The sequence below is a fragment of the Boleophthalmus pectinirostris genome, unplaced genomic scaffold (genome assembly GCF_026225935.1).
Source record: "Boleophthalmus pectinirostris isolate CB_2022bp ecotype Guang Dong unplaced genomic scaffold, ASM2622593v1 HiC_scaffold_22, whole genome shotgun sequence".
NCBI lineage: Eukaryota > Metazoa > Chordata > Actinopteri > Gobiiformes > Gobiidae > Boleophthalmus > Boleophthalmus pectinirostris.
In genome coordinates this window covers 23,614,445-23,758,623 of record NW_026571190.1, presented here as the reverse complement: position 1 = coordinate 23,758,623, position 144,179 = coordinate 23,614,445, and the positions used below count along the sequence as shown (strand labels likewise).

Here is a 144,179-nt window from a genome sequence, read left to right as displayed (position 1 = left end):
TGACCACGATGAGACAGAGGAGAATGGAATATTAGATACTTATTTATTAGATATTTATTCAGTATTTTAATCACTTTTGTTTCATATTTCCTTTTCTTTGTTTGTCAGAGTATTTGTCCTCTCTTCACCCTGGTTGGTCTGTATAACAGAAAATGTAATTCATTCTGAAGGAAACATGAAAGGAACAAAGTCATGTTAAAATATTGCACTTTAGTTAAAGTTATTGACGAAAAAGACCTAATGGTAAATTAAAACAAGCAAAGATCAAACAAACAAAAATATACAAATCTCAGTAGAATAATAAAACAAACCTAAGAAAACTCCAGTGAGCAGAAATGGAATGTTTTCTGAACTTTCCAACTCAATTACTGGTTGAAAAAACATTCTTTTTTAGCAATACATTTTGGTTCCTCTTTGGTCCTTCAGTTCATTCATCTAAAAAGATTATTTAGTTATGTTTTCTTGTACTACTTCTCCGCAGCATTTTAGTTTTTCCAAGGTGAATGGAAAATCTCAGATCAGGCTCAACATTAAAGTCTGCTCAGCTGTCATCTAAAATTGTCCTTCCAAATTCCATCACTGATTAGCCCCTCCCTCTCAGACTTTTTACCCAGAAGCCCTCGCTGTATTCTGGTTACACGGTACCCGATCCTCCTCAGCTGTCTGACCTCAAATCTTAGCTGAAACCAGTCTTTCAAGTGGTGAGATGGAATAACTCTCATCTTTAGTCATGCCAGTGTTATGGCTGTAGGCGGGTAATGGCAGCCATTTTGTTTGTCCATCACTTGAATCCAAGTTCAGAAACTCTCAGCCCTGAAATAAGGTTTGTTTCTGGTGTAAGCGTCAAAGAGGACTCTGAAATGTAAAGTCAGTCTCATATATGTAAAACGACTGTAGCAACAGGATAAGTAGGCAAACAGGAGCAGCTTAGCTACTGGCCGCCAGTAGGATGCTGGAAGAACCCTCAAGTGTGTGTGTCTTTACAGTTTTTGTAGTGTGTTTCAGTGCATGTGTATGAAGGAGGATCTTTTGATCAGCAGGGCATTATCTTCCTGAGTTCCAATGCAACAGCAGGGATCAGGAACTCAATCCTGTCCTTGAGTAACAGTGTATTTCACTGTAGTGTGTGTGTGTGTGTGTGCCTCTTACTGGTTTTCATGCATCATTAACAGTAGCATTAGTACATCGAGATAGAAGTTTAACAGTAAAGCTCTTGTGGATACTTCATATTTTGGAATGTATATTTGCATTGATTTGTTCATTAAATAAATAAATCCACAGTTTCTTTTTTCATCATATAAGGTGTTCTAACACACTGATTGTACTCATAGACTGTATAAAGACTAAGGGAGTGTGGCGTTGCCCATAGTGTTCAGTTTCAACCACATCAAACCAATAGATGCAGCAGTTATAGCAGATAATTTGTAACCAAGACCCATATTTGGAAATCCAGGATTGTTGAAGTTACTGTTGTTTTGCAGGGAGGAGGTGGCTAACAACGAGCCATGACAGCTGTCATTCAGCAGCCTTAATTGTCCTATTATATGAACATGTAAGATATGTTCTTATCTTGAGTAACAGACCAAGCAAAATAAAAACATCAGGATGTGGGTGAAGATGAACATTTTACGGTCAGAATGAGAAGCCTGACAGCAGCGGGTACAGAGAGAGGAGCAGATTTTTCAGTAGAAATCTATTTGAACCAGAGCGCCCATGTTCTCTTCCTACTTGAAAGATAGCTATTTCTATTTATATATACCTTCTAGGATTCTACTATGCATGTCTGCAGCACTTACATGCATTCCTGCTGCACAGTGACTCAGTCGAGACTGAGGATGGCCAATTAGCTTACATCAGTGATTTTCACATTTTCACTATATATAACTTTTCAAAAAATTGCAATATAGTTACAGCGCCTTGGGCAGAGATGGGTGAAAAGTGTAAACAATTTCTGAGAACTCAAGCCTTCAGTGCAGGACAATACAGGATTACTCCTGCATTCACAAATCACACAAAGTACAACTCTAATTAAGCTAGTGATGAATGAAAAACATTACAAGATGACTAAAAGTTTAGTTTGCACATGACTTCTTTAAAAACAGCAGTGCTTCATAGGTCACCACATACAGACATGAAGCTGCAGAGGGCTAAGGCTTTTGAGCTCTGGAGAGAACTAATGAACAGAATGAACTAATGAAACAAACACAACAAAACTCCAGTCTTTGTAACAGTTTAAAGCTCAAACACATCATGAGAAGTTATTATATAGAGTCTTATAGAATAGAATAAAACATAATACGAGAACAGTGCATTTGAAATCATTCCAGTTGGAGCATTCTCTTTAAACATTCACTTTCATGGTGCAGCAATCCAGTCTTTGAGAAAGCCTCTTGTACTGAGCCCACTGGATCAGAAAGGCTTTGTTTATGAATGATTGCGTTTGGATGTACGTAGCCACCTCGAGCAGCACGTCACTCACAAATACTGATTTATGTCATTATCACGCTCACTGTACGAAGGGTATTTAAAGGTCCCATATTACACATAATTGACTCTTGTGAACTTTTAGCCATGTTATAATGCTCTTACCTCCTCAAAAACATACTCGGACTTGTATTTTGTTTCATTCACCCATGTTTGTGTAACCTTTATTATTACTCTGACAACATCCTCAAAGCTCAAAATGCTCTGTTCCACTTTGTGATGTCATGTAGTGGTTTCTTTCAAGTTAACAACTACCTTTTACCTTTAGTTCATTAGAGATGAGCAAATCCAGGTTAGTCTGAAATCAACCAAATAATTCTAGTGAAAGTGTAAGGAGTTCAAAAACATAGTGAGGCACTTCTTGTATTACCATATGACATCACAAGGTGGAACAGAGTGTTTTCAGTGTAGAGTGTTTTCAGGGCTGTAAGACTGACAAGACTTTTTTTGTTTTTAAGCAGAGGGTGAAACTTTACTCACCTAATTACACGAAATAACTTTAAGTTAGTAAGTAATGGGAGGTTTTAGCCATGTTGTTACAGTTGTAGTCCTTTAGTCAGTATTTGTCAGTATGTGTTAACAAATCTTTGATAAGCCCAAGCAATTATATATTGAAGGTGTGAACATGGTCAGATAATGCCTATAATTAAGCCTATAATTTTGGTTGTGTTCCAGTTCATTAAAAGGATACACACAATTGTCTGTAAAAAGTTCTTTGACTCTGAGTTTTAGGAAATGCAGTTTTAGAAACCCTGTGCAGTTTTAAGTCCATAAATCATCACCAGACTCATTCAAAGCAACTGCATTCATTACAGCTGCATCCTTGCATTAACTTTTTGGGCAATGTTCCTTATTAACCAAGATATAACAGCACAAATAAGGCTTAATATGTGTTGTTTGTTTAGGGCTTTTAGTAAATGTTACAATAATTACTAGAAATGTAACAATATCCAAGTCTCACGATACGATATCGTCACGGTACGAACCTCATGGTACGATATTTATTGCATTATCATGGGAAAGCTCACGATATGGTGGGGAGGCTCACGATTAGGGATGTAACAATATCCAAATCTCACTACAATATTTTCATGATATACATCTCACGGTACGATATTTATTGCGATATTTTGTGGAGGCAAACACAACTCTTAATATGCTACTTTTTTGCTCTTAAAATGCCTTGACAAGACCTAATCCAAAGATCTAAGACTTAAAAGTGCTTTAAACTGTTATTTCTTCTTGTAGTCTGCATTGAAATGGAGCAAAGGATCATGGTCTATGTAGTTCCCTTTGTCTTTTTAGCTATTGCTGCACCATAACTCTTAATTTAAGCAAAGAGACTTGTAATTTGCTATATTGTGATGGTCCACGATATTATTGTGAGAACTTTTACGATGCGATATCACGATATTTCAGTTACTGTTACATCCCTAAAAATTAATGTTGAGGTTAAAGGGCATGTTCAAGGTCTATACTGCCTTAAAAAATGTGAAAAACAGATAAAGTTCTAATTTATAACTGAGGAATTCCTTTGGATCACTGCAAATCATTTAAACTTAACTACTTCTGTTTTTCACAAGACCGTAAAAGTCAGGTGCAGCATTTTCAAACTGACAACTTATTTATTCACTCAACTGAAGACCGCAAACAGTGTACCTCATTGCAGTGAAGAGAGAGCCATCTGTAGCCAAGCCCCCTCATCACTTGATTGAAGAAGCATTATCCGGGTTGACGTTGCGTAGTCCAGCAGCTCCCACGCAGTACACTCCTGAACGCACCGCAGACCCCCTCACGCCCCCCGCCTATGAGCTGTCTGATGAGGATTAGCCGTTTGTGGGCCGAGGCGTGAGAACGGTTGCTGCTCCACGGGCTGGTGTATTGAAATGAGGTCTCTTTAGGGAAATGACATCAGAGGAGTTCAAAGGAAGAGCCATGCCGAGACAATACGAGGAGGCAACAAAGGGATTGAAGGCCGGTCACGTTTTAAGCCGCCGCCAGTTTGACGTCGACATGATGGGAAGTTCTCCGAGGTGATATGAAAGTCGTGGTAAACGTGTGGGTGGTTCGGACAGCGGGAGGGTGATTGGTAAGGTAATCTCACTAACCGTTCTATTTTCTTGAAACTCAGGGGTGACAAACTCAAATTCACAGAGGACCAAAATTAAAAACTGTGACTAACTCGTGGACCAAACTAAATATTTCAGCAACATCTGCATGTTTTCTCTTCTTTCCACATATGTAATGTTAAACATTTTCTTATTAAAATAAATGTTTAATAATAGTTTTGCTTAAACACTGAATCCAGAACAAGCAAAATATAAAATAATAACAAAATTTGAAATAAATAATGTCTCTATAGCCCATTTGACACGTCTGCTCTAGAGGAACTGTTGTGTAATAAATAGCAATAACAGGCCAGCTTTAAAGAGTCTATATTACACTATTTTCTGATCTACTATATGTTATAATGTTGTTTCCTCAGCACAAACATACTTGGAGTTGTGTTTTGTTTCATTCACACATGTTTAACACAGAAATCCTGCATATTTAGGCTTACTGAAACATGTGTGACAGAACCAAAAAACAACTTCACGTATATTTTTGATGAGGTAACATTCTAATATGGCTTAAACCTCACAACAGTAAATTTTGTCTAATATAGGACCTTTAAGAACAAACATCTACTCTTAATGGATTGTAATAATAATTCATTTTATTACATATTTTTTTCCAGATGATCAAAGTTGCTTTACAATTTCATGCATTTTTCACTGACTCTGCACTCAGTGGTGAGAATCTACTAACCACAGTTGCCCTTTGACCACCACCAACACTCACACATATACCACCTTCATACTTTGACAAGTTAAGGTTAAGTGTTTTGCCGAAGGACTGTGGTCTTCCATCTAAGTGCTAACCAGGCACAGGCATGTTTAGTTGCTGGGGATTCTGTGTGCTCATCCACATGAAGTTATGGTTATAGGTCAGGTTATGGGGCTTCATCTTCTGATAGGTGGAAGACTGACAGGAGGAGAGACCAGTCAAATATATATTCAGTAAATTATAGTCAGTATTGGTCTTATACTAGTCTGCCCCTCGTCGTACAGAGAAAATGATACATTACAGCGTCGTTCTTTTGTAGAAACTACAAAATCTATTTCCTAATTCCAACATTGGCCGGATGAATGTAAAATCTCCCGTCAGGTGAGCCTTTCCATTATAAAGTGTATCGGTCTTCCACCTTTGTAAGAGAAGCCTCCATCAGACCCCAAGCAGAATTTTGCTGATTTATTCTGTTCTCCGAGGTTGCCTACATCTCCCATCTAATCGTCTACAATATTCTGTCTACAGTGAATTTCATTAAGATTAGGCCTAAGTTTTAGACCTTGATAGACACATTCTGAAATGCATAATTCCAGTTTTAGTTTAAAGGTACAGCATGTAACTTTCTGGATGTAGCATATCACCTCATGATTTACATGGAGATAAAACCATACCTTGGAACATTCTCCATGTTGGCATTATTGATATAAATCAATAATGCCATACTATGGAATATTATAGTCAGGAACAACATGGAGGAGAAGGGGGCCCCTTCTCCAGGCCAAGTAAGAGTCAGGTCTGTGTAGATGCTAGCCTGCACAGAGTAAGGATGCATGTATTTCAGAGCAATAAATACAACCAAATTGAAAAATAAAAAAAACATTTATTTTAGTCATTATTTTTGGCAAAAAAAAAATAAAAGTACTCACTGTGGCTTTTATTATATATTCAACCAGTGTGCTCTAAAAGGCATTACTCCTGTGCATGCACTGGTTTTGAAAATGATTTTGCTATATATGTGACAAAAATCACATTTAGATACTAAATTTTAGATTAAGCCCTAAAACAAAGTCCAAATAGGCAGTAATTCTCTCTTCTCTGTATTAAATTATGTATCATGTCCATCATAAATAAATGCACAGGCTTTTTTCAAAAGGTGGTTTCCCTCATAATCCACCTCCCTCTTTTATTCCACACACATATCTTCTGTCTCCAAATACCCACTTGACCTTTGAACTCTGTGTGACCATGTTTCATTCCATGTGGATCAGGTGTGGTCTGAACATCTTGGTAAAAAGCTCACATCAGTCACAGTTCATGCTAGAAGCTCTGGAAAGACAAAGCAAAGCAAAACCTAGCAAATGACAAAATACATGGCGCTAAAAATGTGAAGAACAGAACTAGTTCATTTTTAGTTTCAACAGTTTGAAGTGGTCTATAGTTATTCCTCACTTATTTTATAAATTCAGAGCATCCTAATTATACAATGGGGTTACTTTATCGTCGCTTTTTGCAACTTTCAGGAAACCAGGGTGGAGTTTTGCATGAATATTTTAATATTTATCCCAATAGATAGCAATAATGAAGACATTGAGATTTTGACAGTCTAACAGAATGTGCTTTAAATGTGTCTAAAAATAAATTATTTTAGATTTAAATATGATGGAAAGTGACTCAGCAAACTGTAGTTGAAAACAAAGTTACCCTAATTGATAACTGATTTATTCACAAGCCTAAACTGCTTAAGCCACATACACTCATAACTTATTTTGATGGCAGCAACAGTTTTAGCTGTATTTAAAGTGAGATTAAATACCTAAACTCCGCCCACAACCACTTTTCAAATAGGCCGCATCTCAATTCTCTTTCCTCGCTTCCTTTTTCTTGATTCCTTGCCATATTAAGTGGTGTCCCAAAGCTCAGAGGAGGCCAGGGAATGAAACCACTGATGAAACTATATTTGTCTTAGTGAGTTTATATTGTTGCAACAACTTAAGTACAAGGAGTAAAGTATGTGAGTAAAAGTGATCACTCGAGGCAAGGCAGCACAAATTTATTTACCAAGTTTGCACTAAAGTTGCAAAAAATGATTAGGTAGTAGATAATGTTATTAAATGCTTATTAATGCTTAGATTAAATGCTTTTAAAACACCATATGTTTTCCAGTCGAAAAAAAAAAAATCCTTTTTAAACAGCTCCTCCAACAAAGCTTGCAATGTCTATTTGAGTCTGTCTCTTTGCTCTATATACTTGGTTGGAATTCATTTTACTCATATATTTCCCACCAAGACTAAGCCGTCCAAATGCTTAGGGAAACAGACTTGTAGACCTACTTAAACTTTCTCTGTTACTTTCTATCCTTAAACACACCCGTCTCAGCAAAGAACACATGGCAGTATACCTTATCTCCTTTGTGACACACAGAAGCAATTGCTATGGATTTTTGTCAGTTTGGACAAATTTGCTGCATGACCACTGATGCTTCAGCCCAGTGGGAGTTTAGATGTGTGCATTAGTGGCCTGTAAGATAGAGACCAAAGAGAGAAGCCATCTGGAGTTCATTTTATTCACCAGGTTTTGACTTAAAGCCTGAATGTTTATGTTTCCTATACAGTACCACCTGCTCTGCTCTTTTATCTCTCTCAGGGGATTCTATGACCCACTTGGAGGCAGTTAGCTCCTCAACAAATTTCTATGCAACCCGGTCTCCACATTGCATCAGCACATCAAACTGAGTGGATATAGATTTTGAATTTATTACATGGTTCCCAAACTTTTTCTTAAAGCATGTGACCCTCCCAAGACAAATTTCTCCCATGGGTGTGACAAAAAAGGATTATCTTATCTTTATTATGCCAAACCTTTGATGACCTGCTCTGGTACACTTACTTATAATCTAGCATGTAAACATGCACTTTTTGATTATCAGACAATAAAACACTTTATAATTAGAGGCAGACAGCACACAGTAAACTTCTTTTGAGCTGCTTAAACAATATATCTGAACTGGGACAAGACAAATTTTAGCCAAATACATGGGACAAAATCGTGTACAGGGACTTTGAAGGTAATGTCTGTGTATGCTGCACACAACATGCAATATCTAATAGATATATGTATAACATTTTAAACTTCTAGACAATAATGTTACATTTTCTAAATTGTTACCTCAGGCTCAAGGTAAAAAAGATAATAAAATTATAGTGCAATATATGTTTGCTCTATTTATTTGAAACTAATCTGATGAAGAGTAGTTTGTTAGTTTGTTACACAAAAATAAATTGGTATATTGTCAGGAAGATCAATACATACCCACCTGTGTCGTCTCGAGTTCCTCATCCATCGATTTTTGCTTTCCCGTCTTTCAATTACTCTCTTGTTTACTGTTGAAAAATGACTCCCTCCAAAGAAAAAAAAAACAAGCTTTGCGACACTTGTGATCTCAATCTGGAGATGTCATCTTGAAATGAATAGCATGGGAGGGTAAGAAGGACAAAGATTGAGACAGGGGTAAACTGCTTTGTACAAAATGCCAGAATACTTAGCAATAACCCGCATTCAAACGTGCGCCGGTCCCAGAACATCGTTCAGTAGCATGTAGCACTCTGTGTGCACTCAGACCTTTGCAGAGGTAGATTACCACTATGGAATGTGGCAAAAAATTAATGCACCAACGCTCTAATTTAAATTGTGAAAAGGATGTATAGCCTCATTGTGGTAAATTAGGATGCTCAGAATGCATTAGATAATTGAGGAATAAACTATTTCTCTTTTTCATGTTTTTAATATGGGTAAAATCAGGTACTGCACCTTTAAATAAGCAAATTATTTACAAATGTGATTCCATTTTATTCCATTTATGGTAAGCACAATTTTCTTGTCTGGATTGCCATTACAAGTCAACTTTAGTGCTGGGGAAAGTCTTGTAATATATTCCAAATGAGTAGGTTTGGTGTGGCCTGATGCTCCCAGACGCCTTTAGGGAGCGCAGTTCCCCAGAGGGCCTGTACATGTGCTGCCAGCCTCATTAGACTTAATGACATGTACTGTACAGACGCACCTCTGCTCATGCCACGTGACATGCATTATTCCTATTGCTCCATAATGAATGATAGCTATAGCTACCTGCCTTTTAATGCATGCGGCCTGTATAGATTTCTTTTGTGCAGTACCATACAAAGCCATTAGTTGGTTTGAAATAAGTCCTGTATTAATGAAGTGGAGAGATGACAGCTGAGTTCACTTCATACTACTTATTTAATTCCATGTTAATGTTTTCTAAATGAGGGTAAGTAGAATGTAGAGTGAAGTGGATAACTGAGTGTGACATCACCCATAAGGGTCGGCTCCAGCTAAATAAAGCCAATTGAGGCTAGTTGAAGTAGAGGCTAATTTCCATATTTGGAAATCTGAGCATGTGTGTCAAAGAGTTTCCTGATAGGCTGCTGGTTTAGCAGGGGCCAGCACATAGCATTGCTGTCAATCAAACCTAACCTCATGGGAAGAAGGCAGCTCATTGGTCTATTATAAATGTTCATATCTTGATTTATGTATGATATAGTGAAATAAAAAACACCAGGATCATGTGGGTTAATATGAGTCGATGGAGCCAACTCATGCCCGTGCTCACTGTCTATTTAGAACACAGTCTTTAGGGGAATGAACAATGTCTAGAAGGAGTTGGAAAGTAATAATAAAAATCACTTCACTTGTACAAGGTCAGGTTAGAAGTTAAACGTGCTACAATAACATGTAAGAAGCTCAAAGTACGAGGTTAGGAAACTATGAGGATACAACTCAAGATACTATCCCAGACATCTGTTTCTGGATCATAATTCAGTATCACAGTGGCAGAAATGCACAAAGTGGATGGGGCTAAAAGTTCAAACTAACACATGTTCCTGACTCATGGTTTGAAATCAGGTACAGGTTCAGGTAACATTGTTCTTTTGATCACTGCTGGTCATTTCTGCAGTGCCGTATTTGCTTAATCAGAACTAACTCACCACAAGGAAATGACATTCTTGCATTACACACTTGAGTGTCCATTGATTTAATGATGCTGCGATTAAAAGCCCATTACAGTCTATTACCATGTTTCAAAATTATAGCCCTCTTGCTTACTGTATTTTATTAGGTTTGCATTTTATTTCTCCCTGGACATGTTGCTTGAGAATCACAGTGAAGGCAGTCTGAAAGCTGAAAGTGTACATTTTAGCTCTTTTCCTTCCTTTTCCTTCAAAAATAAAAAAAAATAAAAGGTGTTTTATTTATTTATTTTTTTAATGTAAACAATGGAGGCTGGTGAACCACATGGCCCATGAAGTTTGGGCACCAAAGATTTGCAGGTCAATCTCTAAGCAAAGCACTATGCACTTGTCTAGTCCAGAGCCATATTGGCCACCACAGATGGAGCAGAGAAAGTGTCTGAAGCATCTAGATGGCTCTAGTTAAACCCTCACGCTCTCCTCAGGGTCACATAGACCCAAAGATTTTTTTATTTTTTTTTCCAATCAGACCCGCCCAGGAAGGGAAAAAAAAGTTTTCTAGTTCCTTGAAATCATGCTTTTCATCTTCAGAAAGTTTAATTAATTATATATATATATATATATATATATATATATATATATATTTTTTTTTTTTTTTTACTGTCTTAAAAATGTGAAAAACAGAACTAGTCCATTATAAACACAAAGAGATGATAAGCTCAGTTCACAGCTTTCAGAGGCCAGTGCAGAGTTTTGCTGTGAGTAAGGCCAACAAGTAGCATGCTCATGTGCACTTCCTGATGAACAGACAATAAAATGCTTTCTAATTAGATATAACAGACTTGCGTGAGTGTCAAGAGCTCCTTGTACAATATATCTCTGGGGCAAAACATTTTGCTTAAATACATGGGTCAGTATTGAGTACAAGTCCTTTAAACCTGACTGTCCCTGTGTCATCTCAGCACTAACCTTTAAGAACATTTCACATTTAGTGAAAAGTTTAGTGAAAGTTAAATCTTTACCTCAACTGCCCCCAGCATTGTGTATTCTTCACTGCAGCAACATCCAAAGCTCCAAAACATTATTTGTCTATTCCAGGAACTTGAAAGAAAAGTGTTGGGCATTCTAATTAAAGAATGTCACTTATCCAAAGCACCTTTTACATCTCTAGTCATAATTCTTCTCTTTCATGTTGTGAAAAATAGCTCCACCAACACAATGTCTTACTCCACAAAATATTAAATTCAGTCCGTGCTGATTAGTCAAATTACTCGCTGGTGGAAGTTAAAAGGAAGAGCTGCTTTGAGAGTTAAACAAAACTGTCCTTTTTGTCTGTCTGTAGAAACTCTCAAAGGATTATTTCAACTTATCAAGAAACTTACAAAACACATACACACATGCTGTAAAACTGTGGTGCAGAAGCCTGTGTACGTGACAAAGAGTTGGCTGGGTACAGTCAGGATTCACCACATATCTTTTTTTTTTTTTTTTCTCACATTCCAAAATTAATACATTTTGCTATATGAACCAATTCAAGAAGATTTCATCCATTGTGAAAGAAGTGCTACATTTTGTTACTTATGTAAAACTATGACAAAACAAAGTCTAAAAGTACTGAATTACCCCTTTAAAAATGTATTTTTAGAGTAAAAATTTAAAGTATTTCACAAAGATTTTCAAAAGGTCAACAGAATCTATATATTTTTATCTGTAAATGTGTTTACTCAAAACCTTTAGGCAGTATGTCTTCATGAATGAGACTAACCCATTTCATCAGCTTTTAAGCGATAAGAAAAATTATTTTACTTTATTCCATGTTATAACAATGTTCCCTCATCAAAAACATGCCTGGAGCGGATTTAGATGTCATCCATGCATGTTTCAGTAATTTAACGATCTCTCCCGGCCCCTATTAGAACCCTCCTGACAGTTAGCAGTAAGATCCTGTCCAATGCTCCGCCCACAAGTGTACGTCCCCCATGCACCCACACAGCAGCTCTCCAGAAATATACAAAAGCAACTTCACAAACCTGAATGTGTAGTAGCTTCATTAGCAGGATGGATGCTGATTGTTTTGACCTATGTTATGTGTTAGCAGTTAGCACATAAATAAGTGTAGTAGTATTAAAGGGGGTCATTTATAGATTGGAACTGAGAGTTCTAAGTTGAAGAAGGCCTTTGTGAGTGTTGGCTTTTACTAGAAGTAAAGTTTTGGAGCGCCACTCAACGAATGTTGAGAAATATCACCACTCCATTATAATCAAATCAGTTATCTGTTTTCTTTGTCCTCTCAAACTTCTTTGTTGAACTGGTTCCTTGTACTGAGTGGGGTCTCCTCAGTGATAGTGTGGTAAGATAGTGTGGTCATTGAGGTCTATGACACATGTGCTCCTACCTGGCGCCTCACGCCTCAGCCTGGTGCACTTTGGTAAACTATCACGTTTTTATATAGTGCTTTTCCACCTTCAAGGCATTCAAAGAGCTTTACAACAAGGAACCACTCACCCATTCACACACACATTCATACACCAGTGTACGCAGAGCCTGCGAATGAGGTGGTTTAAGTGTCTTGCTCAAGGACACAACAACAGCATTCATCTGTGGGAGCTAGAATTGCTCTCTGTCCCAAGCTCTTTACACACAGTGGTGCAACTTCAGTAAGAAAAGGTAAAGTCACCCTAAACATAATTGCAACTTCAAGCATGTATTCTCAAACTGTGAATCTGGTTGAATAGTTGACCTTGTTTTCTGCGCCCGTCATCCCAAACTACAGACAGTGAGCTGCATAAAGCGGATTTACAGCCGTCAACTCTGGGATCATGCACTCACCTTATTCCATCAGCAGTATGTATTTCTTAGTTGGGCTTAGTTCCAGTGCTCAATAAGCATTTAGAAACTCCCCATTCATGTTTTTAGGTGTCAGCAGTGGTCAGCAGTGGCACAGGGCACACCTGCTGCTTTGCTTCACTTCTGCTGCTTTGTCTATACTGCTTTGCTTCGCTGATTTCTTTTGCTTTGTTTATATTTTGTCTCTATTGCTTTGTTTCATCTTTTGAGAGAGCTGAACAAGTGAGTGATTGGGATCCAGAACTTTTAATATTGCAGTTATTGTTTATTAAATTAAAAATGTGCTTTTCCTGAAATGTAAAATAAAGACCCTGTAATTTATGGAACCTGGCTCTCTCATTTGAAATGCTTACTTGTGCGCCTTTTTACTTAGGTTAATTTCCTCAAACTAGATTTGGGGTGGCGATGATGCAACACTTAACTGCTATTAATATTCCAAATAATTAACCCCTCAGATGCAACAATAACTCAATAAGTCTATATCCTGTTTTAACCACCGACTTAAGTTTTAGTGGGGGAAGGCTAAACCAATGAGGTGATGCTGTGACACTATTCACAGCATGAACAGTTCACACCATTCCTCTTTTTTCTTTGGAGAAAGTTCTTTAGCTGAGATTGTTTGATTGAGCAGCAGTGTCGTTTATTTGTGTCTTGGTTATGACAAGTTTATCTGAATTTACTTTAGTCAACTGGTTTCTTTGTAAGACAAATGTTATAGACCTTGTAGCTCTTTTTAAGTACCATACTTTTGCTTTTGTACTTGGCTTCTTTGCACTACTGCCAGCTGCAAGGTGTCTTCAGCACTTTTTGACTGATTCATGCGTTGAGATCTGTGGATGTGCAGTGTCATGTGTATCCTACAATGGAAATGCTTTGGTTTTATGTGACTATTTGAATAGAATCAATACTGGGTTTTACTCTTAATCAACTCTGTGACTGAATAGGCGTATTTTTACTGCTAACACACTGCTGATGATTGTATATTGGGATTTCCACATTTTGCTAAGCCCAGTATTAAATCTTTGTAATAAACATGAAATGAACATGGGGCAAGTTATAATCACCTGACCTTGAGATGCTTGGCAAGCTGACTTATCACGTATGGATTTGTGCGACGCCCCGCAGACTTATTGGATTCTGAGATCCCAGGGCCTAAAGGAAAATAAAAAACGTAAAAATATCATGGACTTCATCATAACTTTAGGCTTGAGTAGCTATGCAGTAAATCAGATATGGACTGGTGCGTCCAGGCTTAAAGTGATCAATAGAGATATGACAACAGGATGTGGCGAACCTGTGTCTGGGTAAAACAATTTGATTCAATATCACAGTATTAATAAAGACAAGCTTAACTGAGCCTGAACTTTCATCTTTTGAACGTGTGTTTTCTGGAGTGCACTTTTGTCTATAATCAAAAGAATTTAAAAATACCTATTGTGCTTTTTTCTGTGATATAGTTATAGTCTATGGCATCTGTGGATCTTTATGTTATAATTGGGCCATTTTAAATCTCAATATTGATTTAAAACAACTTAATAAAAGAAACTAACTAATGTGTTGAAAATTTGCTGTACCCATTGCGGTAACAATTAGCTGCATACAAGAGAGCAAGTCTGAATCCTATGTGTATTACTGATTAAGAAAATAAAATCTGAGAATGAAGTGAGGACAAAGCGGTGGCTGTGTACCAGTGGTGGTGGAAAATGAAAAAGATTGTCCTTTTACAGCACAGAGTTGAGCAGTGACAGGCATGATTTCCTGTGTCTCTCAGTGAAGCAGCATGGCAGTCTATGGCTGAACAAGCTCTTGAAGCTGACCAGCACATTGTGGAGTGGATGGGAGAGTCCATAATAGTCCTGTCCAATATTACAGCCAAAGAGGCCAGATCTTCCCCCATATTCTTTTGTTTGGAGGTATTCAGAAATCAGTTATTTCCTTAAAAAAGGAATAGATATTTCATGCGATTTATTTAGTAGTGTATTGTGAAGTAACATTCATTAAAAAACGTTTTACAACATAAAAAGTTTTAAATAATTGAGCCACAAATCAGCCGTTTGTATAATGCTTAAATGAAAATGAAAGACCCATCAACAAGTGTCAAGAGACTTGCAGACGACGAAGAGGACATGATGAAGGTTTTATTAGACTGTAAATTATTTGGCTTTACGAGGTGCAGTAAACAGAGGTGTACAGTATATCTGCTTCAGCTGAGACAGACAGTTCTGTAGTCCTGAGAGGAAAGGCCGCCAGTGGGACACAATTTAGGAGCGAAAACAGTGGATTTAGTGTTTAGTTCCACTTTAAATGTATCAGGGTAGTGGATATGACAGCCAAGAAAGTCTACATGTCAAGATCTGGAGGACCCCAAGGGGCCCTGCATAAGAAATTGGGTGTTACAGTTCTGTCTAGATAAATTAGGCTCATCTCTTTGTAACATTTTTCCTCACGGTTCTTTTTTTGCTGTATCTTATGCTGCCCATAATTACAAAGCTTTTAAGGTGTACTGTGTCATTTTTCTGGTGGAGAGTCCCTGGTCAGCTAGTCTCTATGGAGATGTTATTGCTTTGCCTGCAATGTTCCACAGTTTGGCAAATCTTGAATATCTTACATCTATTCAGTTAGTGTTTTTGTTAAAAATCTACTTTGGAAAAACAGACTCCCTTATTGTGCCACCAATCTTCTGTTCTAACCACTAACTTGTCCTGAATTGTCAAATGATGAGAAAAACAAGAATCCAGTGTATTTAAGAACATGTTTGTACAGTCCTTAACTGCAGTGTTCATATCTTATGTACAATAAAAATTATATTTTGTTGTTTGTGTGTGGAAAATAATTTGTAGATTTTACATACTGCTGAATTTTCCACTTCGATTTTTTTTTTACTCTGAAAAAAGGTGTTTGAATTCTTTTTATTCTGAATTTGCTGAAATTCAACAGTTAAAATTCAGAGTTTAAAATTCACAGTGAAAATTTTCACAACAGAGATCCAAGATGCCAAGACAGAAGCAATGGATCATGTGTGAGTGAGGAGGGCAGAGGCTGTGTCCTATTGGCCATTCTCATCTGTGGGCGGGGCTTAAAGGGATGAGGTTTTAATGAGGCTAATTCTGTCCAATCAGATTGGTTCACTACACTATTTTCTGACTTGGCGTCTTGGATCTTTCTTGTGATTCTTTTTTCACTGCAAATTTTACTGATTGTTGAATTTGAGGACTTCAAAACTTGTGCTGAATATTTAAAAAGGTGTTTTTTTGTTTTTTTTTTTTATTTTAAACATTTTCAAAATGTGTATTTATAATCATATCATTAACTGACTTTAACTGACAAACATTGTTTTTTCAGAGTTAAAAAATTCAAAGTGAGAAATTCAGAGGAATTTAAAATTTAAAATTGGATGAAACAAATTATCTTCCATTTTGTGAAAGAAATTAAAGTACTTGCAGACTCTACAATTTGCTCAGTGATGTAAATTGAAATTGTGATTTTGATTACAGTTCAGTTGCACTTAATCTTGCAGCCCATGACAGTACAGTAATTATAATAGTATATATGACTGCAAACTGTGGCAAAGGTCTGTGCTCTCACAGCCAAACATGAATGTGATGAATAAATCACTGAAATGTCACCTGGAAAATGGAGGCTTGAGTGACCTTTAATGAAATAATGTGACACAGGAAATAAATATTTGCATTACTATGGATGATTGTACCAATATTATGTTAATGTTATTGTGGCTTATAACACCTATTACCATTAAACCTATGGCACATGGCATATTTAAAATGAAATAGTCTTGACCTTATTCCACTCCACTTCTAAATACTCCAAACTGCACTTTCTGTGTGGTGCCACTTTAAGCAGGAATCCCATTCATTTCAATAGAGAATTTGAGAAAAGTTTCACTGCTACTATATGATATAAAGTACTGATACCTCCCAGTGTAACGTGGCTGCAAAGCATGAATAGTGCACCTCTTTCCTTGAGGAAAGGAAAGGAAATTTGTGTGATTCAACAAGGTTTTAACATATTTAATAACTATTGTTTATTAAATGAGAAACCTATTCAAATATTAATCACAGAGCTCAGGATTGAATGTCAAAGATGTTAAATGTTACTCACAACATGTGCAAAATGTCATGAGCAAAAGGTATGATGCATTTATCACACTGTAGTGTTGTGTCTGAGGGAATGAACATGGCTGAAGTTTGGTATTTAGAATTTTAAAATCTCCACAGGACACTGGTCTAATATTGTGACACAATCCTGATCTCTAGAGTAATAACAACCAGTGAGCCTCAGAACAGAGTGAACATAATAAACACATAATAACATAAAAAATATTGCAGATAGCTTCCTGCGTGTTGGAGATTCATTACCTCACTCTAATATTGGGACGTTTTCAAATGAACCCCTTGGACTCCATAAGGACTCGGGGACAGATGCTTGGGTTGGCTAAGTACTTTATGAGTATTCAGAGCATGGAGATCCATTTTTGTTTTACTGCCATCTGGGTCAATTAGGCAACATTTAGCTAGTCCTGATTAGTTTTCTGGTTAGGACAGACTGATCCTTTTTTATTATTCTTATCAGACCTATACTTTATCTTTACAGGTTCAGCTGCGCTCGCCTGCCCTTTTTATGATATATTGTATGAGCAGTTCTTGAGGTCAAAAAAAAAAAAAGTTTTACAGCCGTGTACCATCTGCATCTTATTAGAAAAAAAATATAATATTGTCTGATAATCAGGAAGTGCATGTTAGCATTCTAGTTGTTGTTAGCTTTACTGCTATGGCAAAATGTCATACTGGTTTCTGAGAGTTGTGAGTGAGAGTGCTTATAAACAATAAATAATGCTCAGAATGCATGAGGTTAGTGAGGAATCACTCTGGACCACTGCAAATGGCTTAAAATGAACTAATTCACTTTTTTCGACATTTTTAAAACAGCTAAAATCAAGTTGAGCCTTTAACCACATCAGATGACCTAGTCTGGTCATGAGCAGGACAAAGTGATCAGAAAATCTTTACCTTGACTATGGGACCACTGCACATTTATGTACTGTTTATGAAATATACAATAAGCTCCAAACAATGGCAATGGATTTCTCAACTCCTTTTTTGTGCTACATCATGCAGAAAAATGTCACATATCAGAAACCTGCATTTATCTCTCAAAATTTAATATTCAGATGGGGAAGAATTACTGCAATTGCAATATAGCTGTATGTGTGTGTTTGCACTTCTGATGCCGTGATCCTTGTCGGTATCCTTGTTATCATTTCTCAGCACAAAGAACTTATCGCTTCAGTGTTGGCATCATCTCATTATGGTGCGTATTAATATTCACAGTTATAATCCTAAGTGAATGGCAAAGTTATTACCGTCTTTGCTGCTAAGTTTCCATCAAAATGCTGAAGCCGTGTAAATGACTACCTATTATAGTCCCATGATTAGAGAAACTGCCAGTTGAAAGGAACCATTGCATGGGTTGAATATTGAAAAGCCATATGAGTAATACATGAGAGCGGTGACGGCCATTTTCAATTTGACGTGTTAAGTGGCGATGAGCGGGGGATTTACATACATATACAAAGTAAACATTAGCTTTCCCATCATGCCGAGTTAATATCTGGACAAACATGGCTGCCAGGGTAAACATTGTGGAGAGTTATAGTTGTGTTTGGTCAGGCTGTTTAAATCTGTCATTCTCGATCCTGCACTCCTGAGCTGTGCTGTGAGCTGTTATTTTTGCAAACACCATGACTAAATAAATGAGCGTCATAAAAGACATAAGGTCAGTGATTGAGGCATTCAATTAATGCAAACATTTTTAAGGCAACATCATTTTAAAGAATGTGTTTCGAGGAAATTATTTTTCAAAACTAATAATACTGTACATAATATAACTCTTGTATAGAGCTTTTCAAGGGCCCCTAACATGCTTCACACGACAAGGCAAACAAGGACAAACAGAAGAAACAAAAACGTTAATAAAAGGTGATTTTAAAGAGAATTGAAAAATGAGGGGAAAGTCATCAATGAAGGAAGAAGCTACTAAATAGGCCATAAGATCAACCCTTGAGGAACTACAGCATAAAGAAAAATACATAAATAAATAATACATTTGTGACTATCATTCTCACCTCACAGCAAGGAAGGTTCCAGGTTCACTCCCAGGCCTTTCTACAGGGAGTTTACTTGTTTCTGAAGATGGATTCCCTGCAACTCACTGTGGCAGCCACTGATCCTGACAAGCTGCCCCAGCAGGTCAAATGCAGGACAAATTTCCCTACCCTGACTTAGATGAAATGGAGTATTCATTTCAGTAATGCTTCAAATTTTCAATATTATTCTGTTTCTTTGTGGAAATACTTGAGATTTTCTAAACATAAGCAACAGACCAAATAATCAGAGTTGGAAGACTGGCATGGGAGCTGTAACAACACACAAACCCACTGATTAAAGACAAACATATAACTTGACAGATGAGTAATTCGAACAAGCCTGAAGCAGAGTTTGAATATCTATGTTTGGAGAAGGAGCAGCGGAGATTCTTATTTGGTGCTGATTAAGAAGGCTGACCGTGAGTAGATATTTCAGATTTTATGAACTTACATTCTGTTACCTTGAAAGGCCACTCTAAAGTCCTCTTTCAGATGTTCCAAAACGAAGTATGTGTAAATAACCAGTGAGAATATTCCAGACAGTTGTTTCTCTGTCTTAGTTCAACATCAAAGTGAGGCAGAGGATAAATGGACGGAGTCTACTGTTCAAGTTGTTCCTCACTTATAGTTCAAAATCTGGGGTAGTGTCTTTAATTGATCAAAAACATACATTTCACTCAGGTTTGGGTTTGTAAAGGGCTCATATTATTCTATTTTCTGATCTATGTTATAATGTTGTTTCCACATGTCACACAAACCCTGCATATTTGGGCTGCATTCTTCTCTCAAACAGAAAACACTCTGTTCCACCTTGTGATGTTATGTAGTAATACAGATATTCACCTGAATCATTTCGAAGATTTTGGTGCTGGAATTGGCGATTTCTACTGAACTAAAGGTACAAAGTAGCTGTTATCTTGAAAACTACTGCTTCATGACATCACAAAGTGAAACAGAACATTCTGAGCTTTGGGGATAGACTCATAAACCAGGATTACTCATGTGTGAATGAAATAAAACACAACTCCAGGTATGTTTTGGAGAAGGTAACAACATTCTAACATGGCTTAAAGCTCACAAGAATCAATTTTGAGTAATATAGGACTTTTAACTGAGGTTGTCTGAAGAAAACAGCTCTGTTGCAATTGATAAATGTAAATGTAAGTACTACTTTGAACATACATGTATGTGTATGTGTCATGGAATTCTATTTCTACTTACTATTTGTGGAATTTCAATCTCTAAAGGTGTACTACGGAGGCATCAAATGTGAAATCTTGTTAAAATTTCTTCCCACTCTTTTTTGAACATAACATGATTACATAATATTATCAAGTTTATGTATTTTTTGTGTGTGTCTGCAGTGTTCAAAATAAATGATCAAATGAAATGAATGTAGTAGGGTGATCAAAAGTATGAAAAATCAGATACTAATCTACATATTCATTTGAGCAAGTATGAAAACACTGAAAACAAATGAAAACCTTCTGGAAGTGCTCCACAGTGTTTTTAATCTACACAAACCTCCATTTCCATGATTTCAGCTCTGGAAATGCCCATTTTTTGGAAATGCCCACTTTACTGAACTAACGGTAAATGGTAGCTGTTAATTTGAAAACTACCACTTCATGACATTACAAGTTGTAACATAGCATTTTGAGCTTTGGAGATGTAGAAAAACAAGGATTACTCAACAAAACACAACTCCAGGTATGATTTTGACGAGGTAACAGTTATAACAAGGCTTAAAGGTCACAAGAATCAGTTTTGTGTAATATAGGACTTTTAACCATGATGCAGAGACTGTAGAAATAAAAAGATACACATTTACATTTCAAGTGCTACTAAAAAGAAAGTGAATCCTCCATTTGACTTTGTGTTCCTTGCATGCCAGTGTAACCTCATCATTATGCCACTTGGCCTCTCTTTAGCCGCAGCTCCTGCCCTTAAAATGGTAATGGGCATAATTTGAAATGCAGTGATTCTTTCCTCTCTTTTTCTTATGCATGTGGTGAGTTCTTTTGAGCAGGTCCACTAGGAGCTGGTGCAGGGGCCGGTCATGGAGCAGAAGATAAGAACCTCTCAGCTGGCACATATATCAGCTTCCCCCCCCGCTCTCTCGTTCAGCAGAAACAGTTTGAGCTCATGCTAATCTGAATGGAGTTCTTGTGTAAGATAGGGTTTTCAAAAGTATCAAAAATCAGATACAAATCAATATTAAAACTAGTATCAAAGCTAGAAGAACCACTATGGAACATACCTGGAGACTGACAGAGTGCACAGATATAAGATCACATGGTCCAAATACTGTTTTTAAAATGATTATTATTATTATCATGGTGTTGGAATTGGTGTTGGAATTGGTCTTGAGCATCGAATTTATTCCTTATGTAATAGTGTTTATTGGTCACAAATCCGTCTATAAAATGGGTGTTCTGTGTTACACTCGTCCATCCCTCCTGAACTCCTACCTCTGACGTCAAGATGCAAGGCCCCGAGTGGACTACATTTAGGCCATGGATCTATAATAAGAACTGGATAAGACACGCCCCCTCTGTCCTGGTTCCAGATCGATTAAGAATTCTTTCATAGAGCGCAATGCATTTTTTGATGAAATCAGACTGCCTGTGTCCAGCTGACAGGGCATCGACAATTTTCATAAGGGTCGAATTTTGTAGGGATTCTACTGTATTCTTTCAATATGAACATTTAAATGGTCAAAGTGCCTAAAAGTCAGGTTTGTAAGAGTTAGCCGAGCCCTGCTCTGAGGCCGCGCTAGCTCCTCTCTAGCAGCTAGTGCTCTGATTGGTCAGAACTGCACGTTTCTGACACCACACGTTTTGCAGCGTATGGCCAGTATTCAGGAACTAACATGGAAGTAAATTATTTTTTGGACCCATGCGCCAATGAGCACAGGCCATTGAAAACAATCTGACATCTTGGATTCATCTTCCAGATTTTATTATAAATCTTTGGTTTGGCCGGACTAAGATTACTGTTGCAAGAGGTCAAGCCCAGCAGTTGTGGAGAGTGTGTGGGCATCGTGGGGGAAAGTGGGAAATCATCTTTTTGGCTCAGTGATGCCTGGTGTTAGGTTAACATGGGTTGTGTTTTTAGCATCTATGGCTTGGCGCTGGGTTATCCTTGGTGTGTTAGGATGATGTACCACGATGAAATTACTTCAGTTTGTACCTATAGTTTATTTTGTGTCCCTTTTGTCAAATGTATGCTGTATGTTAAATGTAACTTGTTGAATCTAGGCTCCTGCTGGAGGGAAGCCTCCTCTTTTTCTATGTACCTGGTCTGTTCCCTGGTCGTGGCCCTGGGTGAAAGGAGTCGCTCTCTGGAATCTCCGTCTTGTGGGAAGCACTACTGCAAGACTGTTACAATGGTCCTAAAGTAATCCCAAGAAATTACACAACATTCTGAGGCCAGAGCAGAGTTCACTGTAATGCTATCAATTACCTGCTAAAAGCGTACTTCCTGGTTCACAGATGATAAAATGCTTGAAAAGTATGAGACTTCTATGGGGTGTTAATTGGTAACACTTGACATATTTAGATCAGCATGTTTGAAAACACTATGTTAACCTAAAATGACATATATTTAATAATTTTCACTTTTGTTTTTGATGCTGAGCCCCGCTCCCTTTGTTAAATTGTTGTGTATTGTTTTGTTTCCTGATTTTGTATACTCATTTTACTTTGCGAAACAAACAAAGCAGCAGCTCCTTTTCTGCTATTTGTGGACACTTGACTCCCTGAATTCACTGTTTGCATTTGTGATTGAATGTGTGTGTGTTCAAGGCCCTGTACTACATTTTTCCACATATATTTCAGCAAAATCTGTCTTGCCCCAGTACAGACATATTGTATAAGCAGCTCTTGAGGTCAAAGTAAGTCCCCTGCGTGCTGTCTGGATCTAATTAATAAAGCATTTTGTTGTCCAGTAATCAAGAAGTGTGTGGAAAGCATGCTAATTCTTATTAGCTTTAACTTGTTCTGTTATTAATGCTTTTTAAGACCTGTGCTTCCAGGTACGGGGGTGAATGAGTCCTTGTTAATCTGGTTGTATAACTCCACAATCATCAGTAGCCTTTAGTGCAATAAAATGTTTAGTAAAAAGCTTGGGAAGAGTACATCACAGCAGTACAGAAGTCTCACTGAATAGTTCTCGCAGCAATGGAAGTAATTGAAAGCAGTGAAGCTCTCAGCTGTGGGCCCGTAATAAATTTGACCTATCTGTCAGCAATGTTAGTAAGACAGACTTGATTCGGTGTTCCAAGGAGAGTTCCATTCACTGACAAATATCTCTTTTAAAAAACAACAGTCTCTCCGTGGACCGCTCGTAAGCAGCGCTGACAAATTACTCCAACCCCAATCTGACACCTTTGTTTACCTGCGGCTGCTTGTAATTGAAAGTTAACATGAAAGCGTGGCCAGAAACTCTCCGACTAATGAGAAATGAATATAGATTTTTTTTTTTTCTTTTTTTGCCATGCTGATAACTGGCTATGTAGTCAAATTGGAAGTGTGACCCACATTTTGAACAATTTGGAGGCGTGATGAAAAATTGGTGAACTTCAAAGCATGGGTGGATTGCCTTGAGACATGCGGCAGGTTAGCCTCCAAAGTTCAGCATGTGTTTCTACGGTAACGCGGTGATGATGGATACACAGGCGCTTGTGATTCGGATATGTCCATTGTATAGGAAACTGGAGACAGATTATCTAAGAATTTTTGTAATTGTTGCTTTTTCTATTTTTTTTCTTCATAGTTATGTGTCACTTTTCTAGTTTTAAAAATAAAATGTTAAAGAAATGTTTCTTTCATCTCATGGGAATAGATGCCTGGTTTAGAAGCGAGAGGAAGAGTTCTATACATACATTAGAGATTATTATCATAATCTTTTCCATCTCTTTGGAGACGAGAAGGCGACACTGCAAAGGCAAGTCAATATTCCAGACAAAGCCATAACATTACATGGACACAAGCAGATGGAGGACCCTAACCAGAAAAGTGACATACTGCATCTTTAAAACTTGCCTTGCATCTGGACTCAAAGGAAACCTATGCCAGGATCCTGTTTGTGGACTTAAAGGGACAGTCTGGAATTTTGGACATAGGACCTCCTTTCCTAGTGAGCCAGAGTGTTGGAGACGTGTGGAGACACTTTTTTAAATACTACACCCAGTCCTTGTACTTGCAGAGGTCACTGGTGCTAGGCTAGTGCATGTCAATGGCCATAGTTAGCCTGCCACTAAAAACAGTCTTACCCACTCCGCAAAACACCTGAAGCAAATCTGTTATTACACCAGACTGTCGATGTAAATGTCTGTGCTGAATTTTAGAAGTAAAACCAACCTTGCATTTGAAGGATTTATGTCTGAGCAGCAGTGAGTTGTACTTCCTGATAAAATCTTGGCAGTGGCGGATTGATATCACCTAGCACCTGTCTTACCAGCAAAGTAAAATTTTGCTGCTGCTGAGAAAATAGTCCCTCAACATGAGACGATTCATGGGATGCAAGGTTAGTTTTATTTCAAACATTTCAAACAGACTTCCTGAAGGACCAGAATTGGGGCATGCAGCTGAGGAAGAATGTCTTGGACAATCAGACCATGAGGGTCTTCACAGGGCTGTGTACTTTCCCCCTTGTTCTCCCTGTGGACCAACTGCTACATCTCCAGTTAGTCTGTTAAACCTCATTGGCCTTGTCTCACAAATGCATTATTTGCACCACTCTCCCCAGGCATGAGGCTACAGTCTGGTAAATTTTCTGTACATTTTTCCTTAAGACTTTTGGACAAATTAAAGAGTTTGAAGGTACAACAGAGGCTAATCAGGTAACTGTGGTAACTAATATCCATAGCGTGATTGTTTTAAGTTCAAAAAGCACAATTGAAAAACAAGACTGTGCAAAAAGTTTTGATAACTTAGTGCTTTATAAAGTTTCAGACAGTTTTTTACTGTTTACATTAAAATATAGGTCTTGTGGTCATTAGTTACCAGACAGCTGATTAGCCTTGAGCAAGCTTTCAGGCTTTTTTTTTAGAAAGTCTATGGGAAAAAAAAAAAAATTTCTTCTGGGGGAATTATTATTATTTTTTGTTTGCCCTGCCATTCTTGATTAATAATTGTTCATTGTTTTATGTCACATATACATATCGCTAAAGCAAATTCCTGGTTTGTGAATTTTGGTCAGCAATCGTAACTTCTGATTCTGAGAAATCTAAATATGGGACCTTTAAGATTAGTCTGTGCTTCACTGATGACTGTACATTAACTGTACAGTCCACAGACTGGAGCTCTTAGCGCCCCCAGCCTCTGCTCTATCGATCGGCAAGGGTCATTAAAAGGTTGATTTTAAGATGCTGCATCAATAATCTGAAGGTTAGAGTCGCGTTTTCCACTTCAAACTACATGTTAATGGTCACACCGCACACCAACTACAAGTCGCTCTCCATGCAGAGTCCTCAGTCCATGGGTTTCAGAATGATGAAAAATTAAGACTGTTGCCATAGTGATTGACAATAAAAAAAAAATAAAAAAAATTATATAGTTTGAATAGGAAAAAATACTTAAAATGATGAGTACTTTTGAAACCAGTGAATACAATTCAAGATAATTGAATTGCTATGGGTATGGTTAGCGGTACTCAGGTCTTGTTTGAAATGAAACTGTATGAAATGAATATGAATTAACCATTGATAATTACACATTTTCAGGACACAATATAGTCATAAGAACTTAAAATAATAAAATTAAAAAGGCAAAGATTAATCAATTCAATCTGTGACAAAAAACTAACCCTATTTATAGTCGCTGTATTTAATTTTTACTTAACGCCGAGTTTCACAAATATACAACAAACCTTTTGAATCAAGATATAAGCTGAGAGAGTGGCTGCATTCCCCCCAGTGCCGGTTAGTGCATATGCAGGACTTTCCTAGGAACCTCTGGCAAGCACTTGTTTAGTTGTCACAAATTTGCAACATACCAAAATTTCTATTTTTTTTTTTAATGATTTTAAAGTCATGTCAAATTAATAATCTCAGTTTAATTCACCATCTGCTGAAAGGCAAAAACACAAAAACATATATATATATATATATATATATATATATATATATATATATATATATATATATATATATATATATTTATTTATTTATTTATTTTATTTTTTAATTATTATTATTTTTTATATATATAAAATCTGACGTTAAGGTGTTAAAGCTACCATCTGTAAGTTTATTTGATTTTTTCCACAAGTACATGGCAGATGTAAAACCTGTTCCTGCCCCCTTCTCTGTAACTGCTGCTGTCAGACCAGTCATTTTGGCCTGAAAATGTTTGTATTAACCCATTCTACATGATCCTGGGCTTTTTATTTAGCTATTTTGTCAGTAAATGATATAATAATATAAAAGATATGAACATACACATTTGATTGACAGCGCTGCTAAGCGTCCTCTCCCTGGGGCATTACCTTCAACAGCCTCACTCTGCTTTGGCTCTTTGGTAGAAATAATATGGAATTCTAAATATGAAACCTGAATACAAATTTGTCCCTATAACTACAAGCCTCGATGAGCTTCATTTGACTGGAGCCGAATGCTATGGGTGACATTACACTCACTTAGTCCACTTATTATAGTCTTTATATGATCCTAGTCTAGGCTGTGGAAATGTTACATGACAACCAGCTCAGTGCTAAAGTAATTAGTGTGGTACTGGTGAAATAAGAAGCCATAATACAAAAAATAATACATAATCATGTGCCGCAACATTAACTTGTTACAGTACCATAATCATATTGAAACTGAAAATAACCCAACAACTGTGCGACTCTCAGACAGAATTATATGATCCTGTCAGAGGAGTCGACTCTAAATCTATGCAGACCTCCAGTTGAACCATCGCGCTGTTGTTTATGTCTTTAAATAGACCCGGATTACTTCTCTGTAGAAAAAACAGAAAAGAAAAGAACGCATTATTAGTCCTGTGAAAGTGAGGGCTCCCCCGGTGGTGAACTCTGCATGTGACGCATTTATGAGACGACAACACCCTATGCAAATCAATCCCAGTCGGAGAGAGGTCCTTCATCTTTCTCCACCACTGCATTCATACACGCACACGCACATACTTATTTTATACTGTCTTAAAAACATGAAAAACAGAACTAGTTCATTTTAACTGGTCCAAGTTTCTTCCTCACCTTATGAATTCACAGTATGCTAATTATTCCTCATCATCATCATTTAGTCATGATGGTGAAGGTAACAACAGCTAGCATGCTAACAGTGTTGTTCTTGATAAAACACTTTATAATTTGTACACAGCTGACTTATTTTGACCTCAAGGACCACTTATACAATATACCTGTAGGCACATTTTGCTCAAATACTTGGCGAATGATTGGTTATGGGACCTTTAATATAGTACTATGCAAATTAGTCAAAGTTTTTTGTAGTGTTCCAGTAACAAATGGAAATGGAATTTCTTTAACATCGATGCCAATGTGATTTGTAGTAAAATGCATCGCAATTCTTTTAATAAAGTTAAATAAAATTAATATATATTTTATTCTTTCACATTTTAAGCACTAGTCTCAATATTTTGTATGCTGTCTAACATTTCTAGTGGAGAGTCCGCCACTTGCTTGGACAATTTTTTGTTTTGTTTGTTTTTCCAGGAATATTCCACAATATGGCATTAATCTTGCATTTGATCAGTTATTATAATTTCTAAAGCTATGGTAATCTAATCTTCTCAATGCAGATAGATAATTTTTTATTGAGGAAATTCAAGGAAAAGCAATAATATTAAGCACTGCTGTCCTTGCTTGCTCTGACAAGGGGACAAGAAGTTACACAATGTAATTTTAAAATGATAAAACACATTACTTGTTTTTTTGTTTGTGTACACAACAGCAGTTCAAACACTGTGGATCAAATAAAGTTGTTTTTTTTTATATCATTCTTATTAGTTTGTGTTCTAACTGCTGTGGGGACAGATATGGTATCTCAAGTTCAAATCTAGGTCTGTGGTCATAACTAACTACAGTAATCTATTATAAGACATTGTAAAAACAAATACAATATTTTGTTTGTTATTACAGTGATCTGCTAGATTTACAATAGTGGACTTAATATTACTCTTACAAGGTTGCGTGGGATCCACAATACACACTTTCTTCAATACTTTACGAAGATATAATTTGTCCCGAGTGATTTTCTCTGTTTTCAGGTGATCGACATGTGGATGAGCCAATCAGAAACACAAATGGCCTGTCTGTATCAAAATAAATATGAATGCTATAAGGAAAAAAGAAACAAAAAATAAAGCTGGGCAAAGTTGACAGCTACCATTCTTTCTTTACTTACTTTCCTATTTTACTCTTGTTTTGGACAGTGCTTGGGTTTCATGTACAGACACATATGTCTTCTTTAGTTTTCTCTTGACGCCTTTGTGCATTGGGCAGAGTGTCAATATGTTTTGACACTCATCTAGTTAATCTTTGTAGTCACCCTCCAAGCAGCCATTTTCAGAAATTACTGTACAAAATACAATCTTCTTCATCACAATCGATGGTACGACAGGGAATAGACTGACAGAAAAGTAGCACTTCAAGGCATTTGTTTTGCCTGAGTGATACATGTATGAGAAGTCAATTCAATTTTCACTGTAAAACAAATCAGCCTATAGGTACTACCATACAACCTTGAACCTTTGCACCTCTCCAACCATCACCAAACACATTACTGCAATTGAACTCATTATTTTATCAGACAAACAGAGTCACATGTCTTGCCCAAGGACACAACAACCATGTGTAATGTTGATAGAAGAGAAATTAACTACCCTCTCTCTATGAAACTTTTCATCCAGGCCAAATAATAGTCAAGTTTGTATGTATGTCTATGTGGCAGTTTGGCTTTTATTTGAGTTTTTTATTATTATTATTATTATTATTATTATTAAACATTACTATGATAAACGTTATCTAATTAAAGAAAGTGGAAAGAAAATGCATGTTAAAAAAGCGACCACTACCCTGATACAACATCTTTAAATTCCAAATACCTCACTGTGTGGCCTCTGCTTGACTCACCATACTGTGTCTCCCCCTTGTGGTCTTATCTGTCCCTGCAGCTTGCTTCAGATAAGTGCAATGTTGAAAAGTGATGACCACCCCCCACCCTTCCAGTGGCCCACTCCCACTTAAACTTTTATATGGCCCGGGTGTAATACCCCAATAAAAATTCCTATTTTGGAAGTGTAATGGAAAAATCTATCATCCCATTGCGGCTCAAAGTGCTTTCATTTAATTTCATCAGGGCACCCGAGGGCATGTGTGTAGGACATGGAGATGCACCGTTATCATGTTTTGATTGTGCCTTGGGAGCATCATATAGTGTGGAAAATACTGTTTCAGAGGAGGCAGAGTTCTATATGGACTTATAGTAGGCTTGTTATCATCTTTGTATTCCAAGACTATAACTTTTTTTTTTTTGAAGTTTTATGCATGATAATTCAGTTATATATTCCTGAAGCTGTGGTTGGCATCACATCATCATTCAGGTTTTACATCACAACATTGTATAGGCCAATAATATTTAAAACAAATGGGAGGCAGTTCAAATTAATACTGTTACAATTTAGATTTGTGTTGTAATATAGCAAATTCTTTGCATGGGGCTGCCAATCGTGACAGCAAAGAAGTTCTATACGGCCTAAAAAACGGTTTAAAGCCTCCCAGAGAATCAGTGCTTTGTTGACTTGTTGGTGCAATTGAGCATTGAACCTTTTACATAAATTAACCTACTTTACAGCATATTTTAGCTCAAATTCTCCATTAAAATGAATGGGATTCCTGCTTAAGCAGAAGTTCCACCCCAATGAAAATGTGGTTTTGTAGCATTCAGAGGCAAAAGTGAGTGAGACAGAGTAAGGTCAATATGGTCAAACTTGTCAAGACGATTATAGCTTTATTGACTGACAGATTTTTGAAATGCCAAATGCAAAACACATATACATCAACTGACTCCTAATTTTGGTCAACCCATATGAGTGTTATTGACTAACAGTGCACTGGGTACCTAACCATAAATCACCATAGACACAATCAGGACACAATAATTTGCTCTATGAATCTAAGACAGCATACCGCCAGATGGAAAATTTATGCTGCTGACCCAATTCCAAATTACACCAATAAACCAGTAGAAACAGCAGCATTATACAAATAATAATACTTATTAGTATTTTTAATGCTGTATTTTTTGATGGATGCTTGCTTATCTACCTCAAAAGTTCTTTGTATTGAAGAACCACTTAGACACTGAGGTTTAAGTGTCTTGCCCAAGAACAAATGCAAGTATTCACCTGTGGCAGCTGGTATTGAACCACGAATCTGTGGGTTAGTGGATCTGTATTTCTTACAACTTAATAAATGTCGGGAAAGAGTTATGAACTGCCAAATTGTTTGCAAGTTGTTTAAAAAGACAATGGACACCTTTCTTGTCTGGTCTCCTGCTTCACTCTTTATTTAGACAGCATTAAATCATATTACTTTACTTTACTCTACGTTTCTTATATTTGTGCAATCCCTCAGTCGTCCAGGTAGTGGTCTGCGGGCGTATGTTAATCTATGTGGTCTTATACTTCTGATACAGCTCAAGATCATCCTAAAACTATTCAGGAAAGGTTCATTTCTGTCCTGTGAATGTGACTATTTTAGTACTGATACCTGCCTGAATGAGTATCTAGTATCATGAGATTTTTGATACTTTTGACAGCCCTAATCCAAGCCCTTCATTAGAACTCTGCAGGTAACAGTAGGTGTCCTCAGGCATCTCAGAGCTCTCCCACCATTGATTAAACCAGCTCAATAATTCAAATAATAGCTTCTGAAAAAAGACCACCATTCATCATGCATTGGAGTGTCATTTGGAAGCTGGGCACTGACCCTGTGAGGAGCGCCGCTAACTCATTCCAAGACCTTATATGGATGGGCTCATTTGTAACACTGCCGCGGCAAAATGGCTACTTCGTTACAATAGATCCCTCTGACCTCAATGGGAATCGGGACAGGAAAGCATCATTTAAACGAATTAAGAAGTTTTGGCGATGATGGCGAAAGTCCAACCGGAGATGACGCAAGAGACGGAGCAGAAGATGTGGGTTTATCGACAGGAAATTATGGTCTGGAATGTGTGATTATGAAGAATGAGGAGGTTGGGATGAGATGCGGAGATGTTAAAGATTAAAACAGGTGACTGAAAATGTGGTTCGAACTAAGTTGGAAAGTGTGTTAAGACCTGAGTACCTGAGAAAGCATAGTACGTCTTCTTTCACCTTTCTAAAAAGACTGAAAAAAATAGCCTAAAATATCTACAAGGCCTAACTGATGGTGGTAAACTTCCAAAAGAGAGACGTTCTGAGTCAAAAAGCAGACAATCAACAATAATAAGGCAATGGTGCTTTAAAGGGCCACTGTGTAACCTTCTGCGTTGGAGGCTCCACCACCTGCTTGACTCCATGGAGATGATTTTGATTCGCTTGGAATTAGGGTTGTCAAAACTATCAAAAATCCAATACTAAAGCTGGATAAAACTAGTTACCAGTACAAATTGGCTCGCCTGTCGTATTTTCAGCCGTGAATCAGTTCTTCCTGGTCAGATTAAAGGTCTAACTTGAGTAACAGAGCTTCAGACAGAGCAGTCCCTTCAATTAGCATCACACCCCACTGGAATGGTGAGAGTGTGTGTTCTGGCATTCAAACCAGGACAAGACCACGCCCCCTCTCCCCTGTCTGCCCCCACCTGTCCTCCAGCCTGGTCCCTTTGTCTCCCACAGCTCCACATTGTCTGCATTCTTGTGCCCAGGATCATTTTTGGGGCAGCGGTCCGAGCTGGGTCACTGTTAATAACGGTCCTTTTTAAGTACATCAGACGGTTCTGGGACATTCTGGGGAAAACATGGTGGGTGGGTGCTGTTTGAGGGTGGGTGGGGGTTGAAGGTGGGTGCGGGGGTGTACTTGCCGTTGTTGGATATGAATGAGTGGGCAGATTTCAGATCCATGGGGCACACAGGGTCCAGACACTTAATGAAGTGGAGATGTGGTCAAGTAAAACTAAACACCACTCCTCCTCGCTCTCCTCCTTTTGGCGCCATGTGCTTGATGGATTTGTCACAGGGGAATGTTATGGAGGGTTGGATAAAATATGTTATGGCTGAATGAGGTTGAAGGGCTATTGGGTTAAAACTGTAAATGAGAGCTGGTGTAGGTGTGAGCAATAAAAGCCAGGAGGAACACCAATTTTGCGTCCCCTTGGCCGCAACACCACACACACAAAAAGACCAACACATCCCTGCCATGAACACCACCCTCAGGCCATAACCCTACTACATGTGAGCGTCACTACAACATGTATTTACTACTTACACAGAGGGCAGAGCTTCCCACTCTGCCGCTGCTGGTGTACCGTGTTGTGATGCTCGTCCAGGTCTTGTTGCTGATGTTCCTCTCTCTGTTGTGGTCAGTTTTCCCTGGCTCCATCCGTCCGACTACTCATCTGACGGGTCTCCATATTCCTTGTCTTGACCCACACCATCACATTCCCTATTGTCCGTCACATCAAGTTCTGTTCCTGCAATAGAACTATCATAAAATCTGGAAGATGGCTTTGTATTGTTTTCAATGGGCTGTGCTCATTGGTGCATCGATAAAAAAAATATATATAAAAAATCTGACCTTGAAAGCTGTGGAAGGCTTGTCAATCAAACACGGGCAGTTTGATTTCAGAAAAATGCATTGCGCTCTATGGGAGATTTCTTCCTGGGCCGGAGTTCCCGGTAGCTCCAATCACTTCAGCTGTTAAAATCCTTTTCTCGTGCCACTGTGTAGGTGCAGTGATTACGTGACATTGGGATTGGAGGGAAAACGTCATATGACCTTGGGTTACGGGCTGGGGAGGTACACAAGTTAAAAGTAATAAAACAATTTAAAGCAATATAAAAACACAAAAACAACACATTCAGCCCAGCCCTTGCCCTGTCACAGATTCAGGGCCAAGTCTAAGACATTTTTTTTTAGAACTGGTAGAGCAGGGCCAAATATTGTTTTATATATTTTGATTTTTGGAAGAGTGTATTGTCACAAATAAAAAATGACTGATACAATGTACGACTGTCCACCATAGTCATTATACTAATTAAAGATTTGGAAAATATATTCTGATGTGAAAGACGAATGTAACAGATGCACAATGGCCCCCACAAGCATGACACACATGATTTGGTCATATCCTCAAATAAAACATTTCTGGTCAGCCATTTGTAAACATCTTGCAGATAGTCTGGAAATTAGTTTGGAGGCCTTCTGTTGAACGAGCTGTATTTGAAATTCTACCAATCAATACATGAGTCATGAAAGGGATTCTATCTCCTTTTCAACACCGATCGCCTGAAGGTGAATGTTATTAGAAAAGAAGTCAACAACTGCAATTGCAATGTCCAAGTGATCTTAAGTCATTTCTTGACCTTGAAAAAATAAAGTACGGCTTCAGAGGTCAGACATCTAAATTGAAGTCTATGGTAACATGTTCGGTTTTCTTGACAGAAGGCTTAAACCTAAGACTGCTCTAAAGTCTATAAATGGGTATAGAGTGGTGTTTTTGTGGCACGTGAGTCACACACTGCGCAGATTTTGACATTTTTGTTTTTTTAACATTGTGTCATGGGATTTTTGACTAGCTAAGAAAAGCAGCTCATGTAAGGACACAAGTAAGAGACTGCTGGTTTGTGTGAAATGAACTAATTGTTTTTCCCATATCCATGGAGACTGTGCAAGAAGCTAGCAGAGAATCTAGCTATGGACACTCAAGATTGTAAAGAGTTTTTTAAACACTGTATGTGGAAGCAAATGTGGCAGAAGACCTTCCAGAGGAAATACACCAAAGCAGACAAAGAGTGTGATCTTTCCTGTTGTGTTCACCTGGTGCCCCCCGGACACTGCTGTGATGCTGCAGGACACAGAGGAGGGAACTTCTGTCTCTTCCACAGATCTGCTGAGCCTCCCTGACCGGTCCTCCCATTAAGCTGAGACACAAAGGTCACTGAGAGGCACAATTTAAATGCTGCAAAACTTGAATTTCCCTTGCAATCAATAATGTATCTCTTTCTCTCTCTCATAACTGGAATGTCAATTGGATGGTTCAATTCCAGCAGCAGCAGCTTATGAAAGTGTCATTTGTCCAACATTAAGAGTAGCTCATTTTCCAAAAATGTGTCTCTCTGTCACAAACATTTTTAACTTAACAGCTCAGACAGTCCCATCAGGAGGCAGCCCAGTTTAGAATCTTACAAAAACATTCTGGAGATTTACACTCAAGTTCCACCCAGGACCTAATCTCCAAGAGCCAAATCATAGTGTTCACACCTCAAGAAAAAATGAATGTTAGAAATACAGCCAAGAATATTCCTGAAATAGGCTAACATGCCCACTGAACCAGGAAATGTGCTCATGTGTGTATTGTTGTCATTTTATTAACAAAAAAAATAAATAAATGTAAGAGACAGAGGTGGGTAGTACTAGATTTACTTATTTAATAATTTTTTTTTCAGACTTTACTCCTACTTGAGTATGTAATATATTTTAAAATGTAACAGTATTTTTACTTGAGTAAACATTTAGATTATTCCTCCCCATTTTGGCAGGTCCAGAATGATATATCTCAGTACTTTTTATACAGAGGGATATCAGTCCCTTCACCATGCTGTTTTTTAATCTGGATGGATCATGTATGTTCCTGATAATGTACCTGTCAATCACAGCCACCTGAACTTAGTGAGATTTATTGTAACCATCTTCATAAAGTATTGGAGAAGAGTGTATTCTGCATCCCAGGGTCTACAAGTGACAAAATACTCAACCATTTGAATATTTTTTTGTTGTTTCTTACCTTGTTCCTTCAGATATGGGAATGATATATATTATTTCCTTAAAAAAAAATCTATCCTAAGAGTTACATTTTCACTAAGAAAAGTGCAGTCAGACAAAGTTCTGTTTAAATTAGATTATTACCACTTGTAATTGTGTATTGATCCAGAGGAGCATTGGAGCAGCATTCCAACTTCCTGCTGGGGAAAATGTCCCTTCATGTTTTTCATGGAAGTCCTCAGGCATCTCAGAGCATGGAAGAATGGATAAACGTTTTTCCAGGTATTTTTTTTAACTCTTGTAATTTAAATGGAACATTCCAGGCAAAGTAATGTCAATGAGACATACAGTTACATAGTGCACCTTTAAAACAAAGTGAAATAACACAAGTGATTAATGTGGCATATGTGCCCATAAACCAGAATATAAACAATGAATTTCTAAACCTTATTGAAATTAAAATTATTTTTAAACAGCAATTTTTTGTGTGAAAGTTTTATATTTTTTCATGAGAACTGAATCTCTGTCAGTATGATATTTTTGACATCACTCGTTCACGCACTGAACACATTTAAGATCATTCAAAGCTTACAATATATCTATAAAGGGTCAACTTTTTACATGTTTGTGCAACCAATAAAACGTTACTTATGTATGAACACATCCAAATTTTGTCTATACTTTTGTAGTTGAGAAGAACTTGTCTCAACGCTTGTGTTTAAGAATTGGTGTCTGCTGCCACCTGGTGGACACGGTAGGGTTCTACACATATTTCCAGACAGCAGTGTTGAAGCCAATAAAGAAAGCCTCTGAAGCAGAACATGAGGCTATAAGAGCAGAGCTTAGTCCACATATAACGTAATGAATAATGCATTTATGGACCTGAAAAAACCTCATTGAAATCATGGAAAAGTACCTGATGCCATTCTGAGACCTAATGGGATCCACCAAGCATGAGATTAAACAGCACAAATTTCAGACTGCTTTAACTCCCTCTGTCTATGTATGGGGAAAAAGCTACTTTAAAATACATATGAAAGAATTCAAATATAATAGTGCTGCTATATTAGAAAACTTCAAAAGCAACTACATTTTATCATAAATTTAAAGTAATAAAAAAAAGGTTAATTTTATACCACAAAAATAGATCTGGCCTTTGGAAACATTGCTTTTCATACAGTAAATTACAAGTGATTTTTGGGAGGTCAATAGATTCTTGAACTGTGTGACTGGTGACAGTGCCAGGAGAAGAGAAGATGCTGAAATTTAACTTTTTTTCTGTGACAGCTGATCTTATGGGAGCAACAGTGACTAAGGACATAATAAGGACATTAAACTATTTTGTATTGTTATCTATGAATAAAATAGCTGTAAGAGTGGGTATGTCATCAACACAAAAAAATTTAATCCAAAATACTGAGACAATTTACGCACAAGGCATGTTTCTGACAGACTATTTAACAAAGTAGAGGTGTTGTCATGTACTTTTATTCAGGATGTAACGATATCAAGTCTCACGATACAATATCGTCACAGTATGCTCCTCACGGTACGATATTTATTGCGATATCATGGGAAAGCTCATGATATGGTGGGGAGGCTCATGATCAGGGATGTAACAATATCCAAATCTCTCAGTACGATATTTTCACGATATACATCTCATGGTATATTTATTGAGATATTTTGTGGAGACAAACAAAACTGTTAATATGCTACTTTTTCCTCTTAAAATGCCTTAAATAAGACTTAAAGGTACTTAGAAATGTTACTTCTTCATGTAGTCTACACTGAAATGGAGCAAAGGATCATGGTCTATGTAGTTCCCTCACCAAAACCCTTAATTTAAGCAAAGAAACTTGTAATTCGATATATTGTGATGGTCCACAATATTATTGAGAGAACTTTGATGATACAATATTTCGGTTATTGTTACATCCCTAACTTTTACATATCTAATCATAACTATTGTGTGATTTAGACAAGTTTTGTTGCTTGTTACCATTATGGTTGCTAGGTAAAAGTTACTGAATTACTTCAACGTATGCCATATCTGCCGCCCAAGTCCAACCAGGAAGTCAAATTATAAACTTTACCAAAAAAAAATTTAAAAAAAATTGACAAATCTACACAAGATATATACAAAATCGTATAATGTTGATAACTGATTATTATAAAAACTGTTATGCTATTATGCAAATACAGAAGGACAAGAAGGCAGCGCTTTATTTTTTAATAATTTATTGCCAGTAGGAAAGCGTGAGCTTGTGGCAGTATTCCATAAAAACCTTAACAAGACCATAGCATTGCTCACACACACATAGACACCTGAAAAAGTCACGTGTCCATGGACAACTCGGCACTATAAATATATTGGGTCCCGTTTTTCTTGGTGGAAAAATAAAGAGGTTTCAAAGTCAAAATGTACAAACAAATAAAAAAATAACAAGACAAGAATATGCAGTCGTTCACTTTTCAAGACCCTTTTTGAAATGAACGGGGGACACAGACTTACAAGTACACCGCGTCAGAAAAGCATCGCTCTTCTTTATTTTTTATTACAATGATTCGTGAACACAGTAAGGCTGATCACGCCATTTAACTCTTCTTTTCAAAAAATAAAAGCATAGAATATCTACAAAACCTAGTCGACTTTGAAATCAAAACTGTACATTAACATTTACATCGAAATTGAGGACTCTATATCAAAACATTTGCATGGTTCAGTCATAGAAATTAAAAGATACTGCTAAGAATGATTTTTGTATTGTCTGGTGTGGTAGAACATGTGTTGATCCTTCAGACAGCTACGTGAAGCAATGGGAGGAGTCTTCTACTAGTCTTTACAACAGGGTCCTTCTTTAGGCGGATTTTGTCCATGTTTTCTTGCAAGACCAGGTTCGTCCTCGGATAGATTTTGGCACAACAATAATAAAGTCTTTTCCACAGTCCACATATTTACGATCATACCTGGCGCACAGTGGTAGCAACCAGAAACAGCTGACATATTGCCAAACTAAATCTGAAATGTTCTCTATAGAGTCGTTTCTTCTCCGAAAGGTCAAAGCTCGCTCGCCTCTAGACTAGTCCATCCAGCATAGTGAGTTCGTAGAGTGTAGCGCGCGGTGGCTGTGGTTCAGGCACTTGGTTGTTGGGATCCAGTGTCAGACTTGGGTGTGCTGCTGCTGCTGGGAGTCGGGGATGACCAGGCGTTCCAGGGGGCCCTCGTCCTCCTCCTCCCCGCTGTCGTAATCGCTGAGCATGACCTCGGACTCCTCGCAGCAGGCCGACATGTCCGAGCAGGAGGCGGTGGACGCGTACAGGGACAGAGACACGTTGTCCAGGGCGACGGAGGAGTCCAGGGAGAAGCCCCCCCGCAGAGGAGCCATGGTGGGGGGAGGGGTGCTGCCCGCGGAGGTGGAGGTGCCCTGGCCCTCCGCCTCACCCCCGTCGCTCGGGTAGGAGTGCTGGGGTAGATACTGATTGAGGCTGTAGAGGTGCGGCAGGGCTGGTCTCTGCCGTACCCCCGGAGAGGCTGCTTCTCTAGGAACAGGGTGCTCCAGGTTACGGGGCCTCAGTGTGTCGTACTCGGGGAGAGGAGGAGGGGGGGGCAGGTCCTCGCTCAGGGGGAAATCCTCGGGCGGCGGGGGGAAGTCGCTCTCGATGTCGAAGCCGCCCGGGTAGTAGTCCGTGTCTATGGCGCTGGGGTCGGTGTACAGCGGGGCCGGGGACTCCACAACCTCGTACTGCGGGAATTCCTGGATTCCAGGAAGTTGAACACTTGGCATCCAATCAGACGTGTCCCAGTGGTATCCTAGGCGACAGACACACATTCATTATTTGCACCAAACTACAGGTATTTTAGACATTAGGGTTAAGGTTCAAACTCACACCATGCAAAAATAAAAGGTCACAACAACAGCAAATACAACAACACAACAGACTGACAGTTAGTCCCATCAACTGCTTTTAGTAAGATAGAAAATGTTTAAAAAGTAATCTTCTGGACATGTTTTTAGTAACATTTAAGCTACATTTAGACACTATTACATGAATAAAATCTTGGGTTTAACATGGGGGTTTTATCATTTTATAGGAGACTACATCACACAATTACAAAAGTTAACTTAAAAATATCAGCGAGTCAAAACAAGTTTATTAAATTGATATAGAACATTGTGACTGAGCTATGGCCATGCAACAGTGATTAAATAAATTAGAAACATAAAAAAACAAGATGTCTCAAAGCTTAATGCCAGGAATGCCAGGAAATCTGATAATTCTACATATGCTCACTTCTATATAACTATTAATTGTTAGTATTTTTAATTGATCAAGCCCTTAATGGCTATGAATCAATTAAACCATGAGTCCTGAACATCTTAAAGCCTACACTCCTACAGTATTTTACAGCAGCACTGCCAGGTCATAGAAGCTTCTCCACACAAAAACGCAAATTAGATTAGTTGAGGGGAGACAGGATTAACACAACAATATGACAAATTCACCTGTTGGATTCTTGAGATTATGAGCCAAAATAGACTCTTTAGGAGGCCAGAGGAAAAGAAGAGAGAGAAACAACATGTCATATTTATAGAATCTACAAGAGAAAACTGCCAATAAATGAAATGGAAATGACAGAAGCACTGACTCCATGATGAAAAATAAAATATTGTTCATGCTGCCATTTTCTTAAACACTGAAAAAAGTTATTTCTATGCATTAAAAAATGTGTTAGAAATCCAAATATTTATCTTGGTCAAATTTGTATTTAATTTGTATTTTTTTAAGTGATTTTTTGTTTTTACATAACTTTTTTCTTGAACTATTTCCTATAAAAAAAAAAAAAAAAGAGGGAAAAAACTGAAATAATAACTAAAAAAAATTATACATTCAAATTTGTAATAAAAAAAAAAAAAATAAAATAATAATAATAATAATAATAATAATAATAATAATAATAATAATAATAATAAAACCCAAATAAATTATAACATAAATTATTTGAAAATCAAGTGTTTTTCAGTACTATATTAAAAGGTGCACTGCACAACTTTTCTGGTGGAGGGTTCACAAACTACTTGTCTCCATGGAGATGTGCATTGCTTTGCTTGGAACATTCTTTTTTCCTTTCATTCTAAAAAATACAATAATTCTCTCTGTGAACAGGGGCGACTCTCCACAGATCTGAATTGTAATAACCTGCGTTTTTTTCCCCTCGTGCTAGACAGGTTTAATCTATACTGCAGAACATTCCAGACAAAGCAATAACATTTCCATGGAGATAAGCAGGTGGCGGACCTTCCACTAGAAAAGTTACACAGTTACTCTTTAGTCTAAGATAATGGCAGTTGCTGTACATTTAGCACGTCACGTTCGCACGACCACGACTGTTCCAAGCACATGAAAGCCACGTCTCTATGATGTAATACCTTCTCTGTCCACCGTGTCAACTGTGGAGCTGACAAGGTGGATCACAGTCACTATGGAGGCTTGTGAGAGAAGGGGAAGAAGATGGGAAGTATCCAGCATTAGTGACAATGCTTTCAGTGTAAACAAAAGTACTACAACAGGGTGTATGGTGGTAACAAGCAACACGTCCCACATACTGGATGCTGACGGACTGATAATGTTTTTCACTGCAAAAATAAAAGGCTACATGAATTAAAACGGCCAGAATAGAGAATATGTACCATGTAGTTCTCAGGATATTTAACATAGATCTAAATGACGTGACTTGTGGAAATATATATTACAAGATTACGTGATTCCAGTCAAGATGGTTTAAATTCATCTTATTTTTTCATTCCAAGTAAAACAAAATAGTCATATATTTTGACTAAATTCAAAATTTCTCTCATTGGTTGAAATATATTTTATATTTTATTCCAAGTCCAAACAGAATTTAAGTATTTTTATTTTTATTTTTTTTTTTTAAATCCACTTAAAATATCTTCACAAGTCTTACTGAAATTGAAAAAAGAAAACTTGTAACTAAGTACAGACAAATATCTTATTATATTATTGTGTATTTTTTATGTAATTATTCATTTTTCACTAACAGATAATTTCCAACCAGCTAGAATTTAGTGATTTTTTTTTCTCCATTTATTTTACTCAAAACTGCCCAGTTAAAATTAATACTCTCCAGCTATTTAAACTCCAGTAGCCATTCATGTTTGCAGTGTTGTTCTACAGTGAATGTTTTCTTTGTAGACTGTGCACGAGGCGATGTTTGGAGGGGGGGAGAGCGAGGGGCTCACAGCAGGAGGCGGATGGGTTTGTTTTGTGGAGGATCACACTTCACATGAACATACTGCGATGCTACAGGGTGCTGTCCACACTACAGATGGTACAATCACTCCAGTTTTCCCCCAGAGACTTAAAAAAGGCATTATTCACTGAGGGAAGGCAGCAACAGGAGGAAATGGGCACTGTATACAAATGACCCAACGTGTGGTTCAATATGTTTTGGATGACTTATGAGCAGCATGGGACTTGCTAAGATCTTACATAAGAAGATGGTGGAGTTTGAAGACAAAGGAGGAATACTGGACCAGGGAAATGGACTTGCTCAACTTGAAACAGGCTGTTCAAGTGATTGTCTTAAAATAATATCTGCTGACTTTATGATCCTTGTAAACAGATTTGTTCTGTGTATCTGACATATGGTTTAAGTTTGTGTCACCGGGGAACCTGTCAGAAGCAGTGGGTGACCGTTCTTGATCTCAGAATTAGGGATGTGCCAAAAATCTTAACTTCAGTCGATCTTGATCATTAGGCAAACTCATTTTAATCAACAGTTTTACAGCCAATGAGACTGCATGGTACTGAAGGAGTCACCACTTTCGGTTGTTTTGTGAAAGTTAATATTTTTAAAGCTAGTCATTACTTGTACATTATTTATTTCTGTGTCATCCACCAATCCCACGGTCCATTATTGACCCCCTGTCTTAAGTAGCAATAAATAACTCAGACAGCAATGAAATTATAAATGAAAAAACAAAAACAAAACAAAAAACAACAACAAACAAAAAAACAAACACATATACCGAAATGTATTCCATGTTTGCTTTTAAAATCCCTCTGATAGATCTGACACTATAATTCAAACAAAAAACAAAGACAGAAAAGAATAAAAATCATGCTTAAAAAGAAATAATTAAAACAACAGCTCTGACCCCATGCATAAACAAAAAAATGCTGCCTGAGTAAGCCATCAAACTAGTGCATCCATTTTCTTTTCCTGGGAGAACCACTTAGCACATGTGGTGATTGCTTCCGTCTGTCGCGGTAGTGACTGAAAACTTACAGGCCAGACCCTATTTAAAACCTGGTCCTGGATCTGTGGACTGATTTAATCCATATGGGAGCTGGTTTAGCCCCGCAGCAAAAACAAAAACAAAAAAAAAAAGGAGAGAAAGAGAAAGAGATGTGACCCACAGCTACCATTTTGTCCATTCTGAGCATGCAAAGAAATACTGTTAGCGTTCAAAAGAGCAGACTGAAAATGCATCTTGGTGTGTTATAGTAGTCAAAAATGTTCAATATTTGTTAGTTTATTTTGAATTCTGAGAAGGAGGAGAGTTTTTACCGTTGTCATCGCAGGATTCGGACTGGAAGGAGCTGAGGGAGTGGACTTCGGACATGCTCCCGCGGGTGTTGTATGGGTGGCACGCACTCTCCTCCACTGGTTTCTTGGTTAGACACGGGTCGAGGTCCACCACTTTTGCTGGAATACAAAATGCAGTGTTAGTTAAAATGCTATCACAAGTCTGATGTCTGAGCTTTCCAGTGTGTCAATCCCTGTCACCTTCTCTTACTCTGATGCTGACCCATGACAGAGAAACAACTGACTGGGATGGTCACAGGAAATTGTTTAAACATGGTTCACATCCAACAACATTCCTGATTGTGAACTGTCTCTCAATTGTCTGTCCTTGGTAGTTTGTTTTGATGCAATACCAAGTAATGCTATGGTAAATATCAAAATCCAACACAGATATCAATGAGTTTTGAATTAAAATGTCTCTAATATAAATCTTTTTAACTAGACACTGAGAGGCTCATGATCATTATCTCAACTTAAGTGTGTATAATATGTGGAGATAAACTAGAATATAAACAATTAAGTGTGTAAAGTGTAACGGTACATGTATTTGTGCTGAACCGTTCCGATATGGGACTTTCGGTTCAGTGCAGGGCAAGTGAGTTCGTGCAATTTGTGTGTGTTTACATTCTGCCACTACACGTACAGCTATATGGAAGGCTCGGCTCTTTAATATTCACGAAGCAACTCATCTGTGATTGGGATGGCATTGTTTCCCACAGTGCTTCATAGTTACGGTGGCTGCTTTGACAACAATTACCCCCTGCGTTGACTATGTCCCTCCAAACCATGTGAATCCTTGCAATACTACAGTCGTCGTGCCCCAATGTGGACAAGTTGTTTTTTTCTGACCAAAATATGAAGACGGAGTAAAACTTCATGCTGGAACTGTTAGTGCTGCGCTTTACTTTTTCAAAAGTTTTAGTTTACTGTTTACAAGTAAGTAATTTTTTAAATAATATTTATTAATTTTTTACTATTTGTTGCTATTAGAATATTTTATTGAACTTATTAGTATTACCAAGCAGCACTTTGCATTTATTTTATTTTCCCCTTTTTATAATATCAAAACAAATTGTTGGTTTAATAAACACAAATAAACAACAAGCAAACGGTTTTGCATTTTGTTCCCATACTGTATCAAAAATGAACTGAACCGTGACCTCAGAACTGAGTTGTGATTTTTGTGTACCATTACAACCCTACAGTATTTCAAAATGGATGCAAAACCAAATTTTTGATACTGATACAGCACAATATCACTGTGCACTTACCATCATAGTCATAATCCCAGTTGGGCTTCTGTATGGAATCACTGTCTGACACTGAGTTGGATGGAGGGGGTGGGGGCAGGTTGGGCGCCACACTGCACACGGCTACTGTCTTCCGGTGGCCGTGCACTGAGTCAGGGTTAAAGGTCGTGAACTCTGGGTGCTCTGGTATTGCTGAACCCTCGAACGAATTCCTGTCCAGGTTGTTCCTCGAGTCGCTGGGAATGCTGGGCGTGTAGGAGATGGGCCTGACCGGAACTTGTGGAGGGATATCTGAGTAGATGTTCTTGTTCAGCTTGGAATCAAAATACGGCCGGTGGAGGAACGAATGAGGAATGCTGGAGCCCCCTGGTGGTTTGTCGTCCTCAGCTTTGGCCTTGCTCCGACAGGCCCTCTTCCGGATGAGGATGAAGAGGAGCACCAGGATGAAGATGCTGGTCACGAAGACTACAATGCCGATGACCTCCTCCAGGCCAATGTTCCAGGAGGTGGAGACGAAGTCGTTGCGGACCTCGGCGCGGAGCTCGCACATGGGGCCGGTGAAGCCAGAGGAGCAGTTGCACTTGTATGAGCCATAGGTGTTGTGGCACTGACCGCCATTGGAGCAGGGGTTCTTCACGCACTCGTCTACGTCAGTCAGGCACCTGAATTAAATATAAAAAATAAAAACTCACTGATTAAACTTTTTTTGTCTGTTGTCACTGTTCATGGGATCAAAGAGTTTTGAAAAATATATTTATTGACCTTTATTTAGCTGGATTGTCACAATTTTTCATGTCTCTAATAACCAGTTATAGACAAAAGAAATGTCCAAATAAGTTAAATCACCTGAATTCAAAATATTAATCTTACTATGAGAAGATTAGGTTAGATATTTGGTTTAATGAATGTTTGTTATTTAAGCTAAACATTTCACCCCGTATTCTTGTCCCTGTATAAAAATGTGATATAAAATTGCTCCAGATCCCACTATGTTGTTTTATTGTCACTGAAATAATTAACTGGCTATTTCACATAAAACACACACATTTGAAAGGACTTAATGCTGGGATGATGGCTATGGTTGCAATAATGCACAAATAGACATACCTCTCTCCTTGGAAGCCAGCTTCACATTCACAAACTGGACCATCTAAACTGTCAATGCACTTCCCACTGTTCTTACAGGGGTTGTCTCTGCAGTATGGACCCATCTGGCACCTAGGTAAAGAACAGTATTAGTGATATATTACAAGTATGTTCTTAGTTAACATTTCTTAAGAAGTCAACAAAACAACTAAAGCTAGTATCTAAAATAGTAGCTACTAACTTTGAGATCAGAACAAGACAGCCAATGAAGAGCACCTCAGCTGCCATGAAACGGCCCAGGGTTAAACTCCCAAAAAGTCATGTCAATCTTTATAAAGGGAAGTGTCTACTAGCATGCTGTTTTAGCATTCTAGTTGTTATTTGCATTGATGTGTGATAGAAAAACTCAATTTTACCATCTGAAATTTGAAAAGTGCTACCGTAAATGTTCGGAATACAGTTAAATAAAGGAATCAGTTAAAGTGAGGAATAACGTTGGACCACTGCAAAACGTTTAAAATGAACTACCTCTGTTTTCCACATTTGAAAAATCAAGTATAGTGATTTTAAATATGAAAAGGTTTTTTTTATGTACCTTTGTCCAGAATACTGCCCTCTACACTGGCAGTAGAAGTCGCTGGCACGGGGCACACAGGTGCCCCCGTACAGGCAGGGGTTGGAGGCACAGGGGCTGATCCCGATCTCACAGTGGGCACCCATGAAGGAGGCCGGACACTTACAAAAGTAACCTGTTCAAAAGGAGAGAAGATCAGCTTGAAAACCAAATAATTTTGCCAGAATTAGTCAAGTAGCTTTTATTATGGGTTTCAATTGTTAATTGCTAAGGCAACGGTCTCACTTTTCCTCACTCTAAAATCCATGGAAAGAAATTGGAACTATTAATCTTACTTTGGGTATTTTTTTGTTTTATTTATGTAATGTTTATTATATAACTTGCATCTTTTTTCTTGCTTGATGATGTGTCACTGTCAAGGTTAAGAATTTGTTCTTACCCCATAAGCAGATATATTTTCTTGTTTTAGGCTAAATTATAAATATAAATAAATATAAATATAAATCATAAAACAGGTTAATCTAGGTAATTTATACACTATTAAATTAATAATTTGATGAATATTCAGAATCTGGGCAAGTTACCAATTTATTTGCCTGTAATAGTCTACACAGTTTCTTTACAAGTGTTTGGTGCTAATAGTCTTGAGCACTTCCTGCAGATGTTACACAGCGAGCTCGGGGGGACCAGGGGAGCATGCACCTTGAACCACAAGCAGGTTTATAATGAGGAACAGGAGTGGAAAAGTGGATTTTACTGCAGTGACTTATTAGTGAAAGGGACTTCAAACAAACCTGCATCTTATGGCATTTCACCATAAAAACAGGTGAAGTCAAAGGAGTGGAGTTGTATTGGAATTATGCATGTAAAAATACCATACACAAGAAAGGCAGTGTTTGCAAATATCTTTAAATAACTGTTTATTTTTTGTTGTCATATTTACAAGCTAGTAATTCAAATAGGGTCTTTAGCAACTTTAAATATAACTCTAGTAACTGTGGCGCTTATGGTTAAAATGCTCTGTTCCACCTTATGATGTCATGAAGCAGTCGTTTTCAGGTTACCAGCTACCTTTTATGCAGTAAAGATGATCCAAACGATTCTAGTGAGGGTGTATGGAAGTTTAAAAACAACACAACTTACTTTGATGAGGATATTATAAAGTAGATCAGAAAATTGTGCAATATCGACTATTTAAAACTGTTCAGGGATGACATTTAATCTCAATGTGTCATACCTCCATTGGGCAGAGACGTACAGGTTCCCCCGTTGGTGCAGGGGTTACTGGAGCAGCTCTCCGCGGGGGACCAGGGCACATCCCGGGGCCACGTCCACCATATCCTCCAGGACCGCGTGAGCCCGGCGCGCTTTGGTGTTCAGAGGCAGCTCCTGACCGTTCAGACTGATCGCCTCCATGCAACCCCGAAAACCGTTAGCTAGGGGCAGGCTACGTCCATGTCTGGAGGAGGAGGGTGCGTGTTGACGTACGTGGCCCCCAAAATAGATGCTGTTGTCCAGATTAAGGGTGCGCAGGGTCCCCGGGGCGGTACCGGATGCAGCGTGGACCCGGTCGAGAACCAGCTTGGCGTAGTTCCCGTCGACCTCCAAGGAGACGCTGTGCCACTCGCCGTCGTTCACCTGAGCACTGTGCACGGAGACCAGACCCGGGCCACTGCCGCAGTCAAACTTGTACTGCAGACGTCCATTTACAATCTGAAAAAAGGAAGAAGAAGAAGAAGAGGTTCAGAGATATTTGAAGAGCATAATTATTTACCTGACCAGCCGTTCTACATTATGTTCAAATTGGTCTGTAGAGTGAAAAACATCTGCCCGAAAATTCTCATATTCAGAACAAAATATATAGCTTCTTATACCTGAGATAAAGAATTAAATAATGTGGTGTTTTGGTTGTTGATTCTGCAAAAATCAGAGCTGTTTCTCAGTCCTCTGTGTTATTTTTTTCCTTTTTATTTAACATAAGCTGCCATGTTTGTTTATACTCAAACGAAGAATGTGTCTCTCTGATTAGTTAATCCGCCTCTCAATCACACCCTCCGGAACCGGAGAGGTCAGGATAAAGTTCTAGACTCACTCGTCTTTGTAAAGTTTTGTCAAAGTGCAGGGTGGATTGTATTGGGTTTATTTTGCATTGAATTCATGAACTTGTTTGCTCATTTCTAGTCAATATATAATTTAACACAATTTAGGAAAACACATTTTAATACAGACATCTTTTCAGACCATAAAATATTGAATGAGGAAGTTTCATAAACATAAAAATACAGCATTGGGAAGATATTTGTCTTATCTCTTCTTATGATTAACAACCACAAGAATATTAATATCGCTGACAGAGATAATTTTAGTTTTGCTATAAATCCATGTCAGACACAGTCATAATTCATCTCCTATCAGATCCTACTGTGTGGAGCCATTTATTGTAATGGCATCAAATACATTACAATTTTATTTTTGTAATAGACTGAAATTTACCACTCAGACTTAATCTGCTGCAGATTAAATCTGACGTAATTCTGTTTTATTAACTAAGTATAACTTCTTTTTACCTTCCCAATGCTTCCCCAATATCTTCCCCAAAATAATTTTTGATAGCATCACCATTATTTTAAGTAAATTCCCTGGTGGGATGTCCACTGTCCGCTTTATCTCTATGGAGATGTTATTGATTTGTCTGAATTGTCTAAATAGTTTCATCATATGGAATTACATTTATGTTGCTTCTATTCAATTAGAGGTCTTTCTATTAATAAAAAGCATTCTCACTGGGAGTGGGCTTGCCTCTCAACAGATTTGGCTTGAGCTCTGGTGGTGTCACCTGCTTCTCTCCATTGAGAGAAAAAAAAACAAAAAAACATCGCCATGGAGAGCTGGTAACGGACCTTCCACCAGAAAAGTTAAATAGTGAAACTTTATCTTTGCCTCATAATTTTATAATTATCTGAATAGTATTTAAACAAGAATTCAGTCTTATAACATGAAACTTATTTGGAATAATTTTGATTGAGCCATATTGTTATTTTTTTTTTATTTATATTGCCACTACATGTAAGCATATTATCTAGTATCTCTACTCACTATCTTTCTTCTCTTTGTTCCTTTGCAAATCTCTGACAACATATCATTTATTTTTTTTAAAGTTCCATTTTGAAATTAGCTTTGACAGTAATACTTTTCATTATTATAACTTATGTACTCTCCAATTTACAGTACATTAAAGAGGCTGCAGACAGGAAAACTTTCCACAGCAGTTAGAGAAGAACAATAACCTTCTTTTGGCCAGGTTTTCAAGTCTGGCACGCAGACGCTACACCAAAGAATGTGTGGAAAACTGCAGTGTGCCTCCCTCCCACTGTAAAAATAGTTCTTGTATGTGAGTCTTTTTTTCTTTCTTTCCCATTGCTACTTTCTCATACAGTAGACTTCATGTGAAAGTCTTATAAAAATGCAGTTTTGAACTCCAAGCTAGATGGTCTCAAGAGAGGACAGGTCAGTTGTGAGTTCATAACGTGGGTTTTAAATGGAAATTTGTGCTGGAGATAAACAGCAAAGCAGTGCAACGGGTGGTTCAGAATGGATTGGGTGCCTTCGCAAAGTATAATGGTAATTATTATAATTTATATATTGCATATATACTGTATATATTTATTTATGTTCAAATCAACTATAGTTTTAATGATTATAATTGTAAAGCTGATTTGTTCTTACAAAAACACTGAACATACTAGTTAAGTTGTTTGTTACAAGTGTTTTGTTCTCAAGACGATCGATCATAATGCAGACTGAGCCTCACATAAGTCTCTTATTTGGGTTGCCAGTTTGAATGCTAATATCCAGATAAGAATGGTCACTACCGAAACCTCAGCACCGGCAGTCAATCATGAATCAGTCTTAAAGCAGCCTCTGCAGATCAGGGAGTGAATTCTGCGAGGTTTTGGTCTTTCACAAGAGGCGTGTCTGTTCTCTATCTGCAGGTTATCTTTTTACAAAAATGTTAAGAGCTGAGGCTACAGTCATTTAATTATTTTGATTACTTATTGTTATTTCCATCCAACTAAAGATTGGCTGGTGAAATGTAGCAATGTTAACGACATTCTTTTTTTTTTTTTTTTTAGGCAGTGGATTCTCAGATTCTCAATGTTGGGTTTGGACACTTACTATAGGAGTACTTTTATATGCAGTTACAAATATTTTCCATTTACAAAATAAGAAAAATAGGAAGAACAGAAAACTATATGCAATAAAAGTAAAAGATTGTGAGATTACCTCCAGTATGCTGTAATCCGTCCCTTTGGCGTACATGACAGTGGCGTGGTTAGAGAAAGTCCTGAGTCTCAGAGACAACTTCATCAGCTCCTTATTGTCATTTTCCATCAGATGGTATTTGACATAACCATTTCCATTAAACGTGAGAGAGTGACCATCTAAATGAGACATATGAATACAGAGAAAATCAAATATTGTACGAAATTTTGAACATTTATAGAAAACTTTTATATGTTTCTGGGTGTTACCGGAGCATTTGCCCTTCTTGCCTTCAGGACACACACAGCTGTACTGGTTTTCTCTAGGATCAGACACACACTCCATTCCCTCTGGACAGGGGTTGCTGTCGCACAGGTTGTTCAACAGTGGACATTTGCCTCCTAAAACACAACCACATGTATATTAGACTTGACACATTAAACACATTACTACTGCACTTGGATAATAATATCTAATTGAGTAGTAGTTTTCCCAAAAAGATTTTTTCTCTTACTTGAGTAATTTCTTGGACCACTACTTTGTACTTCTACTTGAGTAATATTATTCTGAAGCAACATTGCTCTTACTTAAGTAAATTTTTTGATTAGTCAACACACCTCTGCTTGCTGTCCTATAACTCTTTCTAAACTCTCTCTGAACTTGCATTTACCTTGGCACTGGCAGGTAGCATTTCGGACGTGTCTGGGGGTGACAAAGCTGAGACGTGCAGTGCTGTATGTGTTGATTGAGCTCTTGTCCAGAGAGATGGCCTCATCACAGAAGAGCAGAGGACAGTCCAATCCTGCACACAGCTTCTGCACCACACGCACGATACGCACGCCAGTCATCTCCTCGATCACAGCCGCTGACGAATTCAGCTTACGGAACACCACCTGGGTCAAACGCAACAGAGTGTCGATGTAGTCTACGCTAGGGCTGTCAAAAGTATTAAAAATCAGATATGGATGGAACACTCAATCAGATACCTCCTGTGATTGGTATGGACTTCCAGCTCTCTCCAGCGCTAGCAGCACATCCAGATCGCCCTGCTCTGACGGCTGAAGGCTCACCAGCTGCACCTCGCTCCTCCTCACCCCGGCTATGTTCCTCAGCGCCCTCTGGAAGTTCCTCCAGTAGTCCCCTATGAACTCCTCCGGCGCTATACTAGCAAACCGCACCGCGATCGAATTATCCAAGGCCTGCTGCTGAGCCTGGCGAACATGCACATTCACATCCGCGGCAGTTGTGAAGCGGCCATCAGTCACTGTTACATTCAGAGGGTAGTGTCCAACATCCAGCGGTTTGAGGGCGATTATTTTGCCATCAGAGGCTGCAACGGAAAACATGGCTCCATTTTGGTCAGAGGAGGAGGAGGAGGACGAGGAGGGGGCCAGGCTGTAGGTGAGGGTGTCGTAGATGTCTTGGTCTGTGGCGTGGATCTTGCCAAGGACTCCGCCTGGGTACTCGTCGGCTGCCGTGGAGATGAAGATGTCGAGGGGTAAGATGGCGGGAGGATAGATGCTTTCTTCAATAATGCGAACACTGATGAAAGTGCTGGAGGACAGCTGGGGTTGGCCACTGTCAGAGACCTAAGGGGAAAGGAAAAATATGTTTCTTTAAAATTATTGATAGGGATTATGATATCTGGCTCTTCTGGATTAATTACGTTTGTCAAAGTATAAAACTTTTCTGGTGCAGGATTGTTTCCATGGAGATGTTATTGCTTTGTCTGAAATGTTCCACATCACGGTATTAAACTTTATGAAAAGAGACAAGCCAGTGACACCCCCAGGCTAAGTTACAGATCTATTTTGTTGAGAGGCGACTATGTTCAAAGTAAAAATCTTTTTCAATGTACTTTTGAGCAATAAAGACACATGAAATTGAATAAATGCAAGATTGGCTAGGTAAATACCATACTGTGGAACATTAGAGACAATGAAACATCTCTATGGAAACTGACCAGAAAAGTTATATAATGCACCTTTTAAGTGGGCAATGTGTTATTATTATCTTCATCATTCACATTATTTTACACAACTACTACCATTCACTATTACAACTACGGTCTTTTAGTTGAGGGTTTGTTCAACATTTGTCCAGCAGAGGGCACTGTAGCACTTTGGCTCCGTAGCGGCACCAATGGACAGATTCTTCCTTCATTCTTCACAGACATTAAACATTAAAGTGGTCATCTGCTCAACCTAAAAGCCGTCTCACCAATACTCTGTTTTTGCTATACCTTTGTTATCTTTACATTTTGGAGAAAAATGTATTCTATAGTGACAACTTAGTGACGCCACCAGGCTATGTTACAGGTCAGATCTATTGAGAGGCGAGCTCAGTCACTGTCAGAATACATGTTTTTGATGTATTTTGAGCACTAAAACACCTGTAATCAAATAAATACATGAGTTTAATGCCATACTGCATAACAAAAGGATATCTCCATGGAAACAAGCTTGTAGCAGACCCCCTACTACCAAAAAAGTTAGATAGTGCACCTTTAAGAAATGAAGAGTACAAAATAGTTTTTAAAAGCCTGAAAATTCTGACCTTTAAATCACTACAGTGTTTTCTGTGTTAGATCTTGGCAACTGCTTTGAACTCAACTCACAAAAGAAATCCCAAATATCCCAACTTTTCACTCTAACTTAGTGTCCATTAAATATTGATGCACAAAAATCACAGTATTTTAGGCTCAGCTAAACCTTTAGTGGCCCAGGGTCTAGCACAAGCATGAGGCAGACCAGAAGAACTTAAGAGGGGGAGGAAAGTCCGATTGAGTGGGCATGAAAGAGCGCTGGTCCGGGCAATGACAAATGGCCCCAGTTGCTGTAGCTTGACGCTTTGATCAATAGAAACTCTCTCTCTCTTTCTTCCGCCATCTCTCTCTCTTTTTCCCTCTTTCTTCCTTTCTTTTTCTCTGTCTCTTTCTCTCTCTGTTCCTCTGTCTCTCACTCCCACTGTCTTTCTTTCTCCCTCTCTCTCTCACTTTCCTTCTCTCTCTATTTTCCCTCTCTTTCTCTCTATATATTCCTCTCTGTTCCTTTCTTTCCCTCTCTCTTTCTCCCTCTCTATTTCTTTCTTTCACTCTTTCTACCCTTCTCACTCTTTCTCTCCTTTCATCTCTCTTTCTTTCTCATTCGCTCCGACTTACCTGAGCTTGTAGTAGGTAGTGTTCTTTAGTTTTCCTGCTTAGCTCTCCTCGAGTCACCAGGGCTCCGGTGGGATTGATCTGAAAGGTGTCTCCGTGGTTACCGTCTACGATGGCAAAGCTAAAAGGCGGACCGTTGTAGCCCGCGTCTCGGTCGGTGACGGTGAGCTGGAGGACACTAGTGCCTACGGGACGGTTTTCCTGGAAAAGAGAAATGATTTTCACTTCACAGCTGTGCCTTGTCAGGGTTAAGAAATGCAAAGAGTGAAGTCAGGGTTCAAAGCAAAAAGTGACACAGTACTTTCATAGTTCTGGCTGAATTCTTGTCACATTGAACTTATAGTAGATCAACAGCAACTTAAAGCATCTTGTTGCACTTAAAAGAAGTATTTATTTACACAATACCAACAAATCTACTTTTGATAATGCTGTAACTGTGTAGGATGTATCGTTAAAGAACAAACAAAACAAACAAAAGACCACAACCTTGATATAAATCTATGTTAACTTATTTATCACTATTCAATGATTAACAGCATGAACAAACAATATCTGAGGATATTTGTTTCTTATAAAAAGCATATAAATAGCATTATTATTAACTCCAAACCCCTTTCTGACAGGGCAATCAGCATCTTCTGCCATCTGAAAACAATACACAATAGGTAAAATCCTCCAGCTAAGAAAGCCCTGACCAAGACTAGCACATGATCTGGAGATGGTTCCACTGCTCCTGTCAGGTTTAACCCAGAGACATGATGGGTCAAATGCAAACAATGAATTCCCCTCACATGGATCAGTAAACACTGTACATGTGATATTATCAGTTTTTGTGCAGAAATGTTCACAATAGCGCTACAAATTACACAATTCACACTAGTCTTTCTTCTGCTCCTCGCCTTCGCATCTGCCACTCCTACCTTTACAGTACTCTCTTCCCACCCCTATCTGCATTGCCGTACTTAACATGCAGCCTCTGTCTTTCAATTTACAATTCCCTCACCTCCCTCTCTCCTCACCTCCGCTCGTGTGCCTTCTCGACATTCTCCTCTCGCACTCCTCCATTATATCTCTGTGTTAATCCCCCTTTCTGTTCCACCCCTCTTTCAACCGCAATTCCTTTATTTTCCGTGAACTCTCCCCTGGTCCAATATAATGTGATCAGGGTGTACATAGCAAGCGCGCTCCTCCCTCCTACCTGGATGATGAGGCTGTAATTGGCCTGGGAGAAGACAGGCGCGTTGTCGTTGATGTCCAAAATGTCAATGTTGATAATGGTGGTGGTGGAGAGGGGCGGGAGTCCATTGTCTGAGGCCACGATGGTGAGACTGTATCCGGAGATCTGACAAAAGAAGGAGGGTGCATGGTTTACAAGTGAGGTGGCTTTAGTCGACTGAAGTAATTCTTGGTCGATTAAACACGTCCTGCCTATTGATTTGTTGACTAAAAAGGAACGTGGCAAAGATCTTAAAACTATTACGTATATCCATGTATCTGACCCAAACTGTACTCACAAAATTACACCTGCACCAGATAAAAATACTAGGAAACAATGTATTTATATAAAGACAGAGAACCTTGTGAATCATGTGTGTAATATGCCTTTTTACATATCATATAAAAACACCAAATCTTCAGATAGCTCACTCACAAACTTACCCATATAAATCCTTATAATCTAAATAAAATGATTAGTCAACTAAAACACATTTTGTTCAACTAAGGGTGACTAATCAGCTATAGATATATATTATAATATATGAGAAATTTCTTTGGTTTATTATAGGTTTTTAAACTTTTTGAAACTGGTACAAAATAGAAGGTGATATATTGATAAAAAAAATAAATAAAAAATTAAAAATACACTTTTGTATGCCTTACACTTACAGAACAAAGTGTAAATATGCTAAAAAGGTGAAATATTTGTCCTTGTGCGATTTCTATAACAAGTATACCATCTGCTGAGGCACTGAGGAGTAAAGTGATTGAAAATAAGATAAATACAGTAGCTGCAGAAGTTGAGTAGCTGTGTAATGAAGATAGCTCTAACAGAGAAATGATCAGGTTTGGTGAGAATGTATGGAATTTAAAACGTGAGGGAGTTTCCTGGTTTTCCACAGGTAGGTCCTATAGTGGTCCATGGGTGTATATTATTGTGGTTTTATACTTGTTCTGATATGGCTCAAGATCATTTTAAAGCTATTCAGGACAGGTTCATTTCTGTTCTGCGAATTTGACTTTTTTAAGTATAGATTCACAAATAGTTTAAGTGTCGATTAGTATCTAATTTTTGATATGTTTGACAATCCTATTTATTTGATTTTAACTTTGATACATCTTTTGTTTACAGTAATTCTTAACTATTATAGAGTTTTACTGCTTCTTGCTCTCCTGCTGAGATTTTGGGTTCATCAACTTCTGGACATGACCCCAGCCAATTAGCATAAATAGCCCAATCTGCCTCTGTGAGCAATAAAACAGCCGTGCATTGAGCTCCCCCCATTAGCCATGACACGACTGCGATTGGATTCTGCAATTAGTTACTCAGTGGATTACAGGCTAAGTGTGGAGTCAGCATTGTAGAGGCTGTAGTCTGTTTGTGGTGTGTCCATACCCGCTCTCGGTCCAGCTGGCGAGCCACTTTGAGCTCTCCTCGTGTGGGGTCAATGGTGAACGGGCTGCCCTGGTTGCCCTCGGCGATGGAGTAGTGCACGTGGTTGTACGAAGGACCGTCGGCGTCTTGGGCAACGACCTTTAGGGGAAAAATCAAAGAGGGGTCAAAACAAAAGATTTAATTAAGTATAAGATGTTTTTTTTATGGTATCGTGTCTAGTGAAATAGATTTGTCCCAATAGCAACCCAAAGCCAGAGAGGAGATTTGCAATTGCGGTAATGCTAAAAAACAACTAGCAGGCTAATGGTGCACTTCCTGATTACTGGACAGTAAAATGCTTCTAATTAAATGTAGACAGAACACAGTGAACTTATTTTGACCTAAAGAGCTGCTTATGGGGCAAGACAAATTTTGGTCAAATACATGGGTACAGGCCCTTTAATGATTATTACCAAATGCAAATATTTGATTCCTTGCTTTTAAACTTTTTATTTGCACAGCATAGATGGAGAGCTATGACTTTTTTACACAAAAATATACAGTTTTTTGTTACACTAAAATATACAGTATATTTCAACCTATGCATCAAAATAGTTTGTCTTATTTTTATATCATGTAAATACCAAAAAATATATATTTTTATGAGCTTCAATATCTAGTAAGACCTCAATTGACACCACTTTTTCTCATTCATATTAATTTGACCCCTCTCTACTGTCTTCCCAGCGCGACACGGCCTTAAAACCCTCCCGAGCGTCACGTATCCCTGGCATCCCCGGGGGAAATCATCAGACAGTGAACAAGTACCTCACAACAATGGCAGGTATTAAAATCTAATGCGGAGACAATGACAAATAGGCATAAGCTTGTCTCAATCATGGCACAAAGTCTAAAAATATGGGCACCAGAAAACTCTATACACGTGAGTAATGGTTAGACGGGGTGAACAAACATATTTTGCTGGAGGTAACTTACTATACGCCTGACAAATGAGAAATTGTCCGTCATGTTAAAAGAATAATGGGTTATTTTTCCCCAGCAAGCTGAGGCAGTGGCTCTGAATTATTGTAAATTACTGAGGCCCGTCGTGTTTATATCCGTTTTAGTGCTATTACACCGTCTGGTCTACTTCTGATACAGCCATGGTTCCTAATCCTAATTGAGGTTTGGTTTAACTTAAGAGTGCTGTACTTTTCTTTAGAGGGCCTATATTGTGCTACATTCTGATCTATATTACAATGTTTCTTCATCAAAAACATACCTGGAGTTGTGTTTTGTTTAATTCACACAAACCCTGCATACTTGATAAGTTCTCTCAAACAGAAAAGACGTCATAATACAGGAAGTGCTCCACTGTGTTGTTAAACTCCATACACCTTCACTAGAATAATTTGGAATTGAAACGGGAACTGCCAATCTCTACTGAACAAAAGGTAAAAGGTAGCTGTTTAACTTTAAAACTACCACTACATGACATTGCAAGGAACAGAGCAGAACAGAGCTTGAACAGCATTTTGAGCTTTACAGATGTATACAAACTAAGCAAGTGTGTATAAAACAAAAGAAAACTCGGTTATGTTTATGATGCGCTAATAGCATTATAACATGTCTTAAAGCTCACAAGAATCCATTTTGTGTAATATAGGACCTAAATATTTTCTTTTCTGTTGCTTAAAGCTCACATTCACACTATAACCACTATTAAAAAAAAGTTAAACTATATAACGAGAAATGCTCTTGCTCTCACCGTCAGCACCGTCTTGCCCAGCTCGGCGTCCTCGCTCACCACGGCCGTGTACGTGCTCTGGCTGAACACGGGCGCGTTGTCGTTTGCGTCCGTCAGGTTGATGTTGACGGTTGCCATGTCGCTGAGGGGGGGCGTGCCGCCATCTGTAGCCTCCACGGTGATGTAGTATTCATGGGACAGCTCGTAGTCCAGCGGCTCGATCACAAAGATGTCGCCTGAGGACAAACAAAAGAATGATTATTCAAGGTCAAGCAAAGAAAAGTACGGTTTACGCGAGGAGATATATGAAATAAAGCCAAACACTAATTATTCCAACTTTCTAGTGATTTTGATATTGAGAAATGCTACTTTTTCCTTTAAAAGATGCAGTGTTTTTTCTGGCTTTTCTGGTTACTGCCTGTTTAGTTTGCTTAGAGGTGTTTGCCTGAAATGTTCCACAGTATAGCATTTACCTTATCTATCTTGCATTGATTCAATTACAAGTGTTTTTGTTGCTTAAAAAAATACACTCTTGCTCATCTTTCCATACATCTGACCTGTACTTTAGCAAAATGGCACAGAAATGGCATGGAAATTGTAGTAGCAGAAAGTAGTGGTAGTAATTACGCTATTCTGGTACTGCACTTAATATTATAGAAGTCACAAATTTCATATGAAGTTCTTCGATTATGTCATGATTTTTGCTAGAGCACCTTCAAGTTAGAAGAAAATACTTTTAACACCATAAATTTAGCAGTTCTTGAGCGTCTGAATACCCCGGCGAACCACAAGTAACGTTGCACAAGACTCATTTAAAATAAATCAAACTGCGCTAGGCTAAACGTCTTGGACCCGCATGGCTTCGCGTCAATAAAGAGTGTTTTTTTTCTCGAGCTGAAGCGTGTGGTGAGCCAGTAACAGCTGACATAAAAGAGGGTGTTGTTTTAAAAATCTGTTGAAACGATGGGAACACAGTTGGTGGCGAGTTACAAATGTCAGAAAAACAATGATGTTGTTTTTGATGTCTCCTGCAGCTAAAAATACAACTTATATTTCTTTTATTGTAAACTTGTGGTCAGGTTTAAATACGCTCTACGCAATTTACAATTACTCTCACTTATGAAGAAGATGGTTGAGTTATGGCACCTTTTCCCCGTGTCTCATGAATTTCTAGTTTAATTTAAGTTTTAAATTTAGAAGCTATTATAGTTTAAATGGCTTGAAGATAATTAAGATCTTTAAGTAAGTATCTTAAAGTAACATACATTGAACCTAAAAAAGCAAATTTATATACAAAGTTACTGACTTTAAAGTAATGTAAACTTTGAACCCTGCTTAAAAAAATTAATAAATAAATAAGGATGGTTAAAACAGTAAAGCTCTTAAAATATACTTTCCAGTAGGGATGGGCAATCGATTAAATTTTCTTAATCGATCGTCGGGAGAATTAACGATCGATTATTGATTAATCATTAAAATTTTTTATATTAAAATGTATCATCAATATTATTACTATCTGCACTACTAATCATAAAGCATAAATAAATTCAACTTTACGACATATAAACCGTAACGACTCTAGAGCCACATCAGCCCGACTGACATTATAATGTTTAATGCAGCTTTGCGCAACTCTCACAGAAACGAAACAAAAACTGCATGGCTAATTTGCATAGACTAAGCGAAGGAAAAAAAATCAGCACTTGTGCGCTGATGCGGTCAACTTCTGTCAGATTGAAGGGCATGACTCGGTTAGTGTGACCATATTTGCGTTTGTCAAAACCAGGACACCGTACGGGGGGTGGGAGGTGGGGACTCGTCATCGACATTGCGCTACTCTCACCTGGCAAAGCTTTTTCATGTTTTCGGTGTCCTGGTGAGCTTTTTCCCACTGGACACCGAACAAATATGTGCTGCTTTGTACACTGTGCACATGGACTCACACTTGTCCCGACCAGAATGGAAAGCGTGGAATTTCTTGTACAAGTCATCGTTAAATATGCATTTTGCTGGCTGACCGACTGTGTTTACTCGCTCCTTCTGAGTGCAGAGAGCTACATGTACGGACCCCCGTTTGGTCACACTACGCACAGCAACCTACATTCGGTTTGTCGATGAAAATTAACGTAATCGAGGAAATTCTTAATGATCAATTATCGATTAATCGACTAATCGTGTCCATCCCTACTTTCCAGCAAACATAATCTAATCAAACAAGTAAAATCTATCTAAAAAAAATGAATAAATAAATACATATCTAAAATATATAATCTATCCATTTGGGTGTGTGTATTGTTGTTCATTTCAATATAAAAATACTTGACAATTTACATACAACACAAAATCCAAAGACTCGTGACATACCTGTGCGAGAATCCACGCTGAACATTCCGTGCTCATTTCCACTGATAATGCTGTACATGATTTCCTGGTTAGCTTCCGTATCCCGACTAGCCGCTAGCACCCTTAGGATCTGCGTTCCCACGGCGATGTCCTCTGCCACGGTGGCGGTGTATTCGCGGTGCTCAAACACTGGGGGGTTGTCGTTGATGTCCAGGACAGAAATCACCACTTGGGCCACGGTGGAACGGTGAGGAGAGCCCTGGTCTGTAGCTTTAGCCGTCAGCTCGTACACGGACTGAACCTCGCGATCCAGGGGGCGCTGCAGGCTGATCACGCCGCTGTATTCGTCAATGGAGAAGAAGCCCTCGGCGGAGTCAACCAGCGAGTAGAGCACGTCGCTGTTGAGGCCTGGGAAAAAATAAGCGAATAAAAAAATAAATGAACTGAATGCCATGTTAGTTATATTAGTTAGAGTTATTATAGCTTGAGACACAAGCAGGAAGTTCTCTTCCAAATAAGAGTCAGGTTTGTGGAAATGCAAGCTAACTCAAGTAAAGACAAAAAAGACACACATATTTAACCTATTTTAGTCTATTTTTGATCAATCATGTGACATTTTATATACTCGGTATTGAACAAAAAAGGGAAACAACATACAGATTACAGATTCAAGGTATATTTTCAACAAAAAAAATTATATGATATATTTTCAAGGTAAAATATCCACACCCAGCAAGAGATAAAGCTTCCAACAAGCCCTGTATCATGTGGCTTGACTGCATTTATTAGTAGTTTAGACACTTGTGACAGATACACTTTTTGCATATCCATATTATTACATACTATTTATTCATATTAGTTACTTTACAACCTGTCACATCTTTGTCACTTGGAAGCTTGACAACTATACCATTAGAATTCCATAAGCCCTTGACTTTAAAAGCACACTCCTCTCTTTAAACTGATACATCGATTCTTAAATGATTAAAATCTCTGCCTCCTGTCGACACTGAAATCATCCGTCTTTTCCCCAGTAGCCTATGATAAACCGAAGCCGTAAACTGTCTCACCCGCGCCGTTGTCATAACTCACGTCCTCCCACTAGCAAAGACGCTACTAGCAACGAGACAGAGACAGATCACAATAATAATGCTAATGCCTTCCTGCAGGTGGCCCCCATTTGGAATCTGCCATTATATTCCCATTTATCAGGTACGTGCCCCCGTCCTCCACGGATCTCGTTATCACTCCGAAGAGGGGGCCGCAGGGGAGCCCTGCCTATGCGCTTCCCAATCACTTACCACCAGTTTGATCATCCTCCAGACATAATGGTGCTTAAGGAAATTGTTCTGACTTGGGAATAGCTCAACTTGTTTATCTCCACTGTAGCTAATGACAGCACATTAGAGAGAGATAGGGCAAATAGAGAAAAAAAGGTGAGTTAAGTCTGGAAAATATTTATGAGTTATTATGGGTAAGATAATGGTATTGTAGAAATCGTAGCTTTTTGCTAAAACTGCTCTGACAAGTCTTTACTGCTATCATTACTGTCATAGGATTAAGATTTGTAAACAGTAATTTCTTCACGTTTCTTGCACTGAAATAAAGGATCATGGTCTATGAAGGTTTGTTAAAGAGTGGTAAAAACCCAACACATTTAGCATATATGGGCACATATGGGCTGCCACTGTGAACTATTTCTGTAGTTGGCATGTCATAATTTCAAGTTGCAGCCCCTGAAGAATGCACAGACATTATACAATTGGTACAGAGCATAAACATACATAATTTAAAGAAAGAAAAAAAAAACATTCCATGCTTTCAATATAGTGAACTTGCTGTGCAAAGAAGCTACTTGCATCAGTTTGTCAGTGATTCGTGTCTTTTAACAATGCATAGTAAATTATACCTCACTATCAGGACGGCACAGTTTGTATTATATTTGCATTCTTTGTGTGCCTATTCATTTACATAACAAAAGAAGATAAAACTATCAATTATTGCTTGGTTTTGCAGTGACGCTAAAAGTAACAACAACAAGCATGCTAACCTGCACTTCCTGTTTGCTGAATAAAAGGCTTTGTAATTAGTCCAATGAGGTTAATTTTGTCTCCCGATAATTTATGTTATTAGGTTATTTTTTCGGACCAAGAGCTTGTTTTCATACCTGATGGCAGGAAGACAGCGCTAAAACTTGTATAAATCAACTGACCGAACACAGCAACATCACGTGACCACTCTGAGGAAGAGCACTAGTGAACAGTCGAAACGGTCAGGTATGAAAACAAACTCTTGGTCCAAAAAAATAACCTAATAACATGCTTTGTAATTAGTTGACCAGATCAAGCAGCAGACCTATTCTGACCTCGAGAGATGCTTCTACAATATATTCATACTGGATAAAGACGTGTTCTGCTCAAATGCATGGGAAAAAAAATCTTCCTTTTTAATCCACTTATTTATGGCACTTGTCCAAAGTTACTTCTACAACTCCAAGACATATTGACTTTGATCTAATCTTTTACTTAAACATTTTTTAATTTCTAAGCTCATTATTTTTAGCATGGCCCCGACAAACTGCCATACATTCAACTAATGCAAATCGATGCTTGTCTTTCCGGCCCCACTAATGCTAACTTTACACTTAGCCTGGAGCTTTTCCTTGACTTTTTATAGACAGCTTATGTTGTAACCCGTCTTTTCGCTACAGAAAATCTATAAATCCTCTGCAATGTCGCTGAATACTGAATCAACCCAGCAACCGGCGGGCAAGTGTAGAGGTCACGAAGACTCGTTATCCGAATGAAAAAAGACTAAACAAAAAAATTATGCGTGCAACTTTGGTTTATCACAAATCAAGGATGTTTTTTTTTTTTTTTGGACAGTCGCCCTCGCAACGAGAAAGTTGTGTCTGCTGGAGATAACATAAGAAAAAAAATAAAAATCCATTCAAATATGTATTCAGACTGTAGGGCCCGTGGGCCAAAACAGCCGTTGCCAAGACTGCGTCAAATATTGAGATAAAGCAAGTCTCCAAGGGCAAGGTTACAATCGCATTTTGATGGCCGCCGAATAAACAGTTTGAGTGAAATTTGAGAGAACTGGGTCAATAACAATGTATGCCTCCACTGGTTGGCTAGGCACGCGACACGGGACTTGTCAAAACTCCCAAATTTATTCCAAATGATGCTATTTTTGAGATATGGAAGTCAAATCGAATCCCTAGCTTCTTCGACTCAGGGTATCTCTAAATAATTATTGCCCCCCAGCGAAATTGAACTGCAGGTTTTTATAATATTTGCTTCATGTGCCTTGATATTCCAAGTGCGAAGCAATTTGGTGCCAGCAGAGCCTCAGGGAAGAGATGTCTCAATACTTGTCTTTCACAGTTTACCAGTGCGTTCTGAGGGAGTAGATTTGAGCATCCCTTTAATACTGTCAAGCTGTCAGTTGAGAAAAAGTAGGAAAAAAGGGAGGATGGTACAGGAGGCGTGGAATTTCTGGCAGTGAATTTGCTGAAATGTACTCATGAGCGAACGGTACAATGAAGAACTAGAAAACTCAGGGGGGATGATTCTGGATTTTGTTTACAGGAGACTGCTGTGATTTTTTGAGACATCATAAATATATTTAACCTGGCCCACCACTGAACTGCACTTGTCTCATAAGGTGCATAATGTAATTTTTCTAGGGTCCAGCTTGCCTATTTCCATGCTCTGTCTGGAATGTTCCACAGTATGAAATTAAACTTTTTTTTCCCATGAAGATTAGCAGATGATGCCATCAGGCCAAGTTAGGGGTCATATCTGAGGAGAGGCAAGCCTACTGACTGTAACAATGTAGGATATTTTTGAGCAATTAAAGCACTCGTAATGAATGAATAAATGATGAATAGGTGTGTTTTTTGCCATACTGTCGAAAATTCCGAGCAAAGCGATAACATCTCCATGGAGACAAGCAGGTACCAGATGTTCCACAATAAAAGTTACACCTTTAACATTGAAGTTCCTGTCTTTTCTGCTGCAGCGCAGACACATGTTGGAGGCTGCTTTAAATAAATGAAAAGTGTGTCACTGATCCAGACCAAACAAAAATCTAATATATTTAATTCTTGTTGCAAACTCAGGCATATTTTCGATCTAACAGTGCAAGAAACTTCATCTAATCCCCATCAATAGTTTGCAATAACCTCTGAAAGGTAAAACAAACAAGTAGCATTGGCAGTGCCGTGGATCTGCATCAGGCGGGTGGAAAATTGCATTTAGGCCTTGTGAGAATTGCGGCTGAAGAGAAAAATTTCATTAGAGTGTAATGGGGCTCTTAATTTGGAGGGTTGATCACTCATGAAATTTCACATTTGTTATCCTCCCTTTTGCCTTTTTGTGTTATACAATTGGCTAATTAGGAGATAATAACCTATGCGTTGTTAGCACAGTTTTGGCTCTGTGGAGATGGACACCCAAGCAGCCGGGCGTTCAGTATAAGCTTAATTATATAGAACAATTACAAAACCCAAAGTAATTGGGGTTGTGGGAGTACGTTTTAAAATAAAAGTAAATGTATATGTATTTCTAACTATATTTACATTGAAAAAGTGTATTCTTTCTAAAAGTTGCAGAACCCAAGATTTGTACCCCTTTCTAAAAGGAAAATTAATCACCTTTGTACTTTAAAATGAGGCCATAAACAATACAATTAAAGTTTAAGCAGGTGTCCCTCCACCTAAAAGGTTAAATACCTATACTTTAAATTAATAACAATAACAATTACAACTTTGTCCACACTCATCAAATATTCATTAGCCAGTAAATAATAGCAAAAATGGTCATGCCTAAAATAAACTTTTCACAATGCAATTTCAAATTTTGTCTTACCAACATCGACATCAGTTGCCATCAGTTTGGCCACGTAGGTTCCGATCTCAGTGTTCTCAAAGACAGTGAAGGAGTAGGGGTCAGAGGTGAACTGTGGCGAGTGGTCATTGACATCTTCAACAGTAATGTGAACGTCGGCCTCACAGTACCGTCCGCCACCATCCACTGCCCGCACTTTGAACCTGTGTTCCTCTGCTTCCTCACGGTCCAGAGGTTTGGAGGTCTTCAGCTCTCCTAAAAGTTCAAAAATATATAGAAAATGGCCCCAATTTAACAAATAAATCAATAATGGTGCTTTTCAGATTCAAGAATGTGATGGTGTAATATTCCCTGATGGGGGTTTTTCATCGTTCTGAAACCCATGGATATGTTAACAAAACATTGCATAGAGGAGTACAAATAAATATACAAATTATTCATGGCTTTCAACTTATTCAATTTTTTTTTCATTCAAAAGATATAATATTTAATTTTCAATTGACACTCACTATGGCAATGGTCATCATTTTTCATTTTAAATCTTAATTATTATTTGAATTATGAAAGTCACAATTCTGTTCCCTCCACAAGCCTCCACAAAATATCACAATAAGTTTCTTACTGTGAGCGTATAAAGCAATTTGGATAACATTACATCCCTAAACACTATCATCCCTGTTTGGATCTAAGCAAGGGGAAGGTATCTAAACCTCTAACAGCTTCCAGGAGTGAAGACAGCTAAAAAATAAGTAATTGAATGTTGAGAGGAGAGAATGGGGATGAAAGCATTGGACTTGGCAGCTAAAAGCAGCTGAAAGTGCAGTGGGATGTGAAGCAGCTAGCATTAGATTTCTGAGAATATTTTGCACAATTTTGGTTCTTAAAGAAGTTTTTGTTCAGTGGCAGATGTGGATTATGGCTTGGTCAAATATTGAGGCTTAGTTGGAATACTGATTCTTTGTTTAAGAGGTTTTATTTGTTTAAAACTGGTTGGAGGTGATGAAGCGGCATTGTTTTCTATTTTTTAGCACTGCAACCAGATGGAGAAGGGTGGTTTATAGGCTTAATCTAAAATATTTGCAAGAAAGAACTTGCAGGGATTTTTACATACTAGCGATGGTACATTCCTTAGGTGTATTTTATTCATTCATTCTTTTAACAATAACTAATGCAACAAGATTTGCATTTGCAAAGTTTCATTAAAACTATTCAATAACACATAATACTCTAGAAATGAGGGGAAAAATCAAATTGCAGATTTTCTGACTGCGATTTATGTATAGGAAGTAGGATTCTGGATTCTATGATTTTACCTTCATTCTTGAAATTACAAAAGCAATGATTCACACCAGTCTTGTCAAGGCATTTTAAAAGCAAAAAGGAGCCTATCTACAATCCTACTAGCCTCTTCCAAACTTTGCAGTACATAATAAATCGTGATAATATCGTACTGTGAGATTTGGATACCGTTACATCCCTAGTTTCGGATCTCATTATTTTCAGCGCCCGGGACACCCACCTGTGTCAGCATCAATTACAAAGAGTTGGGCTGCCTCTCCCCGGAGCAGGAAGGAGATCTGGGCGTTGGAGCGGATGTCTGCGTCTGAGGCGGAGACCTGAAGGATGAGTCTGCCAGCGGGGGAGTCCTCTGGGACACTCTCACTGTACAGGGTCTGAGGGCACACGGCACAATGGGGGGTGAGCGGGAAGAAAGACGCACAAGTGAATCAAAAGGGATGAAAGGAAAGAGGATGGGAAAAGGATTGGAGTTCGTTGGGTAGTGGCTTTCCATGGTTAGAATCAAGGATGTGGTGACTTGGTTCTTGAATTTTCATTTTGGTCATTATAGTGTGTCTAACTAAGTATATCAGGGCAGAAATTTTTAACTGGAATATCTGTGACTGTTCTACTTAAAGTTTCAATGTGAAACTTTTCTAGTGGAAGGACCACTACTTATTTGTCTAATGGAGATGTTATAGCCTTGCCCAGAATACTCCACCGTATGGCATTAAAGTGAATTATCTCTTGCTCTTGAATCAATTACAGGTATTTTTATTGCTCGAAAATGCGTTGAAAAGCCTGCATTTGTACAGTGAGTGGGCTTGCCTCTCCACAGATCTGGCCTGTAAATTGGCGTATTGGTGGAACATATTTGTCTTTATGGAGATAAATTTAATGCCATACTGTGGAATATCGTGATGAACACAAAGAGATGGTGGACTCTTCATTAAACTTACACAGTGCCCCTTTAAATAATAGTAATAATTGTGTGTTGATAATGGTAATAGTTATTTATATACATGCTAAAAGACCTCATAAACATATGCATCTATACAACAACAACAACACATGTAACAGATTTATATTGATTTAAAGTATTCATTTGGTTTATGAATATAGGGCAAAATACAGCTAGTAACAGTCTTTACCTTTTCGCAGACTGGGCTGTTGTCATTGGCGTCCAGCACCTTGACCTCCACCACAGCCTTAGCGGTGAAGATGCCGTCGCTGGCAGTAATGTTGAGGAGATAATTGTCCTTCTCTTCACGGTCCAAAGATTTCCTCACAGAGACCTTCCATTCATTCTCAATGTGCTCGATCGCAAATTGCCCAAGAGGGTCGCCTCCTGTTTGGAGTTAAAGAGAAGCACTTTAGAGTGATCAACAGCTCCGGCCTCCCACTTAAAAGCAGGGTCATTAGGAAGACAAGCACTACGGGCTAAATACTGAATTCTTTCCTGATTAAATATCTATAATTATAAGTCATTCTTTATTAATTAAAAAGCAAGTTAGTTTTTTTGTTTTTTCTTTTCTCCTACGCAAATGTTTGTTCCACATTTATTCTATACACCAGGAAAACAAGTCTGACAACCGTTCACCATTCAAGTGTTTAATTTCTCTAGATACTTGGCATAGTAAGTTATTCATACTTGCTAATTAGGACTGGAGAAAGCATATTATTTCACATAATTATACGCTTCTGCAATGTAATGACCCAAATATTTGGCTGGGGCTTCCACAGATAGTTCCTAACTGTCTCCTATCAGATAATAGTAATGTGTAATTGTTGGAAGATGAGACATTATTGTCATATTAAGTGGAATACAAGTGTAATCCCCAGTGCTTTGTTATGAATTGTGTGTAGACAAAAGCAGTAAGCACATCAAGACTGCTCATTATCTATTCCTCTATTGCTTCTATTTTTGGTCAGATTTTGTCATGATTTCAAAAGGTCCAAAATTCGCAGAACTTTATCCTACATTGCAACATCATTTATAACACCACTATGACAAAATCTCTTCTTCTTTCCTATTTCCATTTTAAAAACAGGTTATATTAAAGGTATTGTATGTGACTTTCTGGAGATGGCACATGACCTGCATAACTAATTAATGGAAATATAAATTTAAAACCATACTTGGGAACATTCTCCATGAAGATACATTAGATAGACAGAAGACATTTTGCCATACTGTGAACTATTATAACCAAGAGTCAAGTCAGTGATTTGTATTTATTATTATTTTTTTGCTTTAAGGTTACATACTGTGGCTGAAGGCTTTCATTTTAACACATTTGAGAACATATAAAATCACTGACCTGTGATGAAGTAGTTGACTTGTTTGTTGATGTCCTCAGAGTCGTCGTCTGTAGTGCTAAGAATGGCAATCACTCCACCAGGTGGGTCATCCTCACTAACTGTTCCTTTATAGATCTCTGCAGTAAAGCGTGGAGGATTATCGTTCACATCCGCAACCGTCACCTCCACCTGCGTGCTTGTAACATGTTGTATTTTATCTCCTTGATCCGTTGCCAGGACAACAATGGTATAATCGTCAACTTTTTCACGATCAAGCTCCTTTAGAGTCGTGATCCACCCAGTTTCACTATTAACAGCAAAAAGTTCAGAGATTTCCTGAGACTTTTGTTTGGGGTCAAGGCTGTACACAACATGGCCATTCGTTCCAGAATCTAGATCATTGGCTTTGACCTGAATGACCTGGGTGCCACTTGGGAGGTTCTCAACAACTGTTGCTTCGTATGGATCAGATTCGAAAACGGGTTTGTTGTCATTAAGATCTTTTACTTGGATATTGACGCTCACTGATGTAACAATGTCATAGTCTTCGCGTTTGGTTTGGGCCATGAGAGTTAGTTGGTACCATTTGGTAGTCTCGTGGTCAAGGCTTTTTTGAAGCTTCAGTGTTCCAGCATCTCGGTCAACCACAAACACCTCATTCTGGTTGCTTTCCGGTGTGTTCCCCCTTATAAGAGTGTAAACCACCGGTAGCTCACTTTCAGCTTGAATTACATCAATCTCTGTGCCAATGGGCATGTCTTCTGCAATGGCATAGCGATAATGTGGTTCGGAAAATTTAGGTATTGGTGTTTCTGGCGCCACAATTCTTATGTGAACTTTAACAACTGAATGTTTAGATGGATTTCCAGTGTCTTTTGCCCTGACAAAGAAAGCATACAGCTCATTTTCAAGTCCGATTAGACTCTCTTTAGTTGTAATGACCCCTGTTGTGGGATGAATTTCAAAGTTTTCGCCGACGTTTTCAACTTCTGCTTCGATTGAATACTCAATGTCAGCGTTGGTGCCCTCATCCATGTCTGATGCAGCAATTTTGACAACAGATGTTCCCCTTGGGGCATCTGAGGCAATGGTTGCTTTGTATTCCGCTGCCCTGAAATGTGGGGCATTATCATTGACATCAGTGAGTATGACATTGACCGTGCTGAATCCTACTTTTCCACCACCATCTTTGGCTTCCAGGAAAATTGGAATCACTTTCTCAATGGCATTCTCCCGATCAAGAACCTCCAAAGTGAAAATCTCACCATTGTTTTTAACAGAAAACTTGTCTTTTGCCAAATCGTTAACAATTCTGTAAGTTATGTGTCCATAAATGCCTTCATCATCATCCTCGGCCTTTGCCTCAGCTACCAAGGTACCAACAGGTGAATTTTCAACAAGTTCTACCACGTATTCAGATTGTGCGAAGGTTGGGTTGTGCAAGTTAGCTCCAACAACTGTTATTAAGACAGTCCCAGATGTGCGGAAAACACCATCAGAAACTGATATGGTGATGTTATAGAAGGGTTGCATGTGTGGCCGACGGTGGTTGGACACAATAATTGCTCCAGTTTTTTTGTTGATTGCAAAATTTTGGTCATCATTGCCAGACACAATAGAAAACTCCAAATGATTTATGTCAGTGCTATCCGCATCAGAAGCTTGGACTTGTGTAACAAAATAGCCTCTTGGGGCCAACTCATTGATTGTGCAGTTGTAGACATTCTCCGTAAACACTGGTGCATTGTCATTGAGGTCTGTAACATCAACAGTCACAATAACTTCACTCGACAGAGCTGGAACTCCGAGATCAACAACCTGCACTTGTAATTTGTGTTGCTGGATCTGTTCATGATCAAGCTCTTTTGCAGTCGAGATTACCCCAGTGTCGCGATCTATCGTAAAATATGGCGAGTTAAGCTGAAAGAATAGCTCTTGATTGGTACCAGTATCGGCGTCATTGGCATCCACCTGCAACACAGACGTTCCAATCACAGATGCTTCGGAAATATTGGCGTAGTAAACTTTGGAGAGAAACTCAGGAGCGTTGTCATTCACATCTTCAAGGATAATATCTACGAACACATCGGAATGTGCGCCTGTCAAAGAATCAGTGGCTTTTACGTTCAATTTATAAGCAGGATGGGTTTCAAAGTCGAGGGGTTGAACTACGTGAATGACGCCAGTGTTGAAATCGATTGAAAATTGCTTAAACGGGTCACCCTCTGAGATTGTGTACACAATACGAGGTCCTTCAGCATCACTGGCCTGGACGTGGAGAACAGGAGAATGCAGCTGGATGTTTTCAGGGATTTCAATGCTGTAGAAAGGCTTTTCGAACACTGGCATTGCTTTGTTCACTACAGTTATTGTAACTTCAACTTCGGCAGAGAGAGATGGTTCGCCATTATCCCGTGCTATTACCACAACAACAAAGTCCCTATTGAGGGAGTCTTTGTCAAACTTCTCTCGGAGTAGGATCTCGCCAGATGGGGTAATTTCAAAGTGGTCTAGATGTTCTTTGAGTTGATACTGGATATGGGCATTGGCACCAGTATCTCTGTCCACAGCTGAAACCTGGAGAATTATATGGCCTTCTTCAGCATCCATTTGAACCAACGCGTGGTAGGGACGGTTCAAGAACATTGGCTTATTATCATTTACGTCATCAACAGTAACAGTTAACAGAACATGAGATGTTTCGTCTGGGTTGCCCTCTCTCGTGACCTCAACAACAATATCAAATTTATCCTGTGTCTCGCGATCAAATGGAATACCAGTAGTTGAGACCACCCCTGAAGTGTGGCTTATTTTGAATCTATTATCGGGGTTCAATATTTTGTAAAACAATGGTTCGTTGACTTGGTTTCCGACAGCTGCAATAACTGCTAGTGTCTTTTTCTCCTTCGAGTTTTCTTCTATGTGAGATTTATAGGATTCTTTTGTGAATTTCAATTTGCTCTCCTTGTTCTCTTTAACGTTAATTTTAACTGTTGCAACTGCTGCAGTTCTCCCGTCCGAGACACGAACTGCAAGCTCGTATCTGCTTCTCAGCTGGGTGACATTCTGGATTGAAATCATGCCAGTACTTGGTTCTATTTTGAATTTATCACCAATGTTACCCTCAGTGATAGAATAGAGAAGCCTGGCATTGGGTTTAGAGTCTGCATCTGTAGCGTTAACCTGAATGACTTCTACACCTTTGTACGTTGGCACAATCACTGTCGCCTCATAACGCTCTTTGCTAAAAACTGGAGCACAGTCGTTGACGTCAATCACTTCCACTGTCACGTTGGCTGCGTTTTCCGCAAATAAACGCGGCATTCCCAAATCATGGACTTGGACTGTAAAACGGAATACGTTTCTGCGCTCATAATCCAGTGTGGTAGTGATTCTGATAGCGCCAGTGCTGGAGTCAATGGCAAAATAATTATGTGCAAAGGGCTCAACTATTTGGTAAATCAGCATAGCGTTACGGTCACTGTCAGCATCAGTCGCTCGGATTACAAAGGGAGTGTTTTCAGGTGTTAGAACTATACTGTTGACTGGAGCAGATTCACTTATAACACCTTTGAATGCGTTCTGGATGAATATTGGGGCATTGTCATTCTCATCCTTCAAGTGGATTACAAGCGTCGCATTATTGGACAGGCCTGCCATGTTGGTTGCTTGTATCGTAATCTTATATTGAGAGGTGGTTTCATAATCTAAAGACTTCTGAGTCACTACCACTCCAGAGTTGGGGTTTATATCAAAGGCGTTATTGATGTTGCCACCTTTAATCTGATAGAAAATCGATGACTGGCTGACAGCTGTGACCAAGCTGACGAAAGTACCTGGGTTTGCTGATTCACTGACTTCAGCAGAGTACTCCTTTTCTGTGAATTTGGGAGCGGCATTGTCAGAAACTGTTACCGCGATGTGTACAGTAGTTGTTGTTGACAGTGGAGTTAGCCCCCTATCCGAAGCTTTGACTGTGAGCTCAAATTGGGTCTTGCTGCTGCGATCGAGTTCCTTGGCGACGGTAATTGTTCCGAGGACAGGGTCAATGGAGAATGAGTTTGCCACGTTTCCTGGAGAAAAAAGCAAACACAAATAGAATATATACGTCTTATGAAAAAGGTATCTCTTATTTATTCAAGCATGCAATTTTATTTTATTTCAAAGGTACGCTATGCAACTTTTATGGTGGAGGGTAGCAGTTTGTTCAACTTGTTTGTTTTTAAAGAGCATTATAAATAAGGTTGAACATGAAGAAGCTGAAGGCTCTACCACCTATTTGTTTCAGTGGTTAGGTAATTGCTTTGCCTGGAGTGTTTCACAGTATGGTTTAAACATACTGCATATATCTCCATTGAAACAAGTAGGAGATGATACCAGCCCAAGTTACAGGTCAGGTCTCTGGAGAGGCAATGAACATATCTAAGTGAATTAAATAAATGCAACATAGAAGCGTTTAAGTTACATAGAGCACCTTTAAGATCATAGGCAACAATTACTAACTAAATCTAAAGAATTTTTTTTTTTTAAGTTTTAGTGTTAACCTAAACTGTAATCATGGCCAATAATGTGTATTTACTTATACAATTTACTCTGTCTGCCTACAAAGACTTAAATGATCATGGAAATATGTTTTCTTCTTTTTTTTTTTAAACAATGCATGCGTCATTTTCTCATATAACAAGACCCGTTGTTGCCAGCACCGTGGGAAAATCTGAGGGGGAACTCCTCTGACAAAGTCTCCAATATTCTCCTCTCTAAGTCAAGTATTCCATTCATGATCAAGATGCAGTAGGCAGCGGTACTCGGGATGACTCATATGCTACTGAATGCATTTACATCTTTGAACAAGCCAACTCTAATTTTGTTTCTTTTTCAGTTTCCAAGTGTCAGAGTGTAATGTACCTGACTCTATGCTGTAGAGGATCTCTGCATTCTGGCCTTTGTCCTTGTCGAGGGCAGTGACCTGGAGTACAGCCGTGCCCACAGCAGCCGATTCGAAGACACGGCCAGAGTACGGCGTGCCGATAAACCAGGGAGCGTTGTCATTGGTGTCTTCCACATTTACAATAACACGTACAAGGTTTCTCTTTACTGGGATGTCCTGGTCTCGCACCTGAATGGAATGAAAAAGATACATAATATATTTGAGTTTCTGAAGGTGAAATTACTTGGCTCATATCATGCTGATTGGGCCTATTAATATTCATTTTTAGCAAAGGTGTATCATAATAATCCTCAACATCTCTCCTTAAAAATGTCACAGCTATTTTCAAAACAGATTAATCCTCATTTAAATGACTAGAAACTTTCTCTGATTGAGCACATTGATATTAAAAGTGATTATATAAAATCAGCTTTTATAGTTATAACTGTGTTTCCTCATCATTAACACTCTCAGAGTTGTATTTTGATTGCTTCATTCTTGTTTGAGTAATCCTGTATTATCTAGGATTTCAGGCATATGAGCTCAGAAAATTGTTATTCTCACCTAACCCCTATCTCCACCCACTACTTACACGTGGTTGTCCCAAAATTCATGTAGGGTTAAAAATGTCTTGTAACCTTTAAGCCACCATTTAGATCAAAATGTAAAATAATGACATATCTTAATTAGTATATATTATTATTCAATACTAAATAAAAAGCTATATATATATCTTGGCCAAACATTTCATGCTAGATGCTTCTGTTGTATCTCTCGCCCTTCAAACAGCTGACAATTTTCTCATAGTTCTCACAATGTCAAGATGTCTGCAAACACAATCTATTCTTACCATAACTGTGAGGATATGTGTGTGCATGGTCTCGTGGTCCAGTGGTTCAGCCGTGTACAGTGTCCCAGTTCCCGGGTCCAGTCTGAACTTCTTGAGACTGAAGGGGTCAGTGCTGCTCAGTAGTGTAAAGGTCAGTTTGTTCTTCTCATCTTGATCCGTGGCAGTTATGGTCAGGACCTCCGTACCGGCCGGAGTGTCTTCAGGAACTGTCACTTCATAGCGTGGCTGTGAGAACTGAGGACGGTGGTTGTTGGTGTCAATGACCCGGATGAGGACCTGGAGAGAACAAAAGCATGTGACAAATGTTAGGAGGGCAAATAACAATGGTATTGCTACAGCAGAATATTGCGATAAACGATAATATGGAAACTACTTTATGCCACTGATGATTGCAGTAAAACAGCTTTAAGATATACTGTATCACCAAAAGGCTTAAGCTGCAACAAATAAATAGCAGAATGAATCAATAAATAGCCATAGAATATTTTTATTCAACCCTCTACAGCTCAAATCGTATCTTAATACATGGCAAAAATCTCTCCACTATTGCAAATAAACTGTACAAACAATATATATTGAGTCCCAAAATATATTGTTTCATCTTCATTATTGAAAGATAAGTTGATATAGTAATTATCGTGACAGTGTTTTCTATGAAAGAACTACACACAATAAATTCAAGCTTTTTTATGTTAGCCTCAAACTCTCCATTGATGTTTCCTATTGAACATGTATAGCAATTTGGGAATGTTAATAAAAGCTATTTTAATAAATACAAATATTTAATTCCGCAAACACATATCTGAGTCCATTGCAAACGATAAAAGGAAACTAGACAAACCCATAAGAAAATCACAGCATTTGTTGCTTTGGGTGATCATCATATAGTGCTATTATGGCAAAAAAATGTCTGAAATACACTCCAGGCGGTGTCTCTAAGTACATTCTGGATCAATATGTATGGCAGCAACAGCTATATTAAAACGAATCACGATTGCACCTTGCAGTAAAAATGGAAAGTCAATATCACAAATTTGTACAAATGGGCATAAACTCAGAATATTTCTATACAAGTGTATTTTTGTGAGCGGACCACACTAAAAACAGATTTTACAATTAGGGTTGTAGGATTAATCAAAACTGAATCCAAATATTCACCATATTCATCATATAAACTGCTGACTTTGATTCTTGCATTAATTTGTCAGTTCATATTTCTGTCTTTTAGTTAATTCCTCTGAATGTGTGTAAAATGTGAACTTTAAACAAAATGCTAATATTAAAACATACATCATAAATCTGATCTCAATTGCAAAATCATTCCGCCCTACCTACAATACCAGCAAGCAAAGATATCTAGTACTGTACAAAAGCCTTTACTCCATAATGTATGTCCTCTTTCTTTGGACCAAAAACAGAGCCACACCAAAGCCTCTTGCAACCCCAAAACTGTACATTTCCACTGGGAGCTGCTTTTATCAACACCAGCCAGTCGTCTAGTGGACTTCCGACGGAGGATTATGGAGAGCTGCTGGAATGCCATCTCTGCTTCCCAGGCCAGTGAGGGAGCTTCGGGCCTTTGCCAAACACAGGGAACAAAGGGATCAGGCTAGATTAGACACCTGCATACCAGACAGCAGGGGGTAGTGTCCCGCACAAAAACGCACCAGGTTAAGTTGTTTTAAGTGCCATATGACAGATTTTCATGTTTTTCTAATTATTACTTGATGTGGTGGGATAGTGCCTGTGGGAAATATTTATCATAGTTTTACATCAGTGAAGCGGCACGAAGTTATAAAAATACCAGAGTTATAAATCTAAATTTCTCTACGAACAAATTTAAAACTTCAGTGAACAAAATTAAAGTGTTTGGCCCTTGTTAACATTATGGTCGCTAGGTAAAGGTTATAGAATTACCTCTGCATATGGCATATCTGCTGCCAGTGTCCAACCAGGAAGTAAAAATATAAACTTTACAAACATTAAAAGCTTAAAAACCAGGCAGGACCTTCCTCAAAATCTAAAAGCATATGTATGTATGTAGGTGTTAAAGGCACAGTCTCGACATTGACATAGATGCAGACTTACTGTACTAGGGCGAGAACAAAATGCTGAATACATGGGAAAAATCAGGTACAAGACCTTTATGTTGTAGATGTATGTGTCATATCATGGTTAGCAATGTTGTTTTGGTGGTGTTGTCGTTAGCTGAGCCCGGTGAGTATATATCATGGACAAATATAGAGCGAATCCGACAGGAGTGATAACATTTACAATCTGTTGTGTGCTGTGAAGTTGGCAGAGCTGCAGAGGCTCACAGATGTCGTCTTTGAGGGGGGCGGGAGGCGGCGTGCTGACTACAGGGGCTGTGCACTGGCAACGCGCCACCGCTGCTGCGTCACGGCCGACCGGAGTCAAGTGGCTAATGAGGAGGACCAATGCAGTTAGCTTCAACTTAGATTAAACCAGCTGAATTTAACAAAGCGGCAAAGTGAAACAAAAAGAAACTCTTATGTGGAGTCTGCATGTTGTTTTGGTGCTTTTGTATTAGTTCTGCTATTAGACGTAAGACTATTCTAAAGTAGGACTGAACAATTTGAGGAAAATATCAAATGGTGATTTTTCTGACAAGCGTTCGAATTGTGATTAGATTTGCAATTTATGTTTTATTAATAGGATATTCAAAGTTCACATTTTGAAAGTGTTTTCCAAAAAGACTGATATATGAACTGACAAACTAATACAACATTTATATTTCAGGTAATGTTTGTCGAGATCTAAAGTAGTTTTAGAAGTTTTAATGCAGAATAAGATAGGATATTTGGCTGTTTGTGGAGAAATTGTGGTACTTAAAAGATTGCAGCTTTTGCTAATTGTGTTCATTCAAATTTCGATTCTGTAACAACTAATTGTGCAGCTGGTTTTTCAAACTATTGAGGACATGTCAATACGTTTTTACACTGTTGTATTTACCCTATCAAGAAACCAAAGAAAATGTAAAATAAATAAGTAAATAAATAAACTAATAACTAAAACATAAGCATATTAAACAATACCTACCACACATAATTATTTCAGGATTTAATACAGCTGCATAGTGGCATAAAATAAGACCCTGCTATGTTGAGTTTGCATGTTCTTTTGGTGTCTAGGTGGTATGCTCCGGTTGCTCCCCTATAATGGTTTTCCAATCAAACTAAAACATGCACACAATATGCTAATACTCCAGCTGTGTACCAGTATGTTGAGAAAGTTCTTCAGTCACTGTACTCACACCAGATTTAACAATTAGAGCTAAATAGAAACTGACAGAGATGGACTTGCACAAATTATCCATGGTTTACAGTCATCTTTTTTTTGTTTTGTTTTAGGAGCCATTTTAAAGTCTTATAGAAGTCTTATAGATCAGTCAAAATGTTTTTATTATTCGCAATAGCCTTAATTTTACAATACACGCATGCATTACGTTAAAAAAATCAGTAATTTTGCATAGCCGCTGACTTATTTAGCAAAATTATAAACCAAATTATTCAACTACTAAAGTAACACACAAAGTCCAGTTCAGTTACACCAGTTTAACTCCATCTTAACTCCAGCTTTTTATTACAAAGTTCAAGATTATTGATATCATAACAACTAATACATTTCTATCCCAAATTCAAGTATACAAAATTACCCATTTATCAAAAATACCATGCACTAAATTCACTCAAACTACTATGTGCGTACTGTAGCCAAGCAGTTCCCGTTTCTTTTTTATGTTTTGCCCAGATTATAACTACATATAGGCCCCGCAACCAACTGTCACAAATTCCCCTCTGCCCACACATTCACATGCTAAGAGTCTGTCCACTGTATCTCCGTCTGGCTAGCCTCAGATAACACGTACTGCGAGTAAGGACTGAAAGGTGACAAAAAACAGCATGGCCACCAGGTCAGAGGCATTCACATGTACTCACAATAGCCACAATAGCCTATTTCACATGGTTTAAAAAGGCTCTACAAAGGTGCTATTCAGATTTAGAGCACAGAAATTTGCTTTATTTCCTTTTTTTTCTCCCAACACTTCAAAAGGTACTTTGGGCCCCAAACATCACAGTAGCGTTGATGTCGGTTGACTGCGATAGAAAGCGTCATGGTTGGGGGAAAAAAGGCATTTGTCGCCTTGTGAATGTCATCCTCTAGGGGGCGATGGTGAGCTCAGGACAAAGATGCACATGCGACAGATGGAGATACTAAAGGACTTGGTGCTGTGAGGTGAGATGAAAGGAGGGAATATAAGTTACTGGTGTCATGATACTAAAATTTCTCTATTGCGATATGAAGTCATAGACTCGATACACAATACAGATTCTGGTATCACAATGACAATAAAAACACTCTTTATTTAAACAATAGAATGTGATTTTCCACATTAGATTATAGTACTTTGTTTTATATTACCATGTGGTCTTATATCTGTGTAATTCCTCAGGTATGTTTGATAGTGGGTCAAGGGTATATAATAGTCTGTGTGGGCTTATACTTGTTCTGATACAGCTCAAGCTCATTCTAAAGCTATTCAGGAAAGGTTCATTTCTTGCAGAGATAAAAGAAGGATGGCAGAGGCACTCTGATTTGCAGTGTATTTATTGGTGGTCACGCCAAAGCATTTCAGCTACTTTCAAGTGTACACCGGCCCTGATGAAGACTGTTTTCAACAACTGAAAATAAATCAGTTTTATTATCTTGAACAGGCACAGGGGTAAATGCTCGCACACTACATATCTCACATATCTATGAAAAATAAACTCAAATTCAAGTTTCCTGGTGAGTTGATTAACTTCTGTCTTATCTTGCAATCCTGCAAAATTTTCAGTTTTTGCTAACATACCAATGTCAAATGACAACCTTCATGGTGAAGCCCACACAGAACCACTTCTAAATGATTTTGCTTTTTGCACGTCAGAAGTGAAAGCTTTTTGGTTACTTTCATTATGGCTGAAATTCAATTCAATGATACGATCTTTGGGATTCAGCTAACAGTATGTTTGAAAAAAACATTTTCTCTAGACATTTTTTGTGACATCTGGTGCCATTTCCATATATATTTTGCAGCTATTTCATTTTCCATAAGAGACCTACATTTGTGCATACTCATCTGTCATTCCCTATACATACTCTGCAAAGACCTGGGTATCGCTACATCAAAGTCTCTGCGTTGCCATGTGACGCAGAAACCCTGAATGATGCTTTACAAACTTGGACGGAGATGAGATGGGAAGATGGGAACAGCTTGAGGTGGTTCATCGCAGTGCAGGGAGGAAGTGCTGAGGCTGACTGTATGTGTGAAGGGGGAGAGGGAGGGAGAGAAGGACAGAGAGAGAGAAGGAGAGGGGTGTAATGAGAAAGATTAGAGGAAGTAAGGGAAGAAGAGAGTAGCAGGAGGGAGGTGGAGAGAGGGAGGGAGAGAATGAGGGAGAGAGGGGGAGGAAGGGCAGGACAGAGTAGAGGGAGAGAAGGAGGGAGAAAAGGAGAGAGTGAGGAGAGTGCGGAGGGTGTGTTGGCCCGGTTCCTGGCCATGAGGTGCCCGGCCTGGAATGCACAGGCCCTTCACTCTGTGCTCCATCAGCTGATACTTCTCAGACGCCTTCCACAACGCTCCGATGGAAAACGCAGCACAGAATGGACGACTGTTTACCACGGACCTCCCACAGACTGTGGGCTGCTGTTGATGTAAGAGCACTGGATTCTATATCTTTAATGTCTTTACATTTTGGACATTTTTCACTAAAGTCAGTTCGTAACTATGGATAACATTTACCATTATAAAAAGTTTGCCAACACGCCAACAATATGGAACTGTACAGTACAGTGGATTTGAGCTGAACCTAACAGTCTTGCAAAGAACACAAATACCACATAATATTGTCAGTATTTTTGTTTGTCTTTCATAACAAATGCCATCAGTAAAAATCCATTTTGTTTAATGACCTGACTGTCTATTACAGAGTATAAACATTCTCCATAGGTCACAGTGGTTCACTTGATTATAATACAATTATGTGCCGACATGGTTAATGGGACAAATTATAGCATTCCACGGAAATTAACTTCAAAGAGGGTGCTGTCTCTGACCCACTACTATTACTATTACTACAACTACTATTACAACAACTACTTTTACAACTAATACAATTGCTATTGTTGTACAACATAAGAACATTTACAAAGATTCAGGTCTTCCACCTTATGTTTTCGGATCTTGTGAGAATGCCATTTTGATAATATTGTATTTATGCAACTCTATGGTCACGTGCACTTTTCCTCACTCTCTCCACATACTGGTCAGCTTTTGTCCTTCTCTGAATAAGTGAGAGGTCAGTTTAACCAATCACAATGAAGTGTGAACTTTGAGAAGAAGCAGATGACTGTAGTTAGCTGTTAATGGCAGATAAAAGGACACTACTTTTTGGCATATTGCAGAACCCTTTTTTAGATCTGAGCATCTGCTTATGAAACAAAGCTGTAACGTAACAAAGGCACACAGTACGAGACAGTAGGAGTGATTCTGTGTTCTCCAGAATAAGACACGTGGGAGCTGGTGGGATTGTACCACGTGTAGGAGAGGAAGCCCCCTACCAGGTGGCAGCTCCTGGGCATGGGCAGGCAAAGGCCGGCCATTGGCACGGGGCGCAAGTCGTGTTCCCAAAACAGGATTAACACAGCCCACTGCCCACAAAGGTCCAGTGTTCTCATCCGCTTTGTGTCCAAACAGAATAATCAGCATCGTTCCCCAGCATGCCTAGGCCAATGAGTGTGGATGGGAGCAGGAAAGACAAAGAAGGAATAGAGAGGAGGAATAAAAAAAATGAAAACATTCCAAGGAGAGAGAAAATAGGGCAGCCTGTCAGGCAGCGCGCATCCACATGACTTTGATTTGAGGAGCAGATAAAGTCGATTTGAAGCTTTCACGAGGTGTACAGCACGGGTGTGATTTGCAATGAAATTATGTAGGGCTTATTTCAATGTATAAAACTACAAATTATAACAAATCAAGCACTTTTCATTTCAATATTTCTTTCATAGTTTTGATTTGCTTGCAGTGTTTAGAAAGATATTACTTTTTAGAATTGAGATATGTATCATGGCAATTGTGTTAGCAACATCAGTGCTTTCCAACAGGGACAAAAAGCAAAGAAAATAAATTAAGCATAACATTTATGAGCCTGTAGTTGATTTTTTCCAAGTATTTGAGCAAAATTTGTTTGCACCAGTAAAAATATATTGTATAAGCGGCTCTTAAGCAAAATATGCCTCCTTTGTACTTCCCACATCTAATTATAAAATGTTTTATTCTGAGAATCAAAAAGTATGCAATTAGCATGCAAGTTGTTGTTAACATTGTGAGCAAAATACTGCTCTGGCGTCTGAAAGTTGTGGAAAGTGCATCACAGTGATGAACAAGTTCAGTTTTTCATGTTTTTAAGAACAGGTACAATGCCTTTAACTTCACTGAACCTAAGATAATGATAGATAGAGTATATATTTGGATGGTCTTGTAGTCTGTTTTATGTCAGAACACCAAAGTGAGGAAATTTTATAAAAGTTTGAAGTTCATTGTATGCTAAATGGTTGCCAGTACAGCCAGACCTGCTGGGAATCACCCCTACTGTGTATTAGACCCTCAGAATAGTTTAACCTTTGCATGTGATTAATTTGACTTAAAATGTCACCGCTTGCAGGTTTGGAGAGGGGCTTTCAGATTAAGAGGCTTTTAGGGGTATTTTAGAACACTGGCAGCTAGGGTCATTCAGATGTAACAGGGGTGCCCATTTTGCAATTCTTGTAAGATTTCAAAGGTCAGTGAAGCTAGAAGAAAATTGGTTGCAGGACTAATATTTTTTTTTACTTTTATTTTTAATCTTGCTGGAAATGTATTGTAATATATCTGTATTGTTTGGATTTGTTTTAAAAAGTAAAAATATATATCATTAAAATGTATTCCAAACTATAGAGACACTAGCGCTCATTTTCAGGATGCCTAGAGTCTATAGGTCTGTGTGGATGGGCCTCACAGAGACGGTGAAGACGGTGCTCTGATCCAGGCGCAGTGGAGCACAGCAGCCAGATGATGAAAGACTTCATTCATGCACAGTGACAACAAATAGATTCTTTTCCAGCTACAGCTCTCTGATGCTAGCCCATAGAGGACAATAGCCGATACATTTTGAATGCAACTGTCCCGTACTAGCCAAAATGCAATGTAGCCCATCCCAGCGACCAAATTTTATTGACAAGGTATGACCAGAAAGGACAAAACCACAGACATCTTGTGAGCTTCGAATCTTTTGTGTTTGTTGGGGTATCAGCTGGGACGCGAGTTATGCACACAAGATTAAATTAGCATGCTAATATATTTAAATGCATTGTTGAAGTGCTTTAGAAGTATGTAAAATATCTCACATCAACTCCTTGTGGTTTACAGTGACAAAAGTTTTCTCATATCATGGCGTGGATTGAAGGCATTTTTCATTGTTGACAGTTTGAGGGTGTCACAGGACAAAGACAGACGCGTTTTTATTTTGGGGAGTGAAAAGATGAAGAGGGTCTCATCACAGGGTTAAGAAGACAGAGTAGTAACAGAGTGGAGTTGGCGAACTTATCTTATGGTAAAGAAGACACATTGTGCTTTTATCTGCTGTATAGTTATAAGCTATGACACCCGTGGATCATTACATAATTTTAGACATTTTAAAGCACAATTTTCAAACCAAGAAACCCTGTCAGCCGCTCCTATGGTTAGCAGCAGACCATGTTTTACTGTGTAAAAATCATGGCTATACGACCTCAGTCATTTTGCGATCGGACCAGTGACGTTTTGAGAATAAAGATGACCCAAACATGCATGAACTACACTAAACACAACTTCAAATGGGTAAATGAGAAGGGGAAACAATAATGACATGGTTAAAAGCTCTAAAGAGTCATGTTTGTGTAATAGTTCTCTAGTTTATAGGTTGTAGAGAGGTAAATATAATACATTAGTAAAAGAGTTGTGGTGAAGAGAAGTTGAGCCGAAAGGCGAAACTCTTGATTTACCGGTCAGTCTTCGTTCCCACCCTCACCTATGGTCATGAGCTCTGGGTAGTGACCGAAAGGACAAAATCGCGGATACAAGCGGCCGAAATGAGTTTCCTCCGCAGGGTGGCTGGGCGCTCCCTTAGAGATAGGGTGAGGAGCTCAGTCACACGGGAGGAGCTCGGATAGAGCCGCTGCTCCTTCACGTTGAGAGGAGCCAGTTGAGGTGGCTCGGGCATCTTTTCCGGATGCCTCCTGGACGCCTCCCTCGGGAGGTGTTCTGGGCATGTCCCACTGGGAGGAGGCCCCGGGAAGACCCAGGACACGCTGGAGGACTATGTTTCTCGGCTGGCCTGGGAACGCCTTGGGGTCCCCCAGAAGAGCTGGAGAAGTGTGTGTGGAAAGGGAGGTCTGGGAGTCCCTGCTTAGACTGCTGCCTCCGCGACCCGGCTCCGGATAAGCGGAAGAAAATGGAATGGAATGGAATAGTAAAAGAGTATTCCAAGCAGAGCAACTAAACCACAGCCTAGTAAATGTTCCAGGATAAACATTTGCAATGGAAATTTCACATCCTTGCTTTCCTTCAGTCAAAATCCAAATCACATGTAACATACAGTTGTTAATATCTAAATCAAACAGATAAAAAGGGGAATCAACTATGGAAGACTTGACCTTAAATGTTCCACAGTATGGCATTAAAGTTATCTATCTCCATGGAAACAAGCAGGTGACAGTACAAAGCTGAATTACAATCAGATCTGTGGAAAGGGAACAGTAACCAATGGGGTGTGCAGAAATACTGAAATATCAATATATCGAATCGTTTAATGTGATGATACAGTATCGATATTGAGGGCTGCTTTATCGATATATCACCTAGAGCATTTTTTGGTATATGTTACTAAATTATTTTGTTACAGCGCTACAGTTTTGTTGCTTGTTGGGAGGAAGGAAACTTTTTTATGCGATGTGTGTTTCATATTAACTTTACACAAGAAGTGGTTTAACTTCTTAAGGCTTTTAGTATCACAGACATGAGTTAGGCTTTATTTTTTACTGAACTATATTGAAATCTGAAATATATCGTATCGAATCATATCGAATAGAATGCTAACGGTATAGAGGTATGTATTGTATCAGCAACTTATTAATGATACCCAACCCTAGTAACCAAGTTCGCATATTAATATTTGATCCTTGAAGTACTATGGAGCTCTGACCTTTTCGTTATTTTTATATGCTGAGCTACCCAGTCAAACCATGTAAAAACTTCATACTTCAAGCTATTCTCTTTTTTTGGCTATGTCTGAAGCTACTATGTGAGCTATGCAGAAACAGGTACATGCAAATAAACATTTAGTGGAAAATGTACTTTCTTTTCGATTACCACATATTTTTATCCCTCTGCTTGCAGACTCAGTACAACATATTTATTATCCAAGAATAGAACTTATTATAGACATTTTTCCACTTTTTCCACAATTATGACAATGCTGAGTGGTCTGACAAATCGGACAATGCGGGCACTGAATCACTCATTACTCAAGTATGCCTGCTGCTAGATCTTATGAATGAAAAAGCCAATATGACAAGCAGCTCATCAACATCCCGGGCGTTTCATTAGCCTTTCAATTACCTGGGTGCTGACAGTCCTCGTCCCGTCTGAAGCCTCCACTGTCAGGTTGTAATTTGATTTCTGCTCAGCATCCAGGGGCCTCGCGACGATCAGGGTTCCACTAGCCTTGCCCACGTCAAAGCGGCTGTCATAGTTACCACCTGTGGAGTGATTTTTTTTTTTCAAAAGCAATAAAGACAAAAGATTAGGTCAGTGGATTGTACTGCAAGGTTATTCAAACATGGAAATGGAGGCAGTGATGACCATGAGTAAACAAGTATATTAAAGTGTGCTGATGGCTGCTTACACCAAGAGCTAGTTTGTGAGCTTGTTTGCTCAAATCTAGCTGTGTTCGATGAGCAGCAGAATGTATAGTCAATTCTGTGTCAGTTTAAGGAGTTAAAATGTTACAAGAATGAGCAAGGACATTGGAAGGACAGTCATTTGAATAACAGCCGCAATATAGCTGAAAAATGAAAATAGAACTGGAGAAACTAAAAAGCTGTAAAGGAACAAATTAAGTGTGAAAAAATATAATTTTTCATGGACACAAAGAAATTATAAGTGCAATAATGCAAGAAGCATAATGGAAGCAAGAGTTTACCAAACAAGGACAGGAAAAGAAAAACAAAATCCAAATTGTGCTGAAAACAGTCAATGTCTGATCAAACTGAATCAAGCAGTGAACCCCGACCAAAATAATCCTGGTGCACTCAGATGCCAATGAACAAGCATGCCATTGTTCGGCTAACCTTTCATTGCGTAACAGCCATCACATGCAATTAACAACAAGCGCTAACATACGGAGATCAAATATTCCAATTACACAAAGGACGGGACTAAAAAAAGATATGGAATGCTTTGGGATGAGCCTGCCCAAATCGCTCCACTAAAGGAATAGCATACTGTATTTCCCTGTTTTTGCATAAGAGTTTGAATAGGTCATGGGTGCAACTAGGGCTGTCACAATAATGATAAATGATCATATTGAAACAAACAACTAATCTAAGGGTAAAAAAAAAAGTAAAATAGCAGAATGAAACACTTAAAGGCTATGTACTTGATTTTTACAGAAGAACTACTCATTTGCAGTGGTCCAAATTCATTACTCACTGACCTTATGCCTTCCGAGTTTTGCCAACATGGTAGAGTTAGCAATAACCATCATCATCATCATCATCGTCGTCGTCATCATCACTAACCATGCACCTAGAATAAAGTGCTATATCTGGACTAGTTAAATACATTAAAAAGAAATCGAGTACTGAGCCTTTAAGAACTTAGCTTGTATTTTGTATGACCTATTTATTCAATACTTTACAGCTCAAATCTTATCATAGTACAACTTTTTTTTTTTTATTCTCCACTGTAATAAAGAAAAAGTACCCTTGATAAATATTGATCCCCAAAAACTATTGTTCCATCTATCATTTACTGAAGTCGATTTACTAATTATCGTGACAGGTCTAGATGCAGGGCATGAAATCAACTGTTACGACACAGGGAGCAGGGCACTGGAGACATGAAATTATGGGATGGTCTGGGGACACAAGCACTGTGTATAGGAGGAGGTCCCAACAGCCTTCTTTCTACCTTCTGCGGTACAGTTGTGGTCACAAGCCATCTGCAGGATGTAAAAAAGCTCTGAGTCCTCAGTGGCGTCTAGCGCAAACAGCATTGGAAAGAGAAGAAAGAGAAGAGAAAGCAGAGACAGCACACACAAGAGATGTGTCAGTGAGAGATTGGTTAGAGGAAGGAGAGATAAAGAGGTGAGGAGAAAAGTTTGAGTACATTTTAGGGGTTAGTGTTGCCTCTAGAATAGTCTACAGCAGGGTTGGGTGATGGAAAAAAAAGTTTAGGTTTTTTTTCCTCATATTGATCTATCTCTATTTTCTATTTTATTTTGCTTTTTAAAAACAAAACAAACGCTTTTAGTGTTGATTTCAACATTGATTTTAACATAAAATTTCTTCCTCCATAATCTGAACTCTGCTCCAAACCACATGCTTTTACTGACAGAGAACTGGCTGTAGACCTCTTGATTCAAAAGCTCCAACCATACTGCTGATGATTACACATAACTGATTCACGATCTCTCAATCTTTTGATTAGTTACCCAGAGCTATAATAAAACCATTGCAAAATTTAATAATTAAGAATTTACTTTCAATCAATGCTGTACTCTCTTTCAAAACCAAGTACCATGTATCCATAAATTGAGATTACATGTAGCTAACATTAGTTTTGTTAGTACAATATACAACAAATCACATGCAATTCTACATATCATCACACAATACTCATAACATGTTAATGCTGCTGTATGTTAATACATACCTGTGATTTCAAACCACACGGGGAGCTCCGAGGACTCTGTTGCTACAACTCCGACCATGTGTGCCACGGGGTCGCTCTCCATGACAGAGAAGGTGAAGGGGGACTCCTCAAACTGCAGAGGGGCTGCATCAGCCGGGATCTCAGGCCTGGGGATCCACTCTATGTGCAGGCGACAGGTGGATGACTTCTGAGGACGTCCATTATCCACTGCTTTAATCTGTGTGACAAATAGTAATGGGGATAAAAGTGACTACTTGACCTGTTGCATGAAATATCTGCAAAGATATCATAAAAAGCCTAGGTTATGATTTACATTTTATCACCAATCATTGGGATCAACCAAGTGTCTATCTGACTAAAATGGCCAGAGAGTGATCGACCTGTTACACAGAAATACAAAGATATCATGATTTGCTTTAAGGTTGTCAAAAGTATTGATACCTAGATACTAATCAATACTAAAACTACGATAGAAACTATATTCAAGTATGAAGACTGAAAAAACATTATCGAAATAACTACAAAATACTGATCATGAGAATTTTAGAAGCAAAATTAAGTATACATATTCAGTATCCAATCTATGTAAATCTAATCTATTTAAATTGCAGTTTGGTCTTGGTGTCAGTAGTTGTGAATAATTTTAATAATATTTATATTTTGTCTCTCAATAACTATGACATCATGACAACCTCAATCCTGATACAACCATCTCTCCAGGTAGAACAATCACTAGGGTCAGATAAGGATTTGAATCTGTACTATCATATAGCAAAGTCCTATCATGTGTAATAATCACCTTTCATTTACTCCAGTCACAACCTGCTAACTTTACCTCTCAACGAATCACCTCTCAAGCAATTCATGTAAATGGAACAAAACGTTCTGTTAAGCACCTTTTGTGATCCTGTCTTTTATAAGGGCTATGCAGAAAAATGATCCCCTTCCAAAAACGGATAAATATCCAGTTTCATTAATGGTGTATCACAGAACATAGCATTCTGACAGCCAATTTAGCCAATGAACTGGAGGTAAATACACAGGTGCAGTGGTGACAGATCTGATTCATTTTCACACATAGCACATTATTTTCTAATAACCCTCCAACAGTTCTGTGAATACAAAGTGCTGCTCAGTTTGACACTTTCTTAATGGTGCTGCAGTGACAAATGACTGAGCTGCTTACTGTAAATTCTGACAGAATAACAATAAGCGTCTAATTAAATACTATATACCAGTGCATAAAACAGTCATTGAGTATTTTTCTTTATGTGTTAAGCGAATGTAATGTATGCAGATGGATTGGTTACTGAACAACCACATTACAGCATATAGTGGGAATTAATGGAAGTAGTGAAAGAAGGAATGGTGATGAAATTATTTAGCTAAAAAATGTTCTATGGAATGGCATTAAACAAATTTATCTCCAAGGACAAGCAATTACTGTGACCAGACCAGGTTATATGTCAGATCTGTGGATTTGCAGGGTATTTTTGTGCAGGCAGCATATCTCCACCAGAAATACACCATTAAATAACCCTAGTTTAGTAGGCTACTTGATTAAACTGAGTTAGGGAACATCAAAAACATTGAAAATATTATATATTATAGAACATAATTTATATGTATTTTATAAGTTCTTTGTATTTTTGTTATTTCTCTGCTCCCAAAATTGTATCCGAATGAGAACTACAGATAGACATGCAACATAAATACAAAATACTACGCACGGTTAGTATGTCATATTCTCCAGCTGAGGAAAACTTCTTGGATGACACCAGGCCAGTCTTGGGTTCAATGAAGAACTTCCCATGCTCATCTCCCTCCTCGATGCTGTAGGAGATCTCTGCATTTGACCCGTCGTCTCGGTCTGACGCGATGACCCGGTACACTGGGTCCCTCTTCATGGCACGCTCCTTTTCCGGACGTTCCCGCTCTGGAAGCTTTATCTTGTAGATCTTCTCCAGAAACAGTGGTCTATTGTCATTCTCATCCAGGACTTTGACAATGATGCGGACAGTGGTGGATTTGGGTGGGACGCCATGGTCGGTGACGGTAACCTGGAGACAAAATAATATTGTAAAAGTTTGAATAAACGCAAAACAGCAAAGCATTTGCCCTAAATTAAGTTAAATTTACCCCTCCATACTGTACAAGTAATACATTTAAGTTTAAAAAATGTTTAATAGTAAGATAAATGTATAATTAAAGGTACATTTTCAGGGGAACCATCTACTCCCTACAGATCTGTGGAGAGGAGACCCTCACTTATGGTAAGAATTGATGTTTTTGAGCAAAATAAACACCAATGGAAAAAATTCTAAATCGATATCGCCATACTGACCTGGAACTTTCTAAGCAAAGCTCCATGCAGATAAAAAACTGCCATACACTCTATGAAAGGTTATGCCACACCTTAGTATTCACTTAATACATCTATGTGTTTCTTTGTGCAGCAATACCAGAAGTAACCACATGGACCAAAACGTAACTTGCGCTCTCTAAGTGAAAATACACTTTTTTTTGTGTGTTTGTCAGTCATGGTGACCAAAACATGAACCAGCCTTATTACATCCGTGCACATAGCCTGCTGTGATCATGAAAACAGCAGCTTGTGTATCTGTTAGCCAAGTAACATTCGGGCGCTAATTATTTTTAATTAGCAGCATTTTCTATTGTGCTGGTGCCAGCTGCAAACACTGTCGCTCTGTGTCAAAATGGTGAACAAAGGTCTGCTATTAAACATGAAATATGAGGTTTACTTGATAATAATTTCAGTTAAAACAATCTTGCATTTGCATATTAGCTTTCAGTTTAGATTGTGATATTAAAATGTACAATGCCAGTGTGCTTTTATTGTAATTTTCATTCATTAAAAATCTTCATTTACTTAAACATTCTGATTTTTTTATGAATACAAATAAGGGGCTATGGGCTATAAAAGCTAAACTCATTTAAATCCACATTTTATTAATGTTGAAGATTTGATTTTCAAAATTGCTATGCAAATATATATTTTAATGTTTTCATAAATGATTAAGTACCTTTTCAATACACTAAGCGTTTATGATTTTTTATTTATTTATTTTTTGCTATGCTAATATTGCTTTTAACGTGTGCAAATTATCCTTTACCAAACTTAATTTCTAAGTAATATTTTTCTTTTCAAATGCAAATGAACGCTCAACTGTCATTTATAATTATATTTTTTCAGTTGATTTTGTAATTTATGAACTTCCTATGCTAATATTCTTTTTAAAGTGTACACATGATGCCATCGCTCTCTCAACCTTTACCAAACTCAATTTCCATCTAAAAACTCTTTAGAGGATAGGATGCCGTTAATTTTTTTTCTTCCTTCTATTTTTTTATTACTAACAAGTAAAGCGCTGCATAAGTGGTACAGTCATTTCAAACCATCTGCTAAGTGCTTCTCTACAACAGTCAGGAGCCCAGGACGTGGCACACACCATTTGGTCGCATCGTTTCAATCACCAAAGTAATGTGTTTTTGTTTTCCGCACTGAGTTTGCAGCTGTCCAGGCTATTCAAAACCTCAGAATTAATTAAACAGGATGACACGAAGCCCGGCGTGAATATCCCTCAATGAGACGACATATTGGTGCCCGTCCCGCTGTCTCTAATGAAGGCTGCGCTAGCTTTGGTCTTGCATATAATAGCCAAGGTCCCATATCATTTAACACGCCCCATAGGCAGTAAGCTAATAACTGCAGATAATTAAAAATGCAATTCCTGGGAGTATCTGTTGCAGTTACACCACTTGTTTTAGCTCCCAAATCTATCCATCATCACATTTGGAACTCTGACTTAGTTTTTTTTACAATTAAAACTCCACTTCAACTCCAGAGGGATGTATTGGGGCAGCATGAGAAGTTGTCCGCAAAAATGAGACAATCTGTGGCTTTACAATCATGCATCACTCCATCTGTCTTAACAGCCGTAGTGGTTTGATTACGTTATATTGTGATGTTAATAGCTGTAAGAGTTAATTGTCATCTAGTAGCTTTTTGGAAAATCTATGACTGTTTCTGATTCTTTTAGCAAAATCTCAGCAAACTCTTTTGGGCTGGGACTGCCTAATGCCGTCTCAGACTAGAAATCAAGCAAAATTTTATTTATGAGAAAATAAATGATAAAGCAACTGTAATAGTGATACTTAAGATGTACCATTTAGTAGTGCACAGCCTTTTTCCTCACAATAAAGTATTTTGAGTTTTCCTATTTTCTAAAGGCAACTGTACTACAGCTGCCCTAAACCAAGGTCTCTGCTGAAAAAAGCTGCTGAAAAATAAATCAATTTCAATGATACTGAAATGCATTTGAACTTGATTTCCAAGAAGAAGAAAAAAAAAACATTACGAATGTAGTGTACATACTACCAATAATATGCCAGTAGCATCTAAAGCAACCAAAAGCGATGCCAACATGCTGTTTGATAGTTTACACTTACTCTATCATCAAACACAGTGTCTTCCAATCCATCCTGCCATGGGGTATCTAATGAAAGGGCCACATCTGCCACTTGCTAGTACATACTTTCAGAGCTAGACAGACTACGAAGTGAGCGTACATTTTGTTTGCTTTCAGTATTTCAAAGAGTTTCTAGAAGCTCAGGTTCCATGATAGCTGTTTACACGCTGCTAAGTTTAAACATAGCAACACAACACTTGGCCCAATGTGCTTCGCAGATGGATCATATGCATGCGGTAATCACTCTTTAATTACAAAGGCATGATTACAGTGCATATACAAGTTATTTTTCTATTGATGTTTATTGCACACATGACACTTTTTAAGTAAGTAAAACACGTCCAGATGCCTGCTTTGGGGTACAGTTTGTGCATCAATAAAATTCTATATACAGTATACACTACGCTATGAAGCAAAGTGGCGCCGACTAAGGCTAGGATCACATGTGTAAAATGTGCTATTAAGCCTAACACAGCTTTAACTAAATGTCATCAAGTGGTGCGTTTAAAGTAAATATAGACTGTAGTAGCACCCTAAAAGCTTGTAATGTATTTCAACAGCACCATTTGGTATCTGATTGAAGTAATAATTAGCCACATTCAAGTAGCCAAATATTCAAAGGTTGGATATGTTTATACGACTGCGCAAGGCCAAACTAATCGCCGGCGTGCCAAGAGCTGGGAGAGGTGCCAGCCACCAGATGTGATGGTTCTATTGACTTCTCCTTTGCTGTGGTAATGATCTCTTTACAGTCCCAGAGCAGGCTCCTGAGCATGTCCTGGCATGTCCCTCCATTGCTATTTACCCACCCCCTTCTTCCTGTGCTCTGCCTCTCATCATGCCGTTAGGGCTCACAGTCCGACTACCACCAGAGCAGCTCGGGTTCTTCTCACATTCCCCCGCTGTCTGTCGTTCACACAGGCACACGACTTGCCCTGCCCCCACTCTGCCCCCACCCTGCCCCCACTCTTCTGAGCTGCCGGCCTCCTGGGCTTACACCCTCCTCCTCTTTTTTGGCATTTGGAGCAAACAATGCTGACACAGTCCCTCACCCTAATTGATCCACATGTTTCACAAGGCCTCACATGTTTATGTGCTTCCTCTGTTCTACAAGACACTTGCACAAAATGGTAAGAAGTGCAAACAAGAGGCAAGAGCTGATCCCAATGAATCAATACGCCTTTACCAGGACTGTGTTAAGCCCAGGAGGCACCAATCCTCCATCCACCACCTACGAAGGACGCAAAGCGACCCAGTGTCAACCTGCATCCTTGGAACCAAAATCCAAACATGACAGAGCGGGATCAGCTGAGGGGATCTGAGCCTGCAAGGAAACCTCCATGAGGGAAAAAAAACATTATTTTTTTTATTGTAAAAGAGCTGCTCTATTCCCCATTGTTCAACAAGTACAAGATCAAAGGCGGTCTTTAGGACTTATGTTGTACCAAATATAGATAGGAGAGGACAGAGGACTGTCTTGTCCTTAAAAATACACACAATTTGGAATCTTAAAAGAGACAGAATGTTGCATTTCCCATTGAATTGTGTTTTCTTTCATGATGATGTGCTGCAGTCTGTTCCTTGGAAGCTCATGACATCATCATCACAGAACTCAAAAATCAATAAATTCACAATAGTTGTCAGACCATTTTGTTCAAATAACTGATTAATAAATCCATTCTCTGTATGTTGGTATTCTTAAAGGCACCCAGTGTAGGTATGACTGAGGAGGCTAAACTGTGGGTTTTTAAGGTTTTGGACAGCACACAGATGTGATGACCAATATAAAAGGCTTCCTGCTGGATTCCAAATAACCACCGAGCAGCACTCACCATCTCCTCAGGTTTCCATGGAGATGCTCTTCTTTGTAGACTACACAAACTTTCTTCCTATTTGGGTCAAAAGTGACTTAATTTGACCTTCCCTTCAGGCTGGACAGAATGACCCAAAACAATATTGTGATTAATTGAACATTTAATCTTGTTAGCAGTTAATAAAGCAAAGTGCAGTTCCCATTTTCCGTTCATGTTCTCTTTTCCCCTTTTTTATGGTAATTTATCAAACTACTGAGTCAATTGTGTTTGTTTTTATTATCTTTTCAAATGTACTTCTAATTATTATTCTCACAGCACTGTTTCTACTGTTTATACTAATAAACCTGTGTAGCCTTATTTTTTCAATGTTTTTGTACTTAATCTAGAAGATCTAAAACATGAAAAACAGAAGTGGTTAATTTGAAACAGTTTGCAGTGGTCCAAAGTAATTCTTTTTATGAACGCTTTTCACAACATTCAGAGACCAAAGTGGAGTTTTGCAGTAATGCAATGCTGACATCTACTACCATGCTAACTGTGCGTTTCCTGATTCCTGACAATAAAACACTTTTTAATTAGGTGCAGACACCACCAGTTTATTTTGACTGGAAGAGCTTCTTATACAATATAGACTAGGGCAGTACTTTTTTTAAAAACTTTTTTACACACTATATCATCTGTGGAGTTTTTTTTCTTTTTTCTCATGGACTATTAGAAAACTTCACATAGTAAAGCTGTCATCATTAAAACGGGACTGTGGATTTCAGATTAGCATTATGGGTCCCACATTTACTGCCTTGTGCTTCATTTCTAAATCTATTTAATTATAAAATGTCTGGAGGCTGTGACAAATACACCACATTCATGAGCTTTGTCTAGGCTTTCACAGACACTAAGGCTTTGAATTAGACTCCCACCTTGCAATTGCACAGCTTTTAACCACATGTTCAAAGTAGCAATTGAGCATCTACAGCCAGCAGCTAAAGAGGGCTGTCTGGGAACCTTCACTTCTCATCAGCGGAGTCTTGGTGGGATCCGCAATCTTTTTGGGGAGTCCATTTCCCGAGACTTAACTGGGCATTATTGGCGGTGGTCTACACGCTTTGAAATGTCAAAAGGACTACTATCGAACACAGTACGGATGAAAGGGAATGGTAAAGGTAACAAAAGTACAGCAGTGTTAGAAATACAGCAGGACTTGATTTTGAAATAGGAAAGACAAATTTTGCTCAAATACATGGAAAATAAAGTATGCTAAAAAGCTGTGAGCTCTTAGCAATACATTCTGCAGAGAGAAGGCAATTTGAACAGTGAAATGTTCAAATTCAGTATGTATAGCTTTTCTGCTTAGGCTTAGATAAACTCAAACAGAAGCTCACACACCACAATATACTATAATAACAAAGAGCAAAAATATAAATAAAAATAATAATAAAGAGACTGCTGTCAAATATAGCATAATTATATAACTGTATATGGAAGAGTAATAATATAGAAGTACAGTAATACAAATATATAAATAGTAACATATTCTGTCTACATTACTATTATTGCTATTCTCTGGACAATAGCGACAAACCAACCAGCACCAGCTAACCATGTGTGCTCCAAGTTGATAATACCCATTGTTCGGATGTTCTCATTTTATCCATTGAAATACAGCACAATACACAATCCCCCTATGAAATATGAGACCTATCTGGCACCATATGTAACAACATTCACCGCCTCCTCCCGATGATCACTCAATTGCGCAAACGCTCACAATAATTAAAAGGCATCCAATCTGCTCCCTGTCAGCACCGGAAGCACAATTAAAAGAGCCATTATCAGCCTTGGCCTTGTGGTAGAACGCCAGGAAAAGGGAGGGAAGAAGGGAGGGGAGAAGAGAAGAGAATCGCCAGAGACCAGAGCTCAATTAAAAGCCACAAGTTTAGACATTGGCCCGATGCTTGACAGCCGCTTCCTGTCCCGGCTTGCTCCTTCTAAGAGCTGGAACAGTGGGAAAGAACAAAGAGGCAAGTCACCGGGATCTCCCACACACACCTCCCACCCGTGTCCGCCTCCCCTCACCCCTCCCCTTCAGGAAATCAATACAAGCAGAAAACTGTCCTCTCCTGTGCACACGGCTACACTTGTTTTCGTTGGCGATCCCTGGCCCAGGTCCAATAACGGTTGAAGGATCAGAGGAAAAAAAGAGAGTTTTTTTTTTTTTTTTTTACTCAGGAAGTGCTCGGATGGCTGACCTTGGGTTGGAACAGGTTTGAACTGCTTGGTTTTTGGCACAAAGTAAAGGCACTCACGTTGAGCCACGCAGTTTTTCTGAGGTCAGATTCTCGAGAAAAAAAAAAAAGAAGTTTACCTCAAGAATGTGCTCGTCCTGTTGCTCTCGGTCCAGTCTTCTGGAAGTAGTAGTGACCAGACCTGAAAGACAAAACAAAACTGGCATCAAATCTCACGTTTTAAGGAGTACTTTTATTACTGAAGTAAAATGAAATTTACTCAACTGCTTTAGTTTTTTTTTCACAATTGTGATTTGTCTCTAAACAGGACTATTAAAATTTAAATAAGATATCGAGAGATAGATTTTTTGGACAAAGATTTTTAGAGTGAATAAGTGTGAATAAGTTTGAAGTTCACTTCAAGCAGATTTGCATGCTCTGCAGTCAGAGTATGAGTAATTACCTTCAGGAAGAAGGTTCAGAGACCTATGATGTTGCATGAACAGAATTAAGAACTCCTTTGTGCTGTTGTCTATTAGACTACCTGAATATGAATAGGTAACAGTTGATCCTGCATTCTGCGCTTTATTGTGGACTGATGAATTGGAACTTCTGGTGTATTCTGTATTCATAGACTATCTTTTTATCTGTTGCACAGCACTGATGGAAGCATGTGTGGATATCAGACAAATTTCCCACTTGTGGGACAATAAAGTTAATCTTGATCTTGATCGCATGCATTATAAAAGTTTATAGAGGCCTAAACTATGGGATTAACAGGTTTATAAAAGACCTATACAGCCAAGTTATTTTCTTGTCTCCTGGGGACATTTTATTCAGTAACTGAAGTCCTTGCAATTTTCTTAAAATTGAAATTCCAATTTATTTGATTGCTATTATTCTTTTTAATGAGCATTTTAGAATATTGGGTGCACAACATTTTACAGTTTATTTCACATTTATTTGCCATCATCTTTTAACAATTAGGAATGAACTAATTGATTTTCTCACACATACTGTATCTACACAAAAATCTTATACTTAAATCTTAAAAATCCTCAATAACTTTGTGTGCAGTCTAGAACAATTATAACATCAAAGTTCAAACGCCTGTATTTGGAAACCCGCCCACGCTCAAACAAAAGAACCCATGGAAACATATGTGATTAATGGGACCTCCACCCCTTTCCCTTTGCCCCATGACCTAATCTGAATTCCCCCGCTTATCTCATCAGTTACCTATGAGCAAGCACGAGCACCTGGAAAAGTACTCTTTCTGCTTTTGGAGTTAGCAGACAGACAACAGAGGGCTTAATGCATGTGGAATGTGACAGGGCAGTGCAAATGAAGTCCTGGACTATAGAACTGACCTCCACACCGAACTTTCACTTCTGACACAGGCTCAAGAAAAACAACCATTACAGTACATTAGCCCTGAGCAGAGTTATAGAGAATATAACTCCATTTTATAAGCAATTCTTCTGCACATGCTTAAAATAAGAACAAAACGCCAAAAATATTTTTCTGAATCTGAAGAAAAATCCCCAATATAACTGCAATACAGAGAAATTGCAATTCGATTTTTTTAAAGATGCTGATGGAACTTTTTGGTTGGGGGTTCATCACCTGCTTGTTTCTATGGATTTATCACTGCTCTGCCTGTAATGTTCCACAATATTAAAACTACACAGTTCTTTCTTACATTTATTCAATTACAGGTGGTTTTATTGTGCAAAATACCAAGAAAAAAATGGGGTTGTGTGTCCACACACCTAACCTGTAATTTGATCTGGTTAGGTCTCCATGAAGAAACTTTTAATACCATATTGTGAAGTATTCCAGACAAAGCAGTAGCGTCTCCATGGAGAACCAGAAAAGTTACACAATGCACCTTTAACAATAATCATGCAGCCCTAATTCAGATCTTGTGGAATGGCGCTATCATGGCATTTACTTGATGGTATAATAATCTAAGGAGGTGCCATGGTGCCTCAAGTGCAATAATTACTGTCTTATTTCAAATGATTAAGAGTCCACAAGTAGTCTATAATGACAGTAATTCTTCAAATTTACTGCATTGGAACAGAGCAAAGGATAAAGATGCAGTTTCTTTGACTTTTCATTCGTTCTGCAACAACAAAACAAAGCTCAAGGTGCCAAGTTTCAGCTCAATTCCTGCAATTCTAAAATCTAATCACATCACATTTCCTTTCTTCTAATGGTGTTGTGGCCTTAAGGATTGGAAAGAATGATGATGAAGATGGTTATAGAGCTACTCGCAGACTGCACACAAGTAAGAAAATGTTCCATGTCATTTAACTTTTTCTGATGGCTTTGCGGAAAGTAGCTGTGCATTGTCCGTAGAAAAACATCAAGTGACAAACTAAGCCAAACAAAAAAGAACTAAAACCTAATTAAAAATACATTTGACACTTACAATTATAAGAAACCACATGGGTCTATTGGCTCTCCTGGATAAATGTGTTATTAAATTTACTGGGTAGAGAAAATTTGCTACTTGCTTTATGGCCACAGGCAGTTATTACCGGGAACACCTACATGAGTCACGCACTTCTCTATTAAAGTCAACATATTTGTCTTATTTCCTAATGATTCTAAAGCTTGATCGCGTGTTGTTGCTATCAAGAGTAATCCGATAGCCAGAAGCAATGCAACCTATTTTTCAATTAAGTGTCCAGCCTTAATCGATTTGGGAGAAACTGCTTATCTAGTTTTCTTCTGACGCAGCCAAGACACACTGCTGACTACTGACTCTTTTTGAGCTCTATCATTAGCTTTAAAGGTGCACTGTGTAACTTTCTTTTGGTGGAGGGCCCGCTATCTGCTAATCTCCATGGAGATGTTTTTGCTTTGCCTGCAATGATCTACAATATGGCATTACACTTAGCTAACTCCATGGAAACAAGTTAATGCCAGCAGGTCATGTTACGGGTCAGATCTGAGGAGTTGTGACTTCACTCACAGTAAGAAGAATTCAACAGCTTTAGCAAGTTAAACACATCTAATTGAATAAATAAATTAATGTAACATGTAACATTCCACAGCAAAGCAACTATGTCTTCATGAACACAAGTAAATAATGAATCTCACATCCCAAAGTTGTACTGTGCAGTAGAATCGTTGATGGTTCATATGACATAATTCACAATGAAGACTTCAGACTTTATAAACCCAGACTACGGCTGAAAGATTTGAGAAAAATATCTCATGAGTGATTTTCTGAGAAGAATTGCAATAGAGTTGTGTCTTATGTTTTATTAATAGGATTCTGCTCAAAGTTCACATTTAAATGCATCCAGAAGACTCAAATTTTAACTGACAAACTAATGCAAGAATTGTATTTCAGAACATATTTGTACAGCTCTAAACTACAGGGTTAGCAGTTTTTATGCAGACCAAAACTGGATATTTTGTTGTTTATAGAGGTAATTATGCTTAAAAAATTGCAGCCTTTGCAATTTGCGATATGCTATTTACATCCATTCAACTTGCAATTTCAATGTGACTGCGATTAATCATGCAGCCCTAACCCAGACTTCAACACTGGTAAAAAATACAACAAAGCTCCCATCTTGAGTTACTGCCCGGTCCAATATTCCATCAGCTGCACAAACAAGACAAGACAAGCGGGGGGACAGCGGCTAGCGTTTTGCTGTATGTACGTGCTATATGTGACTTTGCCTTCTCACTCCCACTGTAATTGCTACTTAGCTGAGACGCTGAGTGTAGTGTAGACATGCCAAGTTCAACCGCACCAGAGCTGTCTGCCTGCCACACTGCGTCTGATTAACATAAAGCTAAGGATTTCCGAAACCCCAAAGCCATCAGTGGCACATACACATGGCTGCAGCCCGGGAATAGCAGGCCACAACTTAGGCTCCTGAAATAGTCGGTCCTCAGCACTGCAATTGAGGCGAGGCAGCGAATGGGAGATTTTGCAGCCGGCCCTTAAAACCCCCTTTATATGTGCTACTTCTTAAGGCTTTATTTAATCTTCACAGCGAGCGGCCTGAGATATGGATACTGATGCTCAGAAGGATACCGCCAAAGAACAATCGCCTCATATCTGGGCCCTGACATTTTCAAAGGTACAACGGAAGCTGTTCAATTTCGCGCAGAGGTGTAAAAAAAAGGAGAAAAAAGAACCCGGCTGTTGGGTGTAAAGCCTTGCCAGAGATGATTTCCAAGCACCTTTCCAATATATTCTTTTTCATCACTCTCTTCTGATACTAAAACTTTGAAAATAAAATGAAAGAGACCAAAACTGTAGAATAGTAGAGACAAGATGCAAACAGAAAGTTAAAAGGTGTCAAATATATATACATATATGTATATATTTTTTTTTCTAAAGAATTAATGGTGTATTAACTATTGTTTAAATATTTAACTGGATTATATAAAGATCTCGAATGAGGAGTTTCTAGACATATACTAGTATAAGTCTTAATTTGAACACTACACTCACACGAAAATCAAACCAGAAAGTACACAATTGCACTCAAAAAAAGTGTCTACCATCTATCTTTCTAGATCTAGTCTATCTACCATCATGCTGATAATGGCCAAGCCTTTAATGTCGTTTCCAAATGCTTCTCTCTCAGTTGCCAGCAGGGGGTATCAGACATTTAATCAAAGTGCTTTCTGCAACTGTGGAACAACAAAATGGGTGCCTATAGTGTGTCACTATTTAATACACTAGTGTTCATGAAAACACTGTACCTCAATTCTAGACTATTGGATGTGTCAGAATTACAAATGCCAGCGTAATAAATATCTATATTTAACATTATGATGTGATCAAAAAGACTATGGATGATTCTGCCTTGTATATCATGCTCTGGTCCATGTTGAGGGGAAGTAGCTACCTATCACTGGCCACGGGAGAGTTTAAACCCATTATCATACATCAACCTCATCCCAGCTAACACACTTGAAAAATTTGCTCGCATGCTCTATTATGATGAGTCACGATAGAATTATTAACCGGGATGATAATAACTCCAGTCTCCAGCTGTGTAATGCTTCCACTGCTGACAGAGAAGTAGACGCTATCATAAAGTTGTTTGATTATGGCCGCGTTGGTGTTTGCAACTGCTCTATAATGGCAAAAAATGTTAATGACAACCAAAATAGTCCGATATTTCTTCTTCCACTACAATCAGGCAGCCAGAGCTCAGTGTCATTTAATCAGCTCCATCCAAACAAGGCACAGCATGGGAGCTAACATTTGCATGAGCTGGCCTTTCGCACAGGCCCACACTGGGAATTTAAATTTAGGACTGGTAATGCCATGCACACACTGAAAGAGAAATTGACTCCGTGCCAGAAACAAAAGTGAAGCAAGAAAGCTATTTGTTTAGCAGTAAAAAAATAGGCAGTTTCAGTGTTTATCTACATCTTTCTGCTAATCGGCCTAAATATGGCAAAAGAAATTGGCTCTATAGTGATGTTGTCATTTTGGTATTTAAACATAAGAATGTACTGCACAAAGTAATAGTAGTTTCTTACTATGTGATCCTAGTTCTGATATAGATTTTAAAAATATTCAGGAAACATCAAATCTGTCCTTTTTATGATTTTACTTCAGTTTCTGTAGTCTTCGTTAAGGCATATACAGCAGCAGCAGTTGTAACTACTAACAAAATCAAGTTCCATTATTTTTCGTGTAGACAGATCTTGGCAAAATAACTCCAAGTTGTTTTTCAAGTGGACAAAAGTTTTAAGAGTGAAAATGCTCTGGCTCAGTATGCAAGTTCTGAGCTGTATGTTGCTAGGATTTACAGGAATGATTATGCAAAACATGACTCAGGTATACAATGTGACAGTCAACATCTTATACCTGAGTCATTAACCGTATTTTTCAGACTATAAATCGCTCCAGAGTATAAGTCGCACCAAAAAGTGTAACCAAGAAGAAAACTCATATATAAGTCGCACTAGACTATAAGTTGCACTTTTTGGGGGAAATATATTTTATAAAATCAGAGACCAAGAACTGACATTTTATCAAGTTACAGTAATAACAATAGAAAACAGAATAACAGACTGTTAACGTAACATATGAACAGTTATTCAAATAACTATATCATAAACAACAGAACAGAACAAGTTTACCAAACTCTCCATCTCACTCCAAATCACTAAATCCATTGAATTCTTCATACTCAGTGTCATTTCTGAGCAACTCCGTGACTTCCGGAGGTAAACAGAGCGTCACTTCCTCTTCTGTGTAGCTGTCGTCAGACTCAGCATCAGTTCCAATTAGAATTATTCCAGCCTTTCTGAATCCCGACAGGATGGTTTCGGTTGTCACTGAAGTCCAGGCTTTGTCGATCCATCCAATGAGTTCCAGGAAAGTTGCATGGTGCACCCTCCCGGTTACCAAGCGATGTGAAGCTGTCTTCTCCATCCCTGCTTTCCGCCAGTCCCTCACAAGTTTCTCGCTCACTCCAAATTTTCTTTCTGCTGCTTGATTACCATTTTCGGCTGCATAATTCACTACTTGCAGCAAGACAGATGCTCTTTTTGCAGGAGCCATGCGCAGTAGGGCACGAAGCGACAGTGTTACAGAAGTAATAGGAGTAGATACTAGCACACAAGCCTAGAGAGCCCTCTCGCAGCTGTCATTATGAACATTTTAAAGTTGCACCGGAGTATAAGTCGCAGGACCACCCAAACCATGAGAAATACCACGACTTATAGTCAGAGAAATACAGTAGTCATATTTACTTAGGATAGTTAAATGGACTTAACCATAACAGATATTAATTTGATTGCTTGAAATTTACGTACATCTAAACTTACACTACATAAAAAGCATGAAACCCCTCCATACCCCTGATAATGCATTGATAAAATGTGCTTAAATATATTTACTTGAGGGCATAACTGTCTGTCTGCACAAAACAATCAATAAATATCCTATTAGCAGAATTTTAATTGATGCTGGAACCCCCAACATGCTCTATTTATGCACTATTTACACTTCCTAAACAAGCCAAAATATTGCACAACAAGTCGGAATATCCAGACTGGCTTGCACCGCGGGCAATGCTTGAACCAACGACCTTTTCATAGCAGGGTGCCTACATCTCCTGCCAAACTGCGCAACATGAAACGCATCGCAAATACAAAACGCTTCAATTATAAAGCACATTTTTCACTGCATCATTCGCACAGTCATACGGCAAGTGGGTGTACTGACAGATTTGGCGTATCTTGGCTGTCTTGACTAAACTTTTTTTTTTCTTTTTGAAGCCACAAATTCAGCTTTTCTCTCTCAAACTTTTAAAAGATTCTTCTGTTCTTGGAGATGCATAGATGTGCACTGGCGGTTATCTGACGGTTAGTAGTGTAAGCTTGATGTGCAGTTTGGTGGATTGAAAAGGATGTGATTTGCCTGCATTCCATTTTTGTCAGAGGAGATGCCAGGTTGCTGCCAGATCTCTGACCATGGGACTAGCCGCCTACGCTAATATCGAGTGGTGATATCTGTGTGAGAAAAATAACTCACAAAACACCCTGGGCAAAGAATATCCAAATGTATCCAAAACTCAAGCAAAGTAGTGATTTGTAATACTGTTTAAGAGGAGCTTTGATCATTATTGTTTAGCCTTGGTGTGCATTCCATAGTAGGATTCTCTTGAATAAAAATCTGATCACGGTAGTAGGCTAAAGGGCTTGAAAGGTAACATCTTCATCAAACATACTTTCAAACTCTTTTTATTCGGTATTTTGTTTTGCATGGACAGTAGTCAAACAGCTGCCCATAATATCACCGTAATATAATTTAGGGTGTGATTTTTGTGTCTAACTCCTGCACCTGTTTTGTCATAAAAAGACCTGAAACTCATTGCAGTGAATAATTAGGATACTGGGAATACATAAGTGAAGTTAAGAATAAGTTATCTCCTAACTTCAAGTTGCAGTATAAAACTTCTGAGGTGGAGGGTATGGCATTAAACATATTTGCCAATGGTGTTTTATAGGTGTTTTATAGCTCAAAAATAACCTGAAAAGCACAAATTACTATGTTTGGGCTTGTTTCTCCATAGATCTGACCATTAACTTGTCTCCATTGTGAGAACCAAGTTTATTTCCATCGTGTGAAATACTCCACCAGAAAAGTTGCACAGTGCACCTTTAAGATATATGTTAAGTTACCTTATTTTACTGTCTTAAAAACATGAAAAGCAGAATTTAATTAAATAGTTTGCAGTGCCCCTGAATGTCAACATTATTAGTAAAGCTAAAGACTAGCATGCTAAAGCGCACTCCTGCTTATCTGACAACAAAATGCTTTCTAATTAGATCCTGACAGCGCAGTGGACTTATGCTGACCTCAAGAGCTGCTCCTATAAAATATCTGCACTGGGTGAAGACAAATCATGTGCACATACAAGGGAAAAATTGAGTACAGGATCTTGTGCCCCTCCACGGCATGTATCCAACAAAATCATTCTCAAACCGAGTGCATTTTTTCAGCGACTTTTTATGTTCTGCCTATTCCACTTACACGCACACACACAGAAGCCATCCCCAGGCGTGGGCTGAGCTGGGCCCATAGTAATTATAGCCAAGCGTTTTGAGAGGCTGAGAAAAACAACAGCAAAAAGCAACAGTGGCACTCTCAAATCACGTCCCAGAGTGGTCGAATGCAAAATTGTCGAACTCAGAAATGCAGAGACCTGATGGGAGCTGTTGACCTGCATTGCCTTGGTTTTCTTCGCCTTTGTGGTGTGATTAGCTGTACAGAGAATAACACGCATACTGTATTTACGTGATACACATTTAGCTGTGACTCCAGACAATGTGGAATGTAGTGGGTGTCGGCGTCAGCGAAAGCACTATGGCAGTTTCAAAGTGCTCGGGGTTCTGAAGACTGGAAGTAGTTGAGTGGCGCTCTTGTTTGGAGAGTTATTTGAAGATTGGTGGATGGGTGATGAGGAAGTGTTTGGTGGTGGGGGATTTCATGAGTAATCTACCATTTAATTTTCCATGTAGTTGAGCCAAATCTGTCTTCCCCAGAACACACAATGTAAAAACATGCTGTGTGCTGAATGTATCTAATTATAAAGTGTTTTTTTTTTTTTTTTGGCCAAGTATCAGGACGTTCGTTGTTAGCATTACTGTGATGGCAAAGTCTGGTCTCTGAAAGTTGTGAAAAGCACTTATAAACTCATATGTATTGAGTATGCAATATTCAACTTTTTTTTCTGGTAAAAATCTGAAATTGATTAAAGCAATAACAACTAAAAATACCTATTTTGGTAGGATTACATTTTCATTTTAGTGGAACTGAACGTCTAAACTCCACACACAATCACATTTCAAATAGAAGTACTAAACTGGTCAGCACCTGTGGACTAAAGTAGACACTGAGTGGAGATAAAGGGTGGGGCCTACAAGTACAAGGAACACTGTGATTGATCCAAAAGGTATCCATACTTCAAATTGCGCCCCTACTGTATTAGCCATGTGTGATGTCACCAACTATTTGAATTTGCACTGGAGGAAGCATACACTCCATAGAGACTGAAGAAAACAGTGTGAAAAAACATGGATTCAGTGTTTAGTTCCACTTTAACTGCATTGGAATAAGTTGGTATTCAATGAAAGCATTTGCACATGCTCACTAGGAATTTGTATATATATTTCGGTATGTATATTTTTTTATTGTTTCTCATATTATGCAGACGCCCAAACCCAAAATTTCCCAAGCAAGACAAATAAACAAACTTTCCCTTTGATTTCACTTTAAGTATGGGCACTGTGCTAACTGATACTCCCAAGACAACTTACATGACATGGGTAGCTCAGAATGTAATCCTGTGGGACATTTCAAAATGCGAGTGAAATACGACTCGACCAACATGGGATTTATTTGTCCCTCCCTTTATACCACCACAGTTTAAAAGGATAGCCCGGCAAACCCAATTCGCTTTGTTGTAAATAAATTGCACAATGAAAGGTTTAGAAGCCAACCCCATGCATTTCTATTTGCCGGCATTTGACTCTCATTTTGAACTCTTTGTGGTAGCAAGTCCAAAAGGCATTTCACTGCATTGTTTACGTTGGGATTGAGATATCTCCACACCTCGCAGCTGCAGGGCTTATTGCTCAGTGCACCAGGGGAAGACAGCGATTGCTATTTCTATTGCTTTAGAACAGGTTTGTTTGTGTGTCAGGCATACCACGCCAACAACTACATCCAAGAACTATGGCACTTTGTAGAATACATTTTGTCTCCAAAAGAAAAGGCTTTACAAAGCTCTGCCAGTGATAAAAGGAAGTGATGAGTACGGAATGGTAATTTAAATTATTGATTAAAATACTTTTGGAAGAGCTATTGGGAAAAAAAAATAAACAAAGAAAAATAATAAAATCCAATCTGACTAGCAGCTATCAGCAATTCCATTTAATTTTCTCAATTTTACTGTGTATGTGGGACCACTAGGTGCTCATGTTAAAAAAAAAAAAACATGCAATTTTCAAAACAACTTCATAATATTAAAGCAATTAAGTCTGTAAAAGGATGCTTCAAAAAGTAATAATTGGTTTCTGAATATTGCATGTTTTTAATCAAGTGTCAAGAGTATCATATTTTCAGGACAAAGAAAATACTTTTGTGAAAACTTGGTATTTATGGGTTTCCTGTAAACATGTTACTATGATTTTCTTGAAAAGTATGCAATTGTGGTAAGATTTAACAGGTTATTTCAAACATGTCTAGTGGACGTTTTAAATGTGTTGCAGTGGTCCAATCGTACATGCTTTTTGCAACTTTCAGAGTCCATCACGGTAACGAGAATGTTAATTTGGCACTTCCTGATTATCGGACAATTAGATGCAGACAGTACCCACTTTGAGCCTTAAAAGCTGCTTATACAATATATCTGTATTATATCTGTACTGGGCAAGACAATTTTTGCTCAAATACATGGAAATAATCTGATACAAGTCGTTAAGATAAAATCCAAACCAAACCAGGCAAGCAGCACACATTAGAGTAGATCATTTTGACATATAGCTGGCTGTTACACCAAATCTTCTATTGCTGATATTAAGACAAAGACAAGCTATAACACAAAAGCTATAATGCCTGTCACAACAAGTGTAGAATGTGCCAGTGCATTAAATTTACATGAACAATAGTGTCATTTGGAAGTGCCTAATACGCGGTTCCATTGAGAGGAGACTCTTGGAGGGTTCACTCGAGGAGGTGAGCCGGGCCTAATCACATTTTGATGTGCACCAACAGGAGCGACCTGGTCCATTAAACAGAGCTGTCTGCAGCGCCGCCACATTAACCTCAGGCCAGGAACACTTTAAGTGATAAAAAGTCATTAAATATAAAACAATGTGCACCCTGGGCTGACTGGGTGCTCACATCACAAAGTCATACAGAGTTTTCACTGAGTTTCCAATGAGTTGAAAAGAGGACAGTGATAAAGGCAACCAGGCTAATGGCAGGCATCATAGTTACAGGACAGCACTACTGTATTATTACAATGTATGTAATACTGCATTGATTTTCAACCAGGCATGTCTGTAAAAGGTAATCTCTGTTAGGTTCATTTGCACATGCATTCTATTGAATAATTATAATTTTAGTGTATCCTGAGGTTCTGTTCAGTAACTTGGTAAACTTTAGTAGGCGGTGTGCCGTAAAATCTTTTTAACCAAAAAAGTGTGCTGCAATCCCTCAAAAAGTTGAAAAACACTGTAATAATGTATGTAAAAAAAAAAAAAAAACTACAACATTCCTTTTAATTATACATTTACAAATGGCATGGCCTAATAAAGAATAACCCTCCACCAGAAAAGTTACACAGTCCACCTTCAATAACTTTTTACCGGCCCTTCAATCATTTACATGACAATAGTGGTAGTGAATCTGAATGTAAGTACACAAATCAAGGAAGAACTCAGGCACGATCTGTTTCCTGATATCTCCCAGGAGTACTGTGACCATTGTTTTCCCTCCATACTTGTCAGAAACTAGAGGAAGTTGTTGAAAGTAAAGCTCTTCCTATCTCACTTCCTCTGATAATGGTCGGACCCTCGGTGAACCACTGATAAGCCTGGCACCTGCGAGTTTGTTTTCTCTGCCAAACAAAAGCGGCATCGTCGAAAGTTGTCAAGGCCTGTGGATCATTCACGGCACCTATAGCGGCTTTCGTTTGGTTACCTTTCATGTTGGGAGAGAGAAGAGAATGCACATAAAAACCAGAGGGAGGCTTCCAAACATGCAAAAGCATTACCCAAGGCTAAAGGGGCATGTGCGAACGAAAGGAGTTGGATTAGGGCCAACTTCTAGCACAGCACAATATGAGCTTGTAGCAGCATGCTTTTGTTATGTTTAACCACCTGGTGATGGTGTTAATGGGAATTAGCTTTGTCAAAGATATAGAAAATCAGATATAATTGATGGTAGAACTAGTATTGAAACTAGATATTCATCTGAGCAAGTACTGATATAAAAAAGTCACATTCACAGGACAGAAATGCATTGCTTTAAAGTTATCTTGAGCTGTATAAGAACAAGTATAAGATCACATAGCCTAGTATACTGAGAGATTACACAGATAGAACAGCACATGGTAATATAAAAGAGAATACTATTAGTTATTTTGATTTTGTTTAAGTCTATTTTTGTCTAAAAAGTTACACAGTGTGGCTTTAATAGCTCTTCCCTAATAATAACAGTACCGTAGAAATAATTACTCATAGTAGAAATAATTAGTCATCAGGACGTACATTCTGTATAATTTCTGTCGATGTAGCCTATGTATACCCTAAGTATACCCTTTCAAACTGGCGACACTTTACAATGCATTTACTTCTATAGTGGTGGACTGGCTGAGTTTTAATTGAACATAAAACTTGGTGCCATTTAATTAAGCAAGGACTCTAATCCATTAAGTCCAGCGGAATGAGAATTGAGTGGAGCACATTATTTTTACTTAAGCCAGAAAAGACAATAAACAACCGGAATTGTTAAACCTAAAATACAACTACAATGTTTATCTGTTCAGCCAGTGGCAAAAAAGTGGATTTAGTTGGTTCTAAATGTTGAAAAGGTGTTGGCCACGCTGTGTCTGTTTGCCCATATGACACATTCATGCTGATAAGAAAGTTGTGTTGTGTTCAAAGTCTAATAAGGTATCACATATACGAAACTGAGGGAAAAAAATCACTGAGTTATAAAAAAGTGTCCAGTCTCCCGCAGAAAAGGTGGGCACCTCCAGTCAGTAACCTCACATGAACCAGCACAGAGCCCTGTCAGCTCTTTTAACCAAAAGAAAAATACAACTTGACAGCCAGTGGGCAGAGCGTCTCCTGAGCGAGTATATGGAGAAATTCTTTTGTTCGTTTCATTGTCTTTTAACACTTCAGAGATTATTACCACCACAGTACTCCTCCTCAACTTCCACAATGATGATTGATGAAATAATTAAAACTAAAAGGATGATCATAGATGAATAGTGGGGAATAGAGATAACAAACATTTTGGAGAGCTTGGAGGATCAGTTTCTGCTCTTAAATTTGTACAGCCTGACAGGGTGTTTTTAAGCAAGACACTTAACTGGTGCATCAATATTTGTCCTATACCATTGTTGCCATAGACGCATAACAGCTAAAGTTAATAATGTGCTTAAGTAGGGGTTTGGGACATCCAATAATATACTAAGCTTATCTAATTGGAAGTCAAAGCTATGTACAAGTAAATACTGTTATAATGAAATGCCAGTGTCTTTGAAAAGGTAATCAATCTTCTGTAATTATTAACACTAAAGATACCTATAAAAACAAACACAGACTTTGGCTGGCAGACAAGACAAAGACTTCCTGTGCCCTTATATGTTCATCTCTTCTGGTGCCATAAACTGCAATCACACATCGCATCGGTGTCATCAGTTCCCCAGTCTTCCACCCGCCTCACGGAAAAAAAAGGACTGCACAGTATCTTGTAATCGCACAGGAACAGCAATTTGGGTTCAACAAAATATACTGTCTATTTATAGAAAAATCTTATTGTACCTGTAGTTTTGACTTTTACAAGCAAATACATTAGTTCATCGGTTCAGACTTGACTCTTCTTGCAAATGTTATTGCTCATGGAATTGTTTACAATGTGTACTGTGAATAGAATAACACTTTTAAACATAAATTGAAAATCTAATCACCTGAAGATCACAGCTCTTTTTTGTTTTGTTTTTTTGCATTCCACATCTGATCACATCCGCCTCCACACACAATGCTATATGGGGTTATCTTCAAAAGCATTATTCAAATGCACCCAACTCATATGGTTATAGTAAACATAATTCAAATCCAGCTGACGACCACAATATGCAGCCAATATAACTGCGCCTCATCTTTCTCTTTCTTCTCCAATCCCCTCCGAAAAATGCATGCCTGCACCAAGCCGCTAAGTTCTAAGCTAGCAGATGTCGGGGGTTGCAATAGTGTCGGCAGGAGAGAAGAGCTGGCCTTGCACTTTAATGACAAACTCTAGTCAGAGCACCAGGCCCAAACAGCAGGACTTGTTTACTTGGCAGAAATAAAGTAGGGCTAAGACTTTCATCCTTTGCTTTTTCGACCCAGAGTGGATGGAGAAGAAATGGGGGCGACCAAGAGCCACCCAAGGCGTCAAGCATCATTTTTGCGTTTGAAGCTCATCATAGACTGTACACAGAAGTGGACTGAGGGAGTGCGTTGTTGTCCAAAGCGTTCGGGTGCAACCAAATCAAGCCAGTCCGGGCAAACAGTTATACAGAGTAATCTGCATCCAAGACCCATATTTAGAAATTAGAGCCAAACAGGAGCTAGGTTGTTGAAGGTAAGACTCCCTCCTGCCCACAGGTTTGGAAAGAAGCAATGAACTATGAAACCTGATTGGTCTGTTTTTAATGTTCACATCTTGATTCATGGGTGAAAAAATGCATAGCACACTCGGTTGGCCGATGTCCAAAAGCTTTTTTATTAACAAAATAACGTTTCGGCATAAAAAGCCTTCATCAGATATTTTTCTTGTTTTGGACCACAGCACGCACATCTTGATTCATGAAAATACTGAAATAAAAACACCAGCATCATGCAGCATGGGTTAACACAAACCTCTTAAGACCAAAATGAGAGTTATGCAAAGAGGCGTGATGACTTTTTAATAAGAGTCATGTGGTACCAGACCCTGAAGGAAGCACTTCGCACCCATTGCCCACTTCCTATTTGGAACGTAGCAGCTAGCAGGTTAGCTAAGTCCATTTATACACAGAGTATACAGTACGAACTTGACTTGCTTGGAAGAGCTACACAACTGGCTGATTGTGCCCAATCATGGAAGGGTACAAGGTAGTTAACTTTTTCAAACTACAGAGTTCCAAAAGCCGCACACAAAACATAGCCTTAGCTTCAGTCTTTTCCATTTTCCCCTCCCGCTCCTTCATAAGGCTTTGTAGGGATGCCAAGATGAGGCCCTACGCTTCCAATGTAATTTTGAAATGTGTAATTACAGAGGCTTGCTTGTTGTAAATTTAAACATTTGCGAAAACCTGTAATATGCAGCAAGAAGGACATATTGAGTTGATAAAGTGGAGAGTTATTAAATATATTCGAAATGCCAATGTTGTTTTTACCTCCAAATCAGTTCAATTGAGCGGAGATTATGGGATGCATGTGGGTTGAAGGATCCACAGCTAACCACTTGGATGAGAACATACCAGGACTACTGAAGCTATCTGCAATTACCGCCCTCTCTTAAGTGGTTGTATTTTCGGCCAATCTACTTCTATCTGTCATGAGGGTGTAAAATGCTAATAGGGCAATTCTATTAACATAATATTATTTAACTATGAGATGGAACCATTAATGTATTGATTACCCTGGGTCTGAATTGCAAACTAAAAACAAACAAGAGTGCCAACATGAACCATGCACTTCTTTAGTGACAGTGCAGTTATCTGTGCTGAGCAGGTTTTGCTCAACCATAAAAAGGTTTCTGAGTTTTGTGTTTTACTCCGTTGAAACTGATGTACATTTTCACTATGTACAAGATAAAATGCAAACCTTAAGTTAATAAAAATTATAGGTTATACAACTTTGTATGTAATATGAATGAATCACTGTATAGAGTGATTTTGATAATTAAATTCAATAATAAATGCCTATGGATTAAAATGTATAGTTTTCTAAGTGTGTCCAGTGGAATTAAGTGGCACAAACAACACAAAGGAATGCTAATTAATGTTAATACTTAGTTCTACAAAAAATATCCCTCTTCATAAATCACAGTCTTTACTCATAGCCGCTTTATTTATTTATACATCCCACCGGTCCTCAAAAACAAAGATGAAAAATAAATGTGGAAAAAAAAGAAGAATATTTTAATTAATGATTTACTAACTACTTTGTCCATAGCTTCCTTTGTTAGACCGGCCGAGCAAGTCTCTGGTGCCCAGTGATAAAACTTTGAACATGTTTTGATATGCATGAAAGCTTTTTATGCTTTTGCCTCAGTGTCCTATGGCTCTAGAACTAGTTTCTTACCCCCCTCTGTTCCTTAAACATACATTCAGACACTGCCTATACATTTCACTATGACAGTACTGCTTACATTGACTTTAAAGCTTAACAAACATGCTAATCCTGTGAGTAGGAAACATTTATGCCAAGTATGTAGGGTAAGAAGAAGTCTGTTATGTGCTGTTAGCTTAGAGCCGATATGGACGGGGGGAATGCCACTTAGTCCGAGATCACCTACTTAGTGTAAACATTCCATTCCATTCCATCTTTGGTTATTACAGGGAATTCATATGCCACAAAACACATAGACATTATATGTCCAAACAGAATATTGAGGTTTGTTTTCCATGCCGCTCAAGGTCTGTTTGGGTTGGTGAAAATTATGCATGCTTTTGGGAAGATAACAAAATAGGACCTTGCGAATAGACAAAACACGCTGCCAAAGTATGGTCCTGCGTACCTTAAAGGGCTTTTTTTCCCATGTATCTGAGCAATGTTTGTCTTGTTTAAGCAGCTCGTGGAGTCAAAATATGTCTACTAGATCCAACTAGAGTGTCTTACGTCCAAAAATCAGGAAGTGCACGTTGACATGGTAGTTGTTGTCAGCTTTAACGTGATGGCAAAACTCTCTGTGCACTCAGAAAGTTGTGAAAAGGGCTTGTAAACTGTATAATGTCTAATAGGATGCTAAAAATGTAAGTGAGGAAAAACTGAACCATTGCAATTGTTTAAAAGTACCTAGTTATGTTTTTTCACATATTTCAAACCCTAAACATCAGGTACGTAGCCTTTAAATTACTCCTCTCTTTACAGTTTATTTGTTCTATCTATTCCTGTCCGCTGGGAAGTGCCCGGCATGGGTCTAAGCCTTGTCTGGGGGCCTAAAACATGGGGGATTCCTTATTTGGGCATGAAAATTCGCATTGCCAGTTCTAACTAAAATAACTCACAGTTTGTTGATGGGGCTACCTTGGGAAACGGGACCACACACGTCACTGTCGACAAATTGGAACAACTGCCTTGGCTGCAGCATTCCACATTTGGGTTAAATGAGCGTTAAAAAGGCAGTCTGTAAGCTAGCTAAGTAAAAGTAAGACTGTAAATAGTCTGTTCAAAAGCACTGTTTCTAAAACGTTGAGCTCACAATGAACAAAGTCATTTAGCCAAACAAAAGCGTGGAAATCCTTCAAAAAGATCTGTTAAAAATCTATTTGCTAACTAGATCATAAATGAGGACAGGGATATTTGCAAAACATAACACTATTTTACCGTAAGTCTTATAATGTTTGAGCAAGCAGATTATGTTGCATTCATACTGGCCATTTACTGTAAATACCAGATCAAGGTCAGGGAATCCAAAGGGTTTATGGTGAAACGTTAATGTTTTTGCAGGTATTACTAGGTGCATTAACCTAATTTGGGCCGTAATGATTAATTGGAATAAGCGTTACAAGTATGAAAATAATCTTAATTCCTGGTATTTTGGTCAATATAATCATTATTTTGTGTTATACAAGCTTAATCAATAATACGCTTTTTATACATATTCTCCACCTAGAAGCTTTCAGTCACCAGATTTCAACCTTTATTTGGTTAAAAATGTATTTAAAAATTCAGTGTGCAATACAAAGAATCATTTGACTAGACATCTAAATAAGCAACACTGAATAGTCCACTACAAGCTAGTTGCAGCCCTAAACCTAATACAAGTGCTAGTATAACAAATTGCAGGAAGACCTTGAAAACCTTTTAATATTACATTTTAGCTTTTGCACATCTACAACAAACCTGCCTGATAAGTGTGGTTGTAAATGGAATAAAAGCTTAGTCTGAATCCTGCACCCTGTTTTAGCTAACCTACTTGTCTCATGTACTTCTTTGGGTTCAAAATAACACAATTTTTTCACAGCAGGTGGCGTAAACCTGTCTCATTTTGTATCCAGCGCAAAACTTCCCTGTGCAGTTTACAGGCGGTATCAAACAAAGCGCAGAGTGTCATACAAAATCTGGAACATCACTTTGCACCTATTAAAAATATTTCTCTGGCATTCAACTGAACCGGATCTACACTGACAACTTTAAAGGAACCCAATGAAATATTAATCGCTGCACCATTTTACAGAGTACACGATGAGGATTCACTTTGGAGTGTTAGAGTGGAAGAAGCCCCAGTAGGCCTTTGCCCACACGTACGCTGGTGTTCTTAAAGGTTTAGTACATGAAATGGGAATGCTGACCAATTCTATCAAAAAGAGCCCGTGGAGCGTTCAGATACAAAACTGTTATGAAATGCCAACGCTTAATCCAATTGAGAAGTGTGGAATTGTGTAGTAAATTCCCTGACAGGAGCAACAGAACTGCCCTATACAAAGTGGAAGATGGAAATTTCCGCAGTAGAAAAACCATGCATAGAAGAAAAAATGCTGCTTTTCAATGTGTAAATAGCTCTGGAAAGAATTTTTGAATGCTATGGGCTGCTTACAATGAAGAAATACTCTAGCAATACAATTTCTACTCTTTGTAAGACCAAAAATGGTTCTTTGGAATGTATTTTCACACACAACACTGCATGAAACTATTTGAAATTAGTTAAGTTTATATCTTCAGTCAAATGTCTTGAAACTAATACCATTGTAAAGATTTAATCAGTACGTTATGTTGAAAACTGAATGATTGTTGAATATTGAATTATATGACTTTTTGCAGTTTGTTATGCAATAGCATTACAAACATTGTTAATGATGTTAACCTTGCTAACAGTAGATGCTAAATCTAACTAAAAAACAGATATTCAGCAAAATACTGATCTACAGTGTACTCTAAAGCAGTGTTTCTCAAATGTGTTACGTGTACAGTTCTTCAGTTTGTGGGATTGCCTAAATTAGAATGCATTTTATCCACATTCCTGCCCTCTTTTGGATAATTTCTTGTTTACAACTACAGTGGAAATGATTGTGTCTACATTTAGACCTGGTTTAGCACTAGATTAGACCTGGTAAAGTCCTGTTATATAGTTGATCTGACGGCACTCGGAGAGCCATATCTTGTCCTTGATGATTTTTGGTGTGAAATATTTTAGAGACTCCAGATAATAACTTAACCTAATATCCTTTGGTTAAACAAAATACCAGTAACATTCAGTGATTTCAAGTGTTAATGCTGCCTATAGTGTGTATCTGAATCATTATCTTACCTGTTTTGGAGTTGATAGCAAAGAAGCCTTGAGGGTTTCCACTGGTGATCCTATAGGTCAGCTTGTCGCTGGATTGGGTGTCGGGATCCACGGCTTCTATCTGGATAATGGACACATCTTTGGGGGAGTTCTCCATCACAGAGGGGTAGTAGACAGGTTCAGAGGTCTGGGGGGCGTTGTCATTGACATCTTGCACCTCAATGTAGACCTCCACAAAGGCAGATTGAGGAACCACACCCCGGTCCATGGCGTAAACAGTGAGCCAGTAGTGAGGGGTGGTCTCATGGTCGAGGAGCTCCTGAGTGCGGATCACGCCTGGAATGACAAAGATGTGTGTTAATAATGTTTCAACTAAAGGAAGCAATAAAAATCAACTGAACAGAAAATAGTATTATCGAATTGCAGATACTAATCAATACTAAAATCAAAATATTAAATCAATCAACATACTAAATCAATACTAAAACTAGTATCAGACTAGGTACTCATTTGAGCAGGTATCAGTACAAAAAAAAGTCACATTTACAGGTCAGAAATAAACCTTTCCTGAATAGGTTTAGAATGATCTTGAGCTGTATCAGAACACGTGTAAGATCACATAGACAAATACATCGTCCATGGAGCCACTATGGAACATACCTGGACAACAGATCACATGATAATATAAAAGAAAATACTATGATTTAATGTTGAAAATCACATTCCCTTTTCTAAAGTATCACTGTGCTACTGGAATCAGTATCAAGTATATTCCTTAGGATCAAATCAAGTTTGAAATTGTAGTATTGCGATAGTACTAACTAAAAGTACAGATGTAATTTTATACTGCTAGAATAGATATGTTTCTTATAGTCTACTGTACATATTTACTCTACTGTTCTGCTAATATTTACTTTTCAAAGGTTTCAAACACACATCAACAATGGTCCAGATTGAATCATGGCTCACTGTGGAAACTACAAATATCTGGTATCCACTTTATTGTATGAATTCTTTTAGTTAGTAACAGGTCGATGATGCTGCTTCTAACATTTTGCCGGCTTAGGAATACTGTTAATAACAACACAACCAAGAACATTGCTTTTAACACCAAAAGATTCAAATACATCAATGTGGACAATGCCCCTGTATGGTCTCCAAACTTTAGCTCAGCTTCTGGATGGTTCTGATTGATAAAATGATTTGAAAATGATTTACTAAACACTATCAGTGCATACTTTTAATAACTGCAATTAAAACAGAATAATATTCTTCTAATACTTTATCTCTACTGTTTGAACTCTGCTAAAAAGTCACATGTTTTTACTGACAAATGATTGGCCGTAGATCTTGTCATTAAAAATACACAAGTTGATCAGAGAAAATTAGAGATGATTGAATCTTGATCTTGATTGAAATTCAATTCATTGTACATCCCTAATGGGGCATATGTACCAATGAAGTTTTCATTGACCAACATCATCTACTAGTAATGGGATATTAAATAATTTATGGTGACAGAATGGTATTAGACTGCTTTACTGGGCATCACTGCACACTGATAACAAAACTTGTGAATGGATCCTACAGTAGCTAACCCCTGAGTACTCCTGTTTTCTTCCTGATTAGTAAATAATGCATCCCACGTCAGGCCAAGTGTCCAAGTATACTTTATAGATGGAAAAAAACACCCACACCGTCTTATCTCGCATCCTGTCAGTTTGCTAGAATTTTACATCACAGACTTCACTTGACGCCTAAAAATCGATTCGCAGTGGTAATAAGAGCATAATGTTGAACAAAATGTTGAGGCTATGGGGGGAACTTTGACACACAAATGTCAAGGTGCTACATTCACAACAACCGACCGATACTCTGGTGTTTACACTTACTAGTGGAGAGGTTTTTTTATTGCCTTGTGGGGGTTGTAGCCCTCAGCTGAGCAAACAGAAAGCTTTCAGAACATGTGAGTTGTAGAAGTTGACAATGGTTAAATGGACGAGTGGAGGATGGGTGGCAATGGTAGATGCAAGATTTAAAAGGCTGGTTGTAAAGTAAGGGTAGTGAATGTTTCAGTTCAAGGCAATCAAGTGCAGGCCTGTATTTCATCAAAGTAATACAAAAGTTAACAGCTAATATACCATCATTTGTGCAAAGATTTCTTGCACCCTACAGCAAAAAACTGTCATAGACCTTGTTTTAATGCCCTGGAATAGCTTTAAAATGACTTTGATTTAAATGGCCCGTCTTTGTGTGAATAATTACCAGTACCAGAGATGACAACAGAATGATATATTGGATCTGGAAACTAACTATAAAGTACGTCAAACAACCGTTCTTAATTAGGACATGCCAATCTTAGTTCCAGATCTATACATCTTTGTATTGTGATACAGGAAGTGCTTTCTACAAAAAAGGTAAAAAGTAACTGTTAACTTGAGTAGTGCTTCAAGACATAACAAAGTGGAACAGAGCACTTCAAGCTTTGGGAATGCAAACAGCCCAATAATGTAAAGTAGGACTAGTGTTTTAGGGTCTGCCACCAAATTCTCTCCATGGATATATTACTTGGAATCTTCCACAAAATGGCATTACATTTATTTATCTCTACAGAGACAGCAGGTGACACCTAGCCTGATTCATCAGTCGGTTTCACTTCGTGGAAACCGTCTGACCTCGCAGCATTAGGATTTGTTCGCTCGACGGTAGGCAGGTACTTTTTTTTAATTAAACCAATCCCTGCTATTTGGTCATGACGTATGTAATGTGCCAAATCATGTAGGAAGAAGGGCAATAACATCTATCACCTTGAAAAAATTCACCAAACGAATCGTTGCCAACACAGAATGTATGGCTTTGTCTACATCTATCTTGACCACTTTGTTTACTGTTGCGCTGTGCCACAAAAGGGACCCATACAGACACTTGAGTTTGATGTCATGGCTTCACAGCTCTCCGCTGATTGTCCGGTGTGCAGTCTACAACTTCCAGGGTTCTTGCAAAACGTCTAGTGTACTTTGATTCCTGACCTAGTCACTGGAGAGAAATTAAATTGAGCGGAGGCACTAGGTGGCATCAGCCTGGCTAGGTGATGCCATAAGGTCAAGTTACAAGTCAGATCTGTGGAGAGGTGAGCCCACTCACAGTAAGAATGCAAGTCTTTAAGTAAACAGAAACATATTTTATTGAGTAAATGCAAGATGGTTATGTTTAATGCCATATCAGGACATTCCAGACAAAGCAACAGCATCTCCATGGAGAAAACCAGAAAAGTTATACAATTTACTTTCAGAATCAATTTTGCATTATATAGTACCTTTAAATCAATAGCCTTTTCGGTGTGTGTGTGTGTGTGTGTGTTATTGGACTACTGGTGTAACCTTGAATGCAGCTGTGGACATTTACAGGCATATTAGGGTTCATCATTATCTGCAGCTAATAAAAGTGAACGATGGTCTAGACCCACCTGCGTGTTCTCTGTACCATGCATGTTATGAGGGGGAGGCCTAGATACTAGTCTCCGCTGCACCCCTTTGAAAAATCACAAGGACATTTCCTGAGCCTTTTACATGGACTCCCTTCCTCTCTTTTACTGCTTGGCTTTGTTCGCCCACTGTAACTTGATGAACTGTAACAGAGCACAGCCAAACCTCTTGCCCGGGGTAATGAAAGATTTCACAGTGACTTCAAATGACTCGTTGCAAAATTCCTCAGATTAAACTTGAGAGGAGAGTTTGGGGGGATAGCTCATTTGTTCTCAACTTTTGGATTTTTTATTTTTTTTATTTTTTGCAATTGCACCGACCTGGGACCTCTCTCGTCATTAGTCTTCATTATGGCTACCGCTACCTTAGCTGCAGGCGTGTAATAAGAAGGGTAGCCACGCACGGGAAATAGGTAGTTCCCCCTAAATGTAGGAGTTTCTGTGAAGAAATACCCAGGCCAAATACTTTAGAAAGTAAATGAAATGAAACCAATGATGTAGAAATGGTGACTGTACATAAGTGAATAGAAGTGCATATTACAAGGCACGGAAAATACAATTAACAGTACAGCATAACAGATCCAGAGATCATACAAGATTATCAATAACCAGGAAAAGTGGACAGGAGTTAGGGTTGGGAATCACGGGGGGGCCCACACAATATGATACGGTACATGGCTCAGGATTTAAATTGGTCAGTGGTGTTTCAGTCAACTAAACATTGCATTAGTTAACTAATTATTTTAATGGAAATTCATTCTCCCGTTTTCATACAAACATGGAATTTACAAGTTTGTTTTTATTTTTTTCAGTGAACTTTGGGTCAAATATGTACATGTATATGGTTGGACCATAGAAACCTTTTGCACGCCCCCTTTAATGAATCGATTCACAAGGCAAGTCTTGAGGCAACCAAGAATTTCATCATCTACAGCACTATAGTGTACTGGTGGTATACATAGATAGATGCATTGGGGCATCACGAAGTTGCAAAATAAACAAGATAACCACAGTCAGTCGAGCACTCAACGACTCAATCAAGCTACCTGCTACCTCAAGGGGAGATTATTGAAATATCTATAATATACTAGTATTGTGAATATGGAGTATATTGTCTATACTTAAAATGCTCTAAAAAGAGAGATGAAAATGGAAAAATTAAGCTGCCAAATCGGATGTAAACATTTTTTGCACTATAGTGGGCAATTTTACAGTTATTTCTCACTTATTTCTCCACGTCTCTTGGACTGACATGTCTAAATATTGCTGTTGGGATACTTAGTATAATGATTTCTTGTACACCACTGAACCAGTTTATTTCAAGCAATATCCTGAAAATAACAGATAAGTGTTGAACATGGCTATGCCCTTGAGCGAAGTCTCAGAAGGGTAAAAGAAAATAGGGTGAAGGAGATGTATTAGCTCTAAAATGGACATAAATTAGACCGAGAGAGCGGACATGAAATTGGTTGGAGTCGATGGGGTGAGGAGACCGGGGGCAGAGGGGCTCATGTGCGCTCATGTACCCCGCACTAATAAGATAAGAGAGGGAAGGACCAAAAGACAATGGGGGAAACTATGAGACATCTTTTGTGCTGGTGCCAAGGAGGGGCCTATGCCTGCGTGCTTGACTGGCAGACGCCGACCTTGCAGAACAATAGCACTCCTCGGCACAGTCATGCTTCCTGCTCGCACTTCGGAGCCCGGCGGCTATCAGTAAGAGAGGAGGCAATATGTTTTAACAGGCTCTTGATGATGGTATTCTTATCTGAGTGCCAAGCTCGCTCACTCACTCACTTCTCCTTCCTGCTCTTGTGCTATGTAAATCCATAGAACCAAAATATATTTTTCAAACCACTGATGCCTTAGTTGTATAAAGTTTAGCCTAAACTCCCTGTCCCATAAAGAGCAGGAAAAACTGTCTTCCATGGCCTGTGGGTGAGTGGTTCAACATAGAGCAACAAATAGAAAGATGAATCCAAGGAATTCCGTCACCACACCCATTCTATATAGTACCTCAGCTACCCAGTAAGACAGGAGCAAAAACCTGCCCCGGGGCCATGAGAAAAAAACACAGAGCAACAGCATGTGCCAGATCTGCTTTCCGCTTTTCTTCCTTTTTACTCCCGTCTTTCCCCCCTTGGCTCTGTTCTTCAAAGATATTCGGAATGCCAACGGATTTCAGGATAAGACCAGAAGGTATTATGCGCGTCCTTTAATCAAATTTTGTAGGATAAACATTGCCTTTCTGAAAGTTTTGTGCTTTGGTTAGAGCCGGGCGATATGACAAAAGATTATTCAAAATTTATTTCCTCATATTGAGCAATTATGATTTTTGATTCAATTTTATTTTGTATTAGCATTATTAAAAACTAATAAAATGGCTTTCAACATGAATTTCCTGAACATACAAAGTTTTAAAAATTGCCAGCAGCCCAAAAATCCAAACCATATGCTTTTACTGGCAATTGGTTGTAGACTTATAAGGACCCAAGCTGAGTGATGGTTAAAAATGACTGACTTTCTATTCAAATTTGATCAGTCGCATAGGAATAACTTTACTGAAAGCTGATTTCGGAGTAGTGTAGAGTTCATATTTGCCCATAAAAGGATGGATACCAACATAATCGTAAGTTAATATGATGATGTGTCAGAGCACAACGAAATACCAGCTCTACTCCTTTCAAATCTCAAAGTTGGGGTTTGCTTTGAACTTCACGGTTGATGTCTCTCATCCTTACCCTGCATTCCAGAGTCTTCCCAGGCCCCAAGCTCACGTGCTTACATAAACTTTAGCAGTGCTTTCTCCCCCCGACTCTTTCCACAGCCTTGGCAAAATGCTTCAAATTCCTCTACCACATTGTCGGGGCTAGTGTAATCAAAAGACTCCTAAACTCAGCTTTGTGTTACCTGGCAACATTGAATCACACCATCCCCACAGACAGACATATGTAGGCAAGATTTCCCTCCAAGAACCTTAAGCCTTCTTTTAATAATGTTGAAAACCCTCGGATAATTCTTATATGGAGCTTTTAAGTTGGACTGGATGAAAAGAATGCCCTTAAGCAATCGTTCTTTTATTTCTGCGTACAAAAATGCCCTTAACTGGCATGCTGTGAACTAGAAGTCTTCAACTTTTTTGTCAAAGAAAGACAAGAGAGTACTTGTCAAGCACGTGTCAAGTGGTCTGACGGTGTGTTAGGTCTGTACCCTGTAGCCAATAAAGGAAAACTGGATTCTGACTATCCTGGTTTGGACACAAAGCTTAAAGAGTCCATATTGCGCTATTTTCTGATCTATGTTATAATGTGGTTTCCTCATCACAAACATACCTGGAGTTGTGTTTTTTTTTCATTCACACATTTGTAACACACAAACCTTGCATGTTTAGGCTGAGTTCTTCTCGTAAACAGAAAACACTCTCTTCCACCTTGTGATGTCATATGCCGTTGTGTCAATGTCAAGTGCTCCACTGTGTTTTTAATCTCCATACACCTATATCAGAATCATTTAGATCATTTCAGCTCTGGAATTGCCAACCTCTACAGAACTAAGGGTAAAAGGTAAAAGGTTAACTTGAAAACTACAGCTCCATCACATCACAAGGTGGAACTGTGCATTTTTGAGTTTGGAGATGTAGACAAATCATAAATTGTTTTTCAAACATGTATGAATGAAAACAAAACTCCAGTTATGGTTTTGAGGAGGTTAAAATCTCACAAGAGTTAAGTTTGCGTAATATAGGATCTTTAAACCATAAAAGAAATAAATGTTGTGAGGGTTTTGCTTCCTCCAAATATAATAAGAAAGACAAAGACACCAAATAGTGAGAGTTTTGATGTTTTTAAAGGTGCACTATGTAACATTTCTGGATGCATATTTTTTAGAAAAAACAGAGATAAATGATATACCATACTGTATAACATTTCAGACAAAGCAATGACCTTTCCACGGAGACAAGCCTCCATAAGAAAAGTTACTTTAATATAAGTAATAGAAAAAGTGAAAGAAGCTACCAACAATAAAACCTACATTTCCCCTTCAAGTGTACTGTTTTATGTTTGAATGCTACAAAATTGCATTATTACCCTCAGATAACCTCAATGATGATATAGCATGGTACATAAACTACATCTGCCTTATCTTCTTCTATATCCGGCTTTAACAATTGCTGTTTAGTGAGCCACAGCGCCGTTTCCACTTCACGCATGGCTGTACACACTGTATTGGCAATCCACAAAGAAAAATGACTGTCTACAGCTGGCTTAAGGGAAAAGGCCACTTAAAACTAGAGCTATCACTTCATCACCCAGACAATGGAGCAGATAGTCAGTGCACAACCACAAAGCTTCCATTTTTAGTTTACAATAACAGAAAAACTCGCACTGATGGCTGGCATAAAAAAACTGATATTTGTGCAATAACTATGAATAAAATAACAATGTTTTCTTTTTCATGTATTTGAGCAAAATTTTGTCTTGCCCCAGTACTGATATACTGTATAAGCAGCTCAAGATCAAAATAAATCTGCTGATAATATCTTCTTATCTTATTATAAAGTGTTGTCGGAGAATCAGAAAGTGTGTGTGTGTTAGTATGCCAGTTGTTAGCGTTACCATGACAGCAAAACTTGGTGTTGGCCTGTGAAAGTTGTGAAAAGTGCTTATTAAGTCAATGATAATTAGGATGCTCGGAATGGATAATGTAAGCAAGGAACTAAAGCTATACGCAGTATTTATTTATTTTTTATTTTTTTAACAGTAAAATCAGGTAGAGCGCCTTTAAGTTTGCCTATTATTTTTTTCCAGGCAAGGTAGCTTTCAGGACACAAAGTGCTCATTGTTCCAGAGAGTGGTATGGTTTCCGAGGTCTTTGAACTGAGCTGCACCCTTTGATAAGATATTACTGTGATTTAGCAGACTTATATTCTGTCTAAAAACTATGCATGTACTGCTTTGTGGCTCTGAGGTATAAAAATATATTAGCTATAGCATAAAGTTTAAATTAGTATTTTAATTTAACAACTTAATATGATCAACTATCATAAATCCTTGTATTTAAATGTATTTCATCCACCTTCTCTGTGTGAAGTAAGGGTTCTACAGGTCCTTCCTGCTGAACACTGCTAGCTCTATACATGACCACCTGTAGTAGTAGGGCAATACTGAAACATAATATGAATCATCACTAGGTTTGCTCAAAAAAAATAAAAAAATAAAAAATCAGAATGTTCTCATTGCAGGTACTGCAATCATGATTAGATTTCCGAACTACGTCTAAATATGCTCATTAGCACATTGTAAACAACTCCAGGAACTTTCAAAAGTCTTTGATTGATATCATAATCACTCCTTTTAAGTATCAGTCGTTTCCTTTTTTCATACTGAAGAGCTCTTGTTTGGCATTCTAGAGACATGCACTGATTTCTAGTTCTGAAACAATGTTAACAAGTCTAGATGTAACGTATTAAACAGAGACAGTCTGTGCACACATTGTAAAAGTATTATTACCATGACAAGTACTAGCACACGATAGAGCAAGACTTCTGCATGGAGCGGCTTCACTGTTTCCCTAAATAGATTTAATGGACTGAAAGAACAACACACTTTTAACTGGAGAAAGTGTGCTTTTCATTTAGCAACCTACAATCAACAGTGTCCCGCTGCACATTCCTGGCCCCATCACCACGGTAACAGCACTCAAGTAACGACTATGCAGAATCTGACAGGTCTCTTTTATCTTTTTGCATACGCTGGACCTAGAATGAGCAACAAGGCGACAATTCTTACTTTAAGACAAATATACTGACAGCAAATGGCCATACTTTAAGGGACCCTGCTTCTTGCCTTTTGTAACACAGAATTGCTTTACCTCAAAAGGAGGAGTACTACTGAATGAAGCCGAGTTAATGGAAAACTCTAAGAGACTTTTCTTGTCATTATGCATCAAACAAGTTCATTAGGCTCAACAATGAATGCTTTCACCGCACATGCCGCATACAGTTTCAAGTAAAAGGCCAATGCATATATTAGGAAAAAAGAAAGGGCACTGCATACATTATGGCAGCAGAATCTTTGTCTAAAGGAGAAGCTCCTCAGACTTGCAGACTGGATAATTCTACTTCAGGCATGCACAAGTTGCTTTCAACATGTGTTCAAATTAAGTTATGCTTCAGCTGCATAGCTGGGACATACAGGCAATATACAGTGTTCTTCCAAGTAAGGACTTGGGTAACACTGCAGTATACATACCACCGCACTTAGTTCATTCTAAATGCAGATGACTCCTCAATATATTTCTTTATGTCGCTGGGCACCTGTGTAACTTTCATACCACATTCAAAGCTTCCTCCAAGCTCCTGCCTCCTACTAAATTCTTCAACAAATTTTCAAGCACCTTTAATGTCAATTCTAAAGGTTCAAAAGCTTAGAACATGAGTTTGAAATCCTTAATCCCAAATCTGGATACATCCTGCAAACTTTAAGTAGCTTGCCTACATAAAAAGCTTCAAAATGCCTCGAGTAAAGCTGGCTCTTTCTTCATTCCCTTTGACGCTGGCACATTATCTTCCGGGTGCTGAGTGGAGTGTGCCACGTGAGTGGATAGGGTCCAATTAATACAGAGATGCAAAGTTCCAATCCAGTATTATCCCTGAGTCATTCCAGACAAAGGAAGTGAGGAAGACGCTTACTCACAGGCAATTAAAGGCACGCCAATGCCTGACATTGTTTTATCAACTTGATCAGACTTAAGGTGTGCCAAGGACAAGAAGAATCTGGGTTAGATTCCTTCCTTTCTTTTTTCTATATGACCAAGTACAGCACTATAATATAATATGATAATTGGAAAGTAGCTGTATTTATTATATGTCTGGAGAACTATTGTGAAAAAGGAAACAACATATTAGTTACCTATCAATGACAACTGAAAATCCAGACAAATGTTATCCTCCATTTGTCCAGTTCCATTGTAATAGTAAATTTGGATGATTGTAGAAATCTGTCCCCCCAACTTTACACAAACTAAATTCAGATTTATCCAAAACATATATGATTTATATCTCCTTTAGGTGTCTTGCCAATCAAACTAGAGAAGAGGTCCAAGTCTGCACTGTCCTTGGAAAGAGTCCAGATAAGAGAATGTTTAAATTACGATGGCACAGAGCCAAAGACCACTGAGCTTTTAATAACAAGGAGAATGTCTGGGCAAACAGTTGCTATGGACTCCCACAGCAAACCTGGTGAAAATGAACCATGTCAGAACAACAAGACTCGGCCTGCATTTCTGGACCCTGGAAGTGACATCAATGAGGTGTTTAATAAGCAGCAGTAGAGAATACGGCTATGAAACTGAACTGTATCTCAAAGCAAAATCATTTTTGCAAAAAATACCAGGCCAGCTGTCCAATTTCATCACATATCTACAAAGAAATATTTTTCCAATTGGATTTTTTTCTCAACCACACTTCAGACACCAGATTGATGTGTTGCTCTCATGGTAATGCTAACAATTAGAACACTAACTGTGTACTTCCTTATTCTCAGACAGTGAAATACTTGATTTGATGATTACATACACAGTGGACTTATGTTGACCTCAAGAGCTATTTTTATAATATATCTGTATTTTGAGAAGATAGATTTTGCACAAATACATCGAAATAAATTGGGTACAGGCTCTTTAAAGCAAGTCACAGTTTGACTTCCAAATTTTATATATGATTTATCTCTCTCTCTCTCTCTCTCTCTCTCTCTCTCTCTCTCTCTCTCTCTCTCTATATATATATATATATATATATATATATATATATATATATATATATATATATTGATTTGTGCAGGTCACTCACTGACTTCATGCATTTACAACCCTGTAATAAAATGCTATTCAGTGCACTGCCTACAGACTTGTAATGTTATCTTTTTGTTTGTGAGATCCCCTCTGAAAAAAATCCATCCAAGACAATAAAACCGCACAGTTTGAACTACCTTTTCTGTTACAAAGCACTACAGCAGGGGCTTAAACTGTTGAAGAAAATAGGGAAAACACTCTTCCAACTTTGGACAACTACATCCATAGTTGGAAGGTGTGTGGCTGCTGTGCTGGCAATATCCCTGCTCCTTCCAACATGTTTTCTAATTCTGAAGCTCTTAAACTCTTTGGTTGAGGTTCACAACATGCAGCTGCAGATATATAGCAAAATAAGGGGCCCCATACTTATATTTTCCTCCCAAAACATCATATTGGTGATGTGCCGGCCAACCGCACCCTCCATCTAGTGAAATCCTAGGAGTGCCAGTACCACCTTAGCTGTATTTAGTTGTCTACTGACCTCAGATGTAATCCATAATAACAGGACCCAGCCCGGGACAATCCTATCATTGCACCTCCTGATAATCTCTTAATATAGGTCTCTAGGATTAAGTGCAAGATTAGGACCAGCTCTCATGGAATTTGTATCCTATCCTATACTGACTTTTTGAGCTAGACATGTTGGCAAGTCACTGACACATACTACTTAGGGACAGCTCGAGCACAGAGCATCCTCTCATGTTGATGGTCTAGTTAGGATAAAGCTGGGTTAAGCAAATCAGACACTGTTCACTCAAACTAGTATGAAAACTAGATGATCATTTGAACAAGTATCCAAAGAAGTCACATCAGCAGATTTAATGCTGAAAATAACATTCTACTATCTAAATGAAGACAAAATGTTTTTTTATTATCATTGGGGTATTGGAATCGGTCTTGAGTATTGAGTCTATTCCTTAGTATCGAAAGTCTGAATTTTTAAAAGCCATAAAAGCCCTTCAAGAACTAAAACTAGGGCTGAAATGAATCATCAATTATTTTTTTCCAATTTGTTGATTAGTCTATTGAACATCGGTTTATTAATTACATTTTGCCCATATAAAGGTAAAACTAGGATGGCTGAAGGCTAGACAGAGGACATGCAATACATACATAAAGTGTATTATTTATGAATATCTGAAAATTTATTTTTATTATAGTCCAGTTAATGATTATCAAAAGGCAGTTAGTATTTTCAAAGTGGACTAGTCACTCTTTTTTCTTATTAACCATTGCAGCCCTAAATAAATCATTAAATCCTTGCATTTTTTCATGGACCTAAAAAAGAACATTAAAGAGATGGTGCTTGAGAAATACAAATAGACTTACAAAAAAGTAGAGCTCTAAATTGTGAATGAATTAAATTGTCATGAAGTTTTACAATCTGCCTTAAGCAATAGATTACTGAGCATACAGACATGTTCCCAGCAGTCAAACACAGAGCTCTCCTGCACCAGAACTGTTTGAACACAGCCTACATCCTATTTGCTGAGGTTTCTTGTCTGATCAAACTGAATGAGTCAGGGAGACATGAGAATGCATTTCTGTTTGTTATACAATCAGCACCATTATTCTAAACTGATCATTTTTTACTAGATCATTTAGAACATTTAAATATCGGCTTCACAGATAGGGGTGGGCGATATCTCGATATTTTAAATAAACTCGATATGAATTCTGACATATCGTATATATCGATATAATGCTTATATTCAATTTTGATTTCGTCTCTTCGCTTGTTTACCTTCTCTCTCGTCGCCTCCGCGCGCCCTTGCCTCACTGATTTTGTTCGCTCGTGTCTCCTTCACTCGTCACTACCACCGTGAACACCGAAAGTTGGTGCCAGTGAAAAACTTCAAGCACCACGAACCTTTTCCACCATTTACAGACAAAACCACCAGCAGCACATCCTCATATTCCACCGAGTCACGTCCTTTAGCCCGAAAGAAGCTAAACGAGCTGAGCTGCAGGAGAAGTGCTGTTTATGCAAATGAGCCATGCGCTTAAGTTTCGTTTCTGTAAAATGTAAACACACGTGCGCAAAACTGCATTAAACACATTATTATCGCAAACGGGCTGATGTGGCTCTAGAGTCGTTATGCTTTGTATATTGTAAAGTTTAGCAATATAAAGTTTATTTATGCAGAAGATTTTAATAAATAATCTGCTGCAGTGTCACTTGTACAATAGTGTTTGGAAGCGTTGGGTTTGATCTGCAGTGGATTGTGGGAAACCTCAGAGCTCCTTACTGCTGGATAATAACATGGATCTATTAAAATAAGGAACATCCTGAACTTCCTCTGCTAAATGAGCTCATGATTATGATCTGGATAACAGAGTTAATGCAAAGATGAGCTTGTGTTGAGTTGTTTTATTTATGAATGAAAAGAAGGAAATATGTATTATTTCTTTTATTTTACAGTTAAATTATTATTTATGTAATTAGGGTTTTGTGTAATCTTAAATGTTCCTATATGAACTGCCGACCTCTTACACTTCAATTAAAAAAAAAGGACCTTGTGGAATTTGGCAGATTTGTTTTTGCAGTTTTCAGTTTTAGGGGGTTATTTTTTCTTGAACATATATCGAGATATATATCATATATCGAGATATAGCAAAATATATCGAGATATAGTTTTTGATCCATATCGCCCAGCCCTATTCACAGAGCATTTGCACCTTCAACTCTTCAACTTCAACTTGACCTATTGTAAAATGATAAGCTGAGAACTGTCAATAAAAGATTTTTACAGAAAAAATATATTAATCTGTTACTCTCAAATCCACCAGAAAAAAGGTACCAAGGTTACTGCCTGAATACATCTGAGTAGTTATTATTATGAACTGCTAACACCTAATTTGTAGGAAAACATCTAAAGACACGACGTATTTTTAAGTGGCAAAAGTCAGCAGTACTCTAAAAATAAATCTAATTTTCACTTTCATAAGTAGATCTGACGCTCTGAGGTTACATATGCCAGGAGAAATCACTGCATTATGCATTCTTCCAGTGCCTCATTTAAACATTAAATATGCATACAACGCATGGGAATTTAATTCCTAACTGGGAAAAAGTCACTAAGATGGTCGGGAATGTGATTACCAAGTTTAAAAGGAAAGGGAGTGAGGTCTGAAGCAGCCAAATCAGGTGATTGCTAGGTTTGGGTTGGAACTCCTGGAATTCCAGACTGCCTGTTAAGTTGAGTTAATTTGAGTCAGCTATTAAAATCATTCAGGGCAGCTGGAAAAGTATTATGTTTTTTTCTGCAATATAAAAAGTACAAGCCACAAGTAAAGCCATCAGCACATTATTTTCTAACAGTTAAAAATGACATACTGTTACTATTGCTACATTTTAGATCAGTGTGCAGTACAAGTGCAGAAATGTAGTCTTTGGGACAGGGCAGGAATAGGTGAAATCAGTCAGTGTCCTATTTCCTCAGCAACTGCTTAGGAATGTCTACAAAGAGCTAGGAGACAGCTGTTCCATCTGTTCTTACTGCCAATTCTGCTGTGCAAGAAAAATGACTGGAATCAAGCATTCTAGCCGTCTCCTGGAGCATCATGTTACCTCATTGTTTTTTGCACAGTGACAAATATAAATCATTGGCTGCACAAATCTCCCATTTATGCAAATTTGCTGAAGACATATGATATTCACACAGCTCTGCATTGGAAAGGGAAAAAAACACTCACCAGTTTCTTCATCAATGGTGAATATTCCCAAGCCTGATCCATCCCGAATGGAGTATCGAATTTCCCCATCCCTTCCGCTGTCCTCATCTTCAGCCTTTACAGTCATAACGGATGTACCCACAATTGCGTCCTCTTTTATAAATCCTCTGTCCACAAAAGATCGGAAATATGGTCTGTACAGGTTCTCATTTACATCCACAACGTCAATCTCGATGAAACAAGTCGACGACAAGGACATCGGCTTCCCCTTGTCCTTAGCTTTCGCCGTCAGGTTGTACACTTGCTTTGTTTCATAATCAAGATTTTGAACAATCCGTACCGCACCACTAATTTTGTCAACTTCGAAATTCCCGTCTCCATTGTCGATCAGGCTGTAGCGTATTTGGCTAGATGCACCAACGTCGGGGTCGTGAGCTTCCAGCCACATGATCACTGTACCTATTGGAAGGTCTTCCCTAACTTTAACGCGATAATTGGGAGGAACAAATTTTGGAGGGTTATCATTGACGTCTTCCAGCGTGATCTTAAGTGGCACCGTGGAGACGAGCTGGGGTTCATACACCGCCTGATCACGTGCTGCGATTTTTAAAACATAAACTGGTTGCAGCTCGCGATCTAGCGGTTTTGTTACCGTAACGACACCAGTATCCTCGTCAATGGCGAAATGATCCGTACCTCCCAAAATGGAATATTTCACTGCTCCATTAGGTCCCTTGTCCTTGTCAGTAGAGTCCACCTGAATAATTTGCGTACCTACAGGTGTGCTCTCGCTAATGTCAACCGAATATGAATTTTGCAGAAACTGTGGACTATTATCATTTGTGTCTAGGATTTTGACATCCAGGAGACGAGATGACGATTTCTGTGGTATTCCCAGATCGTAAACAGTAATATTGAGAGTATAATGGTCCGTGGTTTCCCTGTCCAGAGGGGAATACACCAGCAGCCAGCCGGTTTCCATTTCCACTATAAACTTGCTTTCTGGGTCTCCCCCTGAAATAACATACACAAGTTTCCCATTGAAACCACTGTCAGAGTCTGTGGCACTCAGATGTACAATCCGAGCACCTACAGGGAGGTCCTCTGTGATTTCAACAGCACTAGGAAAAGAATCTCCAAACTGTGGCGTGTACCGATTGATTGAGTGTATGTCCACGAAATCGTCTGGCTCATTCTGTGTGTGAACTTTGCTGCCTTGGAGGAGCTTTTCTGCCAGCATGGTAGCAACGCCAGTTTCGACACATTTCAACTGGACTGGCTTTCGTGCAGTGATGACAGTTATATTCATGTACATTGGCTGCGTCTCATGCTCTCCGTCACTAGCTATGATTTGTAAACTATGAAAGGACACTTTAGCTGCCTCTCCTTCGCTCAGCGGGTGTTTCAAAGAGAGTACCCCAGAGTTTGGGTTGAGTTCAAATAAATCCAGGTCATTTCCTGCTTTGATATAGTACCGCACCAGTTGTAATTCATCAGCATCTATAGCAGAAACTGTGGTAACCTGCTCTCCCACGCCATGATCTCTTGGTACTGTAACTTCACAATCGACATTTTCAAACAAAGGCTTATTGTCATTGAGGTTTGTAAGTGTGATGGTGACGGGAGCCTCCACCTCTCTGCGGAAAGGGGAGCCCCAGTCTGACGCTCTGACTTTCAGGTGGTAAATTCTGGGCATTAACTCGTAATCTAGCACTTCAGAGGTACTGATGACACCTGAGAAGTAGTCGATGACAAACGGCTGGGGAGTCAGATTGGTGATGCTGTAGGTCACATAGCCGTTCTCGCCTTTGTCAAGGTCTGTGGCTCTGACCGACAACACGCTGGTCCCCGCTGCGACGTTCTCATCAACACTGGCCTTGTAAGACGTCTGCTGAAACTCTGGCGCATTGTTATTCACATCAATCACGTCGACAATGACTTTTGTGGCTGCCTTTTTGTCACTGGTCACCACGTCCAGCTCAAACTGCGGGGTAGAATCGGCATTGATTGGTCCTGCCACACTGATTAAACCTGTATCGGGGTTGATGGTAAATCTGTCCTTGTCGGATTTATGTCTGAACGCATATTTAAGATGCGGATACTTTGGCACAGCTGTTACCATAGTGACAGGTGTGTGAAGGGGGGCAAATTCACTTAAATTGACTCTGTAAATAGCCTGTTCGAAAATAGGAGGGCTAAATTTAAACTGCGCGGTTGTGACATGCACTAATTTAGCAGAGGAGAACTGTGGAGGGTTTCCTTTGTCCTTGGCCTGTAAAGTGAGGTTGTATCCATACGGCTGACTATCCCAATCTACATCTTTGACTGCTTTGATTTTATACTCCTTGCTCCCAGGGCTGGTTCTAACGGCCTTGAACTGCTGCAGGGGGTCGCCAGCAACAATGCTAAGTGATGCAATCTCTCCATTTGGTCCCAAGTCATTATCCTCCACTGTCACTATGGCGTATGTGGGGTCATGGTCTGCATCTGAGGGGGCCAAAGTCACCGCGGTAATCACAGGCGCGTGCTCATTGGCCTGTTCTACTCTCACAGTAAGTTTGGCCATGCTGCTGAAGCCACTGCTGCCGTATAATTTCATCCCTCTATCCACTGCCAGAATCTCCAGCTCATACACTTTGGTCTCGGAGTAGTCCAGTTTCCCTGTCAGTGTCACCACTCCGCTTGTGGGGTGAACCGCAAACATGTCCGTCCACTCTCTGAAGCTGTAATAGTACTCCCCGTTGGTACCGATGTCAGCGTCTGTGGCTGTGACCTTTGCCACACTTGTGCGGATAGCTGTGTTTTCAGGTAGAGAGATGCTATAGGAGGTCGGTGAGAACAGTGGTCTCAAATCATTAGTGTCCAAAACTTGTACCTTGACTCTTGTGCGGCTTTCTAAGTTAGTATTCCTCTCTGACGCCTTCACAGTAAGTATATAGTGGTCTTTAACCTCCCGATTCAGAATAGCAGTGCTACCTCCTTTGGTCCTTATTCGCAAAAAACTGAAATCTCCCAATGTGTAGTCCTCAGCTTTGAATAAGTTCTCATTGTCCCCAGCGATGATTTTGTACCGAATCTCCCAGATTGGGTCTGTGATGTAGATTCCCATTTTGTTGTGGCTCTCCAAGTAAGTCTTAGCAGCAGAGTTCTCATATATGGTGGCATTGTAAACAGAGTGGGTGAAATGCATGGAGGCAGCCCTCGGCGTCCGCTGGGTCCCCGTGCAACCACAGACAAGCTGCAGGAGCAACACGAGCTGCCAGGCCAAGTGCTTCCCCATTATCGTACCGCAGTCTTCACACAACCACCTGGAAAAAAAGAAAAGGACAGTTAGTCTTTAGTAATTAATACGCTGAAAATTTTCAAAACATTTCCAGCAGACCTGTCACAATAATTACAACTACAACTTATCAACCTTAAATGGAATGATCATTTTTATGGGTCAATATTTATCATAGGTACTTTTTCTTAGTACTAGTGGGGGAGTATTTTGTTATCGTTTCAGTTCTACCATTAGATTTGAGTTGTAGAGGGTTGGTAAAAATAACTTCTATGACTTTTTTTATAGATACAGACTAACTGCTAGTGTATCACTCTGCTATGTATATATTCATTGCAGTTTGTGTTTTTAACCACCATTATGCATTAAACATATTTTGGGGGATAATCCTGCTTTACAATAATTGTATCAGTGACATAAATTTGTTTCAGTATTATTGTTTAGCACCAAACCATACTTCAAAATGCATTACTGTGACAGATCTAATTTCCGATCTATATTACTTTTATAATTTGTGAAGCATAAAAAAGACTGTACAGTTATTGTATATGCAAATTTTATAACGCAATACTTTCACGATATAGTATATAATCAGATTTGAATGTGTTCAAAAATAGTAAACCAAATTGATCCAGGTGCATATATGATTACTCCTACTGCCTTGGTTTGTAACAGCCACATAAAAGCCAGGCAGTGACATTACCCAGCCGGATAACATAACCCTAATTTAATTTATGGCAACGTGCAAATCCACCAGACTATAAATGACAATGGGGGTAGGATGCAAGCCTCAATTTCTCTCTCATTGTGCGCTTTTCCAGTCCCCTTTAAATGTCGTGTCAGGATGCGCAGGCTGATAAATGGCTAAATGGGCTCCGTGTGGATATAGGATGAAGCACAGTGACAAGTCAGGTGACCATACAGCAGCTGCATTAGTATGTCTGCTTTTTGTTACAGGAAACCAATTTCAACATTACAATGATGGATGAGAATTGTGTAGATATCTGTATTTCTATTAATTAAATTGAATTAGCCTGCAAGGTTCACGTGCAGGGTTAAAGCAATACTTACTTAATGTATGATAAGGTAATTATACTAGTGATTAATGATTTTTCCCTTCAGCAATTGCAACAAAAAGTGGAAAATAAACCTCTGCCAAATCTTCACCTATGTCTAAACGCTCTGACTAAATGGCTGTTGAAACGGTTTGAAATGGCACATTCATTCGTTTACAATCCTTTTACAACGTCTAGGTTATTGCATGTGGGTGTCCCTACAAAGGCAAACAAACCCAAGCCTTGCCATATCTGTCTTGAAGTTCTCTTTTATTATGCCGTTACGACATTTACTTTTGGCGTGTCCAAATGAGCCCGCTGGTGTACAGGTTTAGTTATTCTACGCTTTGTGCACGGTTAATAAATGACTTTAGTCTGCGCGGATCACCTTGAGTCGGAAAGTATCGCCTGCAGGTACAAAAGAGCCATCTGCTTGCATGGGAGCCACCATTGTATGTAATTCCGAAACAAACTAATAGTTACTTCTTAGCGTTCAAAAGGCTTCAATAAGCAGCCTGGTGAATATAAGCGCTAATACGACACAGAGAACTTTTTTTTTTGAAGGTTAAGTCGTTTAATGTCTAAAGAAATAAACTTTTAAAGCGCATTTTCTTGGCAAACCCCATCCCCCAACTGAAGCCATTCACTCCACGAAGCGAAGGCTACTGCACAGATTTGTTCAAAGGCACATATTACGGCACTGCAAATAAATTCACCGTTACGCACCGTATTTCGCTTCTATTTAGAACATGGTTAACTTTTCTTGCCGCTTTACAACTCTGAAAATGTGTCAGAAGCCAACCAGAACTAACGACTGGTGTCTTCCCAAGCAGTTTACAATGGGAGACCTATCTCAACTTTTCCCAGATGTCCGTGCGTATCCATTAAAGCAGCCAAAACGCGCGTCATTAAACCAAAATGCTCCACGTACCTCTCCTGTCTGGAATTTCATAAGTTTGGAGGTTTGGCATGGAGTTGAAGTAGTCCAAATCTCGGCATGGTAGTTACGTGGACGTGGTCGTGTCCTCTCCGCTACTCCATCTACTCTCCCTCTACCGTTTCTTTCCCTTTCTCTCCCCGGCGCGGCGCACAGTCGCTCGCTCGCACTCGCTCGCTCACTGGAGCAGGCGCAGGAGTCCGGTATCCCTCCGCGCTGCTGGATCTAGTTCTCACACACGGGCAGGTTGCTTTGATTTTTGGCAACTGTTTTGGCTACATAATGCAAACATGAATTACTTGAAAACATGCCAAGCGTCAATGCTTTTCTTTAGAATCTCGCTTTTTAATAGGTGCTATTTTAGGCTCTTTGATACTTTGTTGACCCGTGGGAAAAATAGATGCCATTGGGTTATATTTGTCAAGTAGTATATTTAGAAGTAACCTGTAGCTTACATGTGTACAACATTATATTGCCTTTATATTGTTATTTCCTTCCATAATTTCAAAAGTAAAAAATAAAATAAAATAAATGTAGAAGCCTATTGGACAACATTATTCACGACATAAAACGTAACCAAAAATGTTGATACGTGCAATTTCCACTTCACAATACACATTTAAGTTATTTTATTAACTTTTTAATATTTAAATTTGCCTACTGACTAAAGAGTAGATGTGTTACTACTATTATTACTTTCACGGTATGCATCTATATGTGAGAAATAAAAAGGAATAAAATTGCAAAAGAGTTGTAGTTTTTCTTATTCCTTGCACGACGGATAGAGGACATTCATTCATTGGATTCAATTTCTCATGCCCTCACACAGCCAAGCGTTCCCCAACTCGTCTCTCCTTTTTTCTCGATGCAGGAGTGTGGTTGCTGTGCGAGTGATGGCGCTGTCTCCCTTTCCCTAGCTTTTCCAAGTTCCCACGGACTGCAGTAGAGCTCCAGCAGCGATCCAAGTGGAGCGTCTGCACGGGGCCAATCATCCTATCAACCCGGTGCTATAACCTAATAAAATGCGCTTGTTCTGGTGCGTAATTGCGCATTTGGTTTGATTATGCAAACAATGTCTTTCTTCGTGTACATATGTGAGTTCAAAAAATAAACTTTGGACTTTTCAGTTTGTATATTTATCTATACTGTTTACTTGAAAAGACTTACCAGACCAGCGGGGTATCCACCGGCTTCTCTCATCGGAACATGTTCACTCATAAATCCACTCGTTTGGGTTTGGCGAGCATGTCCTCTCCTCTCTCAGCGCTCCTCTCCGCGCACCGGGCACATGCTGGTTCTACGCGCTGCTGGAGGCTACTGAAATCCCCTGTACCTGCCCGAAAAGCACCACACTGTCCCGGTAGTTCCGAATGACTCGTTTTCCCAGGTTAAGGTACAGGAACAAAAAACTCCAAGCTACGAGAGAAGGCAAAGTTGGGATGTTGCTGTCTCTGTGCTCCCGTTTGTGGAAAGTAGCAATGTGTTGAGGGGGCGGAGTGAAAGGAAGTCACAGCAACAACTCAAACACTCTGCTGTCTTCCATTATTAGCTTCAGTGCAATAATAATGCTACTGCGTGTCTACAAAAGAGTAATAAAGAGTACTTCATACAGTATTTTATTTTACATGCATTACATTTTAGTAAACTGGTGGTATAAACAACACTGGAAAACAACACTTTTGTTTTCTTGTAATAACATGGCCCTAAGGGATGTATCAGTTCCCTGTGGATGTTTTGTTAGAACTCAGTGGAAATCCAAGATGGCCACTTCAGGCTAATGAGGAAGAAAATACCATAAATCAGTCTGAAAAAAAGTATTAGTACACTTAATATTGGTTTAATGTTATTCATCAAATACTGGCAGTAATTATTAAAAGTACTGATTGAGGCTTTGCCTGGAATGTTCCACAGTATGGCAGTAAATGTATTCACCCCAGTGGAGACAAGCAGGTGACAGCACCAGGCCAAGTCACAGATTAGATCTGCGGAGAGCTAAATACTGAATACAGTTGATAGCTGAGGGTCCAAGACAGAAATCCTCTAGAGCAGAGAACTATTCAGCTGAACAAGTAATCTTTTGTACCTTCATTGAAGAGGATTGTGTTACATGTTTACACTGCTGTGTTAAACATAACAGATCCCTGCAGAATCTATTAATCAGAATTCGTCACACACACTTACATCTACATCTAATTGAGTAATTTTCTGATTAAGTTAAGAGCTGTTTTATCAAAACATACTTTTATTATGACTTGACACAACCTTTATGTTGATAATAATAAATAATTTGAACACATTCGTAGTTATTTTCTCATTATATGCATCACTACTTAAAGCAACATTGCTCTTACTTGAGTACAAATTTTGACTACTCGACCCAACACTGCACTGACAAGTAAAAAATAACCTATTTTTCTTGGAATATGATACAGGAGGAATGCATGCTCCAGATGTATTGTTAGCTCTGACCTGAAATCCAAGATCCTCTCCCAACTCCAAACAAGCCAACTATTAAGACAGGCATATTCTCTGGCTCCTCTGAGCCACTCCTGCAGTTTGACAGTTGTTTTTTATTATGGACATGGTTTTCAAGCTGCAGGGGATTCCTTTTATTGCACTAAGTGGCCACCCAGTACTCTTAATGCGCCCAAGCCTTTATATATCCAAGCTCTGAGGCCTGGGAGAAGGCTGTAGCTGAGTTTGTATGGAAAATTGCTCGCCGGCGCATACAAGAGTTTTTGGAGAGACAGAAGCTTCATGTTTGTGGAAAATGACACAATAGCCAACCATTGGGGAGTCAGTTGTGAGTGCACTGTCAGCATTTTTGAGAGGGTTCATATTATGCTGTGGTCTATGGGGGAAAATACACAGTTCTTATTATGTGTCAATGTTTGTTCAATAAGATTACTGCATCATGTAACCGAATGGAAGTGGGAATACAGCCATCAGTCTAGATTGTGTAGATCTCAAATGTTCTAGATTAACCTATTTATATTACTGTGTAGGGAGTTTTATTTTTTATGCTTCAGGAAGTATTTAAATATGATATTACAAGAGGGTATTCCACTTCTAGGCCTGTCTATTACAATATTTTTTTCAAAAGTAAAACAGGAAATGTTCATTTGTTGAGAATAACTACCAAAAGTGAGTTGCAATCAACCTATCATGCACAGTTAATCTTGTGTACCACCCTAATAAACTTACTTGCATTGCATGTTTGCACTGTTGTCATGCCCAAACTCTATATTATTATCTCTTATTTTATCATAGTTTTTATTATTACTTTTTCCTAGTTCCTAGTTTGTGAATTTTGTTCACTGACAATGGTAAACTTATTCTGATTCTTATAAGAGAGCTGTGTAGTCTCATTTAGAGCAGTGCCCTCTTTGCACCCAAATGTTCAAATAAAACTCCTCCCTTCAGTCAGGTAGTCAGTGAAAACAACATATGGGACTATGTTAGAGATTCAAGGCCAGTAGCCGATATGTCAGAAAGTTTAAATTGTCGTTGATTATGGTTTTATCTCTAGCAGAGAGATATTAGCCTGGCTGTCCATGGTTTCATAGCAAATTAGTTTTGAAATAAACAAAACAAAAGCATTACAAATATACAGAGAAAAAACAAAGTGGCACAATCTGACCTGATGCACTGTTCATGCACCATTTTGTTTGTTTTCAATAAAAGCCTTAATACAATATGACCCTGTGTCCTCTGCTTTGGACCCCCACCACCCTTCATTACTACCAGGGTGACATGTCACATGGCATAGACAAGGTAGTCTTCAACGCTGCAGTGTAGTCAGAGACCCATCTTCAGATCTCAAGACAAGATCTTAGTCAGGAGCAGCTAGATGTAAGAGGAAACTGATAAGGCAAGAACATCCAAATTTCACATTGTACGTAATTGTAAACACTGCCATATTTACATGGCATCATTATTGGATTTCTGGAGTTATCAGATCTGATGTGAGTAATATGACTTCTTTTTGACTGTTCACACATGCAGGATTTAACAAAGAAAATTTTACAAAAAAAGGGAACATCTGATTTATAATTTCAAGTTAATTTCATCTGAAGGACAAAAAAAAAAAGCACAAAATCTGGTATTTTCAAAGGATAGACACAAAAATAAGAAAAATTAAATCATATCTGAAGTGGTGCAAGAAATACAAATGTTCAATTAATTTCATATTGTCAACATAAAACATTATCACTTGTTAGTTTGTTTATTTCTTCGGACATTTTGCAAAATTATTAATCATTTTGTGTTATTCATGAATCATTGTAACGTGATTAATGGTTGTGCAAAATGACCAAAGAAAATAAACTATCTTACTCACAGTGGGAAGAGTAACCAAAACTTTCTCTTGCTTCAATAAACATATTACTCAAGTAGGAGTAAAAGTATGCTGCTAGAAAAGTACTTTGAAAAGTTACTTTTCATCAAAAAGTTACTCAAGAAAATATAACTGAGTACTACCTATCTCTGACGGTTAGTCTAAAAATCCATCGAGTAACTATCCCATGTCACCATGTGTTTTCAGTGATCAGATTCATGTTGTGCATGTAAATACAAACTCAAAACCAGAGCCAATTAAAAATCACATTTAAAGGGCCCGCTTTTTTCTGATCTATGTGATAATGTTGTTTCCTCATCACAAACATACCTGGAGTTGTGTTTTGTTTCATTAACACATGTTTAACATGCATACCCTGCATATTTACTGTAGGCTGAGTTCTTCTCTCAAAAAGAAAACACTCTGTTCCACCTTGTGATGTCACATGGTAATACAAGACATGCTTTACTGTGTTTTTAAACTCCATGCACCTTCAATAGGATCATTTGGGTCATTTCAGCATTGGAATAGTCATTCTACTGATCTAAAGGTAAAAGGTAGCTGTTAACTTCAAAACTACTACTGCATGACATCACATGGTGGAACAGAGCGTTTTTAGCTTTGGACATGCAGACACACTAATAAACCTGGATTGCCTAAACATGTGTGAATGAGACAAAACACAACTCATGTTTTTGAGGAGGTAACAGCATTATAACTTATATATAATGTAAGACTTTTAATAAAAAACTCTGATCAGAATTAAAAATGATAGATATAGACATAGATATTAGATTAAATCAAAATCAGATCTTTTTATTGGGTAGTCTGATTACTCTAGGTTTTTATAGGCCATGCAAAAGTACCTAGTGATTCTAAACAATAAGTTGATTGTTGTACAAATCTAAACACATGTGGAAACTATTTAACGCTCTGCTTAATTGCAACTTGGAACATTAGTTTCTAGGGCAATTATTTTCATTCTTATTTTGGACGCATACAGGATGTAACACCTCATATTTAGAAGCCTCTCTGACGTGTTCGGATTCCACTGTCATTCCAGGCATGCCCCCCACACCATAGCGCCCACTGCGGTCTATGTTTACTCCATCTCAAATGTAAGCAAGCACCTTATTTGTTTGACTTTTTACAGCCTTGGCAAGCCTAATTTTCACCGTCTTCAACATCTTCAACTCCTCGACGTCGATTTGCGGTTTCTGCCGAGCGCCAGATGACCCGCGGCGAAAGCAAATGTCTTAACTCCTGTGGTTAACAAGTAAATCTGACACTGCGCTCTGAAGTTGGAGCCAAAGAGAGAAAAAAATAGAGCAGAGTTGGTCAGCCGTGAGAATGTCTGTTTAATGTATATTCAGGACTGTTGGAGTAGACAGGAGCAGCGGGTGGGAGGACAGAAGGTAAAGTGTATGATCATGTGGAGCTGTGGAGATAAGAATGGCTTGGCAACTGGACTTGGTTGGCAAAAGTCATGAAAATCTGATCCCAATTGATGTTACAAAAGTCACATTTACATTCACAAAATCAAACCTTTTCTGAATACCTTTAGATGATCTTGAGTGAGTATGACAAATACGACCACATAGACTAGTATACATCCCTGGAACCTACATTACACATATTTAAGGCCGCATGGTAATATGAAAGAAAGTACTGTTATTTAATGTACAAATCACATTCTATTGTCTAAAGAAAGAATGTTCATTATCATCATGGTTTCGGTATTGAGTGTACAGTAATACTGAAATTTTCATATCATGATCATATTAACTTGCACTATAATAAATAACATTTCAAAGTTGGGTGTTTTAGTATCAAATCAAATGCTATACCTGATTTTTACTTTATTTCTGCTCTACCCCAGCTAGAACTTTGCCTGATTCATCAGCCGGTTTCACTTCATAGAAACCGTCTGACCTCGCAGCATTAAGATTTATTTGCTCGACAGTAGGCGCGTACTTTCGTTTTCATTTAACCAGTCGCTGCTATTTGGTGGTGATGTATGTAATGTGTCGCTAACAGGGATAACTGGTATATTAAGCTTTTCCCAAATCCTGTAGGAAGAAGGGCAATAACGCCTTTCCCCTTGATAAAATTCCAGCTTTAAATCCTCGATCTTGGGAATCATTGCCAACACAGAATGTATGGCTCTTTGCTAATTGGCTGGTGCCCGGACTCGCACTTCTGATGTTTTTGCGAACCATCTAGTGTATTCCGATTCCTGACTTAGTCGCTGGAGAGAAATTAAACTGAGCAGAGGCACTAGGTGGCACCAGCCTGGCTAGCTAGAACTGCCTACAGATCAATAAATGTAGATATAAGCAAACAATGTAAACAATGTACAACAATGTAAGAAAATTATTGATACTTTTTTTTAGAAAGATGTCTGTGTAATCCCTAAGTCTTCTAGGTATGATCCACATCAAAAGAAGAATAAAACTATCAACTGGACAAAAGTTTTAGAGTAAAGACATTTCACCTCATCCAAGCAGTTCTGGTCAGGTAAGACAGTATCCACCAGCAATCTGACCAGAACTGAAGAAGCCGCTTGACTGAATGGTCAAACATCTTCACTCTAAAACTAGAGAACTATAGAATCAAGCAGGTGACAGACCCTCCACCAGAAAAGTTACACAATGCACCTTTAATCCCTCATTGTGGTATTATGCCAACAGTAAAGATGTTTTTTGTTATGCTAACTATACATTGTCATTCACATGCACACCTATTGTGATTCTGCATTAGCATTTAAGCAGATGCCACAGACCAACGCTCTCCCAACAAAGCAAACTACTAAATCACTTCCACCTCTTTATGAACACACAGATCTGGCTTAGTTTTATGTTTTATATCCCCCCCATGTTGACTTATTAAGGACGCTGTACTCAATTTTCCACTTTAAAAAGGTTTTTAAAAAATCATTATTTTCAGTATATTAAAAAATATTTTCAGAGGTCAAGAGTTATTTACCTTAAACATTCCAAGTATCCTATTATTTCCTGCAATAAGTTTATAAGCACTTTTCTCAATTCTCAGAGGCCAGAGCAATATTTTCACTAGCATGTTAACAATGCACTTTGTGATTATTGGACCATAAACCCCTTTATAATTAGATGCAGGCAGTACACAATGGACTTATTTTGACCTCCAGAGCTGCTTATACAATATGTCTGTACAGGGGCTCAAATACATAGAAAAAAATGGTGTAGTAGCTTTTTAATATTTAAGCTCTGTGTGACTAATAGTAAAGCTGTAGGTGTGCCGGCAAACCAAAGCACGGCGATGGGAAAGATAGTGATGATTTGTAGTGGCCCTGGAGCTACAGAGGGATCTGTTTCTTCTACTGCCGCATCTGTGTAGAATCAGAGTCCTCCGGTGGGGCTTTACACATTAGAATAATTCCATAAAATCTAGCTTAGTGATTTTAAACTTATGTAAAATGAACGTAGGCTATGTTTTGAAGTCATTTTTGAATTTCATAATGCAAATGACATCCCTGTGGTCCTGCTGTAATGTTTATTTCTAGGTGGTTACTCACCTTGTATATGCCATATTCTTACAATGTTTTGCTTGGTTTTAAATGTGCATGGCCCACCTACATCCATGAAGACAAGCAGCCCAAGGTACAAATCAGATCACTGTATTTTTATTATTATTATTTAATAAAACAAGACAGACATATTTAATGCCATACTGTGGAACAATCAAGACAAAACATCTCAGACAAGCAGGTGGCATATCCCCTATCAGAAATGTAGAAGGTCCTATATTATGCAAAACTAACCATACCTGGAGCTGTGTTTCATTCAGACATATTTGAGTAATCCTGCATTATTAGTCTACCTACATCTCCAAAGCTCAAAATACTGTGTTCACGGCAGTTTTAATTTGAACAACTACCTTTTGGCTTTTGTTCAGTAGAGACTGACAATTCCAGAGCCGAAATTATCCATGTGATTCTAGTGAAGGTTTATGGAATTTATAAAAACAATGGAGCACTTCCTGTATTACCAGATGACATCACAAGGTGGAACAGAGTGTTTTCTGTTTGAGACTTGAAAGCCTAAATGTGCAGGCTTTGTGTGTTAAACATGTGTGAATGAAACAAAACACAACTCCAGGTATGTTTGTGATGAAGAAATATGTGCTTTTTAAGTAAAAGTTAATTGAAGTACTTCATGCAGAAACCTCAATAAAA

General features: G+C 38.5%; 1 protein-coding gene across 1 annotated transcript; it reads right to left on the bottom strand.

Annotated features, from left to right (window-relative positions):
• Positions 1 to 37,486: 37,486 nt before the first annotated feature.
• Positions 37,487 to 136,825, bottom strand: fat1a (FAT atypical cadherin 1a). Its single transcript, XM_055158265.1, is given in 29 exon segments — positions 37,487 to 39,070; positions 42,851 to 42,988; positions 44,140 to 44,780; positions 45,226 to 45,336; positions 45,800 to 45,953; positions 47,016 to 47,083; positions 47,085 to 47,491; positions 50,063 to 50,220; positions 50,311 to 50,442; positions 50,712 to 50,934; positions 51,028 to 51,630; positions 53,202 to 53,399; positions 54,397 to 54,540; positions 55,813 to 55,950; positions 57,560 to 57,774; positions 59,903 to 60,289; positions 64,756 to 64,989; positions 66,254 to 66,407; positions 67,164 to 67,360; positions 68,334 to 72,386; positions 73,219 to 73,429; positions 74,091 to 74,366; positions 84,787 to 84,926; positions 87,103 to 87,319; positions 88,833 to 89,162; positions 95,769 to 95,830; positions 115,370 to 115,684; positions 130,380 to 133,666; positions 136,798 to 136,825. Coding segments are annotated over 28 exon segments (13,815 nt in total). The 5' UTR covers positions 133,639 to 133,666; positions 136,798 to 136,825; the 3' UTR covers positions 37,487 to 38,420.
• Positions 136,826 to 144,179: the final 7,354 nt, after the last annotated feature.